The 123,639-nt window shown below is 48.7% G+C and overlaps 5 protein-coding genes and 1 pseudogene across 5 annotated transcripts; 3 read left to right on the top strand and 3 right to left on the bottom strand.

The window, feature by feature from the left end:
• Window positions 1-6,497: 6,497 nt before the first annotated feature.
• On the bottom strand, window positions 6,498-25,913 carry Znf212 (zinc finger protein 212). Its single transcript, XM_042677150.1, has 5 exons — window positions 25,794-25,913; window positions 10,915-11,304; window positions 10,485-10,611; window positions 9,074-9,166; window positions 6,498-8,240 (listed from the first exon to the last, which is right to left on the bottom strand). The coding sequence occupies exons 1-5, from the start codon at window positions 25,815-25,817 to the stop codon at window positions 7,396-7,398; spliced, it is 1,479 nt and encodes a 492-aa protein (XP_042533084.1). The 5' UTR covers window positions 25,818-25,913; the 3' UTR covers window positions 6,498-7,395.
• Window positions 25,914-31,429: 5,516 nt separating this feature from the next.
• Window positions 31,430-45,292, bottom strand: Znf282 (zinc finger protein 282). The gene is made up of 8 exons (XM_042677147.1): window positions 45,038-45,292; window positions 41,086-41,505; window positions 38,893-39,019; window positions 38,618-38,737; window positions 36,874-36,993; window positions 35,067-35,180; window positions 33,432-33,545; window positions 31,430-32,274 (listed from the first exon to the last, which is right to left on the bottom strand). The coding sequence occupies exons 1-8, from the start codon at window positions 45,200-45,202 to the stop codon at window positions 31,430-31,432; spliced, it is 2,025 nt and encodes a 674-aa protein (XP_042533081.1). The 5' UTR covers window positions 45,203-45,292.
• Window positions 45,293-51,355: 6,063 nt separating this feature from the next.
• Window positions 51,356-73,248, bottom strand: Znf398 (zinc finger protein 398). Its single transcript, XM_042677314.1, has 6 exons — window positions 73,181-73,248; window positions 69,205-69,600; window positions 60,062-60,188; window positions 59,455-59,568; window positions 58,752-58,865; window positions 51,356-54,446 (listed from the first exon to the last, which is right to left on the bottom strand). The coding sequence occupies exons 1-6, from the start codon at window positions 73,202-73,204 to the stop codon at window positions 53,296-53,298; spliced, it is 1,926 nt and encodes a 641-aa protein (XP_042533248.1). The 5' UTR covers window positions 73,205-73,248; the 3' UTR covers window positions 51,356-53,295.
• Window positions 73,203-83,717, top strand: Znf786 (zinc finger protein 786). The gene is made up of 6 exons (XM_042677101.1): window positions 73,203-73,376; window positions 75,342-75,434; window positions 75,734-75,997; window positions 79,487-79,613; window positions 79,819-79,968; window positions 81,678-83,717. Exons 1-6 carry the CDS (start codon window positions 73,203-73,205, stop codon window positions 83,312-83,314), a joined length of 2,445 nt encoding a protein of 814 aa, XP_042533035.1. The 3' UTR covers window positions 83,315-83,717.
• A 5,333-nt stretch (window positions 83,718-89,050) lies between these two features.
• LOC122105873 lies at window positions 89,051-90,347 on the top strand (annotated as a pseudogene).
• Window positions 90,348-99,581: 9,234 nt separating this feature from the next.
• Pdia4 (protein disulfide isomerase family A member 4) lies at window positions 99,582-119,496 on the top strand. Its single transcript, XM_042677131.1, has 10 exons — window positions 99,582-99,891; window positions 106,125-106,296; window positions 108,765-108,970; window positions 111,379-111,517; window positions 113,975-114,180; window positions 114,269-114,427; window positions 115,236-115,387; window positions 115,993-116,149; window positions 116,544-116,777; window positions 118,792-119,496. The coding sequence occupies exons 1-10, from the start codon at window positions 99,804-99,806 to the stop codon at window positions 119,202-119,204; spliced, it is 1,926 nt and encodes a 641-aa protein (XP_042533065.1). The 5' UTR covers window positions 99,582-99,803; the 3' UTR covers window positions 119,205-119,496.
• The last annotated feature ends 4,143 nt before the right edge of the window (window positions 119,497-123,639 follow it).

Raw genomic sequence — 123,639 nt, 5'->3', positions numbered from 1 at the left:
GGTGTGGCTCAGTGGTAGAGCACTTGCCTCACAGGAGCAAGAACTGGGATTCAATCCACACACCTGGCTGGGAGAGGCTCTCCCTCCAATACCTTAGTTTGGGAATCTTAATCTCTGTGATTCCAGATCTCTTTCTCCCTACCCTGCAGTCCCTGACACCCCCTCTGCGGTACCCAGACTTGGTTGGAATGCCCGCTTGGCACCAGCTGGGATGACAGCCAAGCCATTCCTAGACAGCCTGAGCTTTTGCCTGTGCTGCCGACCCAGGCTGGCCATTGCTGCCCTCCTTGCTTGCAAATGAGCCTCAAAACTAAAGACAGGGACACAGCTACTGTTTTCCCTTACAGAATCCCATCTCTAAGAAGCCCTGAGGCATGTTGAATAAACCACTTCCTCAAGGCCAGATTTCCCTACTCTGAAACCAGAGAAGACTCTGGAAAACCAGAATCAGCTCTTGGACAGACTGTAAAACATGTTCTGTGTAGTTCAGGTTTTCTTTTTCTGCATTTCTCATCTTATGGTCTTTGTCCAACAATCCAGTAAATTCTTCCTACAAGAAATTAATCTGGGGGCTGGGAAGGTGGCTCAGTGGTAGAGTGCTTGCCTTGCATGCATGAGGCCCTGGGTTCGATTCCTCAGCACCACATAAGCAAAAAGAAAAAAGCCAGAAGTGGTGCTGTGGCTCAAGTGGTAGAGCGCTAGTCTTGAGCTGAAGAGCTGAGGGACAGAGCCCAGGCCCAGAGTTCAGGCCCCACGACCGGACCTCTCCCCCCCCCAAAAAAAGAAATTAATCTGTAGTTTTTGTTTCTGTATTTGGATTTGTTTCAGCTGAAGAGATGAGGGACAGCACCCAGGACCCGAGTTCAGGCTCCACTACCAAAAAAAAAAAAAAAAAAAAAAGGTTAGTTGGGCATCAGTGGCTCATGCCTTTAATCCTACTTTGAAGCTAAAATCTGAGGTTTGAAGTTCAAAACCATCAGGAGTGGGCTGTCTACATGGTTTAAAAAAAAATCTAGGGCAGGAAAGTCCACAAGGCTCATCTCTATTTAACTAGCAAGGAGCCAGAAGTGGAACTCTGACTCAAGTGGTAGAGTGCCAGCCTTGATAAAAAAGCGAAGGGAAGCCAGGCACAATGGCTCACACCTATAATCCTAGCTACTCCGGAGGCTGAGACCTGAGGACCAAGGTTCAAAGACAGCTTGAGCAGAAAAACCCAGGAGACATCTCCAATTAACCATCAAAAAGCTAGCAGTAGGGGCTAGGAATGTGGTCTAATGGTAGAGTGCTTGCCTAACATTCCATTCCTTAGTACCACATAAACAGGAAAAAAAATGGACGTGATGCTGTGGCTCAAGTGGTAGAGTGCTAGCCTTGAGCAAAAGAAGCTCAGGGACAGCACCCAGGCCCTGAATTCAAGCCCCAGGACTGGCAACAAAATGCTAGAAGTGGACTGAGGCTCAAGTGGCAGAGTGCCAGCCTTGAACACAAAAGCTCGGCGACAGTGCCCAGACCCTTCCTGAGTTCAAGTCCAATACCTTACATAAATAAATGTTAATATCCAAAACAAAGAATGTGGAAATGGATTGAAGAGGAGAAATGTGTTTAATTTTCTGAATTCCTACAGCTCGTTAGCCTCACTTTACCTTTTTTTCCCCCCCAATAATCAAGATGTGTTGTATTCATAAACTTTTATTGAGTGGAGGTTCTTTTGTACAGCTACTTAACGATGTTCTTCAAAAGATATCCCTGCTGGGCACCAGTGGCTCACAACTACAATCCTAGCTACTCAGGAGGCTGAGGTCTGAGGATCATGGTTCAGAGCCAGCCTGGGCAGGAAAGTCCATGAGACTCTTATCTCCAATAAATCACACACATCTCCAAAAAAAGCAGCAAGTAGAGCTGTGGCTCAAGTTGTAGAGCAGTAGCCTGTAGCAAAAGCAGCTCAGGGACAATGCCCAGGCCCCTGAGTTCAAGCCCCAGGACTTGAATTGCCTTAGCAGCCTGTAAACCCAGAGCAAGATCTCCATCTGTCAATAAGACTTTTTTTTTTTTTTTTTGATCCGGTAGTGGGGCCTGAACTCTGGGCCTGGGCGCTGTCTCTCTTCAGCTCAAGACTAGTGCTCTACCACTTGAGCCACAGTTCCACTTCTGGCTTTTTTCTTTTTGCCTATGTGGTGCTAAGGAATTGAACCCAGGGCCTCAGGCATGCAAGGCAAGCGCTCTACCACTGAGCCACCTTCCCAGCCCTTTTTTTTTTTTTTTAACTCAGTGCCTAGGTGCTGTCCCTGAGCTCTTCAGTTCAAGACTAGCGCTCTACCACTGAGCCACAGTGCCACTTCTGGCTTTCTTCTTTTTGCTTATGTGGTGCTAAGGAATGGAACCCAGGGCCTCATGCATGCAAGGCAAGCACTCTACCACTGAGCCACCTTCCCAGCCCTAAGATCTCCATCTGACTTATCCTTGCTTCCCCTGGAGAGCTTTGCAGGAGGCTGCAGATGTAACTCAATAGAGCACTGCCCTAATGCGTGGATGGCTATGGGTAATCTGCCCACAAAAGAAAAAAACACTTCGTATTGAGCTGGGCAACATGGTACATATCTGTAAAATTCAAGGCCAGCCAGAGTTACATAGTGAGACCCTACTTAAAAAAAATATATGAGGAGTACTAGAATGGAATACTGAGCTAGACAAGCAAGGGGCTGTGCAAAACACCTGTAGAAAAAGAAACTAGAAAGCTGGGGACTGGGAATGTGGCTTAGTGGTAGCATGCTTGCCTAACATGCATGAAGCCTTAGGTTTGATTCCTCAACACCATATACACAGAAAGAGCTGGAAATGGTGCTGTGGCTCAAGTGGTAGAGGGGTAGCCTTGAGCAAAAGAAGCTCAGGGGCATTGCCCAGACCCTGAGTTTAAGCCCCAGAACTGGCAAAAAAAAAAAAGGAAAGCTGGTGCTGGTGGCTCATGCCTGTAATCCTGGCTACTCAAGGGGCTGAGATCTGTGGGTACAGTTCAAAGACGGCTCAGGCAGTGCTTGCCTAGCAGATGCATGAAGCCCTGGATTTAAATCCTCACTACCACATAAATAGGATAAAGCATAAAGCCGAAAGTGGTGCTATGGCTCAAGTGGTAGAATGCTAGCCTTGAGCAATAAATGTAACTCGAAGCCAGGAGTTGGTGGCTCACGCCTGCAATCCTAGCTACTTAGGAGGCTGAGACCTCAGGATTGCAGTTCAAAGCCAGCCTACGCAGGAAAGTCTGTGAGACTCTTACCTTCAATACCAGAAGTGGTGTTGTGGCTCAAGTGGTAGAGCTCTTGCCTTGAGCTGGAAGGGCTCGGACAGCACCCAGGCCCAGAGTTCAAGCCCCACACCAGGGGATGGGGGGTGGGGGTGGGGAGAGGAAAACAGATCAGGAACAGTGTCCAGGCCTTGAGTTCTAGCCCCAGAAGTGGCAGAAAGAAGAGAGGGAGAGGTGGAGGGAGGAAGGGGGCGGGAGGGAGGGAAAGAAAGGAAAGAAAAAGGAAGGAAGGAAGGGAGGGAGGGAGGGAGAGAGGAAGGAAGGAAGGAAGGAAAAGAGCCGGGCACCGGTGGCTCATGCCTGTAATCCTAGCTACTCGGGAGACTGAGATCTGAGGATCTCAGTTCAAAGCCAGCCTGGGTAGGAAAGTCCATGAGACTCTTATCTCCATCCAATAAACCACTCAGAAAACCAGAAGTGTCACAGTGGCTCAAGTAGCAGAGCACTGGCCTTGAGCTGAAGAGCTGAGGAACAATACCCAGGCCCACAGTTCAAGCCCCATGACAAAGAAAAAGAAAAAGAGAGAGAGAGAGAGAGGCAGCAGGGAGGGAGGGAGGGAAAGGAAGGAAGAAAGAAAAAAGGGCTGGGCGCTGGTGGCTCACGCCTGTAATCCTAGCTACTCAGGAGGCTGAGATCTGAGGATCGCGGTTCAAAGCCAGCCCGGGCAGGAGAGACCGTGAGACTCCTATCTCCAATAAAAACCACCAGAAAACAAGAAGTGGCGCTGTAGCTCAAGTGGTAGAGCGCTCGCCTTGAGCTGAAGAGCTGAGGGACAGCGCCCAGGCCCAGAGTTCAAGCCCCACGACCGACAAAAAAAAAGAAAAAAGGTGAGGAACTCTCCCAGAAGCTGGTACGCTGAGATGGAGATGGGCCTCTCTGGGAAGAGCTCAGGGCTTCTGCAGTCAGTAGTGCAGGAAACCTAACGCAGGAGCAAGGCAGCTGGGAGCAGCAGGTGAAGAGGTGGGGTAGGCTGTGGAAGCCTTTGGTTCTGTACCAGAGTTTGATCCTGATTGGTAGCTGGTGAATTCTTTTGGAGGGCTCAGAAAAGCCCATGTGCAACTGTTCTAGGACAAGCCTGGTAGTAGAAAGTGAGGGGTAGGATAGATAGGTTCCTGAGGAACTCCTGAGTATGTAGCTGAGTCTCAACCCTGGGAACTGGAAGGACAAAAGTAGAGTCTGACATCTGCTCATGTAAGTTGGTCCCTCCTGTGCTTCCCACAGTCCACTTCCTGTTGTTTTCTTCTCAGCACCTCTCAGCACAGACTGGCAGTGTGGGACAGTTGAAGCAGACAGGAGGGTTCATCTGTTGCATCATTCAGGGAATGCTCCTGTGCACAGTTACCTGGAAATCTTGTCAAGATGCTCATCCCACTTGGTTTAAGATGGAGCCTAAACCTGCACTTGCAGCCCCCGGGTGCTGCTCCCACAGAGACCCTCTGGGCAACAGAGGATTCTTACCTCCAGAAGCAATAGCACCCTGTGGTTATATGAGCTTTCAAGCATATGGAGGCCACAGTGCCTCCAGGCATATGTAAACAAGGGTGAATCAAGACAGGGTTGTTTGAGAACTACTTTATTCTTTTTTTTTTTTTTGGTCTGTCGTGGGGCTTGAACTCTGGGCTTCGGTGCTGTCCCTCAGCTCTTCAGCTCAAGGTGAGTGCTCTACCACTTGAGCCACAGTGCCACTTCCAGTTTTCTAGTGGTTTATTGGAGGTAAGTGTCTCATGGACTTTCCTGCTTGGGCTGGCTTCGAACCACGATCCTCAGATCTCAGCCTCCTGAGTAGCTAGGATTACAGGCGTGAGCACGGCGCCTGGAGAAAACTACTTTATTCTTAGCCAGAACAGGACTTGAACTTAGGAACCTGACACTCACCAACTTTACTTGCTCATGATTGATACTGTCATGAGAGCCATGCCTCCAGCCCAGCTTTTTGCTGGATAGCTGGAGATGGAGTTTTAAGGACTTTTCTGCCCACATTGGCTTTGAACCATTATCCTCTAGGTCTCAGCCTCCTGAAAATTTAGAATTACAGGCATAAACCACCAGCACCTTGGTGCTCAAGACATTTTTTTTTTTCGGTCGGTAGTGGTCCCTGAATTCTGGGCCTGGGCGCTGTCCCTCAGCTCTTCAGCTCAAGGCTCTCTACCACTTGAGGCACAGCACCACTTCCATCTTTTTCTGCTTATGTGGTGCTGAGGAATCAAACCCAGGGCCTCATGCATGCAAGGCAAGCACTCTACCACTGAGCCACCTTCCCACCCCTTATTGTTTTGGTGCCAGTCTTGAGGCTTTAACTCAGGGCATGATTACTGTTTTCTGGGTTTTGGTTTTTTTTTTTCCTCAAAGCTAGTGCTCTATCACTTGGCCACAGCTCTACTTTCTTTCTTTCTTTTTTGGTAGTTAATTGGAGGTGAATCTCAAGGGCTTTCCTGCCAGGATGGCTTTGACTCTTGATCCTCAAACTCCAGCCTCCTGGGTAGCTAGGATTACAGGTATGAGCCACCAGTGCCCAAGACTACTTTAATGTAAAGAAATTAAAAGTTATCTAGCACGTAAGTGCTCAATAAATGTTACCAGTGGTTCACCTGTTAACACAACTGTCCCTGCCTTAAGGGAAATTTGCTCACTGCTTCACGGAGACTTCACTTTGCTGGAGAGCCAAGACTATATTTTATTATTTTATCTCCCACCTCACACACGCAATGCAAGTCAGGAAACTGGCTACATTAAACTACTCCCCAAGGGGCAGGCAGAATAATCATGATGATGGGACACAGCGCAGGCATCTTTGGTGCAGTCCACACAGGAATCTATCTCGGCTTTCCTCACAGATGCCTAGTTCTCTTGTGGTACTTGCCTTACTTTTCTTGGTACTCTGTCTACCTCCCAAAAACCTCCACCCAGATGGTCAGCCGTCCATTGCCCTGGGGTAGGTCCTCTGGGTTCTCTGTCCTACACTAAAGAAAAAGTACAGGTCAGGAACCTCTTCCCCTTTGGTCCCAGGAATGTTCGTGTCCTTCACAAATGGAGACAAATGTCTTGACAAATCTGATATCAGCTTTTTTTTTTTTTTTTTTTCTGAAATCAGGTTTTATTCTAGGCAACTGTAAATCATTCAAAAAGACATTCACGTAAGCCCTAGGAACCACGCCCATCGGGCCAGTCTCAACACTTGTGAGGGAGCACTGCACTTCTGTCCATCACCTCTGAGACAGAATTGGGAAAGTGTACTTTGAACAACCTCAAGTGACAGCTCAGGTAAGAGGAGCAAACTCAAACAGCAGTCTTCTAACCCAGCAGGCACAGAAAGCCAGGGCAGGGCAGGAGAGGCCGCGGTGAGACCCTGCAACCCCCCGCCACTGGCTCCGGCTCCCTTGTAGTTTTCATTCTTGCAGGGGGTTCAGGGTCTCCCTCCACCTTTTCCTCTTGGTCCTTCTGAGCAATGACCACCATCCAGGGGAAGCCCAGTTCTCCAGCTGAAGTGTGGGTGGGCTAAAAGAGCCCCATGAATGATTCCCTCCTAGAGGGTAGGCCCAATTCCTGTATTAGGAACAACTTCAACTCTTGAAATTAAAAAAGGGAAAAAAAGTATTGGGCTATATATTTTTAAAATCAGTAAGAATCTAACTACAAAAGCAGGATAAAGCAGTTAATTTAAATTATTCCTACCTGTTATTAACAAAGAGACTACAATAGGGAAAATGGAGAGTCACACCACCCACAACTTTTCCACACACCAGCTCACTCCTGTGAGAAGATGGGAAGATGGAAAATTCTGGGAGAAGCCCTAGAACTGGCCAGCAGTCCCTGAGGGGTGAGAATGTATACCCCAGCCCCTAAATCTCAGAAGGATGAGAAAAGTAGACATCTGAAGGGGCCAGAGATAGCAAACCCAGCTGGCAGGGAGAATGGGCTGAGACGCCAGCCCCGCCCCACATGTCTCAGGACAGCATCTGGGCTCGGCTCATACTTGGTCAAGGGAAGGCAACCCAGAAGTTCCCCTCAGGATGCAGTCAGTCTCTGACTCCACACAGTGTCTTTTCGGGGAGATCAATGCCACCCCTCTCCGCCCCCGACGGCGAGGGGCTGCGCCCTTAAAGTAAGCCATTAGGCCTTCCCGGCTCTGGGGCGGGCCCGCCCCGCTCCCGCTGGTGGATTTTCTGATGCTGCAGGAGGTGCTGCTTCTGCACAAAGCTCTTCTCACACTCAGAGCAGCTGTAGGGCCGCTCGCCTGTGTGGATGCGTTGGTGCCGGACCAGGTCAGACGGGTGGCTGAAGCTCTTGCCACAGTACCCACAGATGAGGGAGCTCCGGCTTTTCCTCCAGGGGATGTGGCCAGGTAGCGCGACAAGGCTATTAGGTGAGAACCTCTCCTGGACACGCGGGCTGGCGCTGGGCCCCTCCTGCAGGTGGCAGCGCTGGTGGGTCATGAGGCTCAGTTTACAGCTGAAGCTCCGCTGGCACGCATCACAATGATACAGCTTTGTCTTCCTGGCCTGTGGTTTCAGCCGTGGCCGGGGCCTATGGCTCTCCTCTGGCTCTGTGGCAGGGCGAGGCTCCCATCCTGAGTGGCTCTGCAGATGTGTGACTAGCTGGTGCTTAGAGCGGAAGCTGATCTCACACTCAGAACACTCATAGGGGCCAGAAGCGTCCCTTTTCAGCTTTGGGCCTGGTTCACATTCCTGACCCAAGAGTACCTGCCTACGGGACTTCTGCTTCTGTGGGCAGTCCAGAGTTCTGGCACTGGCGAGGTCTCTGTTGTCCTCCGTGGGTTCTTCCAAGTTGGAAACCCCAGGGCCTGATTCTAAGAGGACAGAACCATCCTGACCATCCCAGAGCTCGGCCTGCTCCGAACCCAGGAATGCCTGCTCTTCAGCAGTGCCAACGAATCTGCTAGGAAGACCTGCCAAGCCCTCCTGCTTGCCCATGGCCCCATCCACTGCAAGAAACAAGACACAAAAGATCACATTCCAGCACCTTTGGCATCTCTGACTTCAGAAGGGGTCAAATCAGGGGCTGGGAAGGTGGCTCAGTGGTAGAGCGCTTGCCTTGCATGCATGAGGCCCTGGGTTCAAATCCTCAACACCACATAAGCAGGGAAAAAAAACCCAGAAGTGGCGCTGTGGCTCAAGTGGTAGAGCGCTAGCCTTGAGCTGAAGAGCTGAAAGACAGTGCCCAGGCCCAGAGTCCAGGCCCACGACTGGACCCCCCCCCCAAAAAAAAGGAGGGGTCAAATCAAAGCTCCTCAGCAAAAAAATCAACTGAGACAATCTGGAAGAGGGTGAAACTGACAAGGATTCCTAACTTGACTAGAAATGTGGATATATTACTCTTAGAGAAGACTGTTGGGGGGGTTCTCCAAAGCTATCTACCAATGATATTTAATCTCAATGAAAAATGACAATACACTGAACAACCATACCAAATTTTAGGAGTGTTTATCAATTTTAAGAAAAGTACACTAAACCCCCAGCTTAAAAATCTGTGTCTATCTGTTTACAAATCCCTTTCCAGCGTCTCCTTCTCTCAAGACGCTCTGATCTGCCCATGAAAAGGGGGCTGTACAGTCTTCACAGCTCTCTGGAGGGGGAAGAGTTAAGAAACACTCATAACAGGTGAACTAATGATAGTCAAAGAGGAGTCACTGATAGAGGTTACGGATAGGGTGGGTCCAGGTTTGGCAGTGCAGCAGTGGGAAAGCTCCTTGTAAGCTACAGGACCTGCAGCATAGGGGTGAGGGCTAGTAGAATAGAATATTCTGAAGCCACTCACCCAGGTGGGTTCCATGAGGGCCTTCTTCCTCCAAGTCACCCAGCATCTCGGTACCCAATTCTGCTTCTTCTTCTTCCGGCTGGCCAAGGACCTCTGCGTTGAGAAGAGCATAGTGAGAACCCAGCAGAGTTAGAGCTCACCACTCACTGGTCTGTTGCTGCTGAAAGAGACCCTGGCAGGGAAGCGGTGCTAAAACTAATCTTGACCATTGCTCCAGCTCACTGCTATTTCTACTGCTCCAGGCTCAGGCCCTGCTGCTCTACCTCCCCCCACACATGGACGTAGCTCAAGTCTTGCCAAGGCCTCTTGGGTATCTAATTTCATCCCTGCTGAGGCCCTTCCAGGTAAGGTAGGCCTGTGACAGGTAAGGAAGGAGATCCAGCTAAGGTCATCTGGTCACCTCTCTAGTCCCGTTACTTTCCTCTCCTCACTCAGGTCTAGCCACACTGGCCTCCTTGATACTTCTCCATGGATCTATAATTTAAAAGATCTTGTCTACCAAATAAATTGTGTAGTATTGTTATACTCACTAATATTTATATAGTTAAGCAGCACTTCTAACCTACATAAAATAAACAACTCTAAAACTAGCCAAGTTCCACGAAAAGGGCCAACCTGTGCTGTATGCCTCCAACCCAGGTAACACAGGATTCTTTTCTTTTTTGTTGTTGTTGGTCGAGGGGCTTGAACTTGGGGCCTGGGTTCTGTCCCTGAGCTCTTTTGCTCAAGGTAAGCGTTCTACCACTTTGAGCAATAGCGCTATTTCCAGTTTTCTGATGGTTAATTAGAGATAAGAGCTTCATGGCCTTTCCTGCCTAGGCTGGCTTTGAACCATGATCCTCAGATTACAGCCTCCTAAGTAGCTTGCATTATAGGCATGAGCCACCGGTGCCTGGCATCTCTTTTTTTTTCTTTTGGTTGTCATTCTTGGGCTTGAACTCAGGGTCTGGGTGCTGTCCCTGAGCTTTTGTGCTTAAGTGTAGTGCTGTACCACTTGAGTCATAATTCCATTTTCAGCTTTTTGGTGGTTAAGTGGAACAAGTCTCATGGACTTGCCTGCTTCAAAGTGGGATCCTCAGATCTAAGTTTACTGAGCAGCTAGGATTACAAGTGAAAGCCACTGGCACCAGGCTAACAGAATCTCTTCTCAAATTATCTTAACATAGTAAAAACAATGTGAGGAACCTAGCCAGGGATTCTGATGTAGTGATCTTATATATTAGCAAATAGTGTCAAGAAGTGATATAACATTGACCCTTCCCAAAGCCCTGTGAGGGAGCAGACCTCTCCTGGACACCCCCTTTCTCCTCCTAGTATAGGCCAGCAGAGGATCCAGGGCCAGCCAGAGTCACAGATGTAGTTTCAGGCACTAGCTACTAGCCAGGAATCCTTGGGTGAGAACTGAACTCACTGAGAGAAACCAGCGTCTCGTAGTTGCTCTGCATGACGTTTCTGTACAGTTCCTTCTGCCATTCCTCCAGGTTCTCCCACTCCTGCTCAGAGAAGCAGACACCATCGTTCTCAAGGGACTTGGACACCTACAATCACAAATGACACACATGAGCATCTCAACTCACCTCGATTTGCAATCTTTTTTTTTTTTTTGCCAGTCCTGGGGCTTGCACTCAGGGCCTGAGCACTGTCCCTGAGCTCTTTTGCTTAAGGCTAGTGCTCTACCACTTGAGTCACAGCACCATTTCTTGCCTTTTCTGTTTATGTGGTACAGAGGAATCGAACCCAGGGCTTCATGCATGCTAGGCAAGCACTCTCCCACTAAGCCACATTCCTAGCCCCTCAATTTGCAATCTTGGCTAGTAACTTTTCACCCTTAGTGGAGCTACCTTGGGGGCTTCGCCCTTGGTGCCTGGGGGCAGCCGCAGGACCCAGAAGTTCCTGTTCCGCAGCAGGTTCTCCACATTCTCCAGGCGCCGCTGCAGCAGCCCGTACTCCTGCAGCAGGGTCCCCAGCACGGCCCACTTGCCCTCCAGCTGGTTCCCGAACTCCACGGCGGTCTTCTCGCAGTCAGCCAGTTTCTTCTCGGCGGTCCCTGTGCGTCCCTCCAGGTTCTGTAGCCGAGCAGCCTGGGACTCCATCTTCTTCTCCACAGCCTGAAGAGCAGCCACCACAGTCCAGAGCGAGATCTCTGCAGTCTGAAAATAAGGGCTTTTCTCTCCCGTTTGTGAAGAAGGCATGGAGGTAGCTAAAGGTGTGGAGCGCCGTTTTCTCCTGTGCTGAAGGAGTAAGAATACAGTCAGTCAGACCAGGTTCCTTCCAAAACCAAGCAAAAAAAAGCAATGTCTTATCTTTTTAATCTTTTTTTTTTTGTTTGTCCTGGGGCTTGAACTCTGGACCTGGGCGCTGTCCTTCAGCTCTTCAGCTCAAGGCGAACACTCCACCACTTGAGCCACAGCACCACTTCCAGTTATCTAGTGGTTTATTGGAGATAAAGAGTCTCCCTGGTGCCAGTGGCTCACACCTGTAATCCTAGCTACTCGGGAGGCTGAGATCTAAGGATCACGGTTCAAAGCCAGCCTGGGCAGGAAAGTCCGTGAGACTCCTATCTCCAATAAACCACTAGAAAACCATAAGTGGCGCTGTGGGCCAAGCAGTAGAGCACTTGCCTTGAGCTGAAGAGCACAGGGACAGTGCCCAGGCCCAGAGTTCAAGCCACCGGACCGACCAAAAAAAAAAAAAAAAATAGTCTCCCGGACTTTCCTGCCCAGGCTGGCTTTGAACCCTGATCCTCGATCTCAGCCTCCTGAGTAGCTAGGATTACAGGCGTAAGCCACCCATTTTTTTTGTTTTGTTTTTTTAAAGCAAAGTTAGCACTATACCACTTGAGCCCTATCTCTACTTCTGGCTTTGGTGCTTAATTGGAAACAAGAGTCTTACAGACTTTCCCGCCTAGACTGACTTTGAACCTCAATCCTCATTTCTCAGCATCTTGAGTACTGCCCAGGCTGACTTTGAACCTCAATCCTCATTTCTCAGCATCTTGAGTAGTTACGATTATAGGCCACTGGCACTGGGCAATGTCTTTTATTTTTATTTTTTTGCCAGTCCTGGGGCTTGAACTCAGGGCCTGGGCACTGTCCCTAAGCTTCTTTTGCTCAAAGATAATGCTTGGAGCCACAGCACCACTTGGAGCCACAGCACTACTTCCGGCTTTTTTTACTGTATGTGGTACCGAGGAATTAAACCCAGGGCTTCTGTATGCTAGGTAAACACTCTACTGTTAAGCCAGATTCCCAGCCTTGGGCAATGTCTTTTTTTTTTTTGCTTTGGCACTGTCCCTCAGCATATCAGCTCAAGGCTAGCGCTCTACACTTGAGCCACAACCCCACTTTCACTTTTCCGGTGGTTTATTGGAGATAAGAGTCTCACGGACTTTCCTGCCTGGGATTGTCTTTGAACCATGATCCTCAGATCTCAGCCTCCTGAGTAGCTAGGATGACAAGTTTATGAGCCACAGGCACCCAGCTGTTCTTTTTTTTTTGGGGGGTCTGGTCGTGGGGCCTGAACTCTGGGCCTGGGCGCTGTCCCTCAGCTCTTCAGCTCAAGGCTAGCACTCTACCACTTGAGCCACAGCGGCACTTTCGGCTTTTTGCTTATGTGGTGCTGAGGAATCGAACCCAGGGCCTCATGCATGCAAGGCAAGCGCTCTACCACTGAGCCACCTTCCCAGCCCAGCTGTTCATTTTTTTAAAATCAACTTTTTTCTACTTGTCCTTTTACACTCAACAATAACATCTACTTTGCCTCCATGCCCTGCCAGAGGTCATGGCTGATCATGTAAACCTTACTGAAAAGGTCTCAGTGGTCTCCTACATAGAGAAAACTTCTTAACAGGACTTAACTCACTCCTCTACAACAATTAAATCACTCCTCTTTGCCCGTACATAGTAAACAACACATACTAAATGCTTAATTAACCTTTACTAAAACAATTGAAAGTCTACTTTTTTTTTCTTTTTTGTCAGTTGTGGGGCTTGAACTCTGGGCCTAGGCACTGTCCCTCAGGTCTGCAGCTCAAGGAAAAGTACTCTTTTTTTGGTCTGGTCGTGGGGCCTGAACTCTGGGCCTGGGCACTGTCCCTCAGCTCTTCAGCTCAAAGCTAACACTCTACCACTTGAGCCACAGCGCCACCTTCGGCTTTTTTCTTTTTGCTTATATGGTGCTGAGGAATCGAACCCAGGGCCTCAGGCATGCAAGGCAAGCACTCTACCACTGAGCCACCTTCCCAGCCCAAGGAAAAGTACTCTATGACTTGAGCCACAGCACCACTTCTGGTTTTCTGGTGGTTTATTGTCTCACGGACTTTCCCGCCTGGGCTGTCTTTGAACCGTGATCCTCAGATCTCAGTCTGAGTAGCTAGGATTACAAGTGTCAGCTACCAGTGGCCGGCCTGACATTTTCTTTATAATCCCCATATTTCTGATCTGCCCCTTGAGCCAGCAGGCCATGTCTTCGGAAGCTACCTCACAAACATCTCACCTCACATTCACTTCAGTCCTAAAGCCCTAGGACTGCTTCTCTCACAAGGTCTGCAGAACAATGACCAAGACACTGAGGAAATCACCACAGCAGCTAGAGGGAAGCGTCTAGACAAAGGAGGGACAAGCTTAGACTGAGTGATACAGAACCCAACACTTAATTAGTCTTGACCTATTCCAGTAGTTCGTTATGCAACACACAAGACAAAATTTACATGCCCCATCCCCATTATAGGAAATGCTAAATATAAGTGAAACAAGAGAAAATATTACATTAGATAAACTCATTTCATCACATTTGCTTTGCTTTGGTGGTTTTTTGGTTTTGTTTTGCTTTGTTTTGTTTTTTTGAGTCTCTCCTTTCCATTCCGTGTCTTGCTAGCACTTTTAATGGACAAGTTAGAAGGTACCAATTTAAGCAGAGGAATAACTCCTTCTCTTCCACATGATAATAGGCTGGAAAAAATGATTAAACCAAATTTTATCTTTGTTTTATTTAGAATGATGAGAACAATTCAAATGTCCATCAAACAAATTGTTATCATCCACATAGATTATACACTGAATTGTGTCTTGCTGACAATGATATTCTGTGGCCTTAATTCCCGTAGCTAAGTGTAGAAACAGAGTCCATTCCAAAGGTAATCAAGTTATGAGACCATTATTGAGGGCTCTAACTCAGGAACTTGTGGCATCTTTATATGGGGTCTCCAAAAGTCAGCAAAGGTATGAACCTCACAAAGACCAACCCTGTAGACACTCGCTTCAGACTTCTAGCCTCTATAACAGATGACACATTTCTGTTGTTCAAGCCAGTGTGGTATAATACTGAGCTGCAGCAGCTCTTGGACACTAGTGCTTTACAAGGCACTACTCAGCAATAAAAACCATCAAGCTGGGGCTGGGAAGGTGGCTCAGTGGTAGAGTGCTTGCCTTGCATGCATGAGGCCCTGGGTTCGATTCCTCAGCACCACATAAGCAAAAAGAAAAAAGCCAGAAGTGGTGCTGTGGCTCAAGTGGTAGAGCGCTAGCCTTGAGCTGAAGAGCTGAGGGACAGCACCCAGGCCCAGAGTTCAGGCCCCACGACCGGACCAAAAAAAAAAAAAAAAACCCAAAAAACCAAAACCGATCAAGCTGCAGCCACATGTAAACAATATGCTGGGTTAAAGAAGCCAGACACAAAAGGCTACATGCTACTATATTCCATTAGGATGACATTCAGGAAAAGGACAAACTATCTGGACAGAGATCAGTGGCTGTCAAAGAGGAGGGACAGGAAGAGAAGGACTGACTACAAAGGAGTTCCAGGGAACTTTCTGGATGTTGAAAACACTCAGGCTTGGTAATGATATTGACTCATTTGGCAAAAATCATTAAACACTGGGTGTTAGTGGCTCATGTCCCCATTCTAGGTCTAGCTTCTGCATGTGAGAAAACTTGCACCATTGGTTTTTGGTTCAGCATAACTCATCTAACATGATTTGCTCTAGGTCCATCTATTGCCCTGCAGATGACATAAAAGCATGCTTTTTTTTTTTTGTACTGGGGATCAAACCCAGGACACTGCACTTGCTAGGCAAGCGCTTTGCCCTCCATTTTAATTATTCTAGCATATATTAATTGTACAAGGAGCTGGGCACTGGTGGCTGTAATCCTAGCTACTCGGGAGGCTGAGGTCTGAGGTTCTTGGTTCAAAGCCAGACCAGGCATAAACGTGCCTATGAGACTCTTATCTCCAATTAGCTACTCAGAAACCTGAAGTGGAGCTGTGGTTCAAAGTGGTAGAGTGCTACTTTGAGCCACAGAGATCAAGGGACAGTGCCCAGGCCCTGAGTTCAAGCCCCACAATCAAAATGATGATTATGATGGTGATGATGATGATAATGATGATAAATGTACAAGGAGTTAGGTCAATAGATCTAACTGGGTCATGATAAATTATACAGGACTCTAGGCATTCACACACAGTGAGACCAAAGGAGGATACTCTTAGGGGAGGAATACAAAGACACAATGCCTATGTACCCCTGATCATTTAAATAATATTAAGCACAGTGAACCCCCCAAAATAGAAAAAAGATACTTTTTTTTTTTTTGTCTTATCCATTTACCTGTCTTTGGGAGGATAAGGATGGGCACAGAAATGGAGAAAAAAAGGGTGAACAAATGCAGCAGTGGTACTCACTAGACACTATGTTGAAAATGAAATATACAATTTGTGGGTGGGGACTGGAGGGAAAACTGAGAGTGAGGGAAGAGGCAACAATATCCCAAAAGATATACTCATGGGCAGGGAATTGGCTTAGTGGTAGAGTACTTGCCCAGTATGCATGAGGCCCTGGGTTCCATTCCTCAGTGCCACATAAACAGAAAAAGCTGGAATGGCACTGTGGCTCCAGTGGTAGTGCTAGCCTTGAGCAAAAGAAGCTCAGGGACAGTGCCCAGGCCCAAGCCCAAGCCCCAGGACTGGCAAAAAAAAAAAAGTATTCATTACCTGACTTACGTAACTCTAACCCATATGTACACCATCTTTATAATAACAACTAAAAACACTATTATAAATCGGATGCTAGTGATTCATGTCTGTAATCTTAGTTACTCAGGAAGCTGAGACCTGAGGATCACAGTTCATTAAAGCCATCCTGGCAGGAAAGACTGTGAGACTCTCCAACAAACTACTCAGAAATGTAAGCCCAAATTAGCAATGTGGCAAAAAAGGCTGAGTGCTAGCCTAGAGCAAAAGCACTTAGGGACAGTGCCCAGGCCCTGAGTTCAAGCCTCACAACCGACAAAAACTTAAAACTAAAACTAAATAAAATTTAACTTCTGGACATTCAGACACAATCCTGCTTTTGAATATGACAATTTTTTTGCCAATTTTAAATATATTTATTTAAGACATTGCATTTTCCACTTATAATACAGTGCTTTATAAAGTGAAATGTTTATATTTTTCCCTGTGTACATATTCAAGTATTGAGAATGTCCAGTAATTTACTACAGTAGCTTAACTTTTATTTTTTATTTTATTTTTTTGTCAGTTGTGGGCCTGAACTCTAGGCCTGGGCGCTGTCCCTCAGCACTTCAGCTCAAGGCTTTTTCTGTGTATGTGGTGCTGAGGAATTGAACCCAGGGCCTCATGCATGCAAGGCAAGTGCTCTACCACTGAGCCACCTTCCCTGCCCAGTAGCTTAACTTTTAAAAACTGCTATCATAGGAATATCACAATTTTTTTTGTTTTTTTTTTTTTGGGGGGGGGGTCCAGTCATGGGGCCTGAATTCTGAGCCTGGGCGCTGTCCCTCAGCTCTTCAGCTCAAGGCTCACGCTCTACCACTTGAGCCACTTCTGGCTTTTTTCTTTTTGCTTATGTGGTGCTGAGGAATCGAACCCACAGCCTCATGCATGCAAGGCAAGTACTCTACCACTGAGCCACCTTCCCAGCCCTGGAATATCACAATTTTTTGACAATACACGTGCCATTATGGTCCCAAATGCCATTACCATTAAGTAAGTACAAGATACAGTCCTTATTAAGAAAACTACAATTAGAGTCAAAGAAAAAACAATTGACAGTCTAAAGTGATACTTCAATTTAATTTGGTAACATTCAACTCAGATATATATTTTTTTTTCTTGTGTAAGTCCTGAGGCTTAAACTCATGGCCCGGACTCTGTCCCTGAGTTGTTTTTTTGCTCAAGGTTAGCACTTTACCGCTTGAACCACAGCTCCACTTCCAACTTTTGGTAGTTAATTGGAGATAAGAGTCTCGAGGACTTTCTTGCCCTGGCTGTCTTTGAACTGTGATCCTCAGATCTCAGTCTCCTGAGTAGCTAGAATGTTAGATATCAGCCACCAGTGCCTGTCCTGTACTATACTTTCATTTATTTATTTTGGTCTAGTAATACTTTATTAACTTGTCTAATTTCAGAAAAATATTGTTAGCGATTTTGTTGGGAATGAATCAAATTCCACAGATAAATTTGATAATTATCCTTATGATAAAATGTTTCAATCCATATACATAGTATACAGTGTGCTTCTACATTTTAAGGTGTTTTGTATTATCTTTCAATACATTAGCAAATTCCCTAGTTACATATTCTAGTCTTCTGCTGTGAAACTTGGTGACTTAAGACAACATCCATTTTGCACAGCAACCTGCAGTTAGAGGAAGTTTTGTATGGACAAACCTTGCCTTTGCTACACTCTGTCCAGTGCCACAAGTCCCAGGCCAACCAGTACTGCTGCAGTCACTTGAAAATCCCCAAACTCAACAGCCCCACCTAAGGTCCCAAACCACAACCAACACCAACCCACAGACTTGTGGACAACCATATTTTTAATCCAGACTAACCCTCAGACTTGTGCACAAGCACTTGTAAACCAGAGGGGATGGGCCTCTTTTTTTGGCCTTGTGTTTCTGAGTTTATTTTATCTCTACATATGGTATTACAGGTAGATATATGGGAAAATATATTAACCATATCTCCTATATTTGTGCTAATAGGCATTGGTCTGACTTTTTAAATTTAACGTAATTCAAATGAAATAAAGTTTAAAACTGCTGCTTGGTCATACTAGCCACATTTCAAATATTCAATGGTTCCATGTACCTAGTGTCTATAGCATTGAATAGTCAGATTTCAAATTTTTCCTTATCTTGAAAAGTCCTATTGGATGTACTATATTTTTTTGTTTTGGGGGCTTATACTCCAGGCTGGCACTGTCCCTGAGCTCTTTTGATTAAAGCTAGCATTCTATCACTTTGAGACACAGCTCCACTTCAGTTGTCTAGGAGTTAATTGGAGATAAGAGTCTCAAGGACTTTCCTGCCTTTGAACTGTAATCCTCAGATCTCAGCATCCTGAGTAGCTAGATTACAGGTATGAGCCACCAGTCCCCGGCTTATACTGTACTTTTATTTTTTGGTCCATGACTGGGACTCACACTCAGTATCTGACACTTTCACTCATTGGCTGGTGCTCTACCACCTGAGCCACACCTCCAACCCTTCTTTTTAATTTTTTTTGTTGGTCATGAGGCTTGAACTCTGAGCCTGGGCGCTGTCCCTCAGCTCTTCAGCTCAAGGTGAGCGCTTTACCGCTTGAGCCACAGCACCACTTACGGTTTTCTAGTGGTTTATTGGAGATAAGAGTCTCACGAACTTTCCGAACTTTCCTGCCCCAGCTAGCTTTGAACCGTGATCCTCAGATCTCAGCCTCCTGAGTAGCTAGGATTACAGGCATGAGCCACCAGTGCCTGGCTCTCTTTTTAATTTTTTATCTTTTATTGTTGTTGGTTGCGGGGCTTGAATTCAAAGTCTGGGCAGTGTCCCTGACCTCTTTTGCTCAAGGCTAGTGGCTCTACCACTTTTGAGCCACAGCTCCACTTCTGGTTTTCTGGTAGTTAATTGGAGATAAAAGTCTCATGGACTTTGTTGCTTGGGCTGGCTTTGAACCATGATCCTCAGATCTCAGCCTCCTGAGTAGTAAGGATTACAAGTGTAAGCCACCAGTGCCCAGAATTTTTAATCTTGTTAGATAAAAATATTGAGGGTGGGTTAGACTTTTCACTAATGATGATGTTTTCCTTGTAGATCTGTCAACTTTTTTAAAAATAAGATTTTGAGGCTACATTATTAGGTGTATATAATTTTAGAGATGTCAGCCAGGCATGGTGGTACATGCCTATAATTTCAGCTATTGTGGAAGCAGAGATAGGAGGTAGAGGTAAAAGGTAGAGGCAGGTGGATCCTGAAGGCCAGACCATATCTGAAAAACAAAATGTAAAGGAAGGTGATGTGAAGTGGCTCAAGTAATAGAGCATTTGTCTAGCCTCCACAAAACCCGGGGTTTACTCTACAGAGGTACACACACACAAAGAAAAAGAACTTGATAGAGATGTCATATCAAGATAGAAAATGGAGTGTTTCTTAAAATTATTATAAATGTAGGCCACTTTCTATCTCTAACAATAATATACATATATCAACTATATTTTAATTATTACCCTGGATATTGTATTCAAATTCTTTTTATATTTAGCTATTTCCACAGAGCGACCTTTTAATTTTATCTTTTAAAAATTAGAGTAGGAGCCGGGCGCCGGTGGCTCACGCCTGTAATCCTAGCTACTCAGGAGGCTGAGATCTGAGGATCTCGGTTCAAAGCCAGCCCAGGCAGGAGAGACTGTGAGACTCCTATCTCCAATAAACCACCAGAAAACCGGAAGTGGCGCTGTAGCTCAAGTGGTAGAGCGCTCGCCTTGAGCTGAAGAGCTGAGGGACAGCGCCCAGGCCCCGAGATCAAGCCCCACAACCGCCAAAATAAATAAATAAATAAAAATAAAAATTACAGTAGGATGGGCTGGGAAGGTGGCTCAGTGGTAGAGCACTTGCCTTGCATGCCTGAGGCCCTGGGTTCGATTCCTCAGCACCACATAAGCAAAAAGAAAAAGCTGGAAGTGGCACTATGGCTCAAGTGGTAGAGCACTAGCCTTGAGCTGAAGAGCTGAGGGACAGCGCCCAGGTCCAGAGTTCAGTCCCCACGACCGGACCAAAAAAAAAAAAAAAATTACAGTAGGAAGCCGGGCATCAGTGGCTCATGGCTATAATCTTAGCTACTCAGGAAGCTGAGATCTGAGGATTGCAGTTCAAAGCCAACCCAGGCGGAAAGGTCTGTGAGACTCTTATCGCCAATGAACCACCAGAAAAGCAGAAGTGGAGCTGTGGCTCAAGCAGTAGAGCACTTGCCTTGAGCTGAAGAGCTCAGGGACAGAGCCCAAGCCCAGAGCTCAAGCCCCATGACCGACAAAGAAGAAAAAATAAAGTTACAGTAGGGAATTTTCCCATCCTGACAGTTTTTGTCACGTAGCTACAATATTTAGGCCATTTATATTTATTGTAGTTGTTAATTTACTTTTACTTTTTGTGCTATTTACCTCATCTTCCTTTTGATCTTCTTTCATATCTCCCATTAAATGATTATCTTCTTTTTCTTTCTTTTTTTTTGTCAGTCATGGGTCTTGAACTCTGGGCCTGGGCACTGTCCCTGAGCTCTTCAGTTCAAGGCAAGCACTTTCCCACATGAGCCACAGTGCCATTTTCGGCCTTCTGGTGGTTAATTGGAGATGAGGCTCACGGATGTTCCTGCCCAGGCTGGCTTTGAACTGTGATCCTCACATCTCAGCCTCCTAAGTAGCTACGATTACAAGCATAAGCCACTGGTGCCCAGATAAAATTATTATTTTCGTTGTTTTTTTTTTTTTTTGTCAGTGGGGAGGCTTGAACTCAGGGTTTGAGTACTTTCCCTGAGCCTCTTTGTGCTCAAGGCTAGCATTCTACAACTTGAGCCACCGTGCCACTTCCAAATGATTATTTTTGTATTAAATTAAATGGTATTTTTCTTCTCTTTTTAAATTTTTAAGCTGCACAATAATTTCTAGTCTTTTAGCAATTATCCTCAAAACTATGGGTAGCATAGTTTACAAAGCAGATTAAATACCCAAATGCTACTCAATGCCATCTTCTTTTTCTTTAAATTTTACTTTGCTGCTTCTGGGGCAACATTAACTCTCTCTTGGCTTGCTTGTTCTCCCTTGACTGCTCTCCCTTGGCTCTACCAACCACTTGAGCCACTCCCAGCTCAACTTTATGCAAGTTAATTGGAGATGGAGTTTTGCATACTTCTTTTTAGCCTGAGTTGGCTTTGCATCTTAATCCTCTGCTCTGATTCCTGAATAACTAGGATTACAGGTGTGAGCTGCCAGTACCTGACCTTTTCCTAACTTCTACATCAATATAATTGTGTAATTTTTTTTTTTATTGTAAAGATACTATACAGAGGGTTACAGTTACATGAGTGAGGTAATGAGTACACTTCCTCTTGAACATTGTTACCCCCTCCATTGTTTTCCCCCTACCATCCCCCCCCTCCCTACCTTCCCCAAGGTTCTTTTTTTTTTTTTTGATTGTGATTAAGTGATTACATATAACTGTGTAATTTTATCCTCCTTTGGAAATTTAATTACTGTTTTAGTCAATGAGATGCTTTTGTTTAGCACAGAACTCTGGAGTCACACTGATTTCCTTCAGTTTATGAACGGCATTGTTGTGATGGCTGTCAGGCTCCCACTGTTGCTCTTGAGAAGCTGGCCCATGGGGGCCGGAGGGGAAGTGATGGCCTTCTGGGTTTCAATCTAGATGAAGGTTAGATGTTCTCTAGTTCCATATCACTTATCTTCTCGGGTCATTGTCCATCTTTTTTCTTTCTTTTTTTTTCAGGAGGGTATCAGTACTGGGGCTTGAACCAGGGCCTCAAGGAGGGGCTTTTTCTACTCTGACACTTAAGCCACTCCTCTAGGTAGGCTTGTTGGTGGTGGTAGTGGTTTTTTGCTGGTTAAAGTCTCCAGAAATACAGTACATCTTCTCATGATGAATTTTCACCACAGGATTTTTTTTTTTTTTTTGGTTGTTTGTGGGTCTTGAACACAGGGCCTGGGAGCTGTCCCTGAGCCTCTTTGTGTTCAAGGCTAGCACTCTACCACTGAGCCGCAGTGTGCCACTTCTGGTTTTTGAATAGTTAATTGGAGGTAAGAGTCTCATAGGGAATTTTCTGCCCAGGCTTGCTTCTAACCTCAATCCTCAGCTCTCAGCCTCTTGAGTAGCTAGGATTATAGGCATGAGCTACCAGTGCCAGCCACTAAAATATTTTCTTTCCCCACAAAAACCTCATATAATTCCCCATGTTTCTGGACCATTAAAAAAAAAAAAAAAAGACAGCATTAAAAACCAACTTGGAGGGGCTGGGAGGGTGGCTCGGTGGTAGAGTGCATGCCTTGCATGCCAGAGGTTCGATTCCTCAGCACCACATAAGCAAAAGGAAAAAAAAGCCTGAAGTAGTGCTGTGGCTCAAGTGGTAGAGTGCTAGCCTTGAGCTGAAGAGCTGAGGGACAGCGCCCAGGCCCAGAGTTCAGGCACCATGACTGGACCCCCCCCCAAAAAAAAAAAACCAACTTGGAGATCGCATACTCTCTGCTCATCATGCAGGATAAAGGCAGGAGAACTGAGGAACACTATTAATCAGTCCGCCTTGAGAAACTTAGAATCCATGAAAACTACAAGAAGAAATACAACATATGTATTTCCAAAGATTCTTTTCAATGTTCATTTCAGTTAAAACCTCCCCCTTATATAAAGTTGAGAAAAAAAAAGTTCTCAGACTATTAGCACACTGCTGGCATGCTGGGAGGAACCAAGCTGCTCTTAACTGTCCTGATCTGGAAGCATCCAGATTCTGGTTGGACCTCTGCCAGGACTTAATAGTATACAGTACCCTGATCTGGAAAAGAGAGCAGCATTAGCTTAGAGAAGGACATCAGCCTGCTGAGACCTGAACCAGAGATGAAATGTTTATGACACAAGATTGTCCACAACTGAATAAAGAAGTCAGAAGCCTCAGAACATGGTCTCCCAGTCTAAGGTGCCTGAGTGATAGATCTAGCAATAGTTAGGTGTTAACTTGCTGGATGATCACTTATCCTTCTCCAAAAGTTATGACTTGGGAGAAACCACTGGCCTGGCACACCTGACTTCAACCACTGGCCTGGCACACCTGACTTCCACCTTATACCCCACTAACTTCTGTGAGAAATGCCCAAGAGCAGGATCACAATAGCAGAGATGAGTGGCAGCCCTCCGCTTCTAGAGTCTACTCAGATTACAATGACCTGCCAGCCTGGCATAAAAACACTGCTTTGGGGAGAAATTGTCTTAATGACAGCTGCTGCCCTGGTCATCGTTTTCTGCTGGCCAGCTATCTCTGTCACTTCTTTCCACCCCAATTCATGTTGGAATCCTTTCCCCAGCAGATAAACCACCTGAAGCCAAAATGAGCTGCCACCAAATAAAAATGACCAAATCCAGGCAGTGCTCTCCATGAGAAAAGGCCTGTGGATAAGTCTCCAGTGATAAGCTTCCCCTCAAATATTCAAAAGCTATTTGGGAAATGATTAGAAGAATTTCCTTAGTAAAAGTTTTCAAATCATAATCAATAGTATGTCATTTGCAGAGAAATGGATGGACCTACAGCAAATCATGTTGAGCTCAGAGAAACAAATGTTCATGTTTTCTCTCATATGCAGAAGCTAGATCTAATGTACATTGGAACATGGTAAATTATACAGGACTTTAGACATTCACACACAGTGCTCTTAGGGAAGGATCATAAAGGGGCAATCAATGTCCATGTGCTTCTGATCATATAAAATATTTATCGGATGGAACTTCAGGAAATGGAAACAAGAGATTTTTTTTTGTTGCTGTTTTTTTTTTCTTTCTTTCCTTTTTTGCTGGTCCTGGGGCTTGAATTCAGGGTCTGGGTGCTGTTGCTCAGCCTCTTTGGGCTCAAAGCTAGTGTTCTACCACTTGTGCTAATCGTCACTTCCGGTTTTCCGGTGCTTATTATTGGAGATGAGAGTCTCAGACTTTCCTGCCCAGGCTGCCTTTGAACCCCAATCCTCAGATCTCAGCCTCCTGAGTAGCTAGAATTACAAGCATGAGCCACCAGGGCCTGGCTATGTTTCCTTTTCTTTCTGTCTTGTTTGTTAGTTTATCTGTCTTTAGAAGGGTAAGGGGAGGGCACAGAAATGGAGGGACAAAGGGAGAATAAATACAGCAATGGAACTCACTAGGTACTATGCTGAAAATGAATGATACAACTTGTGGGGAGGGATCAGAAGGAAAAACTGGGCAAGCAAGGGAAAAAGTGACATTCTCCAAAAGAAATGTGCCCATTACCTGGCTTATGTAACTGTAACCCCTCTGTATACCACACCTTTAGAATAACAATTTTAAAAAGGATAACAAAAAAAGAACATAATCACAGGTAAATGGAAATCACCACAAGCAGTACACAAGTTCTGTTTATTCATGCAACTACTCTCCTCGCCTCCTCTGTCCTAGATAGACCTTTCACCCTTAGTAAAGGAGGGAAATCTGCACAATCTGGGGGGGTGAAATGCCCTCCGCTCTGTCCCCCTCCCTGTCCTCCTCCCCCACTGCTTTGGGCTTTCAGCATGTCAGATGCATTATTTGTTGGGTTTGCATGACTGATGACACATGGCCTTCGTGAGAAAAGCCTGGCAATTTAGAACCCACCTACGAGTGCCTAGGAACTGAGAATGAAGATACGGAGAGAGTGGAAGGGCTGAGGAAGCACAGAAAACGGAATGTTCTGCTATGAAGTATTTAGTGGAGTTTTTGTCAAGGGGTGGGATGAATTTATTCTTTTAACAAAAATGTTCTCAACCAGGCGCCGGTGGCTCACGCCTGTCATCCCAGCCACTCAGGAGGCCGAGATCTGAGGTTCACGGTTCAAACCCAGCCCGGGCAGGAGAATCCGTGAGACTCTCATCTCCAATAAAAACCCACCAGAAAACCGGAAGTGGCGCTGTGGCTCAAGCAGCAGAGGTCAGGAGCAGCGCCCAAGCTCAGATTTCAAGCCCCACGACCGACTAATAATAACAATAATAACAATGATGATGATGTTTTCCTGGCCGGGCACCGGTGACCCATGCCTGCCATCCCAGCTAGTAAGCAGACGGATATCGGGAGGAGGGTGACCCTCAGCCCAGCCCAGGGTGTGCAAGAACCCCATCTCAACCAGTGACATAGGCAGGGTGGCAGGCATCCGTGATCCTCTCTATGTAGGAGGAGGAGCAGGTGGATGAGACCACAGACTCGGGCCAGTCGGGGGAAGAAACCTGAGTCTCTGAAAAACTAAAAAGTACAAGATGACCAGAGGCACGGTTCCGGTGGTAGAGCACCTACTACACAGCAAGTGTCAGGCCCTCGCATTCAACCCCCACAAGAGCAAGCAAATGAAAACACAACCACACAACACGCGGAGGGACGCCGGGCGCCGGCGCCCCGGGCCACGCGGGAGGCTGAGGTCGCCGGCCGCGGGGAGGCCGCGGGGGCCCGAGGGGCCCGGCGGCGACGGGGACGGGCCGCGGCTTCCCAGCCGGGCGCTGGGTCTCCGAGCGCGAGGAGAACGCGCACGGACGCAGGGACAACACTCGGAGCGAGCCTCACGGAAGTTTCTGGAGCCGGCGCCCGGCGAGCGTCCGCGTCAGCTGGAGCCCGGACGCCCGGCCGAGTCCCCGCGCGAGGCCCCGCCCCGGCCCGCGGCGCGGCCGTCCTCCAGGACGCGCGACTCCCCGTCTTACCCGGGCAGGCGCCGACTCCGCCATGGCTCCAGCCGCCTCTCAACGCCCGCTTCCTCCCGCCGGCCCGCGAGTCTCGCGCCGGTCCGCTAGATCGCCGGACCCGGAGGAAAGCCGCCGTCGCCGCCGTGTTGATACAAAGTGCATTCTGGGAGCGGTCCTTGCCCCCACCACCACCTTCAGCCCCGGGCAAGAGCGGCCGCCGCTCCCAAGTCTCGTCACGCGGTATTTGCCTCGCGCCACCGTGCGGCGGGAGGGTGAACAGCCGCTTGGAATTCCAAGTTGGAGTCTAGGGCAATCTAAGAGTGCTCAGTGCTCAAAGTGAAGCGCGCTGAGTGACAGGCCGACCCAGGCACCTTTCACGTGTCTTCTCTGTTGATAAATGCTATCAGGGATTCAACCATATATAAAACTCTGACTTTGCTCTAAAGAAAAAACACGTAACTTCCTTTGAGAAAAGAGTCTTCCAAATGGGAAGTGGTTTTCTTCCCAACGCTTGCCTCTTGTTTGGCTTTTTGGAAATTAGAAACATACTTTCAGTACGAATGTTGTTATGTCAAAGGCCAGGGCCAATCCAAGTTACCTATTATTTATGGTAATTACATGCCTTGGAAAATCCAAGATATCACTGATTGCATATAATGAATCCAGTCCTGGTGCTGTTAGACTCTGTTCTGAGTTCTGATTTGAAAAGCATGGCTTCACTGGGTGCCAGTGGCTCGTACCTGTAATCCTGGCAATGCAGAAGGCTGAGATCTGAGGATTGCAGTTCAAAGCCAGCCCGGGCAGGAAAGTCCATGAGACTCTTACCTCCAATGAACTACCAGAAAACCTGAAGTGGCGCTGTGGCTCAAGTGGTGCAGTACTCACCTTGAGCTGAAGAGCTGAGGGACAGTGCCCAGGCCCAGAGTTCAAGCCCCATGACCAACCAAAAAAAAAAAAATGTCCAGGCCTTGAGTTCAAGCTCCAGGACTGGTGGCAAAAGATGGAAGGAAGGAAGGAAGGAAGGAAGGAAGGAAGGAAGGAAGGAAGGAAGGAAGGAAGGAAGGAAGGAAGGAAGGAAGGAAGGAAGGAAGGAAGGATCATGATTATGGAAAAAGACATATCAAGACACTGCTAAATATCAAGGCTGCTAAACAATTCTGTCAGAGATCTGATTCCTTTATTGCATTTCTGAGCAGGCTTCCATGTAGCTTTGGAGAGAAAACATGTACGTTAGTCTGATATGACTGTCAAGTTTATCTCAAAATTGTTAAATTGACACTCTGGCTTACACATTGGGCTCTTTAGAGTCAGCATGATTCAGCATCCCTGAAGGTTGTGCCTGACCTCTGGAAGAGGGGTTAGATCACATTTCCTACCTTGGAAGTGGTGCTGTGGCTCAAGTGGTAGAGTGCTCACCTTGAGCTGAAGAGCTCAGGGACAGCGCCCAAGCCCAGAGTTCAAGCCCCACAATTGACCAAAAGAACAAAAAAATCAAGCCTGCCAGGATGGCAGCACCAAGCACTGAAGGCTTTGCAGAGATGGTGTAGGCTAGAAAGTCAGAGTGTGGCACCATCGGGGGCCTGGCCCAGCAATGCTGCCTACTAAATGTGTACTTACGGAGGCTTTAACTTTTGTTGTTGTGGTACTTGGGCTTGAACTCAGGGCCTGGGTGCTGTCCCTTAGCTTTTTTGCTCAAGGTTGGCACTCTACCACTTGAGCCCCAGCTCCATTTCTGGTTTTGGGGTGGATAATTAGGGAGTCTCATGGACTTTCCTGCTTGGGCTGGCTTCAAACGGCCATCCTCAGATTCAACCTTCTGAATAGCTAGGATTATAAGTATGCTGCTGGCACCCAGCTGAGGCATTAAGTTCTTGCTACTGCCATCCCATCATTATTGGACGATAATAATGGTTAATCTCATTGATTTGTGTGGATTAAATGAGTGAATTCAAGTCAAATTTAGGATGTCACAGAGTAAGATCTCGAGTGCTCATGGTTATTAGTACTCTTCTAGTCCGGCTCCTTTATGCAGTGATGTGTCTTTTGCTATCTTAGTGCTCCTACCTTCCCACTGAGACATGAAACCTTCATTGTAGGGGTGTTGACAGACTAGAATAAATAATTTATGGTAAGTGCTTCTGTTGATACGTTAGTGGGATATAGTTAAGTATTCACAAACAGGAAGTTTCTTGTTTCTGTTTTGCTTTGGCATTTCCAAGATCCAAGTCTAATGCTACAATGAATTTACCAACCTAAATGTCAGTTTGCATTTATCCTTTCCTTTCCCCATTGGAATTCAAATGTTGACAGCCACTTCTTGAAAAACTTGATTTCTTTTTCTGTGTGCCAGTATTGGGATTTGAACTCAGGACCTTGCACTCACTAGTTTTTTTGTTTTGTTTTTTGCTCAAGCCATACCTCCACTCCTAGCATTTTGTTAGTTAATTGAAGATAAGTCTCATAGATTCTTCTCTCCAGGATGACTTTGAACCCATCTTTTTTTTCTTTTCTTTTTCTTTCTTTCTTTTTTTTTTTTTTTTGGCTAATCCTGATGCCTGAATTCAGGGCTTGGGCACTGTCCCTGAGCTTCTTTTGCTCAAAGCTAGCACTCTACCACTTGAGCCACAGTGCCACTTCTAGCTTTTTCTTTGTATGCGGTACTGAGGAATCGAACCCAGGGCTTCAAGCATGCTAGGCAAGCATTCTACCACTGAGCCACATCCCCAGCCTCCCGAATTGATTTTTTGAACGCAGCTCCTCAGCTTTCTGTCTAATGTTATTGTGGCAATCCTCAGATACACATAACCTTTCTAATGGATTTGTTTTCATAAATACCTTTCTCTCCTATTAGATTTCAGGCCTGAGGAGGACAAGGACTGAGTCTTATACTTGTTTACTCACTACGTGTTTATGAAATATGAAAAATGATTCTAGACCCCGCCCTTTTCCCATCTCATCCTCTAAGAATTCTGACTCCTCACAAATTGTTAAGCAAGGAACTCAAGGACTGAGTTGAAATCCTCTTCCCCTTCCCTGAACCTCTCTCGCTGCCACTTCTAAAGAGCAGCATCTTTTGAGGCCTCTGCCTGTATCTAGTAGCCTGGTGGCAGTTGTAGAAAAGGGAAGTGACCAGACTCCTCTGTTGGAACTCTCTAGGATGCTAGGGTCAGAAAGTCCAGAAAGGATACAATGAGCTGAGGAAGCAAATCATTTGGCAAACTACACATAGAAGCTCTGAGCAGCGGGTACTGAGAGTCTAGGAGGAAACAAGTTTTACTCTTGTATGTCTTTTTTTTTTTCACTATTTTTTTTTTTTTACTCCATGCAACCATTTGTAAAACAGCCACTTTAAAAACAAAACAAAAATCAACACTTTTTTTCTGAGCAGGTATGGTAGAGCTTGCCTGTAATCCCAGCACTTGGGAGGGAGGCAGAGGCTGGAGGATCATACATAGTGTAGCTGAGGGCACTTGGTAAGGTGGGACCCACTAGACAAGGCTCCAGGGAATGGTAGTCTTGGCTCTCACTAGCTAAACCTCTTTGGGAATCAGCTTCCTGAAAGTAAAATCAAAGGGTTAGACTCAAGCTACGTGCTCAAGTATTTTGAACCCCTATTCCTTCCTCCCTCCCCCCCTCCCAGTAGTAGGGTTTGAACTCGGGGCCTGGGTGCTATCCCATAGCTTTTCCTACTTGGAACACACCTTCCCTCCAGCTTTTTGGTGGGTAATTGAAGATCTATCTCCTGCTCTGGTTGATTTTGAGCCGCGATCCTCAGATCTCAGCCTCCTGAGTAGCTAGGATTACAAGCATAAGCTCCAGGCTTAAATCTTCACTCCCAATAGTTATTTCTCCCTCTTCCTCACACTTCCAACAGCTAAAACAATGTGGATCTTACTTTTCACCATTTAGATTGCCTATGCTTTGGAGAAGGTGCAGTCTCCTTGCAACCATCCTCATGGCCAGAGGCCCCTTCCACTCCACCGAACCTTGTCTGACTCGCCTTCCTAAGACTGAACCCCTTCAAAGAGCCAAATGAAGAAAAGGAGGGGGAGGGGAAATCCCAGTGAGTTGAGGCTTTACTGTAGGAAGCCACACTGGAGAAGCCTCCAGCGTGGCGCACATGCAGTCGGCAATCTGGTTATCTTTTATTTAATTTCAAGAATTCCCTTTGCACGGCAAAAAAAAAGGGGGGGGGGTCTGAGGAGAGCGGGCGCAGCGGGCGGGTGAGCGCAGAGGCGGGGTGCTCCCCAGCCGGGAGAGAAGCGGGATCCACAGGAGACGCAAGAAAAGCCTTTTGGGGGGGACACAAACAAGGGTCGTGGGGCATGCCACCCCCACCCCGGTGCCTGGCCATGCAAAATGCGGAAATGGAGGCCGTGGGAGCCACGGAGCGATGCTCCAGCACGAGGGTCCTGCGGGCGCGTCCCGGGCGGGCGGCCGCGGGGAGTGGGGCTGGGTCCACGCGTCCGGGTGACAGATAGCACCAGTTGGGAGGCCCGAGGGCAGGAGAGGGCGAAGGCGGGCTCTAGCACCCACTCGCCCAGCCCACCGGGGCTGACTGATTCCTTGGCGGCCGCTCTGGCGGCAGAGGCCTGGTCCTCACCCTCAGCCCGGCAGACAGGGTGCGCCCTCGGGGCGAGTCCTGACCCAGGCCCCGGCGGGCTCTGCTGTGCAGTGAGAATCTATTGCTGCACTCGACGGAGGGACTGGTGGGAAGGGCAGGAGGGGGGAGTGGAGTGGGGGGGGGGGAGGAGCGGGCGGCGCCAGCCCAAGCACCAGGCTGTAGCCCATCCATTCCCCAATCCCAACGCCAGGCGGTGGCCCCTGTGGCTTCTGAAAGGGGGGCGGGGGGGGGGGCACAGAGGACATCCAAGGGGAGGACGGGGAGGAGAGAGACCAGGAAGGCCAGGTGAGGGTGGTCTCTCAGGCCAAGGAGGTAGGCAGTGTGTGTGTGGCCGGGACACTGCGCTGCGCCCGCGCCCGGGAGCGGCTCCGCCACGCCCCTGGTTCTCGTCCGATCTTGGGGGACACGATCACACCTGTGTCTCCCTTTCCTCAGTCACCACATCGGGCAGACCCTACCCCACCTCTCTGGGAGGGATAGGCTAAGAGTGAAGATAGATAACGGATAGAAAACACTTTACAAAAGTATAAAGCGCCGTGGGAGCGCGAGGCAGTGATGGCACCCTTGGCGCGCGCCGCGGCTCGCCTCCGCTTCCTCTTCTGGGGGCGCCTCCGCCCCGCGGGGTGGGATCCCCTTCTTTCAGAAGGGTTCTGAGACACCCCCCCCTGCACCGCCACCCCCTAGGCAGGGCCCCCATCCGAGTCTGCGGCCGGCGGGTACCGTGGGGGGTCCCCGAGGGCCGCATCCAGCGACTCCGGCCTCCTTGCTGTCCCTCCGGCACTGTCCCCGGCCATTCCGTCCCCCTTCGGAGACGGGCTAGCTGTCCAGCTCAGGCTGTGCCCCCTTGTCGTCCGACCCTCGGGCGACCCAGTCTGGAGTGCAATTCCTGCGCCCGATTTCCAGCAGGACGTGCAGAGAGGGCGGGGAGGTGCGCCGAGGACAGGATGGAGGGCGGGATGGCGGGTCCCCCAAAAGGCGCCCCCCTCCCCGATCTCCCCAGTCCAGCCCTCCCCTCCCCCCCAGCCCAGCCCTAGTCCCTCTCGGGCGGGGCCTGGAGAGGCCTGGGGGCGCCCAGGCCCGGGCCCCCGCCGCCGCCCCCGCCGCCCCCGCCGTGCACCCGCAGGTGGTCCTTGAGCGACTCCTTGTAGCGGAAGCTCTTGCCGCACTCGCCGCAGGCGTAGGGCCGCTCGCCGGTGTGGATGCGCTGGTGCTTGAGCAGGTTCTGCTTGCGGATGAAGCTCTTGCCGCAGAGCGCGCACTGGAAGGGCCGCTCGCCCGTGTGCAGCCGCTGGTGGTTCTGCAGGTGCTCCTTGCGGCTGTAGGTCTTCTCGCACTCCGAGCACTTGTAGGGCCGCTCGCCGCGGTGCGTCATCTGGTGGCGGATGAGGCCCGAGTGGCAGTTGAAGCTCTTCTCGCACTCGGCGCACTCGTAGGGCCGCTCCTTGGTGTGGCTGCGGTGGTGGATGATGAGGCTCTTGCGCACGCCGAAGCTCTTGCCGCACTCCGGGCACGAGTAGGGCTTGCTGCGCGCCCCGTGCCCCAGCAGGCTCCGCCGCAGGCCGCTGGGGCAGCAGCTGCCGCAGCCCCCTCCGGCGCCCGGGCCGCTGCCCCCGCCGGGGCCGCCCCCGCTGGCCCCCGCGCCGCCCCCACCCCCGCCCCCGCCGCCCTCCCCACCCGCCGGGGCCTCGGCCGCGCTGCTGCTGCTGCCCCCGCCGCCGCCGCGCTCCCCGGGGAGCGCGGGGAAGCCGCCATCGTCCAGCAACCCGCGGCTGCCCGGGCCGCCGGGGTGCTCGGGCACGGGCAGCGGGGGCAGGCTCTGCTGGTGGGGCTGCGGAGGGGCAGGGGCTGCGTTCTTCACCATCAACAGGCTGTCACCTTGGGAGGGAGGGGGGAAAAGACCAGAAAACCGACATGTTGATGGCGATCTCTCTAATGGGACCTGGTCATAGGTAGTCCCTCTGGGCCTCAGTTTTGCTAAAAGTGAGGGGCCTGATCAGATTGACCACATGACCACAGGTCCTCTATACGGTGGTCCGGCCTGTCCTGTCAAGCCAGGACTAGAAGTGGTCAGACAGGAAAGTGCTCGTGGCTGAGCGCCGATGGCTCATGCCTGTAATCCTAGCTACGCAGGAGGCTGAGATTTGAGGATCGCGGTTCAAAGCCAGCATGGGCAGGAGCATCCGTGAGACTCTTTATCTCCAATAAACCACTAGAAAACCGGAAGTGGTGCTGTGGCTCAAGGTTAGAGCGCTTGCCTTGAGCTGAAGAGCACAGGGACATCGCCCAGGCCCAGAGTTCAAGTCCCATGACCGACAAAAAAAAAAAGTGCTCCGGGAGCTTTCTGCTAGCCAGAAGTCACCTGCAAGAGGAGACCCCCTAGCTGCGTAGCTGGGATGGCCCGAGTCACACCCAGTCTGAGGGTGCCGGGTCCCTGACAAGGTTGCCCTGGCTCTCCATAATCTGCCTCCCCAGGCAGCGACATCTGTTTCAGCAATGCATTTTTCTCTGGTATCTAGGTGGTCCAGTTCCCATGCCTTGGGATACAGCTGGGAGGAGTCAAGGCTCTGCACAATGTCAGGATAGTGACCACCAGCCTCATCCAAGAAGTGCTCTCTAAATCCAGGCATCTTCTTAGGCCTTCTTAGGGGCAGCTTGCGGAGGAACTGGGAAGAGGGTAGTTTGTAGCCAGCCTTCTTAAGACTTGTCTCTCTCCTCTGCTCTCACCTAGGTCCAGGGCCTGAGTGGAGACTACTTTTCTGGCCACATCTGCATGTTCCCACCCCATACCCCAGAGTCCTTGGTGTCTGACCAAGACTTACCATGTCAACCATTAACAACTAGGGGGACTGCTTCAAACAAGGGCCCACCTTGGCCTACTCTGTCAGGACAGGTCCTCCAGATGCAGAGGCTGCCGCCCACTGGACCTCCCTACACCTCAGGAGGCTGAAGCAGGCAACCCTCATTGCACACCTCAGCTCTTCAGCACTGCACACAACACCCTAGGGTACCCCTCAGGGCTGTAAAGTACTCACTAGGGCCAGAGTCGAGTCCGAGTTCTCCTTCCATTGAATCGCGTGGGCCCCATGGGTACGGCTGCTCCTCCTGCTTGATCCAGGACAAAATGTCATGTGCTGAGATCAGAGATTCTGTCGGCAGGAAAGAAGGTGATCTTAGATTTGGTCATTTCCTGCCCAGCATCCCACTGAAGGTTAAAAAAGCATTCCAGTAATGCTAGCTACTCAAGAGCTAAGATCTGAGGATCATGGTTCACAGCCATCCTGGGCAGGAAAAGTCTGTGAGACTTTTATTTCCAATTAACCACAAAATGATGGAAGAGGAGTTGTGGCCCAAGTGGTAGAGCACTAGCCTTGAGCCAAAGAGCTCAGGGATAGCACCCAGGCCCTGAGTTTAAGCCCTAGTACCAGCACAAAAATAAAACATAAACACCCAAAAACGTTGCATGCAAAGGCTCAACTCATGGGCACATTTATATTTATGGAACTCCTTGCGCTCCCTTTTGTGTATGTGTATGTGTATGTGTACTCTTGTACTGGGACTTGAACACAGGACATGTACTCTCAGCCTTTCTCTCAAGGCTGGCACTCTACCTCTTGAGCCACATCTGCACTTCCAGTTGTTTGATGGTTAATTGGAGGTAAGACTCTCACAGACATTCCTTCTGGGCTGACTTTGAACATCAGCCTCTTGAGTGGCTAGGATTATAGGTGTGAGCCACCAGACTCAGTCTTCATGGGTTCCCATGCTACATTTTGAAGTGGCCAGAGAGGGGAAAGGTCATGCCAAAGCCTGAGAAATGACAGAACTAGACTAGAATCTAGGTCTTCTCACTGTCCACTGAGCCCCAGTGGGACCATAGAGCCAGGACAGGCCTGCAGAAATGAGCCCACAGTGCTATGGCTGACTGGCTTGACTCCAAACTCAGCCATACAGAAGCAGCAGCCAGAGCTCTGTGCTTCCATGTCTGCCCAGCCCATCAATCCCTCCCTTGTCAAGGTAACAAACTACAAGGACTCCTAGACTCTGCTGCTCACTTTCTCTATCTGGCATGGATAGGGATGAACTTTAGTATCAGAACTTCTAGAAGGATGACACGGACTTAGCTCTGCAAATACCTATGAACCCATACACAGCCTGAGCCATTGAGCTTTCCAGAATGTCTGAAGCTCCCCAGAAATCTTTGGAGAGACATCGAACTAACACCTACTCAAAAGAAAGTCCAGAAAATATAAATGACTTTCCCACACCCCCCTGCCCAAAATATACATAGCTTTTTGAAAGCTATTTGTTTTGATTGCTAAAAAAAAAAAAAAAAACCCACAAAAACAAAATCATCAATGTTAAGGTAATTTTAGTGTCCATTGACACAATAAATGATGGAGGTAATGATTCCTATAACCTAGAGATGTTGATCTGATAACTTTCTTTTTTTTGGGGGGGAGGTTGGTTGTGGGCCTGAACTCTGGGCCTGGGTACTGTTCCTCAATTCTTCAGCTCAAGGTTAGCCCTCTACCACTTGAGCCACAGCACCACTTCCGGCTTTTTCTGCTTATGTGGTGCTGAAGAATCAAACCGAGGGCCTCATGCATGCAAGGCAAGCACTCTACCACTGAGCCACCTTCCCAGCCCTGATCTGATAACTTTCTTACCTGAATTGGGGTCCGTGGGAATATCTCTCTCTGCCAAATCCTGCTGGTCCCATACACACTGCTGCTCCTCCTGCTTAATCCGAGACAAGAGGTCTTGGGCAGAGATGGGGGAGTCTACTTGTGGAAACAAAAGCAGCAAAAGCTTCAGAAGACACAAAATCATTGCTAGCATGTGTTTTGAGCAAATCCCTTTTTTTTTTTGCCAGTCCTGGGCCTTGTACTCAGAGCCTAGACACTGTCCCTGAGCTTCTTTTGCTCAAGGCTAGTGCTCTACCACTTGAACCACAGCTCTACTTCCAACTTTTTCTGTTTATGTGGCACTGAGGAACCTAGGGCTTCATGCATGCTAGGCAAGCACTCTACCATTGAGCCATATTCCCAACACCAAATCTCTGATTTTATTCAATTCTGTTTCCTTTAAAAATCAGGCATAAGTATAACTAACTTATTATAATTAACGAAAGGTCCAAGTCACTCTAACCACAACAAATAGCACTCTGGCTATAGATCAGTGGATGTTAAAGGTAGTAAATTAACAATGATTTTAGAGCACAGAGTGAGTCCAGTGCCAGTGGCTCACTCCTGTCACCTAGCTACACAGGAGGGTAAGACCTGAGGATCACAGTTTAAAGCCAGCCTTGGCAGGATAGTCTATGCGATTCTTATCTCCAATTTATCACCAAAAGGCTACATGTAGACCTATGGCCCAAAGTGTTAGAGTACCAACTTTTAGCAAAAAAGCTAAGGGATGGCGCTTAGGCCTTAAGTTCAAATTCCATTATTGGTGTACACACAGACACACACACAGGCACATACACACGACACAAAATTTCCCTGTGCTTCAGGGACTTAATCTCCCAGAATGAAATCCTCATTGGAGTGCCGAGACATTAATGGGACAAAAAGATCCTCATAAAGGACTTTCCCAGGAAAACAACCCTTCCAGGAAGCTGTGTAGCATTATCATTTGAACAGGACTTCTCTAAGATAAAACATCTTTCTTCAGCAGTCTGTTAAACCTAATTTACCACTGGGCACCAGTGGATCATGTCTATAATCCAAGCTACTTAGGATGTGAGATCTGAGGATTGAAGTTACAAGCCAGACTGGGCAGGTAAGTCCTTAAGACTTTTTTTTTTAAATCTCCAATTAACCAACAAAAAGCCAGAAGTGGAGCTGTGGACCAGTCTTGATGGAAAACGCAATGGGACAGCACCAGGCCCTGAGTTCAAGCCCCAGTAGCAACACAAAGAGGGGTGGGGGAGGGTGGGCAGAGATGGACAGACATGTGGAGCAACTCAAAGGAAAAATTCCAGCTAGGCGCCAGTGGCTCACGCCTAGAACCCTAGCTACTCAAGAGGCTGAGATCTGAGAATAAGGATTAAAAGTTAGCCTGGGCAGCAAAGTCTGTGAGGCTGTTTTTTTTTTTTAATTTATTTTATTTGTTTATTTATTATCTGGAACCAAGGAATCAAATCCAGGGCCTCATGCATCCTAGGCAAGCACTCTACCACTAAGCCACATTCCCAGCCCCTTTGAGATTCTCATCTCCAATAACCTACCAAAAAAGACAGAGTGGTGCTATATCTCCAGTGGTAAAAGAAGCTGAGGGACAGCGCCCAGGCCTTGAATTCAAGCTGGCACAAAACAAACCAAAAAAACCCAAAACAGCCACGCACCTGCAGCCCTGCCACTAGAAGCATTGCTCTCTATCCTGGTACACGCAATGGACACCCTCCCGAGCCACAGACCACACTCACAACCCTCCTTTCCCCTCCTGGGGCAGATGGCTATTTGGCTCACTCACCAGTGATGGATTCCGTGGGGATAGCTCTTTCTTCCAGGTTCCGCTGGCTCCGCACACACAGAGCTTCCTCCCGCTTCACCTGGGAGGGCAAGTCCTGTGCAGGTACCAGGGGCTCAGCTCCTGGGGACACAGAGACTTTTTTCTAGATGCTGGTCAGCAGGAAGTTCTGGGGTCAGGGGCATGGCTGCCAGCATTTGCTGGGCAGGTAGGGTGAGGACAGGGATCTCTGGTTCCTGTTGGAGCCCTGAAGGATCGTGAAGAGCAGAAGTCTCCAAGAGGAGAAAACCAACATCCAAGAAAAGAAGGCAACAAAACGAAGTATGAGAAAGGCCAGAGAGAGACTGAAATAGCACTCTGTAACTGGACTCAGCCACATGTACATGTTTGACATTGTAGATTTGTCCTGCCAGGCACCGGTGGCTCATGCCTGTAATCCTTACTCAGGAGGCTGAGATCTGAAGAGCAAAGCCAGCCTGGGCAGGAAAGTTCCGTGAGACACCCTTATCTCCAATTAACTGCCAGAAAACCGCAAGTGGTAGAGCACTCGTCTTGAGCTGAAGAGCTGAGGGACAGTTCTCAGGCCCTCTTAGAGTTCAAGCCTCATGACCAACTACCAACAACAAAAAATGTGATTTGTCCTTTTTTTTTACCCAAGTAGAAAACACATATATATGCATATATGACTATGAAGCAGATGACCATGCAAAGGGGCACGGTAAGTCCTGATCAAGCACACAACATCTGTAAGCCTAAAAGTCAACAATAAATCCTGAGATGTCAAATGGCCTTTTCTTTTTCTTTCTTTCTTTTTTTTGTTGTTTGTGGGGCTTGAACTCTGGGCCTGAGCGCTGTCCCTCAGCTCTTCAGCTCAAGGCTAGTGCTCTACCACTTGAGCTACAGCACCACTTCCGGTTTCCTGGTGGTTTATTGGAGATAAGAGTTTCACGGACTTTCCTGCCTGGGCTGGCTTTGAACCATGATCCTTAGATCTCAGCCTCTTGGTCTTTTCTTTTTCTGGTATTCTCTGTACTAGTTCCTGGCAGGAGATAGCTCAGGCAACAGAAAAAAACATTGGGTGAGGAACTTGAAGATGGTCTGGTTTCAACTCTGCTACCAACTTAGTACCTGAGTCATTTTGCCTCTTGGGGTTTCAATCTGCCTGTTTCATTTATTAAATAAAGGTAGCGTTCCTGCTCTGTTTTGTGCCCAATGACGTCTGATAACTCAGTGATACTGTTGAGGTTATAGTGCATGAAGGGTGGGAAGCTTCATACTGGTATGGTAACCGTAGCTGCCGAACCAAACATCTGCAATGCTAGATGAAGGGAGGAAGGAATGAGTGAAAGGAAACACCCACCACAAGCAAATCCAAAGACAGAAAGCAGACTCATATTTGCCAGAGGTTGGGGAGAAGAGGACTGGGAAGTAGCTGCTCATGGCAACCGGATGTCTCAGAAGAAACTGTTCTGATTTATACATCTAGGTTCAGATCTCTCCATTGGGCTTAACAGTGAGTCTAGTACTATATTGCTTTAACAAAGCAGAAGATTAATAACCACGCTGCAGTTTTAGGCCAAGTGATTATCAAATCTTCATCACAGCAGAGCTGGCCCCTGGAAGCAATTCAAGACACACTCCTTCCTTGTTGACTATACAGGAAATAGTGTCTCCTTGCATGGTATATGGGGCACCAGCTCTCCTCCCAGCCCTTAGGGGACCTGGCCCTATCTTCAGCTGCCATTACCTGTATCTGCATCCACTGGGACTTCTCTCTCTTCAGGATGCCGTTGCTCCCACACACAAGGCTCTTCTCTGGGCTCCACCTGGGCTGGAGCATCTGGCTTGGGCACGGGGCCCTCGGCATCTAAAAGCAAGATGGGAAGGGAGAGAAGGACTGTGGGAATTTGACCAGTAAATTCTGATCAAGGGCGCTGGGAGAGCTCTCCACTATCTACCTTCCCACCTCTCCCTGCACACTTCTGTATGACTATGACAGCAGTTATATGAAGGGATTCTTACCCAGGGACATCAGGGTTTTGTAGTTTTCCTTAACAAGGTTATTGTAAAGCTCCTTCTGCCACTCGTCCAAGTTCTTCCACTCATCTTCAGAGAAGTAGACAGCTATGTCCACAAAAGTCACCGGGACCTGGGCCAACAAGAATTTTAGTCTCAAGCCAGGCGCTGGTGGCTCACGCCTGTAATCCAAGCTACTCAGGAGGCTGAGATCTGAGGATCACGGTTCAAAGCCATACCGGGCAGGAAAGACCGTGAGACTCCTAACTCCAATAAAACCACTAAAAAATCGGAAGTGGCACTGCAGCTCAAGTAGTAGAGCGCTCGCCTTGAGCTGAAGAGCTGAGAGACAGCACCCAGGCCCAGAGTTCAAGTCTCACGACCCACCAAAAAAAAAAAAAAAGAATTTTAGTCTCGTATCTCCTGCCGTTCCTTACCTCCTTTATCTGTGGGCCCTGGGCACCAGCCCAGCCTAGAGTCTGGCCTTTGATCCCCACATCCCAAACTCAGAACCCCAGGCCACATTAATCCAGAACTCTCCTCCCATCTGCCTTCTTGAGTTTCTAAGAGCAATGTTTTTCACAGTGGGAATCACAGAGCTGAGTATAGTAAAAGCCTGTGAGAAAACTTGTATTTCAGGTCTGGACACTAGTGTGTACATAGTGACATTGTTGTTACATATAAAATCCAAAGGCAGATGAGACGCAGCAACTGTTGGCTGGGCTGTCTTTATGAGGAAGTGTCTCCCTGGCGTGAGTCACGGCCTGGCATCAGTCACTTGTGCAGGTATTGATGTGCTACGAGGAGTTGGTCTACATCCACTCTAACTATTACCAGCAGGCTTTCTGCTTGGATCAAAATTGTTCAAAATAGTTTCGCTTCCCTGATTTACCACTGAGGTTCCCCCATGACCACAGGCTTCCTTCCTACACTTCTCACATCTTCACTGAACTAGCTTCTCAGTCTCACACTGAAATCTAGTCCCTTGACTCTCCCTATCTCCTAGTCCTTGTCCATTAGTCCTTGTGTATGTCCAGGGCCAGAGCTGGCCTGTACTGAACAGACTGGAAAGAGCCAGCAGATAAACAGGTAAACAGATCTTGCCCCAAAGCCTGATTGGCAATCAGAAGCTTTACAACAACTATCAACATCAGCCATTACACCAGGTGCACAAAACTCTGACGGTAAGACCAGACACGATGGCTCAGGCCTCTAATCCTAGCTAGTCAGGAGGCTGGGATTTGAGGATGGTGGTTCAAAACCAGTCTGAGCAAGAAAGCCCAAGAGATTCTTATCTCCAATGAACCACCAAAGAGCTGGAAGTGGACCTATGGGTCCCAGTGGTAGAGTTACAGCCTTGAGTGAAAATGCTAAGGGGCGGGGCTGGGAAGGTGGCTCAGTGGTAGAGCGCTTGCCTTGCATGCCTGAGGCCCTGAGTTCTATTCCTCAGCACCACATAAGCAAAAAGAAAAAGGCCGGAAGTGGTGCTGTGGCTCTAGTGGTAGAGCGCTAGCCTTGAGCTAAGAGCTGAGGGACAGCGCCCATGCCCAGAGTTCAGGCCCCACGACCGGACCCCCCCCCCAAAAAAAAAGAAAATGCTAAGGGGCAGGCCCTAAGTGCAAGGCCCAGGCCAGGACATGACTGACCCATTCCTCAAGTCAGGTGTACAAAACTGCCAGGACTTCCTGTGCAGGTGTGATCTGCACACCTGTGTGCTTCCCATCCATCTCTAGAATCAGAACTAGAATGTAGACCGCCAGAGCTGGGCAAAGCTCCAGCCTGGGAAAGACCAACATGCCCCCTCTTTTGTTCATTGTTGTTAGAAAACAAATCACAAAATTCTGGTCAACATCTGTCTTAAATTCACACTGCCTGGCCCACGGCTGCTTCCGTTGCCGACACTTCGGTATGTTTCCTGGGAAGCTCGTGGCAGATGTCACTCTCCCAAGACCTTCCGCTGGCCTTCCTGAAACTCCTGGTTCTCTCAGGAGGATGTTGGCAAGCTCCTACCTCGCCCTTTCCCTCCTGTCAAAATATACCTTCATCTCTCTCTTGCTTTTGAAACTTAACCCATCGATTTTGTCTCTTTTACCCCCCTGGTAAAAGAGTGAATGAGTGAAGTCTGCAGGGCCTGACAAGGTGAAATCACTTGTTCACCTATGCAGTTCCTAACCTCTCCCTGCCCCTGGACTGTCATACCTTGGGGGCTTCGCCCTTGGTGCCCGGGGGCAGCCGCAGGACCCAGAAGTTCCTGTTCCGCAGCAGGTTCTCCAGGTTCTCCAGGCGCCGCTGCAGCAGCCCGTACTCCTGCAGCAGGGTCCCCAGTACGGCCCACTTGCTCTCCATGTGGTTCCCGAACTCCACGGCAGTCTTCTCACAGTCGGCCAGCTTCTTCTCGGCAGTCCCCGTGCGTCCCTCTAGGTTTAGCAGCTGGCTAGCCTGGGCGTCCACCTTCCTCTCCACAGCCTGAATGGCGGCCACCACAGTCCAGAGCGAGATCTCTGCTGTGGGTAACTGGGGCTCCCGCATCATGCGGTCAGGGAAGACGGGAGCCCTATCCGGGAAGGGTGGGAACTGAAAAGGCATAGGTCGCCGAGCATCCATGTCCCATTCTTGAGCCTGCGTGAAGAGGAAACAGAGGCAGGCAGGGATAAGCATGCATGTAAAGTCATGTGATTGTAACCCCTAGGTACAGTATTTTCACAATTAAAATAACATTTTTAAAAATGAATGTATGGAAGGGATTCAGGTGCAGGTGGCTGACACCTACAATCCCAGCTACTCAAGAAACTGAGATCTGAGGCTCATGATTCAAAGACAGCCTGGGCAGACAACTCCTCAAGACTCTTATCTCCAATTACCTGGCAAAAGCTGACTGTGAGCAAGAAGGCCAAGCAAACATGAGGTCCTGCGTTCAAGCCCTAGGACATAACACACATACCCACACATACTCATACACATACCCACGTATGTGTAAAGAATAATTAAACGTCACACTCTCCTCCTGCCAAGCCCCTGCCTTTACCTGTGGTGCTCATTAAGGCCCCTCGCAATAACTAGAGCGGCCAACCCATCCGTCCAACTAACCACTCTCCCATTTCCTGCCCTGGGGAGTCAGGCTGTTGGACCTACCTTGACCCTCATCTAAAATGTCACAGACTTTTATTCTGCCTTAGAACAACTGCTTTCTTCATTGACTAGACTTAACAATAAACTTTGCCTCAAGTTTTTTGTTCCAAGGTAAGAATTTTCGTGTAAGTTGTCCCAGGATAATCTTCCCAACAATTGCTCAGCAGGTTAATCATTCCTGCCTGAAAAATGATGCCATTAAGGGATAGTAAAAGTAGCTGATTATCCTAGAGCACCACCCAGGTGCCACAACTAACAGATATTTTGCAAACCAAGGAAGTGACCAAAACACCAAAGCTAAAGGGGCAGATCAGTAGCGTGTGTGTGTGTGTGTGTGTGTGTGTGTGTGTGTGTGTGTGTATGCGTGCACACGTGCGTGTGCACATGCACCAGTCTTGGGCTTGATCTCCAGAGTCTGGACATTATCCCTGAGCTTTTTTTTTTTGTTCAAGTCTAGCATTCTATCACTTGAGCCACAGCTCTCCTTCTGCCTTTTTTTTTCGGTAGTTAATTGGAATTCTGACTCTCATGGACTTTCCTGCCTGGGCTGGCTTTAAGCTGTGATTCACAGATCTCAGCTTCCTGAGTTGCTAGGGTTACAAGTGTGAGGCACCAGGGCCCAGCTTCAGCAGCTTTTTTTTAATTCCAAGGAAAATTGTATGCGTGAGTGCGTGTGTGTGTGTGTGTGTGTGTGTGTGTGTGTGTGTGTGTGTGTGTGAAAGAGAGAGAGAAAGGGAGGGGGAGAGAGAGAGTAAAGGAGAGGGAGAGACAGGGAGAGAGAAGAGAGAGGGAGAAAGAGGGAGGGGAAGAGAGAGTGAGGGAGAGGGAGATAGAAGAAGAGAGGAGAGAGAGAGGGAGAGAGAGAGAGAAAGAGAGAGAGAGAGAATATGCTGGGGCTTGAACTTAGGGCCTAGGCTCTGTCCCTTAGCTTTTTCACTCAAGACTGGTTCTCTACCATACAAACCATAGCTCCATTTCCAGCTTTTTGCTGGTTAACTGGAGATGAGCTTCCTGGCTTCAAACTGTGATCTCAGATCTCAGCCTCTTGAATAGCTAGCTAGGTTTATAGGCACAAGCCACCAGTGCCCAGCTATTTTGTTTCTGTTTTTTTTTTTGCCAGACTTGAGGCTTGAACTCAGGCCCTGGGCACTATCCCTGAGCTTCTTTTGTTCAAGGCTAGCACTCTACCTCTTGAGCCACAGTGCCACTTCCAGCTTTTTCTGTTTCTGTAGTACTGAGGAATCGAGCCCAGGGCTTCACGCATGCTAGGCAAGCACTCTGACACTAAGCCACATTGCCAGCCCCCCTTTAGAAACAAAACAAAACAAAACAAAAAACCCTATCTTTTTGGAACTATTTTGCAAAATACAAATGGATTTACTGGGAGGGAGGGACTAAGAGAATGAGTAAAGAGAAGATATTGTATGAAAGGAAATGTACTAATTACCTGACTCATGTAATTGTAATCCCTCTGTACGTTACCTTTACAATAACAAAGTAAAATTTCAAAAATGGATTTACTAAAAAGTCACTCATTAGAGAGAAGGAAGGGACACCTTTCACTTCCATAAGGGCCGAGACTTAAAGCTCAGGGTCCCTTCCTACTTCCTAAGAAGTGATATCGCAAGGCATGGAGCCTCCCCTTTATCTTCCTGTGCCCACCTCCTATCCAGAAGGTGAGTCCAGGTAGGTGCAAGTTGGTAGCTGAGCCCTGAGCCCTATGGCCAGCAGAGGAGAATGAGGAGTTGCCATGGTCTGTTGGTGATCTGGGGATGAGAGACATAGTGTGCCAGCATCCAGGGCTGGCAGAACTGTAACACAGGCTGATAACTGACCTTCCTACCAGACGGGACAGGAGGAAGTGTCCCTTTTTGTTTATGCTGCTGCTGCAGAAACCCTCAGCCTGGGTAAAGTGGAGTCTGTCTGGGGACAGACCTTGGACATCACATAGCTATTTTCTCAAACTCAGAGAAGCTCAGACAGCCAGAGGACTACATCACAGTCCTAAGAATCCCCGGCCTGAAACGAGAAAGGCGAGCAGGTCCCTGGGAAAGCCAGCCCCTGCTGGGTAAGGGGCAGCTCTATGTCCATGGAGCCATCTGAGCTCTCATAGAGACCACAACGGGGCCCAGGCTCAGAGAAGGGGATAGGGCTGACACAAGTTTAGGAAGTCAAGGGCCACTTTGGTTTCACAGGTTCGAAGATCAAAACCTGAAAAACAATGATCACAGCCCTCCTGGCTGATTTGGAACAATCCAGAGAATCAGGTGGGGGGAGGGGGGCAGCTCTAAGACTCCCCTCTGAGGAAGTGTTCAGGCCTCTCCCTTCCCTGGGCTGTATGCCCAGAGCTGAGACACTGGTTCTCCAGCTACCCTAGGATGGCTGGACTGCAAGGTAACGACTCTGGGACGCGTCTTGGGCGTCGTCAGTTGTTTTAGAAGCAGATCAGGCAATTCCATCTGCAGCCAAGTTTGGCAACCCAAGACGACCAAGTCCCCTTTCCCGGGGGTCCCTTCCCCGATCACCCCCCCGGACAGAGGGGACGGGCCTCCGTCGGTGGGCTTGCAGGAGGATGCCAATGAAATGTTGTAAAAAAAAAAAATCTTTGTGTCAAAGTAGCTCCAGTGTAAACATGGATGTGCTAATCTTTCTCCAGGCCGGGCCTGCCGCTACCCAACCCCGCACGCGCGCGCACACACAACACACATCCCACGGCCCGCCCGGCGCACAGCGGAGCCCCGGCCCGGCTCCGGGAAGGGCTCGCGGCGGCGTCAGAGCCTGGCGGGCACCGGGCCCGGGCGATCGCACGGCGGGGCCTGCCACCCGCCCCGGGGCCTGCGTCGGGGCCCCGCTCCACGCGCCCGCCCAGGGCCAGGGCCGGGCCCGGAGCTCGGGCCCGGGCCGGCGCGGCCCCCCGCACGACGGCGCCCCGGGCGCGGCCGGGTCCCCAGGCCCCGGGCGGCCCCGCCCCGCCCCCCACGGCGGCCGCCGCGGCCATGGCGCCGGCGGGGGCTGCACCCACCTGCATGGGCGGCATTCCCTCGGCCATTTCCCCGCGCAGCGCCGGCTCCTGGTGGCAGACCTCGTCGGGGGGCAGCGCCTGGGCCCAGCTCCAGCTGCTGCCGTCCAGCCCCAGGCCCTGGATGCCCAGCTGCTGAGGCTGCGGCCGTGTTGACACAAACTGCATCCTGGGAGCGCGGCTTCCCCGCTCGGGCCGGCCTGGGAGAGGAAGAACGTTCTCCGGGCGCCTTCCCCCTCGCCGGGGCCGGACAGCTCCATCTACAGCCCGTAGGAGCGAACAGTCCCCGTCGGCGGCGCTCCCGCCCTCCGCCGCCGCGCGCCAGCCAATGGCCTCGGCGCTCCCGCCCGCCGGGGCGCGCGCGGGGCTCGCCGCGGCCCCAGCCCGCCCCGGGCCGGCCTGGCCTGGCCTCGGGTCCCTGCCCTCGGCTGGCGTTTACCCTGCAGATGTGTCCTGGAGAACACGGGGCCCGCCCCTCCCAGGGGTTCACCGCCGCCTGCTTAGCGAGGGATGGAGGAGTGACTCCGGATCACCGGTTCAAGGCCACCCCCCCCCCCCCCCCCCGCAACCACGCAGACGAGTAACGCCAAGTCTATTCCCGTGTCACGACGTTAAATGAGATGAGAACAATGCCTGACACTGAGTGGGCACTGAGTCCGTGTAATGACCCGAACACAGGGAACGCGGTATCTAACTTCCTGTGTGCCTGCGCGAGTGTGCGTGTGTGCTTGAACTCAGGGCCTGGGCGCTGTCCCGTTGCTTTTCCACTCAGGCTGGTGCTTTACCACTTGAGTCACAGCTGCACGTCTAGCTTTTTGGTGGTCGACTGGAGAGGAGAATCTCACAAGACTTTCCTGCTGGTCTCAGCCTCCTAAGAAGCTGGGACCAAGGCTGGAGCCAATGACCGGGCTTTCTTCAGCTCTAGCGACTCCGTTTAGTCACAGTAAAGAGGTAAGTGCTACTAGACAGTTCTAACAGGCACCTGAGACCTAGAAACCTTTTGAGCGGAGGCGGTAATCACAGGATGGTCAATCCAACTTTTAAGTGCAGTCTAGTGTTCATGACAAAACATAGTGTTTTTGGACAATGCAAAAATGAGCAGTTTTAAAACCATATTAAAGTGATTGTTAAAATTCAGGTTGGCGATGGAATCACCAGTCTCCTTTTGTTCTTCAACAAACTGTTCTTAGACGGTGCCCGTGAAGATGGCCTCCAACATGGGCACAGACCATCATTCTCATCTGTGCTGGTCCAGGCCTGCCAACATCTTGGTTTCAATAATATAAATATGTTTCATTATTTTTTGTTCATTTTTATCCTGTTTACTTACTGAATTGATACTTGAACTTAAAAAAAATTATAAACCCGGGGCTGGGAAGGTGGCTCAGTGGTAGAGTGCTTGCCTTGCATGCATGAGGCCCTGGGTTCCATTACTTAGCACCACATAAGCAGAAAAAGCCGCAAGTGGTGCTGTGGCTAGAGCACTAACCTTGAACTGAAAAGCTGAGGGACAGTGCACAGGCCCAGAGTTCAAGCCCCATGACCAACCAAAAATAAATAAAAATTATAAACTCAAGACCAAAAATTGATATTGTCAAACATCCTTAATTTTGAACTCTGCATGTTTAATCCAGTCTCTCTAGTAACATGCTTGCCATTTTTCCAATTTTTTTCAAAGGATACAAAATGTTTTTTTTGTTGTTGTTGTTTTTTCTGGTATAAAGGTTTGAATTCAGGGTTTCTTTTTTTTTTTTTTTTGGGTCCGGTCGTGAGGCCTGAACTCTGGGCCTGGGCGCTGTCCCTCAGCTCTTCAGCTCAAAGCTAGTGCTCTACCACTTGAGCCACAGCGCCACTTCCGGCTTTTTTCTTTTTGCTTATGTGGTGCTGAGGAATCGAACCCAGGGCCTCAGGCATGCAAGGCAAGCGCTCTACCACTGGGCCACCTTCCCAGCCCAAATGAATTCAGGGTTTCATATGTGCTATACCACTTGAGCCAGGCCTCTAGCCTGGGTTTTTGCTGTTTTAGAAATGGAGTCGAGCAGACATTTGTCTGATCTAGCTTCAAACTTTAATCCTCCAGATCTCAGTCTCCTCAGTAGCTCTGAGGATTCTAGATACCAGCACTTAGCTTAAAACTGATTTTCTCATGAAAGTTGTTGGGGGACCCACATTATATGGGTCAATCAGGTATATTCTACATGAAGCTTTGTTTTCAGTCTGCATGCACAGTTGTTTCTCTTCTGAATCAACGAAGCATCAGCATCATCCAAGATGTCTAACTCATCGACAATTCTCCTGTACTTTCTTCTTAACCCAAATGTTTCAAAGTACTTTTTAATCTTCCCTCATTTTCCCCAAAATATTTGGGAACTAGGAATTATCTTCACATGACAAAAGAGGAAACTGAAAGCAAGACTAAAGGTCTGGCCTCCAGATTTCCTTTCCAGGACCATTTTCCTTACTAGATTCTTCATCCTTACAAAAGCACCCAAAGCTACACATAAGATACTTCAGTATTCAAAATTTACAGAAGTAAAACTTAAATTCTATACAGTTGGAAGAAACCAAAATTTACCATCTTGTTCAATCTTCAAGCATTAGGAAAGTTTGATCTTCATAAGTTAATTTGCCCCTTATCAAGTAGAAAATGTTAAGCTAGGACTAGAATTCAGTTTTTAACTCTTACTCTGCTGGCTTTCTCATAAGACAATTTTTTTGGCATCCACATGCTAACATCATAAAGAACAAACGTGCTAAGCTGGGTGCGGGTGGCTCACGCTTGTAATCCTAGCTACTCAGGAGGCTGAGATCTGAGGATCATGGTTCAAAGCCAGCCCAGGCAGAAAAGTCTGAGACTCTGATCTCCAATAAACCACTAGAAAACCTGAAGTGGTGCTGTGGCTCAAGAGGTAGAGCGCTGACCTTGAGCTGAAGAGTGCAGGGACAGCGCCCAGGCCCAGAGTTCAAGCCCCACAACTGACAAAAAAACAAAAACAAAAACAAACATGCTGTCTGCTCCTGGGCAGCTTAACCTCTATGCCAATGTCTAGATTTACTAGCAAATACCGGCTTTGCTCACGAACAAACACAAAGCTACATAGTTCAGTGAAGTTTTGTCAAATCCTTTATTTGAAATTCAAAAGTTATCTTGGATAACTTTACAGGACACTGCTTTTGAGACTGTTCTAATGAGGTTGTATTGTTCTGCTTTAATGGTTTAAGGGTGATGGAAGGCAATTTAATGAAGTTGTGTGTTTACGATTGCAGCCAATACGCATTTAACAAGATATTAAAGGGTCAGAAAGAGTTAAGTAGCATCTTTCCTTGAATGCCTTGATCTGCCAGCAACCAGATCTCCTTTGTGCAAAAAACAATCTGTTTTGGCCAGTGATAGTACTTTAAGAGAAGTGTTTGAAGGAACCTTGATGGAGGTTAGAAATGTTCTCTACTGTGGCCGCACCAAAATGCCATACTACGTCACTGCTGGCCTTTCCTAAATGAGTTTACCAGATTCACAGGAGCAGAAGCCATAAATAAGACTTTTACTACTCACTTCAGCTGACTGAAGATGAGCTCACAGCCTCAAGAATTGGTTAGAAACCTTTTGGGCCTAATACAGAACGAGGTGCTGGGCAAGATTTCCAATCACATAATACGGGTTTTAAAAAAAAATCAGAGCTAAATGGGGTTGTAGCCAGAAATGTATGGGTACAGGGAGCTACATGGGGGTAGGGGGAAGATGAAAGGTTAACTAGGAGCAAAATATGGAGGTGAGCAACCCTGCACCTCGAGTGAGCAGCCTTAACTCTGGACACCTGCCACCTCCAGTTCAGCCTGGCTTTATGACTTTCTCTCAGCTTGTTCCTATCAAATCATTCCTTTGTGCTGTGGCTCTGCACTAAAACCCTTGCACTGGTCTCAGGCCCCAGCACCTCGGGGACATGGATATCGTTTATCCTTATTTTATAAAGAAAATATGGCCAGGTGCTGGTGGCTCACACCTGTAATCCTAGCTATTCAGGAGGCTGAGATCTGAGGATTGTGGGGTCTGAAGCCAGTCCGAGCAGAAATGTCCCTGTGAGACTCTTATCTCCAATTAACCACTCAAAAACCTGAAGTAGATCTGTGGCTCAAGTGGTGGAGTGCTATCCTTGAGCACAAAGAGGCTCAGGGACAAGCCCTGAGTTCAAGCCCCACGACTGACAAAAAAAAAAAATATGGTTCAAGATGGTTAAATAATACAGGTGTCATACTGCCTATGATGATGTTAGAATCCAGGTCTGACTCCAGAGGCTTAGCTAGAAGCCATTAATACTGTATATTTTGTGTGATGAGTCCATGTTAAGACCGAGCACACTCCCCGACCCACCCATCCTCACCCATCTCACCTGACGTATCTTGTCTGTAGGAACGTGAAATTTGTCAAAACCCAAAATGGCTTGTGTATACACCCTGTGTGGAAAGTAAATGCTCCTTTGCTCCAAAAACCCCAAAGAGAACAGGGCCAGAAGTTTCTACCAAATGCTCAGAAGAATAGCAAAATATGTATCTGATGACATCAAAGGTCCTCATCTGTGAGTCTCTGGGGAGACTTACTCCTTGCTACTGAGCAAGAAGCCTCTGGCAGCTGCTAAATTTTTTGTTGTTGTTGTTCTCTAAGAAGTTCAGACATAGGAAGAGGGGCTGGGAAGGTGGCTCAGTGGTAGAGCGCTTGCCTTGCATGCATGAGGCCCTGGGTTCAATTCCTCAGCACCACATAAGCAGAAAAGGCCGGAAGTGGAGCTATGACTCATGTGGTAGAGCGCTAGCCTTGAGCTGAAGAGCTCAGGGACAGCGCCCAGGCCCAGAGTTCAGGCCTCATGACCAAAAAAAAAAAAAAAAAAAACCCAAAACAGACACAGGAAGAGGAATACCCAGCCTCACCATGGAAGTCTAACACAAAATTGGGATTTTTATCCCATTTGGAATGAAGGAACTAGTTTTTAAAAACCAGTGAGACTCTAGTGGTAGAGTGCTAGCCTTGAGCACAGAGAGGCTCAGGGACAGAGCCCAGGTCCCAGGACTGGCAAAAAGAAAAGAAAAGATCAAAGTTCAAAGCCAGCTCAGGCAGAAATATCTGAGAGACTCCATCTCCCATTAAGCAGCAAAATGTAGGACTAGAGGCATGGCTCAAGCAGGAGAGTGCAAGTTATGAGCAAGCGAGCGAAACAAGAGCATGAGACCCGAGCTCGAACGCAGTGCTGGCACAGGGGGAGTGCACCCCTTCCTCGGTAAAGAACTTCACTACCTCCTCTCATGGTTTTCCTTTTCAAATAAATTAATTTTTTTCAATGTCCAGCAGAATAGAAGCAGCCATCTTCACTCGCATTCTACATAATTGACCAATTGCTATTTGTTTTCCTATCGGAGGATTAGCCAAGGGTGACGATGAAAACCCTTAGGCAGCGGAGAGTGAAATGTGGTTAGAGTTAACACCTGGACACACTGCAAAGGCGATGGAGTTTATGTGGAATAGTCCAGAGGTCCAGAGGGTGACAGATGGGGACATACTTCCTGGGTTTCCTCTTCCCTGTGGCATCTGGTCCTGACAGCCAAGCCCCTTGGGCTCCCTTCACTGCGGGGTTAACTGCAAGGTTTCTCTCAGGAGCACTTGATTGGCCAAGAGTTCCTCCTCTACATGCTGAAAACTTTGTTGGATTCTGCCTTGACTTTTCTAAGAATCAGTTTTGAACCTTCAGCACATGAACTCTCCAGAACTGGCCGGGAACTCTCTGCCTGGCAGGGTGCCGACACAGAGGGTTAGGGTCCCCCATTCGCTCTCTGTGATGGTCCTGTACACTCCTTTTATGGCACTTGCTTGATGGGCATTTCAACTGTGGTCACTTTTTTTCTGAAGCTGAAGACCCTGCTGTTACAATAGACCTTCGCAGAAGGTGCTGTGGGAGTCACCCTCAGTATTTCTATGCACCGGTCTCTTGCACTACTACCCTGTGTCCGCAGTAAAATGAATTTTCAACACAATCTAATCCTACATCTCACATTGAGCAGGAATCCCTCCTCTGCCAATACCATGGATTGAATCTATTCGGAAAAGTGAGCTCTTCACCTCCAGATAGCATTTGACTTTTCCTCCTTTCCTAGGGAGATCAAGATGTAAACCAGAGTTCAATCTCATACCAACTTCCTAACTGATCACCAATGAAACCAGAACCAGAGCTCCTACATTTTCCATGGGGTGGGCTGTACTCTGGCTAGAAAGCTGTTCATCTCAATACACCAGGGTTATGCTTATCTGCTGCGTTCATCCTCCTGGGCCTTTTCCACTGCCTATAGTCCAATCTCACACAATTCTGATGGCTCCCATGGTTCCTGATACTGTGTTCACCACAGAGCAGTGATTACCTTTCTACACATGGTGGTACACATCTCTAATCCCATCCACATGAGAAACACAGGAGAATCGAGGTCTAAGACCAGCCCAAGGGAAAAAAAAGTATAAAACACTATCTGAAAAACAGCTAAAACAAAAAGGACCTGCAGTATGGCTCAAGTGGTACAGCACCTGCCTAGCAAAGACAAGGTCCCGAGCTCAACCCCAGTTACTCCCTGCAAAAAAAGTATCTTGAGTTGCTGCAGCTTTCGGGGGCACAGGTAACTTTCTTCGCAGTTACACATGCCAGGCAGAATGGCGGTTAGATAAGGAGAAAGCATCCTTTCCTTACCACTTTTCAAGAAAATGTCTAAATATTCCCAGGCCTTGTTCCAGGCATCATACAAGGGTTCCAGAATTATCTTTTCTGCCCAAGGTGTAGTTGCTTCTGTATTCTGTCTATCTTCTATCTTAGGCTCCTTGGAGAAAAACATCAAATTGATTTTAGTCAAGTTTCTACAAGAGCTTCTCTGCTTTGATTTTAGGCTCCTTTGACTTTACCTGGACAAAAGCCAGCGGAAGAAAAAAAATTTGTATAGAAGGAATATATCAAACCACTTTTTTTTTTTTTTGAATCTCTAGAGGCTTACATCCCTCTTTAACCTCGTTTCACATATGAAAACTTGAGAGGCATAAAAGAAAAAGGACTTCTACCCAGCTGCAAAGACACTTAGGAACGGAAGCAGGCTCCGATGCTCCCAGATGACTGAGTGACCCCCAGGAAAAGAACACACGAAGCCGGGTCTCTGACAGCACAGCGGGCGGGACAGGCTGTCTGTGTCTCGGCACGCTCGATCACTCAGCCCTCAGCGGTGCCTCTGTGCCACTGCCATGGCAGGGGTAGGCGAGGCACAGACAGCTCTGGTGGCTCAAGTGCCTCACTGCAACACAAAAGCAAACAAAAGCCCAGAGCTCAGTGCCTTCTGAAAACACCTTACTGCTTCTGCAAAGTCTTGTGATCTCTGTTGCTGATGACTGTAAAAGAAAATCAGAAACCAGAAATGCAAACCACACTTACTGGCTTGGAAATGGGATATTTTGACATAAATGACTCCAAAAATATGATTTAGACACCAACTTTTGGGTGCTCTGTTACTCCTACGCCGGCTCTTTCTCTGGGGTCTCAAGCTTTGAAAATGGAACTGAGAACTCTGTTGTGATCAAGACCCTGGCAAAGGTTCCTGGCAGATTCAATGTCAGTACAAGAGTCTGAATGTTCAACAACCAAGCCAGGAAACGCTAAGAACTGTTCCCCTAAAAGAACTATTAAATATCACTCAATATCAATGTGTTCGCAGACTCCATCAAGGAGACCCAGAAGGCAGTCTGAGTCACGTCCTGGGGAATGTGACCACACAGGTGGGAACAGAGCTTTTTAGCTGGTTTCTAGAATGCAGCAACACCAACAGTGGAGGGAGCACAGCCTTCCAGCAGTCACCTCACCATCAAAGGATAAAAGGCTCTGAACACTCTCATGGGCTTCAGGTTTGGGAGTTGTTCTCACACCTCTGTCTACCTGAGACTCGGTCTACTCTCACTCTACTCTCCCATAAGATAACCCGAGGACAAATCTTCTCAGCCTCGCTGGGATATTTATAATTCCTAATGTGGGATCTCTGAAGAGATGAGGATGCTAGACTTTACAGATTTTCTGGATTTCAAGACGTAGTATTCTTGTACTACCTTGAAGTTCCAAGAATGCCTCTAGTTGAGTGTGGAGAACCCCAAATTCCTTGGTGTGTTAGATGTTAATTTCTGTGGGAGTTGGTGGGCTTTCTCCTGGCCTTTCCACCCCTCTAGAACACAGTTAATCATGGCTCACTCCACAGGCTTACAAAACTCCCCCTCCACTCCCTTCCCCATACCATTGATTGGTCTCTAGACCTTCGGTGCTAACACCTAGGCCAGAGGTTTCGAGCACAGTTAAGAGGGGACCCGACGGGTCGGGGGGCTGTGCGGTGGGGTCACCATCACCAGCACAGCCTCCGCTGTGGCCGGATCGCAGGTGGTCCTTGAGCGTCTGCTTGTAGCGAAAGCTGCGGCCACAGAGCGCGCAGGGGTAGGGGCGCTCGCCGGTGTGGATGCGCTGGTGCTTCATGAGGTGGTGCTTGCGGATGAAGCTCTTTCCGCAGTGCGCGCACTGGAAGGGCCGCTCGCCCGTGTGCAGCCGCCGGTGGTTCAGCAGGTGCTCCTTGCGCATGAAGCTCTTGCTGCAGTCCGTGCACGGGTAGGGCCGCTCGCCCGTGTGGATCATCTGGTGGCGGATCAGGGCTGAGTGGCCGTTGAAGTCAATGCCGCACTGGGGGCAGGAGAAGGGGCGCTCCTGCGCGTGTCCCCGCTGGTGCAGCAGGAGGCTGATCTTCAGGCTGAAGCTCCGGCCACACTGCGTGCAACGGAAGGGCCGCTCGCTGGCGTGAGCGCGGCGGTGGCTGGTGAGTCGCGCCTGGTCGGCGAAGCGCTTGGGACAATCGGGGCAGAGGAAGGGGCGCTCGGTGCTGTTGTGGACCCGCAGGTGGTAGGTGAGTCTTGAGGGGTGGGTGAAGGTGCGGGCACAGTGTGGGCAGGTAGGGGGGGGCGCGCCGGCCTGGTCCTGCGAGGTGCTGCCAAGGTCGGCTTGTGCGGGAAAGTGCTTGGGGCACTGGGCGCAGGGCAAGAGGTGTTCCCCGGCATGGCCGCACTGGTGTGTCAGCAGCAGGTCTTGGGTGAGACTCTTGCCACAGTGGTGGCAGGAGAACACCTGCTCTCCGAGTGGAGGCGGGAGGGGGTAGCTGCCCAGCTGGGTGAAAGTCACCTGTCCCTCCGAGGCTTCAGGCAGGTCAGTGGCCGGGCATCCGAAATGGGTCGCGGGTGCAGGCTGCTGGCCTTTGAAAGGCGCTTCTGAAAACGCGTCCTTCGCAGCAGGTGCCGCCGAGGCAGGGAAGGTGGGGGGAACCTCGGAACACAGCGTCCTGGCCAGGCCTTCGGCTTTGACCACCAGCTCCTCTGAAAGAAAGGAGCCGGGAGTTAGGTTGGTGCAGGCAGGCCTACGGCAAGCACCTCGGCGTCTTACCCCGCCCTGAGAAACTGTCCAAGTTCTAAACACCCCAGATGCATTCTCAGCCATGGCCCTGCTGCCATGTTCCACAAGGGCATGAAGTCCCTGTGGCAAGCCACCTGGAATTTAAAGTGGTATCAGTGACACTCCCAGTCTGGGGGGAAAAAAAAACCCTTCCCATAATCAGTCTTTCTCACCTTATTGTTCTTGTATTTTTGTTTTGTTTTTTTTTTTTTGGGGGGGGGGGGGGGTTGGTCAGTCTTAGGGCTTGAACTCTGGGCCTGGGCACTTTCTTTGAGCTCTTCAGCTCAAGGCGCGTATTCTACCACTTGAGCCAGAGCTCTACTTCTGGTTTTCTGGTGGTTCACTGGAGATAAGAGTCTCACGGCCTTTCCTGCCCGGGCTGGCTTTGAACTACGATCCACAGATTTCAGCCTCCGAAGTAGCTAGGATTACAGGCGTGAGCCACCGGCAGTAAATATTTTTGTTATAATAAGCAACAAAGCTTTTGAGTAGAGGTGAGCTATAATAAATAAAAAGTAAGGTAAGCTGGGCACAGTGGCTCACGCCTGTAATTCTAGCTACTCAGGAGGCTGAGATCTGAGGATCATGGTTCAAAGCCAGCCCAGGCAAGAAACTCCATGAGACTCTCATCTCCAATTATCCATTCAGAAAACTGGAAGTGGTGTGGTGGCTCAAGTGGTAGAACACTCATCTTGAGCTGAGAGACAGCACCCAGGCCCAGAGTTCAAGCCCCACAACTGACCCAATAACAAAATTTTTTTTTTACTATTCTCTATGCTATTAGATAAAAACCTTCATTATAGTCAGCTGTTTGTACTTTCTCTGAGAATAAAGTATGCATTTCTGCCTCTGTCTTTGCTTATTTTGTTCTCCCTTTTGGAGAATGCTTCCCAGCTGGTCCCATCTTCCCAAATTATATCTAGCCTTCTCAAACCAGTCAAACCTTTAGGCCTATTTCTGACATAATTTCCAATTCCTTATCTAAATATCCAAATTAAAACAGATGCACAGAAGCCAGTGGTTCATCCCTATACTACTAGCTACTAAGGAGGCTGAGATCTGAAGATTATGGTTCAAAGCTAGCCTGGGAAAGAAAGTCTGTAATCTCCAAAACACAAGAGGTAGAGCTGTGGATCATGTGGCAAAGCACCAGCCTTGAGTGAAAAAGCTAAGGGACCAAGACCACGGTTCAAGTTCAAGGCCAGTATTGGCACCAAAAAAAAAAAAAAAAAATGGATGACAGGCTTCAAAACTCTCATTTCTTTTGTATATCAACTCTCCCATGCATTCCTCGAACTTAACAGGCATGCATGCTTAGCACTGATATGTGTGTCCTTAGTCTAAGTTTCTCCTCCTCCTCCTTTTTTTTTTTTTGTGCTGATATTAGGACTCAAACTAGGGGCCTTGCCCTCTCATTTGGCTTTTTTACTCAAGGCTGGCACTCTACCACTTGGGCCACGGCTCCAGCTTTTCTAGTGGTTTACTGGAGCTAAAGAGTCTAGTGGACTTTTGTGTATGGACTAACTTTGAATCTCAATCCACAGATCTCAACCTCTGGACTAGTTAGGATCACAAGTGTGAGCCACCAGCACTGGGCTTCTAGTCTGAAGTTTCTTGAAAGACAGAAACTCTCTCTCTCTATATATATTTTTTTTCTGGTCCTAGGGCTTGAACTCAGGGCCTAGGCACTGTCCCTGAGCCTCTTTTATGCTCAAGACTAGTGTTCTACCACTTGAGCCACAGCACCACTTCTGGCTTTTTCTGAGTAGTTTTTGGAGATAAAAGTCTCATGGAATTTTCTGCCTAGGCTGGGTTCACACCATGATCCTCAGACCTCAGCCTCCTGAGAAACTAGGAGTACAGGCGTGAACCACCAGGGCCCCGCCTTATTTTTTATTTGTACTTCTCAGAGTTCAAAGAAGCTGAAACATCAACCACATTACAGAACAGATGGCATTACGCTGTATAAAACTGAGTCTCTTCTGACCTTGAGATCCTTTTATTATTCAAGTGGCAAAACAAAGATGGTACTTAGAGGGAAACTATTTGCTTCTTCTCCATCACTGTTTTCCTTTTACAGAGGGAAGACTGCCTGTCTCCCTACCTACATGCCCATTTTTGTTCTATTCTTCCTTAGTGATCTCAGTGGGAGTGTGCTGGCCTAACATGTACAAGGCTCAGTTACCCAGCTGGATCAATTCCCCAGCCTGCAAGGGACGGCAGACTTCCAAAACCGCTGCTGTGCTGGTATTTCATGTGCGTGATCTCCAAATGTTCTGTTTATCATCACTCACCTTCATACTTTTTTTTTTTTGGATCCAGTCGTGGGGCCTGAACTCTGGGCCTGGGCACTGTCCCTCAGCTCTTCAGCTCAAGGCTAGCGCTCTACCACTTGAGCCACAGCGCCACTTCCAGCTTTTTTTCTTTTTGCTTATGTGGTGCTAAGGAATTGAACCCAGGGCCTCACTCATGCAAGGCAAGCGCTCTACCACTGAGCCACCTTCCCAGCTCCCGACCTTCATACTTTTGGTACATCTGTATGTACTTCATTTTCTTCCTCTGATAATTCTGTTTATTTTTTTAAAGTTTGGTGCTAGGGACTAAATCCAGGGCTTTGTGCAGGTTAGACACAAGCTTCACCACTGAGCTATACCCAACCCCAACAATTCCATTTTTTTTAAGTACTGAAGATGTTGAAAGTTATGATGCACATACTAGGCTAGTACTCGACCACTTGAGACACATCTTTAATTTTTTCTTTTTTTTGGTCAGTCATGGGTCTTGAACTCTAGGCCTGGGCACAGTACCTCAGTTCTTCAGCTCAAGGCAAACACTCTACTACTTGAGCTACAGAGCCACTTCCAGTTTTCTGGTGGTTAATTGGAGATAAGAGTCCCACAGACTTTCCTGCCATGCTGGCTTTGAACTGTGATCCTTAGATCTCAGCCTCCCAAGTAGCTAGGATTACAGGTGTGAGCCACCAGCACCTGGCAGGTTTCGCTAACTTTCAATAGCTAGCCTCTCTAGTATTACAGAATGCACCACCACATCCAGCTAAAACAATTCTAATTTATCTTTGCATTTAAGAATGTTTTTCCAGTTAAAATTTATCTCAGTGGCCTTTCAGCTAACTTAGTTGAATATGCTTTTTCCCTCTACTTCCTTTTTTTTGTTTTTTTTTTGTTGGTTGTGGGGCTTGAACTCAGCCTGGGCGCTGTCCCTCAGATCTTCAGCTCAAGGCTAGTGCTCTACCACTTCCAGCTCCACTTCCAGTTTTCTGGTGGTTTACTGGAGGTAAGAGCCTCACAGACTTTCCTGCCTGGGCTGGCTTTGATCCGTGATCCTCAGATCTCAGCCTCCTGAGTAGCTAGAATTACAGGCGTGAGCCACTGGCACCTGGCTCTTCCTTGCTTCTATAGACTCATTTCAGTTGCAGTTTATTGTTCTTCTTTGTTTTTTGGTGGGTCATGGGGCTTGAGCCTGGGGCTTAGGCATTGTCCCAGAGCTCTATGTGCTCAAGGCTAGCACTCTATGACTTAAGAGCCACCAACTCCACTTCTGGCTTTTTGCTAATTGGAGATGGGGACTCTCACAGACTTTTCTGCCTGGGTTGGCTTTGAACCATGATCCTCAGCTCTTAGTCTCCTGAGTAGAATTACAGGTATGAGTCACCAGTGCCCAGCTTTGCAGTATGTATATCCATATTTTTTTTTTTTTTGGTTGGTCATGGGGCTTGAACTGTGGGCCTGGGTGCTGTCCATCAGCTTCTCAGCTTAAGACGAGCACTCTACCACTTGAGCCATAGTGCTACTTCTGGTTTTCTGGTGGTTAACTGGAGAAGAGTTTCTCAGGCTTTCCTGCCTGGGCTAGCTTTGAACCGTGATCCTCAGAGCTCAGCCTCCTGCAAAGCTAGGATTACAGGCATGAGCCACCGATGCCTGGCTGGCTTTGCAGTTTTTTAAATTACTTCTGAGGGGCCGGGAAGGTGTCTCTGTGGTAGAGTGCTTGCCTTGCATGCATGAGGCCCTGCGTTCAATTCCTCAGGACTACATACATAGAAAAAGCTGGAAGTGGCACTGTGACTCAAGCGATAGAGCACTAGCCTTGAGCTGAAGAGCTGAGGGACAGTGCCCAGGCCCAGAGTTCAAGCGTCACAACTGACAAAATAAAAAAATTGCTCTTGGAGTGAGCTGGATCTGGACTAGAGCATCTCTTCCACGGCTACTTACCAGGGTAGCTTCCTTTGTACAGGTCACTCTCCTTGGCCTCTTGAGGGGCCCCAACCTGTGGCTCTTCCTCTTGTTTAATCCACGACAGAATATCAGATGTTGAAAGACCAGGCTCTATTTGTAGAAAAGAAAAGAAATTGGAAATGGAGCTGTGGTTCAAGTACTAGCCTTAAGCAAAAAAAGTTTAGTGACAGTACCCAGGTCCTGAGTTCAAACCCTATAACTGACCAAAAAAAAAAAGGAATAGCCTTAAGCGCCTGAATCAGAAGATAAAATATTGTTTTTGAAATTAAAAAATAGTATGGGAATGTCGCTTAGTGGTAGAGTGCTTGCCTAGCATGCATGAAGCCCTGGGTTCAATTCCTCAGTACCACATAAACAGAAAAAGATGCAAGTGGTGCTGTGGTTCAAGTGGTAGAGTGCTAGCCTTGAGCAAAAGAAGCTCAGAGACAGTGCCTAAGCCCTGAGTTCAAGCCCCAGGAGTGGCAAAAGAAAGAAAAAAGAAAGGAAGGAAATTACAAGCCCCAGGTTCAAGACCTAGGACTAGCAAACACACACACACACACACCCCAAAAACAAGAACAAACCCAGTTGTTGGGTTGGATGGCTTTAGAAGCTCACAGGCACTGCTTTCATTGTGCTGATCCCCCTTTTCTGACCAAGAAGGGAAGCTGGAGAGTGGATAATCCCTTTTCCCACGTACCTTCACTGGGATCTGTGGGAATTGCACTTTCCTCTGGCCCTGCCTGGTTCTCTGTATTATGTTCTCCTTCTGGTTGAATCTGAGATAAGACATCAGGTTGATTCATAGCGTAATCTAGGAGAGGAAAAGGAGACAGAAAAATGAGAATGACAACTAATTGCCATCAAAGCTGAACTGAATCTTTGAGGCCCACAGTCCTGGAAATTTCTTTTGGATTGTCTATCACTTGTCCCCATCCATCCACCTCCAACTATTTATGACATCTGCTCAGGGAAAGGTAATTATGTGGGAAAGCATTCATTCGATGCTGGTTCTTCCCACCTCCTCCTTTCATACAGTAAGAGTGGCGGTGGCCTCAAGGGTAAGCACTGAGGAGAAAACAACAGATGGCCCACTCAGAATATCGAACTTTGTTCTCTGCCCTCTCTCCCGTGATTCAGCAATGGAGAGGTGATGATTCCCACTGAGCACATGTGAACTGGTCTCTGGCTTGGAAGCAGACTATGAAGTGCATGAGGATAGAGAATGAGGAACTGGAGGAAAAGGGACTGAGCCCTTCTGAGCTGCTGTCACCTCATGCAAAAAGAAAAAAGCCAACCAGCCTCACCCATGGAGATGAGAGACTCATAGTTGCCCTTCATGATATTCTTGTAAAGTTCCTTTTGCCATTCTTCTAATTTTTCCCACTCTGGTGTGGAAAAGTAGATAGAGACGTCATCAAAGGCCACAGGCACCTAAAATGACAATCACAAGCGTTAGTCCCTCCATCACAATTCCCCAGGAATTAGTTGCTTTTATTTATTTATTTATTTATTTTGGGTCCAGTTGTGGGGCCTGAACTGTGGGCCTGGGCGCTGTCCCTCAGCTTTTCAGCTCAAGGCTAGTGCTCTACCACTTGAGCCACAGCGCCACTTCAGGCTTTTTTTCTTTTTGCTTATGTGGTGCTGAGGAATCAAACCCAGGGCCTTAGGCATGCAAGGCAAGCGCTCTACCACTGAGCCACCTTCCCAGCCCTGCTTTTATTATTTTTTAAAATAATCTCCATGAGTTGCCAATACCTACTCTAAAGAGCTTTGACATAGTTTACCATCACTTGTCATTAGTTCAGCCCTCATGGATTACAGCATGTAGCTGAACCTTTCTGAGCATACTCAAGCACTCTGCAAACAGTGAGAGAGCATCTCACACTGACCAGTCCTGCTGAGACTAACATCACCAATTTTGATCTGCCTTTGCCTAAGAGTATCATCTCTGAGGAGCAGGCTCCCCTTTGTGTTATTTCTAATGCTGCTCCTTTCAATGTCCTTCCTTCTGCATGAGGAAAGCTTTTTGCCTCATGACTGAAAGCTAGTAGGGCTGATGTTAGAAGCATGTATAGACCAAAATTAACTTCAAAATTCATTATGTCTATCTTCTCTGCAAATCCTTAAGACTTTGTCAAAGTCTTAATTTTTTTTTTTTTCCAGCCTAGGGCTTGAACTCTGTCCCTAAGCTTTCATGCTCAAGGCTAGTATTCTACCACCTGAGCCCTAGGTCCACTTCCAGCTTTTTTTTTGAGTCTCATGGGCTTTCCTGCCTGGGGTAGCTTCAAACCATCATCTTCAGATCTCAGCCTCCTGAGTAGTTAGGATTACAGGTGTGAGCCACCAGTGTCAAATTTTAACATTTTGTTTTGTTGTTTTTACATTTTCCTCCAAATTTGTTTTTCAGTAACAACATCAAGTCTTCATTTTGCTTTTCCCAAGTGTTAAGATTCAAAGTGCTAGATCTTAATCACAAACTAACCTGCATCTCTCCAATCTCATTTGGTTTATATAAACTAAACACATAATATGAATTATGATGTGTACTCTCCTACAGAGATTATAAAAGCTTTTTATCCGGATCTTACCACTTAATAATACAGCTTTAAGTATACTCGAACAGTGGTCCCTTGGTCAAGTCATTTACAGAAGAAAGGTGGGTTTCTGAAATCATATTTGGCAGGCAAAGGAACCATGGATGAATTCTCCTTAGTTGTTTGCTTGGATTCTCATCAACTGGCCCAGAAATGGGGAGACCTAGGGCTACCCGCTCAAGGACCACAGAAATCCTCACCAACTGTGTTCTATGTTTCCTTTAAACAACATCTTGCACAGCCCCTTCTGAGAGTACCTGGAATTTTGGAATGGTATAGAGCCCAAGTGGGCCTCAAACTTGAGATCCTCCTGCCTCAGCCTCCTAAGTATTGGGACTACAGGCATGAGCTACCATGTCTAGCTTGTCTGAGTTTTGAAAGATGTCTGTTCACATTCCCTCTCTTTATTTGAACAGAGTTTGGTGATGTTTTCTAAATGTATCTCTCTCCTTACTGCTGAATTAGGTCAGTTTTCCATTTGGGGGGGGGGGGGGGGGAGTATGCTGTAGACTAGCCTTAAAATTCTCCAAGTAGAAATTTTTGTCTTTTTTGGATGAGAAGGAATGGTATCTGGCTTGAACTCAGGATGAGAAAGAATAGTAGTTGGCTTGAACTCAGGGTCTCAAGTTTTCATGCTCATGGATGGCACTTTACTACTGGAACCACACCATCAGTCTGGAATTTTGTTAGTTAATTGGAGATGGAGTCTTATCTACTTTTCTGCCACGGATGGCTTTGAACCATGATATCCAGGTATAATCTGCTGGTACCTGGCTTAAAATTTTGTCTTTTTCTCTTCTTTTCCCTTGTGCTAGACCTGAGGTTGGAATTCAGGTGATGTCCCTGAGCTTTCTTCTTCTTTTTCTTCTTTTTGTTTTTTTTTCTCAAGGCTAGTGCTCTACCATTTGAGCACAGCTCTGCTTCTAGCTTTTGGGCAGTTAGGTGGAGATTAGTCTCATGGACTGTCCTGCCCAGGATGGCTTGGAACCACTATCCTCAAATCTCAGCCCTGAGTAACTAGAACCATGGTGCCTGGCTGAAATTTTGTCTTTTTTTTGGTGCCAGTCCTAGGACTTGAACTCAAGGCATAGGTGTCGTCCCTGAGCTTCTTTTGCTCAAAGCTAGCACAGTACCATTTTAGCCACAGCTCTATTTTCTGATTTTTTTCTTTTTTTTTTTTTTGGGGGGGGGGGGTTAGTAATAGGGCTTTAACCTTTGGCCCTCGGTGCTGTCCCTGAGATCTTCAGCTCAAGGCAAGCACTCTACCACTTGAGCCACAGCACCACTTGTTTTTTCTGGTGGTATATTGCAGGTAAGAGTCTCACAGACTTTCCTACCTGGGCTGGCTTTGAACTGCAATTCTGAGATCTCTGCTTCTTGAGTAGCTAGGATTACAGGTGTGAGCCACTAGCACCTGGCTTCTGGCTTTGTGGGTGGTTAACTTGCAAAGTCTCATGGACTTTTTCTGGACAGCCTGACTTTAAACCGTAATACTTAGAGCTCAGCCTTCTAAGTAGCTAGGATTATGGATGTGAGCCACTAGCACCTGGCTGAAATTTTGTCAAATTTTGTTTCTAATTTTCTATAGGCCTCTATGACTTCTACTTTCTTCTTCAATCTCTTCATTATGTTTTCAAAAGATTGTCTCTTTCTAGGCCATGGCAGCTTACTATAGTTCCTTTTTGCTTGATTATATGTTTCTTCTCTATGAAGCATTCATAAAGCCAATGCTTCCCTTTCAATTAATGTGACTGTTCCTCTTTCAATGTCTTCAATTTCTAGTTACACTTTTCAGTTTTGCTTCTTACATTTTGGTATTTTTGTTTCACTTTTCCACTGTTTCCTTCAGTATTTGGTTTTAATTCAGAAATCTGTACTAGTAAGGATTATTGGGGTCTACAAATTGGTGATTCACTATTTTAGGTCAGGAATGTTCATTCTCTGCATTTTCAATGTTCACAATTTGTTGTTGAAATACCCAGTTCTTTATTGACCAACTCTTTTGTCATCTTTGTAAAGTCACTTTTCTTCATACTGGTCCTTTGCAGATGCTTTCAGAAACCACGTTCCTAAATGTGCTGAACTAAAACCAAATTCTAGAGAATATGCTAAGCTCAAGTTATTTTTGTTGTTGTGGTTTTGGTTTTTTTTGTGAGACCAGACAGGGCCTAGGCACCATCCCTGAGCTCTTTTGCTCTACTACTCTGATCACTGCTCTACTTCTAGTTTTCTGGTGGTTAATTGGAGATAAGAGTCTCACAGGATTTCCTGCCTGGGCTGATTTGAACTGTGATCCTCAGATCTCAGCCTCCTGAGTAGCTAGGATTACAGGCATGAGCCACCAGCACCCAGCTTAGCTTTCCACTTTTTAATAACACAAATTTTTGTAACTTCTTCCTTGGCAATATATGCTTCACATACTAATTCTTTTTTTTTTTTCTTTCTTTAAGAGATGGGGTCTTGTTCTGTTATCAAACTGGTCTGAAATTCTCAGTCCCAACTTCCCAAGTAACTGGAACTATAGGGTCCCGTTCCGAGCTATAGGTTAAGCTCTTTTTTTTTTTCTTGCTAGTATAGGGACTTGGAACTCAAGGCCTTGTGCTTGCTCAGCTTGCTTGGTCACAGTTGGCACTCTACCACTTGAGCCATACTTCCAGCCTAACTTTTTGGTAGCTACTTGGGGATGGAGTCTGTAAGACTTTTCTTTTGATCCTATAGATCTCAGCCTTTTGATTAGCTTCCCTGGGATTACAGGCATGGGCCACCAATGCCCACCTTCAGATCCTTTTCTACTAAGAACACTATGATATTCAATAGCTGATTTGAGAATATCATTTTCTATCCATCCAGTTCACTTTTAATCTTACTTTCTCTTCCTAATTTATTCTTGGCTCTTGTTGCCTCCAGTTCTGTTCTACCCAATTTGAATTTTTAAGTTCTTCATTGGTCACTATTCATTTTAACTTGCTGATTTACAAGGTTATCTTGTGTTGCTGGGTTATAGTTTTGTTGTTGTTTTTTGTTGTTGTTGTTTGTCAGTCATGGGGCCTGAACTCTGGGCCTGGGCACTGTCCCTCAGCTCTTCAGCTCAAGGCTAGCACTCTACCACTTGAGCCACAAAGCCACTTCCAGCTTTTTCTGTTTATGTGGTGCTGAGGAATTGAACCCAGGGCCTCATGCGTACAATGCAAGCACACTACCACTGGGCCATCTTCCCAGCCCTGGGTTGTGTGTTAAGGATCAAACCCAAGGCTTTACACATGCTATGCAGAGCTCTAGCCCAACCTGAGTGCAATGATCTTTCCTAGCCCAGTGAACCTCCAGAAAGCTGGCAGTGGCCTGAAGCTCAGCCAGTTGCCACACCTGTACTCTTTGTGGACATTTTCTACCTCAACATCAGAGTTCTTTTAGCCCTTAAGTCTACTGCTATTTCAGCCTCTGGGTATTTTAATTTCTGAGATAAATAGACTTTTTCTTGAATAAATCACCATACTCATTTTTGCCTATTACGGGGTCAACACTAAGCGGCTGGAGTGAGGTCTCTGTCTGCCTCCAGTTGTGCAATCTCTGATTCACAGTAGTTTTCTTCTATAATATCTAAATTCTTCTTTCTGGTGCTCAGGGTCTGTCTTTGTTGTTGTCTTGTTTTATGATTTGGGGTTTTTGTTTGTTTTGTTGTGTTAAAGGTTGATCTCAGGGCCTCACACATGCTAGGCCAGTGCTCTGCCACTGACAAACACCCCCACCCTTTGGTATTCAGATTCTGATTTGAGAAAAATACATCCACAGAGTTGTTTATCATATTCTCCCATCTACTATTCCACTTCTACATGTAGATTCCCAAAATACATTATCTCATTGGAATTTTAAATTCTTGTGTTTGGCTCTTGATTATTCTAGTTTTGTGGTGTTAAGACCTTATGTTTTCATTTTTTCTAAATCTTTTTTTTGTTGTTGTTGTTGCTGGTTGTGGGGCTTGAGCTCAGGCCTAAGCACTGTCCCTGGGCTCTTTCTGCTCAAGGCTAGCACTCTATGACTTTGAGCCACAGTGTCACAGATAACAGTTTCACAGGCTGGCTTAACAGTTTCACAGGCTGGCTTTTGATCCTCAGATCTCAGTCTCCTGAGTAGCTAGGATTACAGGTGTGAGCCACTAGTACCCGGCTCCATTTTCTCTTATGAGATGACTGCTTCCAAAGTCATAACTGGCGCCACTATCTATCTCCGTCACTCCCAGATTTCTTCCTTGAGCTTGAGTCTATTTACTATACCTCCTGAACATACCACGGACATTTCAGCCCAAGGAGAGCTCTTCTTTCCTTTGAAGGCCACACCCTTCCAAGATATTCTCAAGGACATGGCCAGTTCTGAAGAAAGCCAAGAGCCTACTCAGAGAGCTTTAGGAAAGTGTATGCTTTTAAAAGTGTATGCTCTGGGCTGGGAAGGTGGCTCAGTGGTAGAGTGCTTGCATTGCAAGCCAGAGGCCCTGGGTTCGATTCCTCAGCACCACATAAGCAAAAAGCCGGAAGTGGCGCTGTGGCTCAGTGGTAGAGCGCTAGCCTTGAGCTGAAGAGCTGAGGGACAACGCCCAGGCCCAGAGTTCAGGCCTCACGACCGGACAAAAAAAAAAAAAAAAAAAGTGTATGCTCTAAAGTCAACTAGGTTAAAATACAATTCTGGATTTCATACTTGATAAGCTTCTTCTTTTTTTTTTTTTTTTTTTTTGGTCAGTTGTGGGGCTTGAACTAGGGGCTTGGGCACTGTCCCTGCACTCTTCAGCTCAAGGCGAGTGCTCTACCACTTGAGCCACAGCGCCACTTCCGGTTTTCTAGTGGTTTATTGGAGATAAGAGTCTCACGGACTTTCCAGCCTGGGCTGGCTTTGAACCGCAATTCTCATATCTCAGCCTCCTGAGTAACTAGGATTATAGGAGTGAGCAACCGGCGCCCAGCTTAACCTTCTATCTTAAACAAGTTAGGGCTCTTATGAGAATTATGTATCGTGTGTGTGTGTGTGTGTGTGTGTGTGTGTGTGTGTGTGTGTGTGTGTGTGTGTGTGTGTGTGTGTGTGTGTGTGTGTGTGTGTGTGTGTGTGTGTGTGTGTGTGTGTGTGTGTGTGTGTGTGTGTGTGTGTGTGTGTGTGTGTGTGTGTGTGTGTGTCATGGGGCCTGAACTCTGGACCTGGGCACTGCCCTCAGCTCTTCAGCTCAAGGCTAATGCTTTACCACTTGAGCCATAGCACCACTTTCGGCTTTTTCTGCTTATGTAGTGCTGAGGAATCGAACCAGGGTCTCATGCATGCAAGGCAAGCACTCTACCAGAGCCACCTTCCTAGCCCAGAATTATGTATCTTAAAATAAATAAAAGCATTTAGAACAGTAAGTTCTAAGTACCCCACAGTGAATTTTCAATGATTCCTGTTTTTAACTCCTTCTTTAAAATTTCTGTCGATAAGTCCTATTGCCACTTCTCCTGTCAAGACATCTGCCTCTATCCACTGCTTCTCCAGCACTGCTGCCCTGAGCATGCGATCCACCTCTCACTTTCCTACTGGTGCAGCTGCATCATTGCTTAATCCTAGCTTTGTTCTTGCTCCCACTCCAAACAACCGGCTAAGAATCCCTCTGTTTAAACTCATTGTGCTCAAGTTTCAAATCCCAATTCCTTTCCTTGGTCTTCAATGCCCTCCATCAGCCTGGGAATGTGGCTTAGTGGCAGAGTGCTTGCCTAGATGCATGAAGCCCCAGGTTTGATTCCTCAGTACCACACATGGGAAAAGATACAAGTGTTGCTGTGGCTCAAGTGGTAGAATGCTAGCCTTGAGCTGAAAAACTCAGGGACAGCGTCCAGGCCCAGAGTTCAAGCCCCTATGACTGGCGACAAAAAAAAAAAAAAGCCATCAGTAGGAGTAACTTGTGTTAACTCATTTTTACCCCCGACTGGTGGGCCCAGAGAAAACCTCCCCCCCAAACACACCCTCTCCTCCCCCCCCCCCAAGCAAGATCACAAAGCCTTTATGGGTGTCAGGCTCTTAGGACTGTGACCTAGTAGCCTAGTAGACCGTGGCTGAGTTCACACTAGAGGGACAGCTGATGAGGCTGAACCGTCGGTTAGGGCTGCGCAGGGAGCACATGGCAGGAGGCCCGCTGACAGAGCAGACAGGCAGATGTACTGATGACACTAATCTCCACCTGGGGCAGCTTGGGCAACTATCACGTGGGGACATCCCAAGAAGAGTCACACTCAGGATTGCACTGGGCAGGGGGTATTTTCTCAGTTCAGGTTTCTGTGTCTAGTGCCAGCCAAACTTCTTGACATTACAACCACAGTCACATAGATTCTCTTGGAAGCTTTAAAAATTATTCCTGCCTCGGTTCTCACTAGGTATGTCTCTAGTAAACTTAAAAAAAAAAAGTAGAATCCAGCCAGGCTCTGGTGGCTCACACCTATAATCCTAGCTACTCAGGAGGCTGAGATCTGAGGATCACGGTTCAAAGCCAGCCCAGGTAAGAAAGTCTGTGAGACTCTTATCTCCAATTAACCACCAGAAAACTGTAAGTGGTGCTGTGGCTCAAGTGGTAGAGTGCTTGCCTTGAGCTGAAGAGCTCAGGGACAGCGCCCAGGCCCAGAGTTCAAGCCCCATGACTGACCAAAAAAACCAAAAAGTAGAATCCCGCCAGGTGAGTTTTTTTTGTTGTTTCTTTTTTTAAAAGGGTGGGCTCATTATTATGTAGACCAGTCTGGCCTCACAACCCCGATTTTCCTACCTCAGCCTTTCAAAGACTGAGATTAGAATTATAATCATGCCATCACACCCAGCCAGATGATGCTAGTATACTACTAAACACTGACACTCTACCCAATCATGTTCCTCTTCAATCACTGGAACACAGGAGGCCTTCTCCCTTCTCCTGTGACAAATGCCCCAGGTACCTGGTGCCAGCTCTGCGGTTCTACCTGGGAGACTTCCTCAGATCTCAAAATTGAGACCTTCCCAGAAGTTCTTGTTCATCTTAAATATTAGTTGCTCAATGAGGATTTCTCTGCCATCTTTTTAGACCTGATCTTAGCCAAAAGGCAGAGAAGTGAACTGATGGTTTCTTGAAAACAGATCACCAGAATGCATTCTGCTTACTTTTATCAAAGTATCAATGTATGTATGTGGCTTATTTTTTCCTTCCCCCAGCAAAATATAAGACATTGGAGAATCTAACAGTGAACTGTTCACTGCTATGTCTGCAGGAGGTAGATCAAGGAAATACTAAGTGTTCAAAAGATGTCTGTTGAACAAATTAATAAAGGCATGTTTGGAAGTGTCTTAAGGTTGTGTGCTATGTTTAGAATGAGGACAGGGAGGACAGGGCCCCAGTATCCCAGCACACACGTCCCATACAGGACGAGACCCATATCAATCCTAGATCCATACAAAACCCCAGCCCTGACATGAACCTCATCTTGTCTTGCCTCTGACTTTTCACCAGAGTTGCCAGCACATTCAAATTAACTCATTTAAATGATACTGCATTTCGCTTCCTCACCAAGATTTTGCCAGACAGGTTAGCGAAGACAGAGGTGACTGATATAAAAGGTAGGAAAAAGCATAAGAGAGAGAGAAGAAAATCCATCTCCCAGATTGCCACCTCTGGCTGGGGAAGTCTTTCCATTGGAAGCTCTAAATCTGCATCACAGTGCTTCCCAAACACACCTCACCTTCAGGGCTCCTTCAGCATAAGACGTGTGAAGAGATTTCAAAGAGAAACAAAAATATCAGAGTAACTTACTGACACAAGAGTGCCGCTTACTGCTAGTGTTAGGTCAAGTGGTACCATTTCATACCTCGAAGGGAAATATTACCTTTGGTATATCCCCTTTAACACCTGGGGGCAGCCGCAGGATCCAGAAGTTCCTGTTCCGCAGCAGGTTCTCCAGGTTCTCCAGACGCCGCTGCAGCAGCCCGTACTCCTGCAGCAGGGTCCCCAGCACAGCCCACTTGCCCTCCAGCTGGTTGCCGAGCTCCGACACTGTCTTTTCACAGCTGGCTAGCTTCTTCTCCGCTGTCCCTGTCCTGCCTTCTAGATGTAGCAGTCGCCGGCTGTGGACCTCCACCTTCCTCTCTATGGCCTGCACGGCAGCCACCACTGTCCACAGGGAGATGGCTGCCGTTTGCAGGTGGGCCTCATTTGCGGCTGGGGGTGTGGGGAGAGAAAGGGGCTGAAGCGATGTAAGGCACTCGGTGTCCCATTCCGAAGTCTGTGTGCAATGGAAAGATGGGACAAGACATTGGATGTTACAAGGAACCCTCACATCAAGCCTCAGTCATAGGAGTGTTGAGGTGTCCAGCAGAGATTAATCTCAGTAGGCTAGCACCAGCCTCCTTCTGGGGCTCATTGGCATCAAAAGCCAACAGAATTGTTCTGGTGGGTTCAGGAATGGATTCAGAGAGAGAGTGAGTAAGTGAAACTGGCCTGTAAGCACCATTCTGGCGTGCCTGCTCTGAGGCTCACAGACTCAGGCTGCTGTTGCCTCCTCTCTCTGGAAAAGGCAGAAGTGCACAAGAACTCTTTACAAGTTTCCCTGAGATCAGAACCCCCTGACGAATCCCTCACCGATGTACGCTCTGGCCCCGCAACCCACCCCGTTTACCACAACTATACCATTCAATAACACTCGAAAAAGCTGAAGATGCTCAGTCTAGAGAGAACATCTCAAACACTGCTAAATACCTGAGGGCTCTAAAACGAAAGGCAAAACGAACTTGCTTGACCCTAGACTGTCATTCAAAGGGGCAGATTAAAATCAACACATGGAAATTTTCAGGCTGGCAAGCTTAAGTCTAGATCTTTCCAAGAAAGTTAAGCTTTCTCATTGAAACAGAAAGTTGGTGTAACAGAAAGAAATTCCTACTGCAAATAGGAGGCAGGATGGTGCCCCCTGACCATACCTCCCTTCTTTCCAACCATCGTGACACAGCCTGGTGCCCCGCAGGCAGTGTTTCTCATACCATACAGTAGCTACACACCCTCAAACTAATATATATGAGAATCATCTAGAGATCTAGTTAAAATCCAGATCAGACTCAGTAAGTCTGGCAGGAAAATGAAGATGCTGCCTTTGCTGAGTCAGCAAGCACAGCCCATACCAGCTCCTGTGCACACAGCCCCTCACTCTAGGTGACATAGCCTCCTACTTTGTGAAAAAAATCCAGACTTGCCGGGCGCCGGTGGCTCACACCTGTAATACTAGCTACTCAGGAGGCTGAGATCTGAGGATCACAGTTCAAAGCCAGCCTGGGCAGGAAACTCTTATCTCCAATAAGCCACCAGAAAACCGGAAGTGGCGCTGTAGCTCAAGTGGTAGAGCTTTGAGCTGAAGAGCTGAGGGACAGCGCTCAGGCCCAGAGTTCAAGGCCCACGACCAACTGCCCCCCCCTAAAAAAAAATCCAGACTTCATACACTTTCCCACTTGAAACTTATCAGTCAATACATGCTGTCTTTGCTTCCCAAGGGGAAAAAAAAATTACCCTATCCGAAGCCAATTTCTACCAATGTTCAGAATGCCAACCTCTTTCACTCTATTTTCTTTCTTTTTTTTTTTTTTTGGCGGGTCCTGGGGCATTCGGCCTGGGCTGTGTCCCTGAACCTCTCTGTGCTCAGGGCTAACGCTCTACCACCTGAGCCACAGCACCAGTACAGGCTTTTTCTGTGTATGTGGTACTGAGGGCTTCGTAAATGCTAGGCAAGCACTCTACCACAAAGGCACATTCCCAGCCCTCTTAAGTCTTTTTGAGACAAGGTCTTACTATGTAGGCCGGGCTGACCTCCACCTCCAGAGTGCTAGAATTGCAGATGTGCACTACCACACAAGCCATAATCTCCCAATTCTCCATTAAGATAGGTTTTTTCCTATTTAGAACCAGAGCTGCTAGCTCCATGTGGTCATTGAGTACTTGAAATGCAGAATACATACATACATACATATACATATATACACAGAGAAAGAGAGCGAGAGATAGGTAGATTTACCGATCTATATCCTCCATACTGGGGCTTGAAGTCAGGGTTTTGTGAACTTACCTAGCTATTCCACTCAAAGCCGGAATCTGTTACTTGAGCTACACCTTTACTTCTTTTTGTTGGTTAATTGGAGCTGAGAGTCTCTTGGATTTGTTTATAGGGTCTTTCTTTCCTTTGCCACCCCCTCCAATATTTTTTTGCTGGTCCTGACTTCCAACCTCAATCCTTAGGATTCTAAGCTAGTGGCTGACACTTAGGAGTAGTTAGGATTCTAAGTGTCAGCCACTAGCACCTTTCTCATTAATAATTGTTTAAATAGTATTTTTCACATATTGAGCTAAAAATCCATCGTTAGTCTTCTTTATTCATCTGTCTGGAAGGAGTCCACTTTTTAGCTCAGGCTGGCCTTGAACTCATGATACTCCTGCGTGATTTCAGGCATATGCCAATCACATTGTCCTTTTTACTTTTTAAATATGACTACTAAGGAAATTAAAGTTTTTCTTACTGCTGTTTTTAATACCAGTACTGGGGCTTGAACTCAGGGCCTAGATGCTGTCCATTAGGCCTCTTCCACGCCAAGGCTAGTACTCTACTACTTGAGCCAGTTTAACTTCTGGCTCTGTGTGTGTGGGTGTGTGGGTGTCAGTCCTGGGGCCTGAACTTTGGGCCTGGGTGCTGTCCCTCAGCTCTTCAGCTCAAAGCTAGCACTCTACCACTTGAGCCACAGCACCACTTCCAGCTTTTTCTGCTTATGTGGTACTGAGGAATCGAACCTAGGGCCTCATGCATACAAGGCAAGCACTCTACCACTAAGCCACCTTCCCAGCCCCTCACTGCTGGCTTTTTTGGTGGTTCATTGGAGATGGGTCTCAGGACCTTTTCTGCCCACACCAGGATCCTCAGAACTCAGCCTCCTGAGTAGTTAGGATTACAGATGTGAGTGGCTGGAACCTAAAGTTTGATGTGTCACTTTGAGCATATTTCTATAGAACTCATTAAAGGTCTCTACCATTTTAATTTTTTTTGGAGGGGGACAAAAGGCCGAGGGGTGGGGGTAGGGGGAGTGGGGGGGGGGGGAAACAAGTGTCATTCTCCTTGGCTCCTTTCGCAACCCCAAGCCAGGGCTGGCTTCCCTCTGCTGCTTTCACTCACTTTCCAACCACGGATCACTGGACCTTCTAAAACATCTCCCCCTGAGAAGATGCTTCCAAGAAATACTGACCATTCCGTCTCAAGGGTCTGTGTGCGGGGGGGGGGGGGGGGGGGGGTTGTGGGAGGGTTGCGTGGGGGGGGACTATGTGCCTGGGGGGGGCTGTGGGCTGGACCGTTTGCCTCGGTGACCCCTAGCAACGGGTGCACGGCTGGGCCCGCAGTAAACAAGCACCCGCGTAGCTACCCCACTGCGAGCGCGCAGCCCTTCCTCCGGCGGAGGTTCCCGCAGGGCCTCGGGGTGTCTCGCGTCTTTCTCGGGGGGGGGGGGGGTCGGGCCCGCACGAACGAACGGCGATGAGAAAACCTCCCGTGCCCACTTCCCGGCCCTGCAGACGGATGCCAGGCGAGGCAGGGCAGCGCGTCTGGGCTAGGAAACAACAGCTGGGGGGGCAGTCACCCCGGAAGCGCAGAGCTGGGGGGCCGCGGGCCGGGCGCGTCCGCGGACCCGCGGGCCCGGATGGCGGGGGGGGGGGGGGCCGCTCGGGGCGAGACGGCGGCAGAGCCGGGCTCGGCAAACGCGGCCCCAACCGCGTTCCCCCCCCGCCCCGTCCTCCTCCTCCCGGGACTCGGGGTCCCCGCAGCCCTCGCGCGCCGCGCTTACCGGAGCTGCGGCCGCCTCGGCCATGGCCCTGCGCTGCCCGGCCCGGTCCCGGGAGTCTCCGCCGCCGTCTCCGCTCCACGCAGGCGCCGGCCCCGGTGGTCTCCCGCAGGCGTCGCGGCACGGCCCTGCCTTCCTCGCACCGACGAGGCCCGCACGGCAGCCCGGCCTCGGGAGCGCGGGGTCGCGGCGGGGCTGGGTGCGGAGCTGCCCGTGCCGCACCAGCTGCAGCGGTCCTCAGCTGGCGGCTGGGAGGGCAGCGAGTGCGCCGGCCTAGACGCGCCGCTCGCCCGTGCGCCCGCGCGGCCGGAGCGCCCCCTGGCGGCGCCCGCCGTCGGCTGGTGCGCGCGAAGGCCAGCCTCGTGTGTCTGTTCTGCACGCTCCCCCGGGAAGCGCGCCCGAGGACCTGGGGCGGGTGTTCCTTCACGGAGGCCCCGTTGTCAGGCCGCATTTGTCCTGGAGCCGGTAGAGAGGGGCGGAGAGTGCAAAAATGGGACGGGAAGACCAGGCCAGGGTGAGCGAGGATGATTAGCAAAAACTCACCCGTGGGGTCGCCCCGGGAGGCGGCCGCAGCCCGCGTGGGCCGGCGTGTTCCCGTCAGGGCGAGGCAGCCACGCAGGCCGTGAGATCCCCTCCGGCACGCTGTGGGCTGCAGGGGATCCTTGAGGTGAGCCGAGACGCGACGGGCGGCCCTTGCCACCCCGGCTTCCAGCAGGCCGAGAATCCACGCAAGCCAACGCCCCGAGACCCGTGTCTGTCACTCAGGACCATATGGGCACCGTCTGGTTGGGGCACTTAGGGCATCTTTTCTAGCGTGGCATCTGAGGTTGCCTGAGTGTGTACATCGTGGTCAGATGAGGAAACGTGACCGTTAAAATCAGAATAACACCATCATAGAATAGGCAGGCAATAAAACCAAGCTGAATGTCCTTCCCAAGAAAATCGGTTTGTAATTTTATTATACAACACATTAATAATATAAGAATGTAGTATTTATTTATTTATTTTGGTCGGTCGTGGGGCCTGAACTCTGGGCCTGGGAGCTGTCCCTCAGCTCTTCAGCTCAAGGCTAGCGCTCTACCACTTGAGCCATAGTGCCACTTCCAGCTTTTTTCTTTTTGCTTATGTGGTGCCGAGGAATCGAACCCAGGGCCTCATGCATGCAAGGCAAGCGCTCTACCACTGAGCCACCTTCCCAGCCCTTTAATTGGTTCTTAAAGTTAAAAAATTAAGGAACGGGAGGGAAAAACTGGGAGTGGGCAAGGAAAGGGATGACATAGTCCAAAAAGAAATGCACTCATGCCAGATGCCAGTGGCTCATGCCTGTAATCCTTGCTACTCAGGAGGCTAAGGTATGAGGATTAGGGTTCAAAGCCAGTCTGGGCAGGGAAGCCTGCAAGACTCTTATCTCGTTGACTGCCAGAAAACAAGTGGCATTGTGGCTCAAAGTGGTAGAGCACTAGCCTTGAGCAACAAAGCTCAGGGACAGTGCCCAGGTCCTCAATGTTTTGTGTTTCACCCAATTTCTAGAGAAAAAATTGTGGAAGCGATCTATAGTGTATTGAGCTACAGACAGTAACTTTCTATTTTATCAATTTAAGTTATAAATAATTTTCTGAATATAAAATTGAAAATATGAACAAACTATAGTGTATTTAGAGACTTTATTATAGCCTATATAGTCAATGAGCATTTTGTGCATTTCTCCTTATTGATTTTGCTTTCCATACATATATTTCCAGGTCTTTTTTTGGGGGGAGGAGGTAGTGGTGCTGAAACTGGGGTTTGGACTCGGGCCTTCAAGCTCTTACTTTTTTTTTTCTCTCAGGACTAGTGCTCTACCACTTGAACCACACCACCACTTCCAGCTTTTTGGTGGCTAATTGGAAATTAGTCTCTCCTATTTGTTGGCTCTAGCTGGTTGGAACCTTGATCCTGAAATCTGCTTCCTGAAAAACTAGGATTATAGGCCATCAGTACTGGGCTTTTCTGTTGTTAGAGACAGGGTTACACCATGCAGCCCAGGTTGGCTTTGAACACATCATTCTTCTGGCTCGGCTTCTCCATTAAACTTCTCTCTTTTTGATGTCTGCCTAGCCCCTAACTTGTGTGTCTCCATCTCCCTCCCGACTTTCCCTCTCATTCTCCACCTCTTTTCCCCCAGGATGCTGTGGGTGCCCTGCCCTCATCCCTTGGCATCTCTATCCACCTGTTCATAATGGCCCCAGGCCTAGAGGACAGCTCCTCTTGGTTCCAAGTATTCTATAATCAAGGGAGGGAGCTGGGCCTGTGCCAGGTCCTGGAAGTTCCCTCAACCAGCAGCACCCAGCCTGGCTGGAAGAAGGCTTGCTTTCTGGCAGGTGCACCCCTTTGTCCTCGTTCTGAGAGGGGACACCCCTTCCTGGCACCTCCTGGCAGTGCTGGTCTCCATTCCTAGGAATCCTGCCTGATGGACCCCATGTGCCCGTCCTCAGCTCAGGGCTGCCGGGGGAGGATCAATCTGACCCTGGGTGGCGTGTCCCGGTCCGGCCTCCGCTTTGGCTCTGGGATTCACAGTCTCTCGGCTGTGTCCCCTGGGCGCTCCCCGAGGGCGGGCCCGGGCGGCGCGCGCTCCTCCCGCCGGCAGGGGGCGCTGCGGCGCGAGCGGCCGCCTCCCAGCATGCCCCGCGCAGCGCGCCGGGCCGGGGGCCGCCGGGCTGGACCTGGGGGTCGCGGCGGAGCGGGACTTGGCACGGTGCCGTCAGGACGGTGGGCGTTACCGGAGCCAGCGCCCAGCCCGGGCAGTGCACCGGACAGCGGGCCATGGCCGAGCTGGCTCCGGTAAGGGGCTGTCAGTGGGGATCCCGGGTTTCGGGGTCCTCGGGATGCGGCGTCCTAGGTCCCACGGGGTGGGGCCTGGCCCCAGGCCCAATTAGGTTTGGGGTGCGGGGTCCGACCCTGGAAGGAGCCAGTGGCCACCGTGGCCAAAACCCGAAACCAAGCAGAGAGCCGCTGGAAGGGCGAGCGGCTCCTGGCGGGCGCCGAGAGCAGGTCAAGGGGCCGACGCGAGGTCAGAGGTCAGCTGCAGGGTCACAGCTTTCCCCCTGGACTCAGAACCGGAGGTCAGAGGTCAGCCGCAGCGTCACCGCTTAGCCGCTGGACTTAGAACCACTGTCTAAAGATGAAGCTTGGCGATCTTGTAATGGTGTGTTGGCGGTCCTGAATGAATGAGAGCCTTGCAGAGATAGTAAATGTGGTGTTGGGTTACTTGGAGTTTGGTTGGAATCAAGTGGCTGATTTTTTTTTTTAAGTCCTTTAGCATTTATTTACTTATTTTAAGATTGTCGTTTTAGGGCTGGGAAGGTGGCTTAGTGGTAGAGTGCTTGCCCTGTATGCATGAAGCCCTGGGTTCGATTCCTCAGCACCACCTAAGCAGAAAAAGCCCAAAGTGGTGCTGTGGCTCAAAGTGGTAGAGCACTAGCCTTGAGCAAAAGCAGCTCAGGGGCAGTGCCCAGACCCACATTCAAGCCCCAGAACTGTCCCCCCCCCCCCAAAAAAAAAATCCTGTCTTTTTACAAATGCTAATCCTGGGGTTTGAACTCAGGGCCTGGGCACTGCCCTTGAGTTTTTTGGCTCAAGGCTGGTGTTCTACCAAGTGAGCCACCATTCCACTTCTGGCTTTTTGGTGTTTACTGGTGGCCTTTCCTTTCCCCCAACTTTGAACTGAAATCCTCAATATCTCAGCCTCCAGGGTAGCTAGGGTTACAGGTGTGAGCCACCAGTACCTGGCTTAAAATTGTCTTTAAATAGTTGTACAAAGGGATTTCAGTTCAACAAAGCATCTTAATCAGTGTCACCCCTTTCATCCTCCCTCCTCTCTCCCCACCCAACCATTGACTCAAGTTTCCTAGTTCTATTTTCACAGATGTACATTGAAGATAATGACTACATCCACCTACCACCTATCTCCCCTTCTCCATTCACCACCCACCAAAAAAAAAAAACCCAAACCTTGCTTTAGCTTCTTGGTACTCATCTTGTTAAACTGCTCATTTTGCCGTCCAAAGTAGTTATACCATTGGAATCTCCTCAGTTTGTTTGTGCATATATACATATGACCCTGTATAGTTTTATATATGTTTTTAATTTAAATCTAACATCCACATATGAGAGATAACATACATTGCTCTCTGAGCCATACTTCACTTAATATAATGTTTCTCAGAGCCACCCATTTCCCTGAAAATCATAACATAAAATCATTTTTCCTGATGGATTACTAAAATTCCATTGTATATACATATATTTATACATATATATGTACATATATACATATATATTTATACATATCATATTTTCTTGGTCTCATCCATTGTAGGGCATGTGAGCTGTTTGGCTAATTTTTATTATGTTTTTCTCACTTTTGTATTGAACATGTTTGCTGATTATTAAATGAGTTGAGCTCATTAATTTTAAACTATCCTATATCACCCAACAAAGCCCACAACTTCTAGGGTTAAATGTGCTAAAAATATGTAGCACCTTTAAGGAGAGAATTTTAAATAAATGGAAGATTTGTCATTTGTGTGGATGAAAAAACTATAATAAAAATATTTTTCTTAGCTGGGTGCAGTGGCTCACACTTGAGTCCTCAGGGGGCTGAGATCTGAAGATGGTGGATTGAAGCCAGCCCAGGCAGGAAAGTCCATGACTTCTTATCTCCATTTAAGCACTAAAAAAGTCAGAAGTGGAGCTGTAGCCCAAGTGGTAGAGTGTTAGCCTTGAGCAAAAATAAAGCTCAGTGCCAGACCCTGGGTTCAAATCCCAAGATTAGCATACTTTTTTTTTCTTGTGGGCACTCTAATCCTAGCTACTCAGAAGGCTGAGATCCGAAGGACTCCATTTTGAAGCCAGTTAAGCAAAAAAGATTGAGAGACTCCTATTTTCAAAGTAACCAGCAAAAAGCATGACCTGGAAAAAATGACTGTGACATTCTAAGTAACTGAAGTTACAGTGATATGCTCTCATCTTTAAGAGTGTCAGCTGTGAGCAGTGAAGCCAAGAAAGAACTCAATGCACAGAGTTTAAGCTCTAGTACTGGGGAGGGGGCGGGAGGAAGGCTGCTGAAAACTAAACCATTGTCTTCTACACAAACCATTTAAATTCATAAGAAGGAAGTCTTGGCCAGGCATGGTGGCTCAGGCCTGTCATCCTAGCTACTCAGGAGGCTGAGATCTGAGGCTCGTGGTGCAAAGCCAGCTCAAGCAGGAAAGGCCGAGAGACTCTTATCTCCAATAAACCACTCAGAAAACCAGAAGTGGTGCTGTGGCTCAAGTGGTAGAGTGCTCACCTTGAGCTGAAGAGCTGAGGAAGCAGGAAAGGTTTCTCTCCCATTTCTCCCTACTTCATCCTTTTATACTAAATAAATTCATAGAGGGTGCTGCTGGCTCACACCTGTAATCCTAGCTACTCAGGAGGCTGAGATCTGAGGATTTCAATTCAAGGCCAGCTCAGGCAGGAAAGTCTGTGACAGCCTTATCTCCAATTAACCACCAGAAAACTGGAAGTTGCTCCACATGGTAGAATGTTAGCCTTGAGTGCAAACGCTCAGAGACAGCACCCAGGCCTAGGGTTCAAGCCCCATCACCAACATAGATAGATAGATAGATAGATAGATAGATAGATAGATAGATAGATAGATAGATAGATAGATAGATAAAATTGATTACTTGGACTTTGCCAGACAGCCATGCAGACATCCAGGTACAGAGAACAAAGAAAGGTTGATTGCCAGGAAAGGGGCCAGCAAGACTCCTTCTCACAAGGGAGAAGTGAGAAGAAGCACCCGCTATCATCTGGGGTGACCTATGTAACCTAGGAGGTCTAGGAGGGGCTAGAATGGGCTTGGAGGTGGAGACCCTGGTATGAACGTGAGGGCCAGGGCCTTCATCATGGCGAACTAGGATTTATGGCTGCTGCCCAAATAGTAGATAAGGGGCTCTGCAGCTGCCCAGACCTGAAGGTCACTCTAAGGGGCTCTGGCTGCCTTCTATGGTGGTGGCTGCCCCAGAGAAGAGCCATCCCAAGGTAAAGGGGTTGGAGGTTGATTATTTACTGCCTTTACAACATGGGCTTAGTGTTGCCTAGGAAGGGAGCGTGCTAAGCTGTGGAGAGGGGAAGGAGTGGACTAAGCTATGGGAAGGGAGCTCATTTCACTAACACAAATAAATAAAATCCTTGGCAAAACCTTAAAGAAAAATAAATTGCTGAGAGGGAGATGGAGTCATTGCTGCGATCATGACTGTGTCTGTATTCTGTCTGGTATTGCAGTTACCGCTGACTTTTGAGGACGTTGCCATTTATTTCTCAGAGCAGGAATGGCAACATCTGCAGACTTGGCAGAAGATGCTCTACAAGCATGTCATGAGAACCAATTATGAGACTCTAGTCTCTCTAGGTAAGAACCTTTCCACTTCAGCTAAGTCATGGAACTGGATCCTCTGAGATGTCTGGCATCTGGTAGTTAGATTTCCCAAAAATATTAACTCACAAGGACTTTTTACCCATATTCTTTGGCTAATATTCCTGTGAACATTTTGAACCACTTAATGTGTTTAAATATAATGCTAAGCTAAGCTTCCCTGTCTGACTTCTCTGTGCAGACAGTGATCTTTCTAAACCAGAGCTAATACTCTGGATTGAACATGGGAGAGAGCCCTTCAAGAGCTGGGAAGAATCAAAGAAACTAGACAGCATAATGCATTCCTCTGCTGAGGCGCATTTTGATCCAGTGACAGAGCAAAAGCTGTTGGGTGAGTATTAAGAAACCAGGGTCCTAGCCGGGCGCTGGTGGCTCACGCCTGTAATCCTAGCTACTCAGGAGGCTGAGATCTGAGGATCGCGGTTCAAAGCCAGCCTGGGCAGGAGAGACCGTGAGACTCCTATCTCCAATAAACCACCAGAAAACCGGAAGTGGCGCTGTAGCTCAAGTGGTAGAGCGCTCGCCTTGAGCTGAAGAGCTGAGGGACAGCGCCCAGGCCCAGAGTTCAAGCCCCACGACCGACAAAAAAAAAAAGAAACCAGGGTCCTATGCCGGGCACCAGTGGCTCATGCCTGAAAGCCTAGCTACTTAGGAGGCTGAGAACTGAGGATCAAGATTTGAAGCTAGACCAGGCAGAAAAGTCCCCGAGAGACTCATCTCCAATTAACCACTCAAAAATTGGAAGTGGAGCTGTGGCTTAAAGTGGTAGAGCAATAGCCTTGTGCAAAAAAGCTTAGGGACAGCGCCCAAGCTCTGAGTTCAAGCCTCAAAATCAACAACCACCACAAAAAGAAACCAAGGTCCTGATGTTAAGATAACATTTCTTTCTATAATCTTGTCTTCCTGTTTGGCTGACCTGAGACTAGATGTCTCATATGTTCTAGAGAAAGGGAGTAAAGCATAGTACTTAGGAGTGTGGGATCTGGAACTAGAGTCTGGTCTTGTTTTTTCTGAGTATCCTTGGGCAGGTGATTAAACCTCTCCATATTTCACATTGCGATCTATAAAAAGAAGCTAATGAAAGTACCTACATTGCAGGTTTAGTGCAGTGTTAAAGTGGGCCTGGCACACAGTAGAGCTTGCTAATGGCAGTGTTTTTTTGATAGTAGATGATAGAGAACAAAAGATATTCATTCTTATCTTTGTGACCAAATGGCTCCCCTCTCCCTGGATTCTAGAATAGAGCCAGTTCTTCCTGCCTGGTCTTAGGGTCAAAAAAATACACAGATGGGGCTGGGAAGGTGGCTCAGTGGTAGAGTGCTCGCCTTGCGTGCCTGAGGCCCTGGGTTCGATTCCACAGCACCACATAAGCAAAAAGAAAAAAGCTGGGGAAGTGGCACTATGGCTCAAGTGGTAGAGCTAGCCTTGAGCTGAAGAGCTGAGGGATAGCACCCAGGCCCAGAGTTCAGGCCCCACTACCGGACCCCCCCCCCCCAAAAAGAAAAAAATACACAGATGACATTAAGCTGTGGGATTTGTGGGGGCTGTGTTAGAAACTTAACTGCTGTCGATACCTTGGGGCAGCAGGTATGTCTGTATGTAAGATGGAGTAAATCTGTGTGATGAGTTTTACTCAAGTCACAGACTGGAAGACTAACTTGTTTGCTTTTGATTTCAAGAAGCCAGCTGGGAAGGTGGCTCAGTGGTAGAGTGCTTGCCTCGCATGTATGAGGCCCTGGGTTCGATTCCTCAGCACCACATAAGCAGAAAAAGGGGCTGGGAAGGTGGCTGTGGTAGAGTGCTTGCCTTGCATGCTCGAGGCCCTGGGTTCGATTCCTCAGCACCACATAAGCAAAAGAAAAAAGCCGGAAGTGGCGCTGTGGCTCAAGTGGTAGAGTGCTAGCCTTGAGCTGAAGAGCTGAGGAACAGTGCCCAGGCCCAGAGTTCAGGCCCCATGACCTACAAAAAAAATAAAAAAATAATAAAAAGAAGAAGCCAGCAAGCTGTAGAATCAGGAGACTAAATGCCATTTTCAATTAGATCCTTTTCAGGGCCACAAATCCTCTGGACCCTTCTTAGGAGAGAGGGAAGACATTTCCTTCAGGCCAGAGTCGGGCCTCGGCCTCATGACCCCACAGAGACTTGACACACTGGCTCTGGCTGCGGTGGCCCATGGCTCTAGCATGTCTGCCCATGAAGAGGGAATTCCAAGGCACAGAGCTGCGGGTCTCCCTGGCCCGCAGGAAGCCCCGTCCTGGCCAAGTGTCCCACGCCCTCACCTCGTCTGTGGGGAGAACTCTGGCAAGAAAAACCACTTAGTGAGGCACCACGTGGGCCACACCAAGGACCCGCCTGTTAGGGCTGGAAGGAAAGCCACGGGCCCTGCAAAAGCCCAGCGGCCTTGGGACGTGGCCGGGGCCCCGAGGCCGCTCCCGTGTCCTGCGTGTGGGAGAAGCTCCCAGGGGAAGCGGTATCTGCTGAGACGCCTGGCCAGGAAGAGTCCAGCCCCGGGCCCCAAATGCAACGTGTGCTCCCATCCAGAGCAGACCCTCTCCTGCCACCCCGTCCCACGCGAGGGCCCAGAGCCCTCCTGGGAGCCCCTCGGCCCCGCGACCCCCAAGGACAGCCCGCACTGGGCCAAGGCGCCCACCTCCTGGCGAGGACGAGGGGGACGGCCGGTCTCGCGCGGCGAGCGTGGCCAGGCCCGGGGCAGGCCCCGTGGCGCGCGGGCCCCCGCGGATGAGCCACCCTTCCAAGGCACCCAGGGCCAGGCGCGCGCCCAGGGCCAGGCGCGCTCGGGCCTGCGCAGCCTGCTGCGGGCATCGCTGCCTGGGCACAGCGACCCCAGGCCGCTCCCCTGCGGCGAGTGCGGCCGCGCCTTCTCCCACCCCTGCAAGCTGCGCGAGCACCTGCGCCTGCACAGCGGGGAGCGGCCCTTCCGCTGCCCGGACTGCGGCAAGAGCTTCCGCCTCCGGGGCGTGCTGCGGGCGCACCAGCGCACCCACAGCGCGCCCAGGCCCTTCCCGTGCGCGCAGTGCGGCAAGGGCTTCACGCGGCCGTCCAAGCTCGCCGAGCACCTGCGCCTGCACAGCGGCGAGCGGCCCTTCCCCTGCCCGCAGTGCGGGCGGCGCTTCCGCCTGCGGGGGCAGCTGCGCAGCCACCAGCGGCTGCACACCGGGGAGCGGCCCTTCCGCTGCCCCGACTGCGGCAAGAGCTACCGCGTCAAGGCCGACCTGAAGGCGCACCAGCTGCTGCACGGCGCCCAGATGCCCTTCCCCTGCCAGTGCGGCAAGGGCTTCGCCAAGCGCTCCAAGCTGGTGGAGCACGTGCGGACCCACACCGGCGAGAAGCCCTTCCCGTGCCCCGAGTGCGGCAAGGCCTTCCGCCTGCGCGCGCAGCTGCTCAGCCACCGCGGCCTGCACACCGGGCAGCGGCCCTTCCGCTGCCCCGAGTGCGGCAAGGACTTCCGGGAGAGGGGCCACCTGCTCCGCCACCAGCGCATCCACCGGCCCGAGCGGCCCTTCGCCTGCGGCGACTGCGGCAAGGGCTTCCTCTACAAGTCCAAGCTGGCGGCGCACGTCCGAGTGCACGCCAAGCCCTGCCGCGCCCCGCGGGAGCCCGACGTCCAGAAGAGGCGGAGCCAGCTGTTCGCCATGATCGAAGCCGACTGGAGCTGAGGCCCGAGCCTCCGCAGTCCTAGCGCCCGAGCAGCGGGCCTACTTCACGCAGGCCTGTGCTCTTATGAAGCATCACTGGCTATGTTTCTCAGCTATGAGTCAAAGAGGGGCTGGGAAGGTGGCTCAGTGGTAGAGCGCTAGCCTTCAGGCCCCACAACCGACAAAGAGAGGAGAGGCCAGATATTGGTTCTGCCTGCCATCTGAGGTGATGATTCTTCACAGAAATGCAAAGCTAGTTCCAACATTCCAGGGTGAGTTAAGATACAAGGGCTTCCAAAACCACGAGGCGAGGAAGACACTGCCCTGTCAAAGACGAGACCTCATTGTCCTCAATGTCTTTTCAATCGCTTCCTTACCCACCCCAACCCCCAGGTTGTTTTTGTTTTTGTTTCCGTGCCAGTCGTGGGCACCTGGGTGTTATCCCTTAGCTTTTTCACTCAAGGCTGGAGCTCAACCACTTGAACCAGAACCCCACTTCTGGCTTTTGGTGGTTAGTTGGAGACAAGAGACACGTGGGCTTTTCTGTCCAGGTTGGCTTTGAACTGCAGTCCTCAGAGCTCAGTCTCCTGAGTAGCTAGGATTACAGGTGTGAGCCACCAGGACCCTGTTCCCAACTTCAAACCTTAACGAAGTGATTGATTTGGCCTCAAGAAAAAAAAAAAGCGGGGGGGGGGGGGGGGGGGGAAGAGTAGTTGGGGAGATGAGAGGGAAGGGATGTTGCGGGAAAAACAAAGGAGGAGGCAACAATGCTTGATAAGAAATGTACTCATTACCTTGCTCGTGTAATTGTAACCCCTCTGTACAGTATTTTCACAATAAAAAATCTTATTAAAAAAAATCTCCAGTACCATTCTCAAATCTGAAAGGAAGTGGATGGCCCCTAAATGCCAATCTACTTTTAAGAGTATGACCCCAGCCCAGCGCCAAGGGCACACACCTGTAATCCTAGCTACTCAGGAGGCTGAGATCTTAGGATCTCGGTTCAGAACCAGCCTTGGCAAGAAAGTCTATGAGACTTATCTCCAATAAAAATCACTAGAAAACCAGAAGTGGTGCTGTGGCTCAAGTGGTAGAGCGCTAGCCTTGAGCTGAAGAACTGAGGGACAGCGTCCAGGCCCAGAGTTAAGTCTCATGACTGACAAAAAAAATACAAATATAGATTTAAAAAAAAAACAGTGTGACCCTGACCTGTGAACTAAGTCTTGTGAATTTTGTTATTTGGCCTGATACTATTGGATTTGGTTTTGGTTTTTGTACTTTGAAACTGAGAGCAATAAATTGAATTCTCTGAACCTTTGTTTATATGAATGTTGAAGTGTATCTACAGGTCCTGTAGTGATTACACAAAGCTTCCCTAAGAGAATATTGGTTATTACAGAAAAAGTTGGCCAATCTTAGTTGAAGACGAAAAGCAAAATAAAACTGAGGTTCTGACAGATATCAAACCAATATGTAAATGAAGGTTGGGTCAGGAGATAAGAAATTTGGGAATTCCAGAACAGAGAGAGATGCCACTTAAAACTGACAGAGTAGCTGAAACTCCCAAGAATGAATATTTCAGTAGCCAACTAAATGCTGGAATATGACATAATAACAAAGCTTAGGAAATACTCTAGACAACAATCATTTAAGGAGTTTCAAAGCAAATTTACAGCAATTCATAGAAATCTAGGAAACAGGTGAGGACTGTCCAGTTTACATGTGAGCACCATTGTGTGCACTGTAGGGACAGTCATACTCCATTCCAAGAATTTCTGCCTTTTCAGGGGCTCATCTGCAATTCTGAGGGATGACAGAAATTAGATTGTGAGTAGACTGTAATAGAAATTACTCTAAAACAATGTTTTATAGGTGATTTTCTTTGGAATGTTAACTCCAAACTTTTAATTACAGGAAAATAATTACATGGACACTTACATAAAGATTCTAGTTTTATAATCTATTGGTGTGTTCTCCTTTATTTTTTTTTTAGATAGGAGGAAGTCTCAAATAAATGTAATCCAGATTGGCTTTGAACTTCCAATCCTCCTGGCTCATACTTCCTAGTGCTGGGATAACAGACATGCGCCACCACACCCAGTTTTTACTTTAATTTTTAAGTAGTCGATTTTTAAGTGGTAGAGTTGACAGTCTACCACTTAAGCTGTTCCTCCAGCCTGGCTTTTTTTTTTTTTTTTTTTGTCAATGGTGGGGCTTGAACTCTGGGCCTGGACGCTGTCCCTGTGCTCTTTAGCTCAAGGCGAGCGCTCTACCAATTGAGCCACAGCGCCACTTCCGAGTGGTTTACTGGAGATAACAGTCTCACAGACTTTGCTGCGGCTGGCTTTGAACGTTGATCCTTAAATCTCAGCCTCCTGAGTAGCTAGGATTACTGGCACCTGGCCCAGCCTAGCTTTTTGCTGAGATTAGTCAATTGTTTGCAATATTAGCTTACTGTCTGATATCAAGAAGCTCATATCTTCCATTAGATCTGTTTGGGGACTCTTAATTACACGCATGCCTTTGGAGAAAGTAGTGAGAAGAGGTGAGTTCCTGAAGTAGAGCTAGTAACATTTATAAATCACGCAGTTGATTGGATGTAGGATGCCAAAGGGTGGCAATGATCTTAGGAAATCTTTCAAGATAAGATCCATTCCTTCCAGTCTTTGCTAATGGACTGCTTTAACAAGATGCTTGCAACAAATATCTTCTTAGAACCGTCAGAATATGCTGGGTGCCAGTAGCTCCTGCCTGTAATCCAAGCTACTAAGGAGGCTGAAATCTGAGGATTACAGTTAAAAGCCAGCCTGGGCAGGAAAGTCCCTGAGACTTTTTTTTTTTTGGGTCCGGTTGTGGGGCCTGAACTCTGGGCCTGGGTGCTGTCCCTCAGCTCTTCAGCTCAAGGCTAGCGCTCTACCACTTGAGCCACCTTCCCAGGCCCCCCCAGACTCTTATCTCCAATAAACCACTAGAAAACCGGAAGTGGTACTGTGGCTCAAGTGGTGGAGCACTTGCCTTCAGCTGAAGAGCTGAGGGACAGGCCCAGGCCCAGAGTTCAAGCCTCACGACCAAAAAAAATAATAATAATCCTGGGCTGGGAAGGTGGCTCAATGGTAGAGTATTTGCCTTGCATGTATGAGGCCCAGGGTTCGATTCCTCAGCACCACATAAGCAGGAAAAGCTGGAAGTGGCGCTGTGGCTCAAGTGGAGAGAGCAAGCGTTGAGCTGAAGAGCTGAGGGACAGCGCCCAGGCCCAGAGTTCAGACCCCATGACTGACAAAAACAATCACTAATAATAATGATGATGATGATGATGATGATGATGATGATGATGATGATAATCCTGACATCCAAGGTAGTAGAAAACAAGACAGCAGGAAGAATGCCCCTGGAACGAACATTCAGAATAAGTCTGTGATAAGTTTGTCTGAGAAACACAATCATGGTGTGGAGACAAGGGCTAAAGGACAGGGACATTATTCTTAGAGGTGACAGGGATCAAGACCAGGACCAACACAGAGCACTTGGTGGTCACTGTCCTCTGTCCAGCTTCACTTGGAATGTGAGCCATGAACTTGGACCAGTACAATCTGGAGACTAAACATCTTCCTGTGGCTAGTACCACCTCTGATCACGCACTGAAAGACGAGGACGTGTTGTCAGTCCTGTCCGATTTCCTCAAAATGCCCAGGGGATGGGTGGGCTGTCCGATGACAATGGAAGAGAGGCCGTGGCCAACGGCAAAAACCGAGACAGTTCCCTAGCTTACATACTGATTCATTTCAGATCCGAGCTTCTACAGCAGGAAGAGTAAGGGGTCAGGGCTGTGGGGATCCTGGAGGACTTCCGGCTCTCCACCTTGCGGCTTGGGAAGGGTAGATGGGGTCCTGTTCCGGAGCCTTTAATTCCTTCCCCCAGCAGGCGGCGCTGTGCGCGCAGAGCTCGAGCGGTGTCCTCCTTCCCAGGAGGCCTGTCGGGGCAATGGTCCCGAATTCGGCCTGTAGCCCAGGGCTAGCCTGGGCTTCCCTGCTGGGTCACGTATGCCAGGGAGGAGGAAGAAACGAGGGCATCCAGGATGAGAAAGGGAATCTAATTGGGGTCATCATTTTAGGTACAGATCTTTAGAAAATTGCAGTGGTGGCAGCTCTTATTTTAGTTTCAACCCTTTGGAAGACCCTCCTCCACGGAGTGAAAGCAACTCAGCTTCCTGATACTTAGTAGAAACTACAGCCATGTTGCTCAAAAAGACATGGAAATTAATTCACTGCCTTTCCCAGGAATGCAAAAAAGTAAAATGAACTCACAAAAAAAATGTTGAAGGTTGGGCTAGGAAGGTAGCTCAGTGGTAGAGCGCTTGCCATGCATGCTTGAGGCCCTGGGTTCGATTCCTCAGCACCACAAAAAAAAAGCTGGAAGTGGCACTGTGGCTCAAGGGGTAGAGTGCTCACCTTGAGCTGAAGAGCTGAGGGACAGCACCCAGGCCCAGAGTTCAAGCCCCACGACCGGACCCCCCCCCCCAAAAAAAATGTTGAAAGTCTTTTTGGATTAGAACTCAGGACTGATGCTCTACTACTTGAACCATACCTCCACCCCCTAGGACAAAAGGTCTGACTAATAAAATGTAACACAAAGTGATTTGGGGAGGTAAAGATAAGGGAAACGAATAAGCACAGTACCAGGTAGAGGAAAGGAGAGGCAGATTCAAGAGACTGTTTTTTTCCAGTACTGGGTTTGAACTAAGCATAATTTCATACACTGAGCTACATCCTCAGCACTGTGGACATTTTAGGAGCTAGAGGTAGCAAAAGAAGGTGAGTCAACAGATGTAGTGACGCTGGAGGAGTCAAAGATGACAGAGGTAAGCTATCTAATTGGATTACCCAGTATACACTGATGCTTAGAACAGAGAGGGAAAGCCAGGCACCGGTGCCTCATGCCTGTAATCCTAGCTACTCAGGAGGCTGAGATCTGAGGATCACAGTTCAAAGCCAGCCCCGGCAGGAAAGTCTGTGAGACTCTTATCTCCAATAAACCACTAGAAAACCAGAAGTGGCGCTGTAGCTCAAGTGGTAGAGCGTTCTCCTTGAGCTGAAGAGCTGAGGGACAGCGCCCAGGCCGAGTTCAAGCCCCACAACTGACCAAAAAAAAAAAAAAAGAACAGAGAGGGAGCTCAACAAGAAATGTACTCATTACCTTACTCATGTCACTATAACCCCTCTGTACAGCATCTTTACCATAAAATCAAATAAAAGAACTGAAAGCAGAAGGGAATCATTGAATAGATGGATTTGATATGTCAGAAAATCTGATGAACACCTTAAATATCCAGTAGATATTCAAATTGGATTTAGAGTCAGGGTCGGTGTCTTAATCTGCTTTTGGTCACTTTGACCAATGGCCTGAGATAAATCAATTTAAAGGAAGAATGGTTTGTTTGGGTCCAGCTTTAGAGTGTTCATTCCATGGCTCCGTGGCCCTATTATGTTTGCGCTTACAGGGACATCACGTCTGAGTGTGGGGCAGAAATAACTGCTGATCTTATGGTGACCAGAAAGGAAAGGGGGAGGGGAAAAGGATCCAGAATCCCAATATTCCTCAGAGCCATGTCTCTACTTCTAAGGGACCACTTCTAACACTTCCACCGCCTCCCAACACAGCCATAGGCTGCATGCCAAGCCTTCAACACACGAGCCCTTGTGGAGCACAGCAGTTAACACACTTGTTCTGTGGGGAGCACACAGAAATACTGTAGGGGCTGCTGCTGCTGCAGGATCGCCACCCGGAGCATCTGAGGTGGTGAATAATAGCTCTTCAAGTCTACAATTAAAAATGGCCTCTAACAAAACTACATTGCAAAATATGGGAAAGAAACAGAATGGAAAGAGTAAAAAAGTTGAAGAAGCAGAGCCTGAAGAGTTTGTTGTGGAAAAAGTACTGGACCGACGTGTGGTGAATGGGAAAGTAGACCATTTCCTGAAGTGGAAAGGATTTACAGATGCTGATAATACTTGGGAACCTGAAGAAAATTTAGATTGTCCAGAATTAATTGAAGCATTTCTTAACTCTTAAAAAGCTGGTAAAGAAAAGGATGGTACAAAAAGAAAATCTTTCTCGGACAGTGAATCTGATGATAGCAAATCAAAGAAGAAAAGAGATACTGCTGACAAACCAAGAGGCTTTGCCAGGGGTCTAGATCCTGAACGAATAATTGGTGCCACAGACAGCAGTGGAGAATTGATGTTTCTCATGAAATGGAAAGATTCAGATGAAGCTGACTTGGTGCTGGCAAAAGAGGCGAATATGAAATGTCCTCAGATGGTAATTGCATTTTATGAAGAGAGACTAACTTGGCATTCTTGTCCAGAAGATGAAGCTCAGTAATTGTTTGCATTGTTTTTTATAGATATTTATACATATATATAAAATCTGAGTCTTGGTTTTTGAATTAATGGTGTGAAACAATAACTACATTCTAAAGAAAATCAAGTTTGATAATGGTTTTGAAAGTAGTATTGGGGGAGTTGTTGAGTTTTTGGGGTTTTTTTTCCTCAACAGCACTGGTTACTTTGAACAAATATAATAAAGGCTTTCTGTAGTTGCTTCTTTTATCAGAAAAGAATATTTAATTCCATGGTATATTTCCTCTGCATTCAGGAACAGGTTGTGTTTTTTTTAATATTAGGCAAATTATTTTGATCATTAATCAAAACAGCTTGTCTTTAACTGCTATGTTGAAGGACCATCCTGTATTTTTTTTTGTGTGTGTGTGTGCATGTAAACAAAATATATAGGTAGTTTTTTGTTTTGGAGATTTTGCTTGTTTAGAGGTGTTGGGCATCAGACCCAGAGCCTTGCATATGTAGGCAAATGATGTATCACTGAGTTATATCCTTGGCCCTTGTTTTAGTTTTTTTTGTTGTTTTTGAGACAGGGTCACTAGGCAGCTCAGGCTGGCCTTGAATTTACTACGTAGCCAGGCTAGCCTCAAACTTTAGGTCCTCCTGCCTCTGCCATAGATATACAAATGCAGTAGGTTTGCAAAACTTCTTGAAAGGAAAAAATTTATCACTACCAACCACTTCCCTCATCCAGATGAGAAAACTAAGACGTTTTTATGTCCTTTCACTAGAAGTTTCTGTGTGAGCATTCCTTAACAGAATATTGGAATCTGTATACTAAAAGTTCATGGGTCATGATCTAAGTCTCAGCTCATGGAAATGTAAAATCAACTGGTTAGGGATTTCAACTATTTAGGACCTGCTGGCCTAAATGATCAAAATTTTATAATTTTTGACCTGCATGCTTTTTCTTTACCCCAACTCATTCCTTACATATAAGTTCAATTTTTTCCAGTATTGGGTTACTGGTTCCACAAAAGCCAGAGAAGCAACTTTGTAGTAATCAGAATGTTACCCAACTGTATATTGTTTAATTTATTGTAAATAATGGTGAACAGTGGTCAATAAATAGTTTTATATTCCTTTTAAAAAAAAGAAATACTGTAGGTTTGAGGGCCACATGATTCAGCTGCTGTTGCAGCAGTATAAGTGATAGATACATGAGAGAAACGCTGTTCCACGGTAACTTTTTTCTGGATGCTGAAACTAGGCATTTTTACATGTCAGTGTCCACCTTTGTTGTTGTTTTTGTTGTTACATAGAGGTAATATATAGCAGGGTTACATTTCCATGCATAGGTAATAAGTATATTTTCTTTTCTTTTTTGTTGGTTGTGGGGCTTGAACTCTGGGCCTGGGTGCTGTCCCTCAGCTCTTCAGCTCAAGGCTAGCACTCTACCACTTGAGCCACAATACCACTTCTGGTTTTCTGGTGGTTAATTGGAGATAAGAGTCTCATGGACTTTCCTGCCCCAGCTGGCTTTGAACCACAATCCTCAGATATCAGCCTCCTGAGTAGCTAGGATTATAGGCATGAGCCACCAGCACCCGGCTTGTTTCCATATCTTTGGAGTTCATTTCAGTATTTTATTTTTTATTTATTTATTTATTTAAGGTCATGGTGCTTGAACTCTGGGCCTGGGCACTGTCCCTCAGCTCTTCAGCTCAAGGTGAGTGCTCTACCACTGGAGCCACAGCGCCACTTCTGGCTTTCTCTGCTTATGTGGTGCTGAGGAATCAAACCCAGGGCCACATGCATGTGCAAGGCAAGCACTCTACCACTGAGCCACCTTCCCAGCCATATGTATATGCCAGTCCTGGGACTTGAACTCAGGGCCTGGGCACTATCCCTGAACTTCTTTTGCTCAAGGCTAGCACTCTACTACCTGAGCCACAGTGCCTTTTCTGGCTTTTTCCACGTATGAGTACTGAGGAATCAAACCCAAGGCTTCATGCATACTAGGCAAGCACTCTATCACTGAGCCACCTTCCCAGCCCCTTGATATTTTTCAATAATTAAAAAACATAAAAACCAGTGGGTGCTGAGGCTCATGCCCATAACCCTAACTAGTCAGGAGGCTGAGATCTGAGGATTGTGTTTCAAAGTCAGCCTGAGCCTGGGCAAGAAAGATCGTGAGACTCTTATCTCTAATAAATCACCAGGAAACCTGAAGTGGCGCTGTGGCTCAAAGTGGTAAAGCACTAGCCCTGAGCAGATAAACTCAGGGACAACAGCTAGGCTCTGAGTTCAAGCCCCATGACCAACCAAAAAAGAGAGGGGGGTGGGAGAGAGGGAAGGAAGAAGGGCGGCAGGGAGCAGGAGAGAAGGGAGGGGGAGCGTAAGCTCAGGGCAGTACCTAGGCTGAGTTCAAGCCCAGCACTGGCACAAAGTAATACACACACACACACACACACACACACACACACACACACACACACACACACACACACACACACACACACACACAGACCACGGGGTACTGGTGGCTCATGCTTATAATACTCAGGAGAAGATGTGAAGATCATGGTTTGAAGCCAGCCTAGGCAGAAAAGTCTGTGAGGCTCTCTTACCTCCCATTAACCACCAGAAAACCAGAAACAGCACTGTAGCTCACAGAATGTGGAAAAAGACACAGTAGACTGGATTTGCCCCCACAGGCTGACCTCCGGCCTAGAGCTTTGAAGGAAACGGGAGGTGATGTTGGAGACTTGAGTATCATCACTAAAAGCAGTGGGATGCAGGCAAAAAAAAAGTGTCCACTCAGGAGGGTGATTGCTTCCAGGCATGAGGAGGAGAAGGAGAAGTCATAGACTCCAGAGGAAGTGAGCATTTCCAGTTGGGTTAGGAGGAAACGCCTGCTGCTGGTGAGCTCAAGGAGGTCTGTGGAAGCCAGTGTGGAACCAACCTTTCATTGGGCAACTCTTCCCCTGCACACATGAGTTCTACAAGGGGTGAGGTGTAACTGTTACATTTCCACATTTTCTGATGTATCCCTATCAGTCTCAGTCCTGCTACCACTCTCCAGTACCTTACCTCCTTTCTGAAAATAAGTTCAAAAGAATTTCCTGTGCCGAGAATGTGGCTTAGTGGTAGAGTGCTTGCCTTAGTATGCATAAAGCCCTGGGTTCGATTCCATAGTACCACATAAAAAGAAAAAGCCGGAAGTGCTGCTATGGCTCAAGTGGTAGAGTGCTAGCCTTGAGCAAAAAGAAGTTCAGGGACAGTGACCAGGCCCTGAGTTCAAGCCCCAGGACTGGCAAAAAAAAAAAAAAAATTACTGTTTTTGAACTTAGAAACTACTCTGATTATTGTCATACTCATTCAGCCTTTCCATTAATTGTCCCACCACTGCTACCTCTCCAATAGAACCTTGCTCCCCAACTGCCAAGACTGAACAGTGTTTGTTGAGATTCCTTATGCCATCTTCACACATAGTTGCAGTTGATATGTTTCAACAGTATTCAGCTGGGTGCTGGTGGCTCATGTTTGTAATCCTAGGTATTCAGAAGGCTGAGATCTGAGGATGGCAGTTTGAAGCCAAGTTTGAAGCCAAGAAAGTCTATGAGACTCTTATCTCCAATGAATCACAGAAAAAGCTAGAAGTGATGTTGTGGCTCAAGTGGTAGAGTGCTAGCCTTCAGCAAAAGGAGCTTAGGGACAGCGCCCAGGCCTAGAGTTCAAGGCAAAAAACAACAACAACAAAAAAAAGGGTTCATTATACACCTTTCTTTTTTCTCTCCCACTCATTCCTAAATAGTCCTATGATATATGTGATACATATATATTTATTATATGTAAATTATGTGTATGCACATGAATTGGTATATATTGGTATATATGTATGAACAAGCCCATGAATATGCATGTCTTTAGGTCCCTTCCACACAATATTTGGCTTTTTGATCCTGGTTTAACTCACTCCACATGATGTTCTTCAATTCCATCCATTTTCCTGAAAATGACATGATTTCTTTCTCTTGTTTTATTGCTCTGGCTAGGAATTACAGTACTATACCGAATAAAAGTGGGGAGAGGAGAGAATGTTTCACTCTTTTTTCTTTTTGTCAGTCTTGGGGCTTGAACTTGGGCTTGGGCGCTGTCCCTGCGCTCTTCAGCTCAAGGCAAGCGCTCTACTGATTGAGCCACAGTGCCACTTCCAGTTTTCTAGTGGTTTATTGGAGATAAGGGTCTCACGGACTTTCCTGCCTTGGTTGGCTTTGAACCGCAATCCTCAGATCTCAGCCTCCTGACTAGCTAGGATTATAGGCGTGAGCCACTGGTGCCTGGCTTTCTGTTTCACTCTTAAGGGGAAATGATTTCAGTTTTTCCCAATTTAATGTGATGTTGACTATTGGTTTTTTACATATAGCCTTTATTTAGTTCAGGAACATTTCTTCTATTCTCAGTTTCTTCAGAGCTTTTTGCCTTTAAAACCTTTTTCTATGTCAATTGAAATAGTCCTATGATTTTTGTTCTAGATCCTATTTATGTGATTTATTGATTTATCTATAGTGAACCATCGTTGCATTCCTGGGATGAAACCAATTGATCATGTTATATGATTTTTTTAAATCTGTTGTTGAATTTTTTCAAGAATTTTGTTGAAAAATTTTACATTAATGTTCATCAATGAGGTTGGTCTATAATTCTCTTTGTGTATGTGTGTGTGTGTGTGTGTATGGTTTCACAATAAATATAATACTGGCTTCACAGAATAAATTCCGTAGCATTCCTTTCTTTCGCACTCTAGTACTACCTAAATAAACATGTAAATATTTACTTATAATATTTATGATATGATAAATATCATGTCATAATTTCCTTACTCTTCGAGAATGACTGGTGAGGGAGACATTTTCTTTCCTGTTGGATATTAGTGGAGAGAGTGTAGGTCCTAAGAACTGCTGACTTGACACCACGGGTGCAAAACTGAGGCAGGGAAACTTGTCCTATTAATATGATCAGAACCCTGGGCCTAATGAAGCCTGAACTAATGCTATTCCAAGGTTCTTCAGTTATATAACCAATAACACCTCCATTTAAGATTTTTTTTTTGGTCGGTTGTGGGGCTTGAACTCCGGGCCTGGGCACTGTCCCTGAGCTCTTCAGCTCAAGGCAAGTACTCTACCACTTGATCCACAGCGCCACTTAAGTTTTCTTAGTGGGTAATTGAAGATGAGTCTCTCGGACTTTCATGCCTGGGCTGGCTTTAAATTCTCATCCTCAGACCTCAGCCTCCTGAGTAGCAAGGATTACAAGCATGAGCCACTGGGGCCTGACAAATTTAAGAAATTTCAGACATGGGCTTTTTGATATATGACAGAGTCCTACCTGACAATGAAATTGGTAACAAAAGGGAACTGCTGTTGCAAGGTCATGCTCTCTCACTGGCATTGACATTAGAGTTATTCTTTAATCTTGTTACCAACTGGTCATAAAATAAATAAATATTTCTTTTAATTTACAGAGAAGCAGGCCCATGAAGCACAAATGAGGACTGACTTTAGATGTTTTTCAAAAGCAGGACTTCTCTATAAGCCTTGTAGAAACAAGATAGCAATTACTTTCAGGATATAATAAAGGGTCTGATATTAAGCTCTAAGAGCTTTACTATTTTTTGTTTTGTTGTTGGTGTGGGGCTTGAACTCAGGGCCAGGGTGCTGTCCCTAAGCTTTTCTGCTCAAGACTAGTGCTGTACCACTTTGAGCCACAGCACCACTTCTGGTTTTCTGGTGGTCAATTGGAAATTAGAATCTTACAGACTTTCTTGCCCTGGTTGGCTCTGAATAGTGATCCTTAGATCTCAGCCTCCTGAGGAGCTAGGACTACAGGTGTGAGATACCAGCACCTAGCTTTAAAAAAAAAATAGTGACTTACTGCAGATGAGACTGTCTTGAACTTGTTACGTAGCCTTAAATGGAGATCTTCCTGCTTCTCCCTCCCAAATACTGAGACTATAGGGTATGCCACTGCACCATGTTCAGTCTGTACTTTTGGTCTTTATTTTGTTTTTGTGCCAGTATTGGGACTTGAACTCAGGGCTCTGTGCTTTTAGTTGACTTTTTACTCTATGCTAGTGCTTTACCACTTGAGCCACACTTCAACTACCAGCTTTTTGCTGGTTAATTAGAGATGAGTCTCACAGACTTTTCTGTCTGGGATGACTCAAACCAAGTAGTTCTTTTTTTTTTGGGGGGGGGGGGTCTGGTCGTGGGGCCTGAACTCTGGGCCTGGGTGCTGTCCCTCAGCTCTTCAGCTCAAGGCTAGAGCTCTAGCTCTTGAGCCACAACGCCACTCCCGGCTTTTTTCTTTTTGCTTATGTGGTGCTGAGGAATCAAACCCAGGGCCTTGAGCATGCAAGGCAAGCGCTCTACCACTGAACCACCTTCCTAGCCCTCAAACCAAGTAGTTCTAAGTTTCTAGTAGATTATGTTAGATTATTCACAAAGCAGAATACTCACAAGGCAGAAAGGTAATTCAAACAAAATAGTAATGGGAACACTACAAAACATACAACACCCAAGATATCTCAGTTTCATTAAAGAAAACATAAATGTGTATGTCTTATATATGCACCGTCACAGAAAATTAATCTTGTCATTTTATGTTCTGTTGCTATAACAAAATACCTTAGACTGCATAATTTATAAAGAAAATAAATTGTGGCTGGAAATGTGGCTTGGTGATAGAGTGCTTGCCTACTGTGTGGAAAGCCCTGGGTCCAATTCCTCAGTGCTACATTAACAGAAAAGGCCGGAAGTGGAGCTGTGGCTCAAGTGGTAGAGCATTAGCTTTGAGAAAAAGAAGCTCAGGGACAGTGCCCAGGTCCTGGCAAAAAAACAAAAAAGAAAAGAAATTTATTTCTTACACTTCTGAAGACCAGGAAGGAAGTCTAAGATCAAAGTGCTGGAATCCACGGTGTCTGGTAGAGGTGTTCTTGCTACACCCTCACATGACGGAAGGCAGAAGCATGAAAGGAGATGAACGTGGCAGGAGAGAATGAACCCATTCCTACAAGCCCTCCCTGCACAGAGTGAGGTCCCAGGGCGGCTCCAAACACGTTTCTTCTGGGTCCATCTCCTGAGTGCTAGGCTATCTGGTCTCAATTTAATTTTCTAAATCCTGTATGGCAGTCTTCGGTGCCAGGCTCTTCCCAGATCACCTGGAGATGATCTAGATGGAAAGGATTATTTCCCCACAGGCCACTTCTCTAAAGACAGCTGTGTGTGCATTGAGGAAAACACATGTCCAAATTGCTCCATAAACTTAACCTAATCACAGTAAATGGCAACCCAGGGGACCAAGCCAGGGAAATGTTCATTCATAGGCATTTCTTTTTCTTCTTCTTCTTCGTTGGTGCTGGGGATTGAACTCTAGCTTTGGTGTTGTCTTTGGGCTCCTTTTGCTCAAGCCTAGCACTCTACCACTTGAGGCAACAGTGCCACTTCCAGATTTTTCTGTGATTAATTGGAGATAAGTCTTTCGGACTTTCTGCCCAGTCTAGCTTGAAACCTTGATCCTCTGATCTCAGCCTCCTGAGTATCTAGGATTACAGGCGTGAGCCACTGGTGTCCGGCTAATAGGCATTTATCAGTTAGATTCCAGGTCTATGACTTAACAGCCTCCACTCTGACCCTCCTCCCTATGGTCTCAGGTGCCTGGAAAGCCAAACTGAAGAAGATTTAGGGATGAAAATAAGGAGTCTTGGGGCTGGGAAGGTGATTCAGTGGTAGAGCGCTTGCCTTGCATGCTCAAGGCCCTGGGTTCGATTCCTCAGCACCACATAAGCAAAAAGAAAAAAGCCGGAAGTGGCGCTGTGGCTCAAGTGGTAGAGCGCTAGCCTTGAGCTGAAGAGCTGAGGGACAGAGCCCAGGCCCAGAGTTCAGGCCCCACGACCGGACCCAAAAAAAGAAAAAAAAAAAAAATAAGGAGCCTTCCAACTCAATAAAGTCATGGTTGGCTACTGAGTGAACTTATTTATTTTTAAAATTATCCTTAAGGCCAGGCACTGGTGGCTCACGCTTATAATCCTAGCTACTCAGGAGGCTGAATCTGAGGATCTCGGTTCAAAGCCAGCACAGGCAGGAAAGTCCATAGAACGACCAGAAAACCAGAAGTGGTGCTGTGGCTCAAGTGGTAGAGCTCTTACCTTGAGCTGAAGAACTCAGAGTTCAAGTCCCATGACTGACCAAAAAAGAAACCCTTAATTTGTAGTTGTACTAGTGAGTTTATAATTCAGCAAGTCAGTTGATAAGTATAATGCATCTTGATCAAGGGCACTCCTATCCTTCCTTATCTCTCCCAACTCCATGCACACCCTCAAGTTACCTGGTCTCAATTTCATTGAATATGAGTGTTGATAAATGAGCCTTTCAACAGTATACTTTGGGGACAGGGAATGTCTGGCCTGAGGGAATGTCTAGGGCCTGAGAAATCATTTGGTATATGTCAGACACACAAGTTTCTCATTTGCTGCTTGTCGGCTGCCAGAGGCCATCTTCCCGTATTCCCTATTGATCATTTTGAATGGCCCATGAATGATGTCATAAATATCAAAATAAGCCTTGGCAGAAAAACGTTTCTCTATACCTGCTCGGAATGCTTTTTTTTTTTTTGGGGGGGGGGGAGTCAGTCGTGGGGCTTGAACTCTGGGCCATGGGCACTGTCCCTCAGCTCTTCAGCTCAAGGCCAGTGCTCTACCACTTGAGTCACAGCACCACTTCCCGTTTTCGAGTGGTTTATTGAAGATAAGAGTCTCATGGAATTTCCTGCCCAGGCTGGCTTTGAACCACAGGCCTCATACCTCAGCCTCCTGAGTAGCTAGGATTACAGGCGGCTCAGTGCCTGGCAGTTTTCTCCATTTTTAAACCTATATACATAAAACACACAACTGTATGCATGAGTTTTGTTGTACTTATGTATTTAGCCCTATTTGTCTTCTATAACTCTTCAGATGCATTAATCCCCAGGTGTTAAAAACAACAACAACAAAAACAAACCTGTAAACCCTACTGGGCCTTTGATGGCCGATGGCTCACTCCTGTAATGGTAGCAACCCAAGAAGTTGGGGTCTGGACAAGGTTCATGCAGAATAGTCATAAGACTCCATCTCCAAAATAACCAGCAAAAAGCCAACTTGAACGCATGGATCAAGTGGTAGAGCACCAACTAAACAAGTCTGAGGCTGATTTTTCTCTGAAAGATAAAAGGCAAGTCCATAATAAACAGCCAGCACAGGCCTCTTTTCTGACATACAAACCTAATTTTCGTCTCCAAATCAGTCAAGAGGGGAAACCACAAGACGTTATCTAGATCTAGATAACTTAGCTATTTCTTCTTTTTTAGCAGAAAAAATCACCGAAGGAACAAACAACACAAGGCAAAGTTGTCGGTGTGCGAACAGTGGAATAGTAGATCTGGAAGAACTTCACTGCGAGGCCAGACCACTGCGGAGAGAACGCTAATTTTTACATGCTCAAGAGGAACAAAGAAACCAAGAAGCCAACAATCACGAAGCAGATTAGCTCCTCCGGTCGTCTTCTTTCGTTACTATCCTATGGGCCCAGGACCTCTGTCCGTCCGCTTCGGGTCCCAGCCTCCCGGATCCCCCACGGGCGGGGCACTAAGTACACGTGCTCTTCCTGCCTAGGGAGCCCCGCCTCTAAAGCCCCGCCCACCTCACATCCATCCAATCGTATTACTAGTCGTAGACAGGCCCCGCCCCACAAGCCGAGGCCCGCCGCCTTTGTTCTCCCCCAGCTTTTTCCCTCCGCCTGTACCCTCTCGGCAAACCGAGTGGCAGATGCTGATTGGCGGTGGCGGCGCAGCCAATCAGAAGAGGGCACCTCATGTTAGAGCCCAGAGTTTTAATCGTGCGGGGCGGAGAGGTTCGCGGACCCGGAGGCCCGGCCGGCGGAGTGGGCTCGGCACGCACGGGGCGCCGCCGAGTACGGAGGACGCAGCGCGGGGATTGGCTGTCCGCGGCTTCCTCCGCCCCCAGCCAATAGCGGGCGAGGACTTCCCGGCGGGGCCGCCTGCGCAGGGAGTCGCGCGGCGCTCCGCCAGTGTTTCGGGGCGCGGGCGCGCGGAGCCGGGGATCGGTACCTGCCACCATGCGGCTCCGGAAGGCCTGCCTGCTGCTCGTGCTCTTGGCGTTGGCGCCGCTGCTGGCCGCGGCGAGCGCGGACGGGGCGGACGGAGGTGAGCGAGCGGCCGCGCGGGGGAGGCCACGCCGCCCCGCGGAGCCCGCGCCCGGGGTCGCGGTGGGGCGGCCCCGCGGGCTTCGCGCCCGTCCCCTGAACTGCTTGGAACTCCACGGGGGGGGGCCCTGGAGAGGTTGGGGCCCGCAGAGCTGGGGCTCCCCGGGCGGGCGAGACCGGGGCGCGGGCCGCGGTGCCGGGCGCCCTCCCCGACCCCACGGCTTCGCCCGCGCCCCGGCGCCTCTGCCCTGGGGCGGGGGGCCGGGGCCGGCGGGAAGTTCCCGGCGAGCGCGCCCCGAGGGCGGAGCGCGCGGTCTCGTCCGCGGGTCCGCTTGTCGGTGTCCCGGGGGCAGCTGATGGTTGGCGGGAGAACGCGAGCCTTGGTGACTGCGTGTTCGCGGGAACTGGGCTGTTCCTTCTTCCTTGTTCAGCTGCTGCGAGCTGCCATTTGTTGCGCTGGGTTGGGGGAGCAGGGCTGGTGGGACATGCTCCCCAGGATGAGCGGGTGTACCTCCTAACCAGCCCTGCCGCTTTGCTAGCTGCAAACAGGAGCACTTTGAACATGAGGCAGGCCTGGTTAAAAATAGCTATTCCTAGAAAACACAGAATCACCTTAAATTTCCTCTTCTCCCTTTCTCCTGGCTAGCTTTTGAATTTTTTTCCTCCATATAAGTAAACCAACCTCCTTTTCTAGTATCCGTGTGTAAGGGGAGGTCTGAACTTTATACTCTTCCCGATAGATTGAGTAACTTCGGTGTGGGTTACTGATTTCCGAGTGTGCTCAAGTATAGAAGATAAAAATCCACCACTAGGTAACAAAAACCAAAACCAAAAAACACCTGCTGAAAGACACCCAAGTTTCAGTGTTGCCTACAAGTTTGGCATCTTTATGCAAATCATCTGATTGTTCATTTACATACTGAAACCCAAAATATACTGAAGTAGGATACAGGGGGTCAGGCCTACCATCTGTATTTTAAACAAGTTTTTTTATTTTTCATAGGCAGAATTAACTTCGGGAGGCATGGAGGTTTGAGGACTCTTGTTGTTTGGTGGACACTTTTGGAGCATAGCTGAGAAAAAAACGTATCATGTCTTAGTTTTGATCACTGGAAGTCATCTGGACTCCACATCCAGCTAAAACAGAAGGGATTCTATTTCCATCCTGCTTGTTGCTTTTATTTAGGATTGGCTTGTTTAATTCAAAGTGGAAATTCCCTTGTGTGTCACACAGTGGTAATTTTCAGAGCCTCTAAGATTTGGGGCATGTTGGAAAGAAAGTGTGACAATACAGCCTGGTAGATGTGTCCATTAAGTAGCTCTGAGATCCTCCAGGTGACCAAAGTTTCCTGTTCCTTAGCTTCTTCATCTCTATACAATAGCGGTGAAATAATGTATAAGAGCATGAGCATGGTAGGACTGGGAGAGGTAGCTCTTCAATAGAGCCCTTGCCTAATACATGTAAGGCCCTGGTTTTGATTCCCAGCACTGTAAGGGGTGGGGGAGGGGGAGTTTGGCCCAGTGCAGTTGCCTATAGTATCATTTACTTCTATAAGCCAGTCTCTAATCAGATAACAGTTTTCTCCTTTTTTTTTTTTTTTGTTGGTTGTGGGGCCTGAACTCTGGGCCTGGGTGCTGTCCCTCAGCTCTTCAGTTCAAGGTGAGCCCTCTACCATTTGAGCCACAGTCTCTCAGACTTTCCTGCCCAGGCTGGCTTTGAACCTCGAACCTCAGATCTCAGCCTCCTGAGTAGCTAAGATTACAGGTGTGAGCCACCTATGCCCGGCTCACACTTTTCTGTTCAGTGTGCGCTGTTGGCCTGATGGTGGTTTGCCTAGCTGTTGCTAGGCAACAGGCCCCTCCCTGTGGGGATTGGAGTGCAGCCAGCTAGGGAGCCTATCTTTACAGTAGCTGGCAGGGCTTCAGTGTTGAGTTGAGTTCAGTTGAGTTCAGTGGTGAGTTAGGTGGGGTGGATGGAGATCACAGCAATCCAGTCAGATCCCACATGGCAGGAATGGCTTTGCCCTGTGGGCTTGGCTCCCTGGAGCTGAATGTGGGGTGCTCCATGTGCCTCGTGCTCAGGAAGATGGCATGTACCCTTCCAGAAAGTGCTGGGAGGTTTGTCTTAGAATATCCATCTTTAGATGTGAAGCCCGTGGCTGGGGGTTGTACAGGCCCAGGTAGTGGGGGTGCTTAGGTCCCGGATACTGAAAAGAAAGGAAAAGAAGGGGTCAGAGGAAAGTAGTCTTCCCATTAACGTGAGTGTTTAGGTAGCCAGGATGTGCAGATAGGAACGTAGAGCCAGGAGTTAGCAGGCACCAGGCCTTTGGTTTAATCCCCAATGCTACTCACCCCACCCCAGCCTCCTCCCCCGCAAAAAGCCTCTTCTCAAACCATAGAGGAAGCTGGGCATTGGTGGCTCCTGCCTGTAATCCTAGCTACTCAGACTGAGATCTAAGGATCCCAGTTCAAAGACAGCCTGGGCAGAGAAGTCCATGAGACTTCGCCTCTTATTAGCCAGCAAAACACCAGAACTAGAGCTGTGGCTCAAGTGGTAGAACTACAGCTTTGTGCAAAAAAAGCTAAGGGACAGTGCTTAGGCCCTGAGTTCAAGTCCTAGTACTGGGACAAGAAAAAAAAATTGAGTTACAGAGGAATCAACACCAAGATTTGTCTGTGACTTAGGCGGGATTGAAAGATAAGGTCATGTCTTAAAACAGTTGAGGGTTCATTTTACAGGGAACGTATTGTCATCATTTGATAATGGTGATGACATTCACCTTTTTGGAGTTATCAGGCGAGCAGCCCTTTGGGGAGAACTTGACCCATTTCATCTGGAGGGCTTCATCACCTTCCAGTGTGGTTGAGCCCACTTTACACGTGAGCACAGGCAGGAGACTTCTTTGTGCATCCTTTTGGTTTGTGTTTCAGTCTCCATAGAGATTGTCAAAAATTGCCAGTGCGACTGTATTTCAGACCATCGTGGTGGGGCATTGGGAGCAGTTTCAGCTGGCTGGGATGCTGCCCTGGGCAAGGCTGGAACCCTGGATGGACCTGCTGTGCGCCTGCAGTTTAGCTTCTCATCTTCCTGCTGCACAGCTGAGTGGCCCTGTTGAGTCCTTCCTGTCCTGTTCCATCCACCTTGTGGAGTGGGCGGAGTCCCCTAATCTTTGCCCTACACACACCGTTCCTTTATCTCTCCAGTTTTCCTGAAGCTGAGTTTTTGGCCCCCGGCCCAAACTCCTAGGTTTCCTGTGTCAGGCCTCTCAGCTCCCCTCAGCCAGCCAGGTGACCAGCCAAGCAGAGAGGGGCAGAGAAAGGACATTGTATTCCACTGCCTAGACACTCAGGGAAGAGGTGAGGTAAATCCTTCAGCCGGTGTGCAGCCATCTTCCCTTGTCTGGGGACCAGTTCAAGCAGAGAAAGAATGAAGAGAGTAGGTGGTGGAAGGCATGTGTGCTTACATAGTCCCAATCAAGGTGTGGTCTAGTCAGGACAGACAAGCCATTGCCTGGTGGGTGGGCTGTCCAGAGGAGGCTTGCTGGTCCTTTCCTTGGTCTTCTCCATCCTTTTTTTTTTTTTTTTTTGCCAGTTGTAGGGCTTGACCTTGGCCTGGGACCATTCCTGAGCTCTCCTGCTCAAGGCTAGTGCTCTACCACTTTGGGCTACTGCTCCACTTCTAGTTTTTTTTTTGTTTTTTTTTTTCTTGATCAGTCATGGGGCTTGAACTCTGGACCAGAGCCCTGTCGTCTCTGAGCTCTTCAGCTCAAGCACTACTACTTTGAGCCATTGCACCACTTCTGGTGGTTAGTTGGAGGTAACAGTCTTGTGGACTTTCCTGCCCGGGCTGGCTTTGAACTGCCATCCTCAGATCTCAACCTCCTGAGTAGGTAGGATCACAGGTGTGAGCCAACACCACACACTTTGTTTTTGAGAGGTACTAAACTAGTGCTCTAAACTTGAGTTATCCTGGTTTTTTGCTGGTTAATTGGAAAAAAGATTTGTTGGCCTAGATCCTCAGATCTCTTTTTTTATGTGTGTGGTCCTTAGATCTCAAACTTATGTAGGATTGTGGGTGAGAGACTCCTATCCCTGATTGACCACAAAAGTGGGAGGTGGAGGTGTATCTCAAGTAGTAGAGTGGAATGTAGGGACAGCACCTGGGCCCCACGTTCAAGTACTAGTAATGGGGGGCATGCAGATATGCCCCCCACACCCACACACACGAGCAGGGGATTAGTTGCCACCAAGCTTAATGACATCAAGGGTGTATTTTGTCTTCACAGGATTATTTCAAAGGTACCTGTCAGTAGACCAGGCATCCTTTTTTGAGTACCACAGAGTAGAGTTCCTGCCTTGCGCCCCTCTGCGGTCTAGAAGGGTTTGACTGGGAAAAGCTTGGGAATGCTGGGGGTTCTCCAGCTTGAGGATGCTGCCCCCCCCCTTCTCAGGGAACTGTCCAAGACTCACATGCAGTGTGGGTGAGCAGGTGCTGTCACCTGCGCTCGGCGGTGGGCCCCAGTGTTCTCTGCACACCCTGTAGCCAGGCCTGTGTGCGCTTCCTGACTTGTGCCTGCTGATGGTGCCGCAGTACGCCCCCGAGGCGCGGGCCAGCCTCTCCGTGCCCTGGAAGCTGAGGCATTTTGGGTCGTTGTCCTGCCTCCCGCAGAGGAGTGTGGTCGTGGGGGAGAGGAGCCTCGGGGCTGGAAAAGGGTGTGGGGTGGGGGTGGAGATGGAGCTTTTGCAATTAGTGTGCAGCTTGGTGGTTTGAGTGATAGTGATCAGTCTGCCCCCAGAACTTGGCACACAGGAGGGGGGTGGGGGGTGTGAGGTGAGGGGGGCATGGAGTCCCCTGTCGGTTGTTTTAGAGACATCACTGGCTTAGTACAGTGACCTGTCCCCGGATCTGAGCAGGTTATCAGGCCGTGACTGCCCTCAGCCCTGATCCATGGCTGCTGGTGTTGAACTCCTGAGCAGCAGCTCCGCAGGAGAACTGGCCTCTTGGAATCTTCTGACTTCGAAGTTAATGAAGTGCTCTTGCTTGCTGTGCTCAGCTGTTCGTTGTTGGACTGGCTGGAGAAACGGATTTAATGGGAGTGGGGATTTCACGATCGCTGGTGTCTGTCATTTAGCCAAAAAAAAAAAAATTGAAGTTGACAGGATATATTCAGTTTCCCGCATTCTTGGAAGAAAACTTGGCTTCAAAGCAAAGGTGTAATTTGTTGTGTATATGTCCTGAAGAATAGAAAGACAAGAACAAGTCCAGTTTCCTGCTTGTAGTAGTTCGTTCTGGGTTTTTCTTTTCTTTTCTGCAGATGCAAAGCAGAGTGGCTTGGAGACTTGGCGTTCACAGAGATTCTGGTCCCGTCCCAAGGCCTCGTGGATCATTTGGCTTCTAAATTCTAGAATGACATTTTTCAAACATTTCTTAGCCATAGTTCCCTTATATGCATGATACATTTTGAGTCTTTAGGGTTCTAGGAGAAGTTTGGGTGTTTTGTTTTTCTCTTTGGGTGGTACTGGAGTTTGAACTCAGCTTGCTGTGCAGGTAATCATCACTGATTGATTTTTCCAAACCTTTTTTGTGCTGATTGTTTTGAGATAGGGTCTTGCTTCTTGCCTTGTACAGGTCTAGACTGTGACCCACCTCTTCTAGGCATCCTATTGTAGCTGGGATGATAGGAGGGTGCCACCACGCCCCACTTCCTTGGTTGAAATGGAGTCTCTTTTTTTTGGGTCGGTCCTGGGGCTTGAACTCTGGGCCTAGGTGCTGTCCCTGAGCTCTTCAGCTCAAGGCGAGTGTTCTACCACTTGAGCCACAGTACCACTTCTAGTTTTCAGGTAGTTAATTGGAGATAAGAGTCTCACGGACTTTTCATGCCAGGGCTGACTTTGAATCTCATTCTTCAGATCTCAGCCTCCTGAGTAGCTAGGATTACAGGCGTGAGCCACTGGTGCCTGGCTGAGATGGAGTCTCACAGATTTTTCTTCCCAGGCTGGCCTTAAATCTTTGTCCTCCTTAGTCTCTGCCTCCCAAGTAGGTAAGGTTACATATACAGTCAATAACCCTGGCTTCTAGAAGTTTAAGATGGCTCCAAACTGAAGCTTGATTCTCACATCTTATTGCCCCTCCCAGTAGCTAGGATTATAGGTATGAGCCACCAGACTTGTGCTAAATTTTAGAGGAAAATTGTCAGTTTTCTAATCAAGCAATCTTTGGTATTTTCCATTCAGATTCATCTGACAGAGAAAATGCCCTTGAGGATGAGGAGGAGGAGGAAGAGGAGGATGAAGAGGATGACTTGGAAGTTAAGGAAGAAAATGGTGTCTTGGTCCTAAATGATGCGAACTTCGATAACTTTGTGGCTGACAAAGACACGGTGCTGCTGGAGTTCTACGCGCCATGGTAGGGCCAGCATTCGCATTCCTTAATCTCACGCCTCACAGCACTGTCCCTCAGCTTTTCTGCTCAAGGCGAGCGCTCTACCACTTGAGCCAAGCGCTCTACCACTTGAGCCACAGCGCCACTTCCAGGTTTCAGGTAGTTTATTGGAGATAAGAGTCTCATGGACTTTCCTGCCTGGGCTGGCTTTGAACTGTGATCCTCAGATCTCAGCCTCCTCAGTAGCTAGGATGACAGGCGTGAGCCATCTGCACCCAGCTGGGTTTTTTTTTTTTAAATGTAGTATTGGGGCATGAACTCAGAACCTCGTGCTCTTGCTTAGCTTTCTTGACACTGCTAATGCTCTTAAGCCACACCTACAGACTCACATTTGCTGGTAAGTTGGAGATAAGAGCCCTCAAAAATGTCTGCCTTAGCTGGTTATAAACCTCAAACCTCCAGATCTCACTCAGTCCCGCTGGCACCTAGCTGGTATGAGTGTTTAATATAAAACATCTAGACAGGCCAGGTACAGGTGGCTCATACCTGCAAGCCTAGCTGCGCAGGTGGTTTTGATTTGAGGATTGCAGCTTGAGGCCAGAAAAGTACCCGTGAGACTATCTTACTGGAAATGGAGTTGTGGCTCAAAGCGATAGAGTGAAAGTCTTGAGCAAAAAGAGCTCAGGGACAGTGCCCAGGCCCTGAGTTTAAGCCCAATGACCAACCACAAAATTTTAAAAAAATCTAGACAATCCTTTTAACAGGTCAGTGAAATTATACTTCCTATTTTATAGTTTCTTTAACATAGTCGTAATTCTCTCTCTCTCTCTCTCTCTCTGCCAATACAAGGGCTTGAACTTAGGGCCTTCTGCTGTTACTCAGCTTTCTTACATGTGGCTAGCACTCTACCATTTGAGCCAAACCTCCAGTATAGCATTTTCTTGGTTAATAGATGATGTAGTTGCACAGATTTTTCTCCCTGGCTATCTTTGAACCAAGATCTTCAAAGTTTCAACCCCCTGAGCAGCTAGGATTACAGGCATGAGACTTGTGGCTGGATACTTTAGCATCCTTAAATCATAGACCGCAAAGAACTTACTGTGTAGGTTATATTTATCGCTAAAGTATTGGTTTATTTGGGAGAGATGTCTTATGTTGCTGATAAAACCCAGGCCCTTGCACATGCTAGCAAGAGCTCTACCACTGAACTACACCTCCATCTTCACTGGCTCATTGAAAAATAAGTGTAGTCATCCGGGCACTGGTGCTTATAATCCTAGTGACTCAGGAGATTGAGATCTAAGGATTAAGGTTCAAAGTCAGCCTGGGCAGAAAACTGTTAGATCAGCTTTCCAGAGGTTTCTAAGACCTGAGTTCAAGCCCCACAAACAGCACACACACAAAAGATCTCCATTTAACCAGCAGAAACAGAGATGTAGCTCAAGTGGTAGAATACTAGCCCTGAATAAAAAAGCCAAGCATGAGTACGAGACCCTGAGTTCAAGCCCCAGTTACCAGCATGCACACAGAAGAAATAAGGAAAACAAAAATAAACAAGTTTATGACACGTTAACAGAATACCGATGTCTTTATAGCCTGGTAGCCTCAGAAAACAGCACTGTATACTTAGAGTGAGCAGAAACACGTTTTTATAGGGAATTTTGATCCCTCAAGACTCCATGAAAGAGACACTAAATCAAACTTTTTTGAGAGACTTACACAGTTGTCCCTCCATGTCCTGGAGGAGTTGACCCCAGCCTCCCCCATCCGCCACACAGCAAAACTGCTGAAGCTTGACATGGCCACCATAATGTTTGCATGTACGCAGTAGTTCTAGCAACAGTCCAGATCATGTCTAAATTATGATTCCTAGTGCAAGACAAATGCTGTCCAAACAGTGTTACACTTCCCCGGAGAGGGAATAATGCCAAGTATCTGTTCCATAGAGATTTCATTGTTCATTTTGGCCTTAAGTGCTGCTGTGGGCTCCAGCCCTCTGTAAAAAAAAAAGAAAAGAAAAGAAAAAAAAAATTCTGGTCCAGGCCGGGTACCAGTGGCTCACGCCTGTAATCCTAGCTACTCAGGAGGCTGAGATCTGAGGATCACAGTTCAAAGCCAGCCTGGGCAGGAAAGTCCATGAGACTTTTATCTCCAATAAACCACCAGAAAACCAGAAGTGGTGTTGTGGCGGCTTAAGTGATAGAGCGCTAGCCTTGAGCTGAAGAGCTGAGGGACGGCGCCCAGGCCCAGAGTTTAAGCCCCACAACCAACAAATAAAAAAAAGTGTTCTGGTACATAGCAGAAATTAGGTTTAAAGTTGGAAGGATTTGTCCAAGGCAGAGCTGAAAGTCAAATCTAGACCCGCTGGTCTTCAGAGCCCTTGTGGTCTGAGTTAGGGGGCGGCTCTTTGACTGCATGTATGTGCATTGTTGGGGTTCTGTCTCCTTGGGTTGAGTTAATCCATTTCTCCTTTCCTAAACTTCATTCTTTAGGTGTGGACATTGTAAGCAGTTTGCTCCAGAATATGAAAGAATTGCCAGTACCTTGAAGGAACACGATCCTCCCATTGCCGTTGCAAAGATAGACGCGACCTCAGCGTCCATGCTGGCCAGCAGGTTCGACGTGAGCGGCTATCCCACCATCAAGATCCTGAAGAAGGGGCAGGCTGTGGACTACGAGGGCTCCCGGACCCAGGACGGTGAGCTGGCACCGGAGGTGCTAGGGATGCTGGAACTCTGCGCGTCCCCCAAGTGAGGGGAGCGGGCCTGGGCTCACAGAGGAAGGAAGGAGGGGCACATGGACCTCAGGAACCCCAGCTGTGCCGGAATCCTGGGTAAACTGAGGTGAAACCAGTTCCTCCTTGGCAGGAGGGGTGCCTTTGGCATTCTAGACCATGACACTTAAAGATCAGATCACAGCGGCGGGGGCGGGGCTCAAATGGTAGAGCGCATGCCTAGCAAGGCCTTGAGGTCAACACCTGTTACCCACCTTCCCCCCCCCCCCCCCCCAAAAAAAAATAAAAACGATCAGGAGCAGAATCTTAACAGAAAATGTCCACAGACGACAGGGTCTCCTGGGTGTCTTGGTCTCGAGGGTGCATCTGGAGGGTTCCCACATATGGGCCCTGAGGTCCCAGCCCACAGTTTCTGGTCCAGTAAGTTTCAGTTAGGGCGAATAATTGGCATTTCTTAGAAGCACCCAGCCATTGCCCTGTGCTGTGGGGCAGAGCCACCTGCTGAGACCAGGCAGCAGCCGTGCACCCCAGCCTGGCTCACATTAGGCACTGTATGTTTTCTTAGGTGAGTGAGCAAGTGAATCTGTTTCTTCCTTATGGGGTGGGGGAGATGCTGCCACCTGCATTCCCAGCGTGGGGTGGAGGGATCATCAGACGGGCACCAGGCAAGCGGGCTTCGCCTTGCCCTGCTGCACGTGTCCATGACCTCAGAGTTCTTGGGGTCCGTGAGTCTGCTTCCTCCACCAGTAGAAGCTGTGTGGATATATTTCCACTGACACTTGATTTTAGTCTGTGGCTAGGTGCTTATAGTGTTTATTGCTCAGGAGTTTGAAGAGATAGATTAATGGAAGAGTCTTTCTACCCCATCCCTGGGCGCTTCAGCTACCCCTTACCAGGAAGGTGTCTGACATAGTAAGGTGTGTGTGTGTGTGTGGGGGGGGGGGGGTTATGGGGCTTGAACTCATGGCCTTGGTGCTGTCACTGAGCTTCTTAAGCTCAAGGCTAGTGCTCCACCACTTGATACACAACAGCTCTACTTCCAGCTTTTTGGTTAATTTGAGATTAATCTCATGAGCTTTCCTGCCCAAGCTGGCTTTGAACCATGATCCTCAGATCTCAGCCTCCTGATTATCTAGGAGTACTGGCATGAGCCAGGATGCCAGGCTGTAAGTTTCTTTTGTAGTCTTCCCAGATACTTTGTTATTGTCTTGTTATTGTAAAGGTGATGCGCAGAGGGTCGCAGTTACATGAGTCAGGTCGTGAGCACATTGCTTTTTGGTCAGTGTCACTCCTTCCCTTGCTCTCTCCCATTTTCTCCTGTCCTCACCCACAAGTGGTATCGCTCATCTTCAACATAGTGTGTAGTGAGTACCATTGTTCACCCTTTGTACAAGGTAGGCATCCATATAAATACATTTCTTTTTTGTTTGTTTGTTTGTTTTTGCTAGTCATGGGGCCTGAACTCTGGGCCTGGGCACTGTCCCTCAGCTCTTCAGCTCAAGGCTAGTGCTCTGCCACTTGAACCACACCACCACTTCCAGCTTTTTCTGCTTATGTGGTGCTGAGGAATCGAACCCAGGGCCTCATGTATGCAAGGCAAGCACTCTACCACTGAGCCACCTTCCCAGCCCACAAATACATTTCTTTTTGGACAGTGTCGCCCCTTCCCTTGCTCTCCAGGTTTTCCCTCCCAGCCTTACCCCACCCTTATGTTGTATAGTTCATTTTCAACATAGTGTCCAGTTTCATTGCTGCATTTGTTCGCCCTTTGTAAATTGTGTGTGTGTGCTGGTCTTGGGCTTGAACTCAGGGCCTGGGTGCTGTCCCTAGCTAATTCACTCATGGCTAACCCTCTACCACTTGAGCCATAGCCCTACATCCAACTTTTGGTTGTTAATTGGAGATGAGAGTCTCAATGGACTTTCCTGCCTGGGTTGGCATTGAGCTGTGATTCTCAGATCTCAGCTTCCTGAGTAGCAAGGATTCCAGGTGTGAGCTGCCGGCACCCACCTGGGTACTTTGAGACGGTTGCTTTGAAGGAGTAGGTGTCAGACGTGGCCCTTGCTGCAGTTGGTGTGTAGTCTGGGAATAAAGGAATGAGGTCATTTGCCACATAGGACTTCTGCCATCTAGAGATGGCATTTTGGGGGCAATGCAAATGCACACGGGCTGTTGCAGTGGGACCCTCTGACTTAACTGTGTCCTCAAAACTCAGGGCATAGGCAGCCCTGGTCAGAGGTGAGTTGGAGGTCAGGGAGTCAGGTTTCCTCCGCCTTCTCCCCACGCATTAGGAGTGACGGGAGCCATGGGAGTGCCGGCCAGCTCGGGTTGGCACACTCAGTCTCCTTTGGTGTCTTGTGCTTTCTTTTCAGAGATCGTTGCCAAAGTCAAAGAAGTCTCCCAGCCCGACTGGACGCCTCCACCCGAAGTCACACTTGTGTTGACCAAAGACAACTTTGATGAAGTTGTGAATGGCGCAGACATCATTCTGGTGGAATTTTATGCCCCATGGTAGGATGGGGGTTAGTCTCATGTTGATAAGATGATTTGGGGGGTGGACGTTGTTCTGGGGCTTGAATTCAGGGCATGGCCACTGTCCTTGAGCTCTGTTGTCCAAGGCTAGCACTCTAGCACTTTAAGCCACAGTGCCACTTTCGGTTTTTTGGTGGTTGGAGATGAGTCTCACAGACTTTTCTTGCACGTGCTAGCTTTGAATGGTGATCCTCAGATTTCAGCCTCCTGAATAGTTAGGATCGCAGGCACGAGCCCCAGCACCTGACTGATAATGACCTTTTTTTGGCCAGTTCTGGGGCTTGAACTCAGGGCTGGGCGCTGCCCCTGAGCTTCTTTTGCTCAAGGCTAGCGCTCTACCACTTGAGCCACAGTGCCACTTCTGGCTTTTTCTGTTTATGTGATACTGAGGAATCAAATCCAGAGCTTCCTGCATGCTCGGCAAGCTCTCTACCACTGAGTCATCTTGCCAGCCCCTGATGATGTTTTTCAGCACCCTGCTAAGCATAGGTGGACACTGACAGGTGTAGTCTGTGCAGGTCAGCACGGGGTGATGTTGAGGCCCCAGGTCTTCTGGAAGAGGCTTACAGATGACCATGGGGGATGGGCAGTATGGAAGGAAGCAGGGGATGTGATATTTTCAGGGGAAAAAGGCACAAAGGAAAGAAATGCCAGAAAGCAGGAGGGAGAGGGAGAGCTGGTGCTGTTCTGTGGGCTGCCGTGTGAAATCCCCAGCGCGTGGGCACAGGTGGCTGTGGTTGGCAGCTCTGCGTTGTGTGCCGAGGGGGCACAGCCAGCTCCGTGGCCCACCTGTGCGGGCAGTCGGTGGAATGGACGGCGCAGGCTGGAGAACAGGCTTCCGGGGGAATGGCGTGGCTCTGCAGGGACCCTCAGCCTCTCCAGGTGGCGGCCCTGGACGCTGTTTTTCCTGGCGAGTTTCCTGTCAATCAGCCAGTGGTCCTGTCTCGTGAGCAGGCGTGGTGTTGGTCAGGTGGGCCTCACACACTCCTGTAGCCAGTGGCTTGTGAATCTTGAGTGGGACGTGTGGCCAGCTGAATGGCCTGGCGTTGCTGTGTTCTGCGCGGGGTCCCCTGGAGTCGGGGAGGTGCTCGTGAGGGCTGGGGCACTCTGGCTCCAGGAAGTTCATAGACAGCCCTCAACTTCACACGGTCTGGATCGCGCGGCGAACACATCTGCCCCTGGTCACTGCGGGAGTACAGAGCACAGGAGAACGTGGATGAGTAGGGAAACGCAATGCAGCGGGGAAACGGAAGGAAAAGCCCCGACGTGTTGGGAAGCAGTCAGGCCCGCGGCACCCTTGTAGCGCTCTCACGTGCTGGGAGATGCCAGCCTCGTGCCGCCGCTGCACAATGGCGCCGCGTGAGGCCGGCAGTGGACGGGAGCAGCGTGCCGTCCGCCGGCGGCGCTGTGCAGGCCCCGCTTCTGACCCCCTCGCACACACAAACCCGAGCGCTGGTTTGTCCCGAGTACGGCACCTCAGAGGACAAGCCTTTCACTTGTGGACGTGGATGGTTACTGAGCTCAGAATGCACCCTTTCACTCATTTGGGTGTCCTAAGAACCTGGACCAGACTTTTAACTGAGGCCCAGAACCTGTGACGTGTGAGGCCTTGGTCAGGTGTGAGTCCTGGGGTCTTGTGGTGTAGACGTGCTATTTTGAATGTGGTGTGTGTGTGTATGTGCACGCGTGTACGTGTGTGTGTGTAGTTTGGTATTGTTGCTATGTTGGGGACTAAACCCAGGCCTTGTGCTAAGCATATATTCTACCACCAAGCTACTCCTCTCACCCCAGACAGGCCACAATAAAAGCGCAATAATCGTCTGGCCCAGTACTGGTGGCCCATGCCTGTAATCCTAGCTGGGCTAAGATCTGCGGGTGGTGGTTCAAAGCCAGCTCCAGCAGGAAAGCCTGAGAACTCTCTAACCTCCCATTAAGCACCCAAAAAACTGGAAGTGGTGCTGTGGCTCAAGTGGTAGAGTGCTAGCATTGAGCAAAAAAGACTAGGAACAGCACCCAGGCCCTGAGTTCAAGCCCCGGGACTGGCACAAAAAAGTGTAGTCTTAATTCCAGGTCCTTCTCCCTCCTGCCCATGTTCTCTTGCCCCGCTGTTTGTGTGGTGGGAGACCCTCACACCCTCCCTCCGCCTCCTCCACCTCTGCCATGGTGTCCCCTTGCCGCCCCCGCCACCCCTGCACTGTTCTTTGACCGTCTGTCCCAGTGGCAGTGCCTGTGTGTGCGTGCGCATGTCCCTTAGCCTGTGAACGTCGGCAGGCCGCAGGCGTGCCTGAGGGGCCTGGCTTGGTACCTTCGCCCAGGAGACATTCCCAAGTGTGGTGGGAGTGACCAGGTTTCTTGGGGACACAGGGTGGGTTCAGTCTGGGAGACGATTGCACGTGAGACATGGCCCCCACCATCCTGACACCCCCCCCCCCGCAGGTGTGGACACTGTAAGAAACTGGCCCCCGAGTACGAGAAGGCCGCCAAGGAGCTGAGCAAGCGCTCTCCCCCCATCCCCCTGGCCAAGGTGGATGCCACTGCAGAGACGGACTTGGCCAAGAGGTTCGGCGTCTCTGGCTACCCCACTCTGAAGATCTTCCGCAAGGGAAGGCCTTTCGACTACAATGGCCCCCGCGAGAAGTATGGTAGGGCCACCTCCCGCCTCCCCCCCTCGGGTCGGGAGCTTGAGCGGGGCTGGACCCCAGCCTCCTCACACATGTGCTCTGCTCCTAGGAATCGTGGACTACATGGTCGAGCAGTCCGGGCCTCCCTCAAAGGAGATTGCCACCCTGAAGCAGGTGCAGGAGTTCCTCAAGGATGGGGATGACGTGGTCATCGTGGGCATCTTCCTGGGGGACAGCGACCCGGCTTACCTGCAGTATCAAGAAGCTGGTAAGGCGTGGCCCTCGTGCCTCTCACAGCCTCCGGGAGGTGCTGGGGAGTGTGCAGTTTGTAAAATTCCAGGCCTGGAGTTGAGCTCCAGAGTTGGCCTACTATGTGCAAGGCCATGGATTAGATCCCCAGCACTGCCAAAACGTAACCAAAATGCCTAGGTCAGGCACCCGTAGCTCACACCCATAATCCTAGCTATTTGAACTCTGGGCCTAGGCGCTGTCCTCAGCTCTTCAGCTCAAGGCAAGGGCTCTACCATTTGAGCCACAGTGCCACTCTGGCTTTTTCTGCTTATGTGGTGCTAGGAATCAAACCGAAGGTCTCATGCGTGCAAGGCAAGCACTCTACCATTGAGCCACCTTAGGGGCTGGGAAGGTGGCTCAGTGGTAGAGCCCTAGCCTTGCATGCATGAGGCCCTGGGTTCAATTCCTCAGCACTACATAAGCAAAAAGAAAAAAAGCTGGAAGTGGCGCTGTGGCTCAAGAGGTAGAGTGCTAGCCTTGATCTGAAGAGCTGAGGGACAGTGCCCAGGCCAAGAGTTCAGGCAACACGACCGGACCCCCCCAAAAAAAAAAAAAAAAAAAGACCATTGAGCCACCTTCCCAGCCCCAAACCCAGCTATTTAGAAGGCAGTTCAAAGCCAGCGTGGATAGACTCTGTATGGCTCAGCTCTGAGTATTGTCCACACAGCATTTTTAGAGGCAATCAGTGTCTTCACGACATTTGCTTTGGCCAGTGCAGAGCAGTGAACTAAGCCTCAGTCGTAGGAATTTAATAAGCTGCATTCCATTGTTCTTTCACTTGTCAGCTAACAACCTGAGAGAAGATTACAAGTTTCACCACACTTTCAGCACTGAAATAGCCAAGTTCTTCAAAGTCGCCCCGGGAAAGCTGGTCATGATGCAGCCTGAGAAATTCCGGTCCAAGTATGAGCCTAGGAGTCACGAGATGGATGTGCAGGTGAGCGAGGGCTCCCCTGGGAGTCATCAGGTCTGGGCTGTGCCAACCTGGAAAGCGAGCAGGCCGGAGGTCTGGGCTTGCAGGTGTGGAGCCCCAGCAGAACTCTACCCGCTTTACCACAACGCCGTTCTCCTCCTACCCCTTGGCTGGTCTCAGCACTGCAGTGCAGTGATACGCCCTTCTGCTCTGAGCCCGCCTCAACCCATACCTCCAGCCTCATCCAACCAAAGGACATGGGGCATTTAATTCTAGGAGGCAGAGGGGGCCCCGGCCCAGGTCCAAGTGCTCCATAACTTCCTTCCAGACTCAGGATTAGAAAGAATCCTGGACATGGAGCTCTTGCCCCACAGCAGTCAGAAGCAGAGCTGAGCAGAAAGCAGCCCGGCTGCTCTGGGGGCCAGAGGAGAGGGGTCTGCCTTGCCTGAAAAGTGTGCTGAGTTGATGGCGGGGAAATGAGCGCAGGAAGTGACCTGAGGAAGCGTGGTGCCCTCCAACCTCTCCCCTCTGAGCAAACGTGTGCTCACGGGGAGACAGTGAAGGTGGAGTGTTCGCTGAAAGCCCTTGTCTTGTGGGGCCCACTCTCACCTGAGCCCTTTTGGAAACAGGGGTCCACGGAGGCATCGGCTATCCAAGAGCACGTGGTGAAGCACGCCTTGCCCTTGGTGGGCCACCGCAAGCCCTCCAATGACGCCAAGCGCTTCGCCAAGCGCCCCCTGGTGGTCATCTACTACAGCGTAGACTTCAGCTTTGACTACAGAGCTGGTGAGGAACCGCAGGCCCACCTGGCTGGGGTTGGGGGAGGCTCCCACGCATTGAGAAGCCCTGCCCTAGGGGAGTGCCATGGGTGTGGGTTTTAATTTCCTGTTCTGGGCTGTATAATATTGTTTCCTTCCAATTTCAGCAAGGGAGCCTAAGATCCCGTAGCAGCCCAGGCTGCAGTGCTAGGAGGGCTGAGCCGCTGCCTCGCAGTTGTGCCAGGCCATCTGGGCCCAGCTGTCCTGAAGCTTGTTGGCCTCGCAGCCCTGAGCCGCCTCTTGAAAGTGCTGGCTTCTCTTTGCGCCTCGTCAGCGCAGCGACAGAACCTTCCATCTTCCCGGGGCCCGAGCGGGCACGTTGCTTGGCGCAGCATTCAGCTCACAGCCTTGGTCCGTTTCAGCTACTCAGTTTTGGCGGAACAAAGTACTGGAGGTGGCCAAGGACTTTCCCGAGTACACCTTCGCCATTGCTGACGAGGAGGACTACGCCACGGAGGTGAAGGACCTGGGGCTCAGCGAGAGCGGCGAGGACGTCAATGCGGCCATCTTCGATGAGAGCGGGAAGAAGTTCGCCATGGAGCCAGAGGAGTTTGATCCTGACGTCCTCCGGGACTTTGTCACAGCTTTCAAAAAAGGTGAGTCCAGGCGGAGGTCTCCCCTGGGGTGGAGGACAGACCTGGGTCCTGGCAGGCCGGGCGCTCTTCCACACGCAGCTCTCCCCACCCCACCCCTGCCCTCGCAGCTCTCCCCACCCCACCCCTGCCCTCGCAGCTCTCCCCACCCCACCCCTGCCCTCGCAGCTCTCCCCACCCCACCCCTGCCCTCGCAGCTCTCCCCACCCCCACCCCTGCCCTCGCAGCTCTCCCCACCCCCACCCCTGCCCTCGCAGCTCTCCCCACCCCACCCCTGCCCTCGCAGCTCTCCCCACCCCACCCCTGCCCTCGCAGCTCTCCCCACCCCACCCCTGCCCTCGCAGCTCTCCCCACCCCACCCCTGCCCTCGCAGCTCTCCCCACCCCACCCCTGCCCTCGCAGCTTTCCCCACCCCACCCCTGCCCTCGCAGCTCTCCCCACCCCACCCCTGCCCTCGCAGCTCTCCCCACCCCCACCCCTGCCCTCGCAGCTCTCCCCACCCCCACCCCTGCCCTCACAGCTCTCCCCACCCCGCCCTCGCTTTCTGGTTGTGGAAGGACCAGCTGAGCCGGGACTCCAAAGGCGCAGGCCGCTTAGATGTTCGGGACATTTGGGAGTTGGGTTTTTGGTGATTGTCTTGTGCTTTGCTTTCTTCCTTTTGCAAGGCATTGTCTCCTTTTGCGTGATCTGGGAGCAAAGCAAGATGGGAGTTGGTTTGCTCATCCTCAAGGGGATAAAATTCAGGGTCAGAGCAGCGGTGTCTGCACAAGCAGCCCGCAGAGAGGCTCAGGACCCCGTCAGCTTGCAGCTGCTTCCTCGATTTTCTGGTTTTTTGCTTTTCCTTTTAGAAATAGGGTCTGGCTATGGAGCCTAGGACAAGCCTATCTTAGAAATATAAAGCCTTTTTTTTTGTTGTTCTTTGTGGGGCTTGAACTCAGGGCCAGGGTTGCTATCCCTGAGCTCAAGAGTAACGCTCTACCATTTTTAACCACATCAGCACTTCTGGTATTCTGATGGTTAAGTAGAGATAAGAGTCTCACGGATTTGGGCTGGGAAGGTGGCTCAGTGGTAGAGCACTTGCTGTGCATGCATGAGGGGCACCACATAAGCAAAAAGAAAAAAAGCCGGAAGTGGTGCTGTGGCTCAGGTGGTAGAGCGCTAGCCTTGAGCTGAAGAGCTGAGGGACAGTGCCCAGGCCCAGAATTCAGGCCCCACGACCGGACCAAAAAAAAAGTCTCACAGATTAACTGCCAGGGCTGACATTGAACCATAATCCTCATCACTCGGCCTCCTGGGTAGCTGGGATTACAGGCATGAGCCACCTGTGCTTGGTTAAAGCCTTTTCTTAAGCTTTTTATGGTTGGTTGTGGGGCCTGAACTCTGGGCCTGGGCGCTGTCCCTCAGCTCTTCAGCTCAAGGCTAGTGCTCTACTACTTGAGCCACAGCACCACTTATGGCTTTTTCTGCTTATGTGGTTCTGAGGAATCGAACCCAGGGCCTCGTGCATGCAAGGCAAACGCTCTACCACTGAGCCACCTTCCCAGCCCCTCTTGTTAAGCTTTTAAAATGTCTTTCAGACTTGGAAATGAAATATGTGAGGAAAGCCATTTTTGAGTTCTGAGCAAATTATGCTTGCTGATGTTGGTTGAGCAAATCACTAGGTCCCAGCTCTGGTCGCCGAGTGCCTGGTGGCTTTGGCAGGCTTCTCCTGTATAGGGTTCCACATGCCCGCTCTGCGTGGCATCTCTACACCAGGTGGCAGCTTGGGTAAGACGCCTTGACGGCTACCACCCAGCAGTCCAGATGGCCTCTGTAGGGATGAGAGGAGGGGCAGATCTGGTTACCCAAAGCAGGGTCTGGAGACAAAGCTCTTCCTGAGCCTGGCAGCGCGGGCAGCCGCCCCATTCCGTGCACTAGGCTCCCTCGCTGCCCTGAGTTAGGTGAAGCCAGCAGCTTCCAGGACCTGTTGCCACCGATCCCTCACTCCCTGTGCCCGCCCGCTTGCTCTCCTTGGCAGGAAAACTAAAGCCAGTGGTCAAGTCCCAGCCGGTGCCCAAGAACAAGGGGCCAGTCAAAGTGGTGGTGGGAAAGACTTTCGATGCCATCGTGCTGGACCCCAAGAAGGACGTCCTCATCGAGTTCTATGCGCCGTGGTGTGGGCACTGCAAGCAGCTGGAACCGGTCTATACCAGCCTGGCCAAGAAGTACAAGGGCCAGAAAAGCCTGGTTATTGCCAAGATGGACGCCACCGCCAACGACATCACCAGCGACCACTACAAGGTGGAGGGCTTCCCTACCATCTACTTCGCCCCCAGTGGGGACAAAAAGAACCCGATTAAGTTTGAGGGCGGAGACAGAGATCTGGAGCATTTGAGCAAGTTTATAGATGAACACACCACAAGATGGAGCAGGACCAAGGAAGACCTGTGAGGCCGAGGGGCCGTATCTCAACTTCATTTCTTCTGGGTTTTTGTTGTTGCTGTTGGTTTTTAGTTGTTTTATACTTTATGTCACGTGCTCTGAATACTGAATAGCCATGAACGACTCAATAGTTTAGATCAGATTTTTTTTTAATGGAGGATACATCTATTTTTATCATTTTGGGACTGACTTCTTTTTTTAATCTACTTTTCTTTAATATTTCTTCAAAGTCAATATGTTGTATCTCTTGGTTTGAGAATGTTTTTTAATTTAAAGTTTAAAAAAAGTCTTTACCAAATTATAGTGAGTTTGCCTTTTATTTTTTCATTGTTTGAGGAACTCATAAAAAACACAACACACACAACATGAACCTCAGTAACTTAAAATATAACCTTTCCTAGGAGGTTGGGGCTGAGTGGAAGTCTGGAAAGGCCAGCCCGGGCTGGGAGGGCAGGCCTAGCCTGCATATCCCTCACTTGATGCCTGAAATCCCTGAGGGTCAAAGGTCCTCCTCATGGAGGAGCTTTAGTTGAATGGGGAGAGCAGACTGAGAAGGCCCCCAAGCCAAAGTTGTAAAGTTCGTTTTTGGACGTAATGTCTTGTACACGTCATTGTTGCAATGGGTCTACCTGTATCCCTATTTAAACAATTTGTTTTTTCCCTTCCCCTCCACAAATTATACCAACATCAAATACAGTAAAAACGGGTTATACCGTGGGGGAGGGACATACAAAGCAACAAAGAAATCATAAATATGTTAGAAACAATTGCAAGAAAGAAAAAACATTTGAATCCTTACCTTGGGGTTCATTTCACCTAACATCATCCATGAGACTCATCTCCAGTTTACCAACAGAAAACCTCAAGTGGCGCTGTGGCTCAAGTGATAGAGTGCTTGCCTTGAGCTGAAGAGCTCAGGGACAGCGCCCAGGCTGAGTTCAAGTCCTATGACCGACAAAAAAAAAAAAACCTCCAGAAACTGCCTTGAAACTCACAATAAGGACAGGTGGGAGATCATATTTGAGCTTTTTCTAAAAGGGAGTCCTAATTTTTTTTCTGGACAATGATTTGTTTCAAATAATATTCTAAATACAGCAAACAAATTTTATACAGGAATGTTTCTCATTAACTATACACAGTGAAAGTCAGGTGCCAGTGGCTCACTCCCAGAATCCTAGCAACTCAGGATTCTGATATCTGAGCATCACAGTTTGAAGCCAGCCTGGGCAGGAGAGTCCATGAGACTCTTATCTACAATAAACTACTGAGAAAAAGCTGAAAGTGGAGCTTTGGCTCAAGTGGTAGAGCACTAGCTGTGAGCACAAAGCAGCTCAAGGACAGCACCCAGGCCTTGAGTTCAAGCCCCAAGATAGACAAATACGCACAGTAAGAACCTAATGTAGACAAACGGTGGCAAATTGTACTGTACAAACACAAATGCATTGTGGAAGTGTTTTTTTTTTATTTTTGGGTCCGGTTGTGGGGCCTGAACTCTGGGCCTGGGCGCTGTCCCTCAGCTCTTCAGCTCAAGGCTAGCGCTCTACCACTTGAGCCACAGCGCCACTTTCCAGCTTTTTTCTTTTTGCTTATGTGGTGCTGAGGATCAAACCCAGGGCCTCAAGCATGCAAGGCAAGTGCTTTACCACTGAGCCACCTTCCCAGCCCCATGGAAGTATTAATTGAAGGACTTGTCTCTGTTTTTTTGTTGGTCGTGGGGCTTGAACTCTGGGCCTAGGCGCTGTCCCTCTCAGCTCTTCAGCTCAAGGCTAGCGTTCTACCACTTGTGGGTTTCTGGTGTTTTATTGGAGATGAGTCTCATGGATTTTCCTGCCCAGGCTGCCTTTGAACCACAATCCTCAGATCTCAGCCTTCTGAGTAGCTAGGATTACAGTCGTGAGCCACCGGTGCCTGGCTTGGACCCATTTTTTCTATGTAAAGATGGAGTATGAAGGACTGACTCCCACCATTTTCCCAGGTGCATACAGATACTAGGCAACCCACGAAAGATAAGTGCAGACTGCCTGACTCCAGCAGGGCCATCTATCTGAGCCTGGCTGTAAACATTCCATAGTGGGCCCAACCGAAAAGTCCTTCCCTCCTCCCCCGCTCCCCCCAGCACACACACCAAGTGGCTTTTTCCTAACACCCAGTTCCTGTCCCAGGTCAGACACTGTCTCCAAGCCCGCAGGAAGGCTGTGGAAGATGGAGTCCAGCCTGTTTTCTTCCTGTCTCCTCCGTTTTTCTAACATTAATAACATTCAGATGAATACTGCAGTCACCAATGGTGATATAATAACTCTCAAATATTTCTAGACAAGACACTTTTTCTTTCATTCATTGTTCGGTGCTTGTCCTGGAGCTTGAACTTGGCTCGGGTCCTGTCCCAAGCCTTGAGCTTCTTTGCTCAAGGCTAGTGCTCCACTACTTGAGCCCCTATGCCTGGCTTTCAGTTTCTTATTAAAGGGTGAATTTTCCATGGTTTACATTTTGCTGTTGTTGGTCGTGGGGCTTAAACTCTGGGCCTGGGTGCTGTTCCTCAGCTTTTCAGCTCAAGGCCAGCACTCTACCATTTGAGCCACAGCGCCACTTCCAGTTTTCTGGTGGTTTATTGGAGATAAAGAGTCTCACAGACTTTCCTGCCCAGGCTGGCTTTGAACGGCGATCCTCAGATCTCAGCATCCTGAGTAGCTAGGATTACAGGCGTGAGCCACTGGGCACCCAGCCGTGGTTTACACTTTTAAGCCTCCCTTGAAACACAGGTGTGTAGACCTCTTAGTTCATAATGGATATAACGCTTTATAAGTATATCAAATATTTTAATTTCTAATTATCTTCTAGGGAAAAAAAGACTTTTTTTCCTATTAAGATAAAAGGAAGCTGGGTGCTGGTGGCTCACGCCTGTAATGCTAGCTACTCAAGATATGAAGATGGTGGTTCTAAACCAGCCCTGGACAGAATTAACCATTAATCAATTAATCATTCAAAAACCGCAAGTGGCGATGTGCCTCAAGGTGATGGAGCAGTAGCCTTGAGCAGAAGAGCTCAGGGACGGCGTCCAGCCCGAGTGCATGCCTCACAACCGACCAAAAACAATAAAAAATAAAAAAAAAATGTAAGCTCAAGGCATTATTCAGCAACCACATGAATTAGAAATTAACACCTTTGAAAACAAGAACTGTGGGGCAGAAATGAATACCACAAACTCAGCTCCAGACAAACTCCTTAGTAAGCAAAGAAAATCAAACAAAATTAGAGCGCTCCATTTTGCAGTGGCCCTTCTAATGCTAAGCCTTTTTAACTCACAGCTATTTTCGGAGATCAACCAGCCTTCCCCAAGCTCTAAGTTCCTTCCCTAGACTTGAAAGTAGGCCAATGCCCAGGATGAGGGTTGTGGACCAGGAAGTGCTTCAGGAGCACCTAGCACAAACCAGACCCTGGACACCCTCACAGTTTGCCCTCAGAGGGCAAACAAAATAGGTGTATCTTTCTAAAGATCAGATCAGTTGGAGCAAAGGTGGGGCTCGAATTTAGGGCCTATGCAACGCTCGAGCTCTACCACTTGAACCACAGCTCCACCTCTGGCTTTTGGGAGGTTAACTGGAGATAAGAGTCTCACAAACTTTTCTGCCTGGGCTTACTTCAAATCTATCTTGATCCACAGGGGCTGGGAAGGTGGCTCAATGGTAAGAGCACTTGCCTTGCATGCCTGAGGCCCTCCCTGGCTTCGATTCCTCAGCACCACATAAGCAAAAAGAAAAAAGCCGGAAGTGGCACTGTGGCTCAAGTGGTAGAGCGCTAGCCTTGAGCTGAAGAGCTGAGGGACAGCGCCCAGGCCCAGAGTTCAGGCCCCAAGACCAACCAAAAAAAAAAAAAGAAAAAGAAAATCTTGATCCTCAGATCTCAGTCTCCTGAGTAGCTAGGATTATAGATATGAATTACAAAGCCTGGCTGCTAAAATTGCTGGGAATTCCACCATAATGAATCAAGACGGTATTTAAATTTTATCCTAATGCTAGGTGTGATAACACATGACCCTACGAGCCCAGTACTCCAGAAGTAGAGGCAGGGACATTTGGGGTTCAAGACCAGCCTAGGCTACATAGTGAGACCCTGTCCCAAAAACAAAAGACAAAAGTAGTCTTTAAAACATAATGTAGAGCCGGACACCGGTAGCTCATGCCTGTAATCCGAGCTACTCAGGAGGCTGAGCTCTGAGGATCTCAGAAAAGTCCCCTGGTGAAACTCTTTATCTCCAATTAACCACTCAAAACACAGAAGCGGAGCTGTGGCGTAAGTAGTAGAGTGCTATCCTTGAGCACAAAGAGGCCCAGGGACAGCGTCCAGGCTCTGAGTTCAAGACCCACAACTGGGTGGGTAGGGCGGGAGTAAAGCAAGCATTCGTGCTCATTTAAGTCTAGGTGATATGATCATTGGCTAACTGGCA

The sequence above is a fragment of the Dipodomys spectabilis genome, unplaced genomic scaffold (assembly GCF_019054845.1).
Source record: "Dipodomys spectabilis isolate Male_0828 unplaced genomic scaffold, ASM1905484v1 ptg000034l, whole genome shotgun sequence".
In the NCBI taxonomy this organism is placed as follows: Eukaryota; Metazoa; Chordata; class Mammalia; order Rodentia; family Heteromyidae; genus Dipodomys; species Dipodomys spectabilis.
This window is presented reverse-complemented; position numbering and strand designations above follow the sequence as displayed.

What these genes read in the sequence shown, in the direction of transcription:
- Znf212 (XM_042677150.1), bottom strand. Translation starts at nt 25,817, where the DNA reads ATGGCGGAGTCGGCGCCTGCCCGG. An exon ending in CGGAGTCGGCGCCTGCCCGG is followed by an intron (nt 11,305 to 25,793) that starts GTAAGACGGGGA and finishes TTACTCCTTCAG; the next exon opens with CACAGGAGAAAACGGCGCTC. An exon ending in CCCTCATGGAACCCACCTGG is followed by an intron (nt 8,241 to 9,073) that starts GTGAGTGGCTTC and finishes TGTTTCTTGCAG; the next exon opens with TGGATGGGGCCATGGGCAAG.
- Znf282 (XM_042677147.1), bottom strand. Translation starts at nt 45,202, where the DNA reads ATGCAGTTTGTGTCAACACGGCCGCAGCCTCAGCAGCTGGGCATCCAG. An exon ending in AGGGAATGCCGCCCATGCAG is followed by an intron (nt 41,506 to 45,037) that starts GTGGGTGCAGCC and finishes CTCTTCACGCAG; the next exon opens with GCTCAAGAATGGGACATGGA. An exon ending in CCAAGGGCGAAGCCCCCAAG is followed by an intron (nt 39,020 to 41,085) that starts GTATGACAGTCC and finishes TTGTTGGCCCAG; the next exon opens with GTCCCGGTGACTTTTGTGGA.
- Znf786 (XM_042677101.1), top strand. Translation starts at nt 73,203, where the DNA reads ATGGCCCTGCGCTGCCCGGCCCGGTCCCGGGAGTCTCCGCCGCCGTCT. An exon ending in CGGGGTCGCGGCGGGGCTGG is followed by an intron (nt 73,377 to 75,341) that starts GTGCGGAGCTGC and finishes CTTTTCCCCCAG; the next exon opens with GATGCTGTGGGTGCCCTGCC. An exon ending in CCATGGCCGAGCTGGCTCCG is followed by an intron (nt 75,998 to 79,486) that starts GTAAGGGGCTGT and finishes CTGGTATTGCAG; the next exon opens with TTACCGCTGACTTTTGAGGA.
- Znf398 (XM_042677314.1), bottom strand. Translation starts at nt 73,204, where the DNA reads ATGGCCGAGGCGGCCGCAGCTCCG. An exon ending in CCGAGGCGGCCGCAGCTCCG is followed by an intron (nt 69,601 to 73,180) that starts GTAAGCGCGGCG and finishes CATTGCACACAG; the next exon opens with ACTTCGGAATGGGACACCGA. An exon ending in TGAGTCTCTCATCTCCATGG is followed by an intron (nt 59,569 to 60,061) that starts GTGAGGCTGGTT and finishes TTCCTCTCCTAG; the next exon opens with ATTACGCTATGAATCAACCT.
- Pdia4 (XM_042677131.1), top strand. Translation starts at nt 99,804, where the DNA reads ATGCGGCTCCGGAAGGCCTGCCTGCTGCTCGTGCTCTTGGCGTTGGCG. An exon ending in CTGGAGTTCTACGCGCCATG is followed by an intron (nt 106,297 to 108,764) that starts GTAGGGCCAGCA and finishes TTCATTCTTTAG; the next exon opens with GTGTGGACATTGTAAGCAGT. An exon ending in TGGCCCCCGCGAGAAGTATG is followed by an intron (nt 114,181 to 114,268) that starts GTAGGGCCACCT and finishes CTCTGCTCCTAG; the next exon opens with GAATCGTGGACTACATGGTC.